Here is a 142,192-nt window from a genome sequence, read left to right as displayed (position 1 = left end):
ATTTGAGAACGTTGTGCAATCAAACACGTGCCAAGTAAATTGAAGTTCTGGTGGACTACATTATTCCTTTTGGATTAAGAAAAATAAAAGGTATTTGGACCTTACAATAGTGACAAAGCTTTAACAGTCTCGTATCATAGGGCTGGAAATCTTACTACGTTCGACACTGGGAAAGAAAAACCAATTGACCGCCCCTCCAAGAACGAGGTCGTCAAAGTCCATCGATTTCTTAGTAGATCTGGGAAAGACCTCGGATTTCCCAGGAACCAGCATCTACATAAACCAACGATAACTACAACCAAATAAACCAGAAAGAGCCGTCCGAATATATACTAGAGTGAAACCCGAAGTTATGTGGATGCATACTTGAGCTGAAGTACATTTTGGAGTAAGACGAGAAGAATGGTTTTCTTGCGAATTCGGAGAAACTAATATGCCGCACTCGTCACCCTTCTCGCTTATGAATTAAGCGCGCGGCTAAGGCTTTCGCATGTAGTTCTTCGCAGTGTGTGGAGTGGCTCTCAAACTGCGAAAATAAAACATTATTCTGCGGCGATCCACACTGTCGTTTAATAGTCGTCGTGTGAAAATGTACCAAAGTATTAGTTTTGAGTCTCGTCGTGAGATTTTCCATTTATTAAAGATTAGGCTACGCACTAACTATTTTTGTATTGTATAGATTTAAAAAGAAAAAAAAAAAACCAATAATGTATATAATTACCCATAATTAGAAATTAGCGCAAATGAAAACCACATTTTTTTAAGATCAGCCGTTGAGTGGCAAATCGTCGTCGCACGGGTATGGAAATGGAAAGAAAATCGGTGTTTCATCCGAATTAGAAGTGAAGACCTGTATATTCATAATTTTTCTCCCTTCCTCAGAATATGTTCCTACGTCGCCCCTTGAGCTCAACGGAAAACGAGTATTTTCGAAATATATATCTGTCTGATAAAACTTCTATTCCGGTATAAAACAACCATATCCGTGCCATAATTTAAAGCGGATCGGCTACTAATTTTTCTTTCACGTTTGCCTTCTAGTTATATAATTATCATATTTTTCTCTTCTTTCCAATTTAATTTCTTTTACGCCATATTCTCTACACATAAGTCCTATATACATATACACATATAACTAGGTATAACTTGCTACTATTTCCTCCTTCTTTATTTAATTACTTTATGCTAAGTTTATACTTATCTGGAAAACCATGAAGACCAAACCCTTAAATTTTGAATTATTAAATAATAATTAGTAGATAATAATGGAACATTAAACCTTTCGTGTTTGTCCTGAGTAGAGCCTGAGGAAGTCCGATGATCAATTAGAGATGCGCTCGATTAGGGTTATGCTGTCGATTAAACGGCATACAAAGGTAGGGAGGGTAGAGAAGGGGTCAAAGTCATCTGAGTTCCCCAAGAGCGACGGAATATAGCCTGACTATTTGTCGGTAGTCGGTTAACCACATTCTTTTCTTTTTGATTTCTTTTGTAGAGTTCCTTTTGAACATTAAATCAAGTGTACCTAAAACATCTTTGCGAATGTGTTCGTATAGCAGATAGGAGAGTAGGAAAGATCCCACGACATTCCGGCGAGCTAGTTAGAGCATAGCTAGAGGTACACGTTCCGAAATCCTGCTATACTATTGGTGTCTGACCGTCAAAAAAAATATGTACAACCTCCATCCGTACATACAATCTCACACCTCTACGAATATGAATTTCTGGCACATTACAGATACGGAAAAAGAGCCAGAAAATAATATCAAAATTCCAAGTTAATTTCCATCTTAGTTTCGGTAGAACTTCAGTGGAAACTTCAAAGCCATTTTCCTTGATGAATGGAAACTTTTTACGTCACTGGTTTTTGCGGCCAGGCGGAAACCCTTCTGCCGAGGGATGTGAAGTGGGGAGGACTCTGGCACACTCTCATTACCGTACCCGTGCCCCATTTTTTGTAGGTTACAGCTGTATTTTCATCACAACTTTCCCAGAATTTTGGGAATACATTTTTAAAAAACTTGCTCCTAACTTTGGTATTACTTTTCCACAAAGAGGGTATCCCTTTCGTGCTTGTGGATGGTGCGGGGAGGGGACTGCCAGAGGGACTGCGACTGGGACTGGGGCAAGTCCAATTTATGTTCAATTGTAATCAGATTGATGCCCCAGATAGAGAGCGGCGGGGGAGCCATTTCTGTAATTGATTCAATATTGCGTGTGCTGGGCGCCAGCGGAAATCGCTTCTAATTGTGGTGGAGGGGGTACGTTAAATGTTGACGTGTTATAGTTCTCGTTGCTACTCGTATTGTAATTATTGCTGCTGTTGCTGTTGCTTCTGCAATGAGTCGTGACACATTTTTGTTTTCTATTATTATTTAGCTTCTGCTACTGCTGTTTGTTGCTCTTTTGTCCGGGAAGTCCCCGACTCGAGCCCTGCGATAAGGCACGTCTGGAATTGCGTCGTGTTTTGCTCAAATGTAGCATAAAGCAACTGTCGGCACAGTCCGGCTCTTGCTCCTCCTCCTGCTTCGACTCCTACTCCGGCTCGCACTTTTATTAGGCCATGGCATGAAGGTCCTCTGACTCGGGTCTGCTCCACTTTCGCTGAAACCAGCCCCAATAAAATGTGACATTTCGCTGCCAAACATATTTTTGCTTTCTGCTCTGGGTCGCGGACAATTGCTTTACGGGAACAGGGCCACAGAGTAGGTACGGGTACGGGTTCGAGGACAACCAGGCCGGACAGAACTGTGTCAGGAGAAAGGGTTAAGGGCTCCCTCTTTATGCCTTTTCGGGGGTGGTGCTACAAGTTTGAAACCCACATAAAAAACGGGCTCTATAAAGCCCCATAAACAGTATTTATTCCTAGCTGATGCCGCTGGATGGGATCTGTTCCACAAGCTGTTCTTCCATTGATTCGATAGTCCATTCGATTCACACAATATATGCCTCATTAGCTAATGGGACACACAGCTGCCTGTCTGATGAAAGACGAATGAATTTTTAATCTTAACTTCCTCCGACCGAAACGAAATTGAAAGACTTTCCCAAAATCGAAATGCAACACTTCGTTGTGGGGGCATTTCTAAACTTGAGAGAAGTGTAATTAAATAGCCAAAAAAGCGAAAAAAAACAGCACTTGAAATATCGGAAACTCAAAGAGTTGCAGCCCTCGACACGAAAGCCATTTCTGTGCCACCTTTGTTGTGGACCCAAATAATATATGAGGCATGTGGCACAGAACAAAGTCCGGGGCGGGGACGGGCACGGACACGGGACGGAGATATAACTTTTGCAACGTTTCAGGAGCTGCTGTAATAAATGCAGCATTGAAAATTGCACTTGAGCTTAACGTATCTAAAAACGGCTGACCCCTGTACTGGATCGAAAAGAGTGGAGTAAAGTGCAGTGGAGTGGAGCCAGGTGTAGAGGTAACTTTCCCTGACCTGGATGCATGCAACTTTTAGCAGGCTGCCGTGAGATTCGGATCACGGATGCCACGTAACAGAGTTTCAAATGGGAGACGGTGGAAAGTGAATGGTGGCTCTGACTCCTGCCCAAATTGGCTTAAGGACAACAAATGGCTTCAGCATATCTTTTTTCTACCAGAGCAAGCTACCACAGAGGAAGCCCCGCATCGCGGATATGTTTATGTTTGTTACTATAAATTCAATAGGCTTGTATGTACGAACACTGGCGTGTTCTTCAGGCAAACAATTGGTCACGAACGTGCCACGACTCCACTGGCGTCGCTCTCCCTGGAGACACGACCGCACTCTACTCCAGCACCATCCTCAGACTTCAGGGCCTGCACTACTCACCCAAGCTGCTCTAACCCTCTGACTCGTCCTATCTTACTCTTTGCTCTTTGTCAACGTGACTAGGAGGTCCTTAAAGTCCCTTCGCAGGAAAAACGAGAACAATCTATGTATCAGGCGAGCCCGTTCCAGGGAAAACTGCTGTTCGCTTAATCTGCGAATCGGACTATCTACGAATGTATTTCTGATGAGGTCTATAGATGTAGAACGTTTCATTCTTATATTGCCGATCAATCACCGACAAGTCGAATGTCGAGAGAGCATTTCCGCTTCGTTGGCTCGCCCGTAATCAAGTCGCATTCCTGTACTTGATGTTTTTTTACGCTTTCCTGCTTACGCTTCTGTCATCCCCCCCTCCCCACCATGGCCCCCCTCGTTCTCAAGCAGGTCGGGCCCTATCTGCAGCATTTCGTTAGCTTCAAACGAGCATTTCGGGCCCGCCAGCAAAAAGCTGCTTCATAAATTGCATGTTGGCTTTTGTGTTGGCATGTCGCCCCCGCCCACTCCTCCCAGCCACCCGGCCGCCCTGCCAGCGCCAGTGACACCCCCCCCCCCCCCCCCCTAAGTGGATATGTGCTGGTGTGTACTCCATTTGGTTTTTTAATAGACCCAGCTCGCATTTAAACTGTTATGCTTGGCCTGGTCCGCCCTGCTCTGCGCCCCTGCTCTGCGCCCTGCTCTGCTCTGTTCTGGGCATAAAGGACCCTTTCCCTGACTTTATCGTTTAGGCAAAATCAGTGTCGAGCTTTGGCATAAATTCCACTGGATATCTGTGTGTTGTGTTCGTGTCGGAGATGGGGATCGATTGTTCAGGTTGCTAAAAACCTTTCCTAACTTTAGCAGAATTTTACATTTTGCGGCTCCCTCTGCAGGAGCCCTCTGACCACCATCAATTTCAGCCAATTCCCCAGTTGCTGCGTGGGCGTTCTCGTGTTGGGGGCACGCCCCCGACACTAAGTCAGTATGGCTCTCCTCCGGCAGACGCCGCTAATATTAAACGACACGACAAAGAGTGCGTGCGAGAGAGACAGAAAATCAGTCTGAGCGTGACGTCGGGCGCTGCGTAGCCACTGAAAATTGATTTGTTTCTTTTGGCTATAAAAATGATCTGATCTGATCCAGATTCAGCAACCTGATAGATATAATCATTATCTATGATTCTGCGTTTTTAGTTTTCTCGTATCTTCAAAATTGTGGATGCAACAGATTTTCGTCTTTTGTGTGGGCGGAAGGGGGTGTGGCGAAATTTGGACACGAAACGGTCAAGGTCCGATATCACAGGAGTGTGGATACCAAATTTGGTTGCTCTGGCTCTTATAGGTTCTGAGATGCTTGAACTCATATTTTGCAATTGGCAAAACCGACCATGAAACCTGTGTGTTAGAGAGAGACAGAGCGAGAAAGAATGAAATTGTTTTCTTGATTCTGGCTATAATAATTATACGATCTGGTTCAGATTTTGCACTATAAAAGATAAAGTCGTTTTCTACGATTCTGCGTTTTTAATTTTCTCGTATCGTCGAAATTGTGGATGCCACAGATTTTCGCTCTTTGTGGGGGCGGAAGTGGGCGGGGCAAAGTTTTGAAATATTCTTGTAGCAGTGACATATCACAGAAGTCTGGATCCAAAACATCGTTGCTCTCGCTCTTATAGTCTTTGAGCACTAGGCGCTGAAGGGGACGGACAGACGGACAGACGGACGGACGGACAGACGGACAGACAGACATGGCTCAATCGACTCGGCTATTGATGCTGATCAAGAATATATATACTTTATGGGGTCGGAAACGATTCCTTGTGGACGTTACACACATCCACTTTTACCACTAATCTAATATACCCCAATTCTCATTTCGAGTATCGGGTATAATTATTAGCCCCCCAATTATTCGCGAAACTTGAATTTGGTTGTTGCTCATTTTCGGCGGATTCCCGTGATAAGTGGCGTGGGCTGGGAGCTCGAATACGCCGATGTGCTAAGTGATTTATATTAGCGAATAGAGAGAGCGAAAAATAAACATGCTGCAGATAAAGGCATTCGATTGTTGCTGTTCGCCGTGGAGGAGATGGGCGGCCCTGATAGTGTCTGTATAGCGTCTATATCCATTACCGTCCATTACAGAATGACAAATGACGTGCAGATACGCCGGAGCACTGCTGAAGCATTCGAAAATATCTGTCGTTCGCGTACGGGCCATAAAACGATAGTTTTGCGATGATAAGAAAGCTCGAATTAAAGCGAAAGTGCCATTGGTTCGGTAGAGTGGGGCATGGGCGGCGGGCAAGCCATTAGCGGGGTCATGGGCACAGCGGAAAGTGCAGTTAACATAAGTATTTACGGGTTAGAGAAGCAGTGCCTTGGCGCTTCAGAGAACAAGTACCAGAAGTGCATGGGGAGACCCATGTTCGTTGTAGAAATGGCTTTTGGGTCGGTCAGCAGCGGGGGAGCAGGGAGCAAAATGGTACAGTTTCATCTATTGCTTTTCCCGTCATTCAACCACAATTATAATTGACCAACAATTAACCAAACCCCAGACAAACAACCAACCGAATAAAATGCCAGACAAACAAATAAAAACTCAATTAGGACTCGCAAAAAAATGAATGAACATACGAGTGTTGGGAGTGGGTGGGGAGTGGGTGGGGAGGTGCAGCCTGCATTCGACATTTGTAGTTTCTTAACTGCTCATTAATTAAAAAGCCGAAGCTCCGTGGCGGCGTGTGCTCTCGAGTGTTAGTCGCTTGTAATTAAAATAAATATAACCAGGAAATTAAAAAGTTCGCCTCGTCGGCAGTGTCGCGGCCAATGTTGTGGCAATGGCACATGACGTATACGCAATGCGGTCACAGTTATTATTGGGTTGCAAGTGCTTCTGTGTCTCTGTGTGTCTAGGGTGACCGCAGTGAAGTGCCAAGGAGGCAAAACACGCTTTCGAGTGTTTATTAGGAACTGTTTTCATGTCATTGTGGACATGTCCCACCACTCTATTGGCGAACTGCACTCCCGGCTCATCAGAGTGCACCTTCGCAGATTGTTGCTGGCACGGAGCTGACTGACTCCGTTTGCTCTACTTGGCCATTAGATACACACAAACACAGAGTTCGAGAACTACTATATGCAGATACCGGATAATGCGGCGAAGATTGCTTCTGCACTGCGACGGCATCGGGCTTATGCAAATGCCGGGACTCAGTCCATCTATCATATCCATAGGTCAGCAGATTATGCCCCCCTTAAACAGCATTTGCATACGGCAAACGTACTTGTATGAATTATAGTGCTCCAAGAGCCATCATCACCCATCGAGAGTATACCCGAGAGAGTCTGTTCGACGAGTAGTCGTGGAGTGGAAAACAGTGAACGCTTTTGGCGGATCCCTATACCGAATGACATTATTTTGAATACAAAATATATGCATTAAATCTGCTTAAATTCGTATGCACAATATTCCAATTATTGGCTTGGACTAAGACAAATATTATTGTTTAGATGGGCATTGGCCTGCCTTTCTCCTCATTTTGTACATCAGAACCGATTGGAAAGTCCCCACTATAAAGATATTGCGCTGTGTTTTCTGTAGCACTTGCGAGAACTCTTCGCTGAGAAGCCTGACTGTGAAATCAGCTCAAGATGGTGGATGCACGCCGCCGATTGGAGGCAGTGCGGAAACAATTGTTGCCAATGAATACCTTACTTTTCCGCTCCATGCCACGGCTTCCCTTTCCTTCCCCCTCCTTACTTTCTGCTTGTCTGCCCGAAATCAATTATTCTCGACTCTTTGAAATTAAATTAATTATAAATTGAGTAAAACGAGGCGAGCCAAAGCCGCTTAAAGTTCTCTGGAAGGAGGCTGGAGGAGCGGAAATGCAAATTTACTCAGTCGATGGCTGAATTCCTGATTACTTGACTTGCATTTGAAATTTTTGGGCCCAAAGATTACGGCTAAAAGTTGGAAGGACAACTTCCAAGTTCTAGGGGGGAATGCATTTCCCCCGTAAGACTGGTTAAATCAGCTTAGAACGAGTTCCGAGCATCCAGCAAACAGCAGGCAAACAGGAAGTTCCAGAAAGCACACAGACTCGAGAGAAGCTAGACCGACCCTAATCGGATTACAGTTGGGCACGTTGAGGTAAACCAAATGATTACTGAGAACTAACCGGAAAAACAGCCGGTGAAAACTCATGTCTGCCACATGTGAAACTCTCGTCAACAGGATATGGCTCCCTGCCTCTCCTGCCTGAGGGCGGAATTCGGGCATCGAATACCGAACATTCGGCATTATTTGTGGCATCAGTTCATTTTGCAGTCTGTCAGAAAGCATTCCCCAAATCAAGCACAATTGGCAACATTACCGATGAAGCAGATGAAACAGCAGACAGCAGCCAAATAAACAAGGCATATGACGCTGGATTACATTTCACATTTCATTTGACTCACAGCAGACAGAGACAGCTGCTGCACAGAGAGAGGGGGAAAGAGAGGGAGAGCTGGTCAGTGCCGTGGCATCATAAAAGCCAAGCTGGCAGCGGCAGTCAGGGAGAGGCGCACTGACTGCGGCAACTGTTAAATTTTTCAAGTGCGGCCAGGAAGCCCTCCTGGGCCCAGCGAAATTGGACGTGAAAATGAGTGGCATGGCGTGGCAGTAATGCAGCAGCAAGTGGCACAAGTAGCAGCTTCCACAGTTTTGCGGCAGCCTGGAACGAGTTGCAGCCACCGCGAACTGGCAATGCCCTCAGAGAATCTTATTTGAATGATTGATGGGCCCGAGATGGGAAGCACACCAAAAGGATACCTCGATAGCTGCACAAAAAAGTGAAAATTATTATCGATAAAATCACTCTTTTGGAGGTACATCCCGCAGAGCCTCAAGTCGGGCAGAGTGCCCCATAGCGCCGTTATGCGGCCCACTGGAAGTAGTCCGTCCGTCCGTTACAAGTGTCAAAGCCTCGCGTCGCGTCGCCAGCCGTGCCGCAGCCGTAGCATTCTTCTAGAGCGATCAGCCTTTGTTCGTGTCTGTGTGTGTGTCTGGTGTGTGTGTGTGTGCGGGGGTGTGGGGTGGGACCTAGTCCGAGTGGGGAAGATGGAATTATTTCGTTTTCGTTTCGAAATGAAAGAAAATGCTGTTTAATGTGCTTTTTATTATTTACATCCTGCGCCCCGGGAAGAGGGTGTTGGCAGTGGCGGTGGTAGTGGTAGTGGTGGCGCCTAACAAGGAGTGACCCTCCCTAGACGGGAGCCTTCCCCCGCAGAGCCGCAAACTCATCAACGTTTCTTTATTTTCTTCCTTTTTTTTCTTCATTATTTTTTTACTTTTTTGTGTGGCACAGTTCCGGCTGCGAGGCGGCTTTCATCTCTATGCAAATTCTTAATGCCGCAGGCGGGCAATGTTTTTATTGTATTTAGTGGAATTATTCACGCCAAACTAGCTTCTGCGGGGAGGCGAGAGGAGAAGATCCGATGTGGTTCCGCCATCGAGAGACTTCATCGAGGATGTTCCGGAACATGTGCACATGATTTGCTGGCAATCAATTGTAATAACAAACAGTGCAAATATTTTACACAAGTGACTCACCGAACCCCAACCCCCTCCCTCCTTCACCAGCAATATTGCACGCAGAACCAAGAAATGGCATTAAGTCGCAGCAAAATTCAATCAATATTATCGATCCCATCCATATTCAAACACATTCGCATGCACAAACAAATGATATGACAATCCTACTATGTTTCCTATCATTTTTGCACCGCAGAGAAGTGTCGAGTGGTGCCAGAAAAGGAAGGCTCCAATCCGAAGAGAGCTCTTCAAATCAACCAATCTGTATAGCATTTCCTTCTTTATTCCCATTCGATCTTTCCTTTCTGGCATCCCCTGTTATCCCATTGTTCCCATTTCTCTGTAAACTTCGTCTGGTATCGCATCGCATTCACTTTTTTGGTAGCATACTTTTGGCAGTCCCTTGCCATCCAGGTTGTGGCATCCCCCCGCCTGTTGTCTTCCAACGTACCGCTTGAGGTTGAGGTTAATTAGTCAAGCCCACTATCTATCTAAATAAACTGACTGAGTGGCTTACATGACATGCATATCGCGGCTACTGCCACACGGCTTTCGCTGCAACGGATCGCATCAGCCAACAACGAAATCTTAATTGACAATCAATTTAAGCTTATTTAACATTCATGATACTCGTTAAGAGGCAAGCGGCAAATGTCAAACGGAAAAGCGCACAGACACGGACGTTGTTGGGCGCCTGGTTGCATAAACGAGAACGAGAACGAGGAAGGGGCAAGAACACCTCAAGCGATGCCGACGATTTCTGGAAACTCATACGAAATGCCGCTTACGTAACCGGAATCTATATGGTGGCTCACATCAATGCATGAATATCAAGGTATATGGCGCATATCAGGCAGCGACAACGTTGCGTATGAGCAACTTTGAATAATTAACACACTTCAATGGCTGCCGTCTTTCTCTCTCTCTCTATCCCTCTCTTCTTCCTCATATCTCTACCCGTGTCACTTGATGTGGAACGTAATAAAGTAAGCGGATGTGAGGATGCGAGGATGTGAGGATGTACGGATGTGGGCGAGCCCTCCATGGCATCGGAATATTTCGCTGGGAATATAAATTGCATTTTGGCCAAGGTCACTTTGCCCACTTGAACTTGGCTCGGCTTCCCGGGGCCCTTCTCTGGAAAAATGGCCAAAAAGGGCGCCTTTTTTTACCTTTAAAACGGTTTCCCCCTCACCATCCCACTCGGAAACTATCGAGAGTTTCGTTTCCAATTGAAGGAAGCCGCCGCAAAGCCACCAGAAATTGAAATAATTGATTCTCGTAATTCAATATTTGGCCATTGATTGAAACCTAAGTGATATAGCTTCTTATGCCAGGGCAGTGCGTTTCGAGACTGTATTAACTAGACGAGAAGACACGGGAGCTCAACCTCGATCGATTGAAGCAGTCCCCTGCGATTAATTATCGATCAATCGACGAGTGAAATCATTGGCCAGAAGCGTGAACTAACCTCACGAAACGCACTGTAGTTGCATCGATGAATTGATGTCTAGAATAATTGCTCTCTGTGTCCTGCTGAGAATGTAACGCAATTTGGCGATAATTAAAATTAAGCCTGCTGCTCCAAGTCGAGGATGTCGCAGGCGGTGGCTTTTATATAAATAGGTGTCGTGGGAGGTGTTGGCCTTAATGCTTAAAGCGGCTTAAAGGACCAACCTCCCACGCCCTGCCACGGCCACTCCACGGTGCCCCCAGTGCGAAGGCCACGTCGAATGTAATTATCATTAGTTGAGACAGGGCTCTGCAATTTTAGCGTGTCTGCACGTACACGAGACTCGGGACTCGGGACACGGGACTCGGGACTCGCGACTGGACACGAGAAGGAGGAGGGGCAGGACCAGCCTGACTAATCTCTGTCCAAACAAAAGCTGCCTACTGCCTCCGTGTGATGGCCGCCTTTGCCAGCTGTTCAAACAAATTACAATGAATTCTCAACTGTTGTTGCTACCAAAGAGACGACTGAGCCGCGGACATTTGATTGATGAAAGGCATCAACAAGTACAGCAACAGCCAGAAACCAAAAGCAGCAACAATAACAATAACATTAAGATCTTAACAATTTAAATCGACAAACAAAAGCCAACAGATGGGGAATATGCAAATAATGGCCGGGCTAATGGCGGGGGCAAATTAGCGCACTTAGAGTTTTTCATTGATAACTTTTTGGCACGGCAGCCGACAACGTCATTATCCAGTGTCGCCATTGCAGGTCCAATCAGTGTCAAACGCCATCAAAACGGGTCCAAAGGAGGAGAGGCGAGGCGAGGCGAGCCGGCTGTCTGATGGGGCCCCTCCCCCCTGTAATGGGTGTACTCTGCAGGGTAATCAAGGTCTATGTTACCGGAGAATTAGATCTGACACATTGACTAGGGGTGTGCTGGGGAAACTCGCTTTTGCTTCCGACAGCTTGCCACATTGGTTGACTCCTTCACAGATCAAATGAACTGCTCGCAGTGCCATTTTTTGATTCATAAAAATACAAACTCCTATCGATTATCAACTATTGAACCGGCACTCGGATCCTTCCTGTCGGAATTTCAATTATTTAAACAGTTCAGATGGATGGAAATAATTCTTTTGGTAATAGCATATTCCCACGAAAATAAAACAATGAAAACTGTTGGCGATGTCTGTCATAGACTGGAGAATTTATGATGGCAAATTTCAGATAAAACTGAAGCAATAAATTTGAATTGAATTTTTGGGTACCTTATATCTGATCCCCCAAAAACAGCTTAAAGATACCATCTGTCAGTGCTATCCTGAGTTTCTTTAATAATAGATGCTTAGATAATTAGTTTTTCGAACAAAATTCTATCTCTGATTGGCTTTATCTACGGACCGTCTCAATAATTAGCCTTGAAGCTGGATTTTGGAATTCCTTTTGCTGTACATGAAATATTATACATCTCGGATCATCATTTCATGTACATTTCATGGCAACCATCTGTCGTATATCAACTCCTTGCGACGCGCTTTCAATTCAATTAAAATATAAAAGAGGGCGCAGAGTTCATGGTCTGGCTGGAGTGGGCGGGGTGAGTGGGTGGCGAGAAGGATATAATCTATAACGCTTTCGAGTCTCGTCTGAGGCAGCCTGCAATTGATATGCAGATCTGGAGGAGAGCATGTAAACGATGGGGGGGTGGGGGAGGCGCGATGTGTTGCCAACACCGACACATTGGCAACTCTGTTTCTCCTTCTGTTTCTGTCTCCTACCGCTGCCCTGCTGTGCTATGTAGGCCATGGAAAGGCTCTTTGCTTCGCACCACCATTTCATTGAATGCTACAAGGGAGAGCCCGGTACAGAGAAACAACTGTTTCCACATTGAGGGGGTAGTGGGGGAGAGAGACGGGACGCAGGCAGTCAACTGTCAACGATGTTCCTTGTGCCAACATTTTGTCCTAGATTTCATTATTGCCAGCAAATTAATTGCACGCCCAGCCCCAACAAAACCGATACTTACCGTAGAGGCCTTCGCAGCAGAGCACAGCAAAGCCTACCTCACCTCAATGGTGGCTATGGGGGCTATGTTATGAATAATTCTGTTTGCCATTGGCTTGACCCCACCAGGCACGACACACCACCGCCCGCCGTGGGAAGACTGGTAATATCCTGGTAATGAGCCGGGAGAACTTCTCCCTCGAACCCTCACCCCCCACAAATGATTCAGTTACATATATGTGTAGTACTACTTTCAGAACAATCAACTTGACTTTTGTATTAAGCATTCCATTGCCAGACAATATCTGCAAGCTCTTCCCGGAACCCATACGGGCACCATACGCCCAACCGCCCCCACACAAGGCGATGAGAGTGCGATTGAGAGTACGGGGACTAAGCCGAATATTATGGCCATACAAATATTTCTTTAAGCTTCTCCGATAACAGAACGAGACAGAGAGACAATAGCAGAGACAGGGGTAGAGACAAGGACAGAGACTAAGAGTAAGACTGCAGCCAAGCAAGTGAAATCCTTTGGCAAGGCAACAGCGAAATTTCAATAAGCAAAACATCCATGGGATTATTTTATGCAGATATTCTTAGGATTCCAAAGTAAAGGGATGTTAAAGAATGGCAACAGAAGAGCTATAAATGGACTTGTGTACATACGAGTATGTATTAGCAATGAGGTTGTTTGATTTCAATTTAAGACCAAACTTTATGTTCCACCGTACTTAAAGCTTCTGTAGGTCCCCAAGGCTCCAGCTATTGAATAACTAATTCACATTTAAATTTCCCCGCTTAAGCTCCCCAAAGTACGTAACATAACGTTTTATAGATGTGAATTAATGTTGACTGTGGTGTAAGGAAGCGATCCTGGGCTGGGGTACATATCTCAGTCTACTCCAGGGTCGAAATTACAGTAATATTTATAATTTGCCGGGACTCCGTATTTCGGACCGACGATGGGGGACGGGGCAGCAGTCCCGCGGACGGGAGCGATCATAGCGTGGGACGTGGCAGTTGGTTTCACCGAGAGCACTCCGGCTATCGCCGAATAGCGCCTTCAGGACCCCACCGAACTCAGAATCAATACGGAGGTCTTTATTGTGTGGACGTTGACATGCAATGACTGCATCTTTCAAGAGGCGATGCAGTTACTGCACCGTCAAGTGGCCCGTGTGACACCAGCAGAAGGCTGTTACGCGCGGATCCCAGGCAAAACGCAGCCCTCCTTCCGCCCAACCGACCGAGGGGCGCTGCCGCATGACGCGCGGTGCGTAGCCGAACCAAACGCGAACATGCAAGAAAGATAGCTATTAGACTAACATTCGAGGAAAATTAGTACTAAACTTACTAAGAAACTAAGCATGCAATCAAAGTACAAATACCACTACAGTTACTAATTAATAGAAAGGTGTGTAAGGATTAATAATTTAATAAGAGGAAGAGAATTAGTGGTGGATATAATATGGTAGAGGGAATTATAATCCGAGCATAAGACCCTAAACGGTTCATGCAAGGAATAATTCGATCTACAAAGTGGAAGGAACAACGGTATAAAATTTCTAGTCAGTCTAATAGGAATCGTGAAGTTTATGCGGCTCAACAGATCAGGGCTGTCTATGTCACCCCTGATCAAGTTGTGCATAAATATCACACCAAGCATTTTTCTACGGTTAACTAAGGATGGGAGGTTTACTAATAGTAGTCTACTAGAGTAAGATGGGAGTCTTACACCCGCATCCCAGTTAAGGCCCCGCAGAGCAAAGAGTAAAAAGTTTTTCTGTACTGATTCTATACGGTCCTGGTGTACTTTGTACTGAGGGCACCATACACAGGAGCCGTATTCTAAGATCGGACGAACAAGCGAGGTATAGAGAGTCTTTGTTATATAGGGGTCGTCAAATTCCTTTGACCACCTCTTTATAAACCCAAGCACGCTCATGGCCTTATTTACCATGGTAGAAATGTGTTCGGAAAACTTTAACTTGGGGTCTAACATAACACCCAGATCATCCACCAGGGTAATTCTCTCAAGAGAACCACCAAATAGGGTGTAAGGAGCCAAAAAAGGGCTAGAACGATGAAATGTCATAACTTTGCATTTCGAGGCATTAAGGTGTAACAAGTTTGCACAACACCATGACTGAAAGTTATTGAGATCGGATTGCAAGCGAGAATGAAATGAAATGTCCTTGTACTGGACACAGAGTTTAACATCATCCGCATACATAAGTACTCGAGAGTATGTTAATACTGAAGGTAAGTCATTAATAAAGAGTGTGAAGAGTAAGGGGCCTAGATGGCTGCCTTGTGGTACTCCCGAAGAAACCTTTACTGGGAAAGAGAGGGAGTTTTTGAAGAGGACTCTTTGAGACCTAGAACAAAGATAGCTTGAAATCCATCTCAGGAGGTTGGGCGGAAACCCTAAAAGGTCAAGTTTATGCGCTAAAAGGGAATGGTTTACAGAGTCGAATGCTTTACTAAAGCCGGTGTAAATAACATCCGTCTGTAAGTTACCTTGAAAGCCTTTAATAATGAAAGAGGTAAACTCTAACAAGTTCGTGGTGGTTGATCGCCGCCTTATAAATCCATGCTGAGTTGGAGATATAAGTGACTTGCAGAGATGTTGCAAGTGCGGAGTTAAAACCCTCTCAAACATTTTAGGAATAGCGGATAACTTTGCTATACCTCTATAATTTTTTGCATCAGACTTGCTACCTTTTTTATGGAGAGGAATTATAAACGATTCCTTCCAGATCGGGGGGAAGCAAGAAGAATCAATGGATAGGGTGAATAGTTTAAGCAAAGGTCCACACAGAGCCTCGGCGCAGTACCTGAGTACACAACCTGGAACCCCGTCTGGACCCGGTGAAAACACCGGCTTAACTAGTCGAAGATCATGAAGTAGGGAACATTCATTTAACAAGGGACTGAAAATGCCGTTCGACCTCGGTAAACCGTATGGGTACGGATGACCAGAGTAGCTTTCCTCAGAATAGGTGGTTTGAAAGAATTGGGCAAAAAGATCGGCAATTGCCTGATCATTATTTGCCGACGTATTACAAAATGATAGCGAGGATGGGTGTGCGGACGTTCTACGCTTACTGTTTACGAAGCTGTAAAACTGTTTAGGGTCCTGAGAAAAACGTATCCTGCATCGAGATAGGTAGTTCTTATAGCATTGAGCATTAAGAACTGAAAAGTTTGACCGAGCTAATACATAGCGAGAGTGAGAAGTAGGAGAACCCACTTCTTGAAATTTTTTATAAAGTCTTGATTTTAAGTTTTTTAGACTGGATAACTCTTTGGTAAACCAAGGGGGTTTTCCAGATCTAGTCGGACAAGAAAGCGGGACACAAGAATCGAAAAATGTGCCAAGAGCATTGTAAAAAATGTTTGTGCCTTTTATGATATCAGTGCACAAGTACAAAGCGGACCAATCAAAATCCCTAATGAGGTTATTAAGCTTCGCAAACTCGGCTTTACGAAAGCAGCGGACACGTTCGGGCAGCCTACTCGACCGATCCAATACAGTTGGTCCTATATCTAGCGACACCTCGAAAGTAGGGTGGTAGGCGTCTTCAGGTATAGTGAGCGGAAGGGCTCGGGTTAACAACACTATGGTCGGATCCGATACAAAGCACAGATCAAGCAATCGACCCAAGGAATTATTCACATGGTTGACTTGAGACAGGGATAGGTCAAGCAAGCCGTCAACAAAGTCATGTCGTGACATGGGCACTAGGATACTAGACTCGTTTACCGAAGACCAAACAGTTCCTGGCAAGTTGAAGTCACCAAGAACTATCATACGATCTTTATCAGATAGCGAGGAAGAAACAGCGGTTAAAGCGGACAAGTGCTGCTCATAAATTGAAATATCCGAAGAAGGTGGGATATACGAGCAAGTAATGAATATAGCGAAAGCGGGAAGAATCAGTTTTACACACAGGAATTCCAGTTCCTGTTGAACTTGGACTGTGGAGTGTTCCGACGTGAAGTAAGAGTCCACTGCAATTAGAACCCCCCCTGCCCGTCGAGACGAACGGTCCTTTCTAAAAGTTGTGTACCGACCTGCCAAAACCTCGGAACTAAGAATGTCCGGCTTTAACCAGGTTTCAGTAAACACAATAACGTGGGAAGCAAATGCAACACTATCCCGGAAAAGAATGCTGAGCTTACTACGCAAGCCTCTTACATTCTGATAGGTTACTAAAAGAGAAGTTAGTTTTTTGGAAAGGTGGAAGCAAGACGGGAAGTTGAGGAAGAGGAAGTTGAGGTTGAGGTTGAGGGTGGCACACTGGAAAGGTTTGGAAGGAATATGGGGGCCTATTTTTCTTCTTAGCCTTAAACTCCTTCACCACCAAATGCTCCGGCCAAAATTTGGCGGAGCAAATGGTGTCAAATTGAGTTGGGGAGATGCTTATCTTAAACGAGGCTATCTCCCTGGCATAAGAGAAGTTAAATTTCTCCACCTTTAAACCCACGGCTTTTATTTTGCTTTGAATAAAAGCAATTACATCATTAGATGTGAGGTCAGGGGCCAGCCGTGAAACAAAAACTTGTCGTTTTGGTGGGACTCCCACCAGTGGTTTAGTCACCACAGGCCTAGTACCTGTGGTGGCAATATCCGGAGGTCCGGAACGTCTATTTACTGGTGGGATCGGTATAGACGGGACAACTAGCGAACTTGCGGACACCACGGACACGGACGCTGCAGACGTACTTGGCTGCACATTCTCCGAGGCGATGAATTCGGCTACCGAATCTGCGTCGCCAGCAGCTGTCGTTGCCCTTGGAGTGGCAAACGAGATCAACTGCTGCACACTTGGAGTGGTCGGAGTCAGTTTTTCGGCGGCGCACGGCTGAGTGACGGTTGGCAATTGCAGATCCCGCGGAGTGACCTTTTTGCGCCTCGGAGACTCATTCAGCAGTTTTAAACCGCTAAACTGAGCCTCCATGGCTAGGAGCCGATCGTATTGGTTTTTAAAACCAACGGTCAGCTCCTTAAAGCCACTCCGCGTCTGCCTCATGAAAGCCACCATGTCTTTCTCCACCGCACGGCATGCCTCGCAACTGTAATGCAAGCCATTACGTTTGGCTATAGCATCACTCACGAGGCCAGAAAATCCAGCGCATTTTGCGTGCACTACGCTGTCGCAGAGCCAGCAGGGGACATTCGGCTGATCGTGGGTGATCTGCTTCTTACAGCTTTTTTTGGCACAGACCACAGCGTATTCCATTTTATTTTATTATTTATTTATATATATACTATTGTTTGCAAAACAAATTGGTATCAGACCAATGTGCCAGACAACGCTCAAAGCGGAATTGGTAAAAAAAAGAGAGCAGAGTGGAGAGCGGTTATAGCGAGAGCTACTAAGCAGAGAGCGCTATTGCTCAGAAAGTTTAAAGAGCGAGAGAGAAAGAACAGTTATTGAAGTTGAGGTGATAGCGAGAGAGTGATAAAACAACAAAAGCTACCAGACGAGAGCGGACTGCAATGCAATGTAATGCGTACTCACTCACTGCAACAACACAAACACAAGCACAAGCACAAGCCGACGCCGAAAAATAAAAAGTTAAATAATGTTTTAACACAAATCAAAAGGCATGCACTCGCGTAATAGAATAGGTTTCCAGATTGTCGTCTGGTTAGGAAGTAAATTTAGAATTTAGTTAGGAAAACACCGGCTGTTTATTCAAAACAAAAGGAAAAAATGCGGAGCGCAAAACAAAAACACGTCTGATCACTACGAAAGATACGAAAATTGATGCGATAATACCGACAGGTGTCGCCGAGAGTACCTAGGCTACCGCCGGACAGTACTTACGGGACCCTGCCGGCCTGAGAGTTACTACGAAGCGGAAAGGGGGGACTTTGCTATGCGGGAATACCGACAAGTATCGCCGAGAGTACCTAGGCTATCGCCGGACGGTACTTACGGGACCCTGTCGGCCTAAGAATTACTACGAAGCGGAAGGGGGACTTTGCTATGCGGAAATACCGACAAGTATCACCGAGAGTACCTAGGCTATCGCCGGATAGCACTTACGGGACCCTGTCGGCCTAAGAATTATTACGACGCGGAAAAGGGGTTTTTGCTATGCGGAAATACCGACAAGTATCGCCGAGGGTACCTAGGCTATCGCCGGACGGTACTTACGGGACCATGTCGGCCTAAGAATTACTACGAGGGTCGGGGATACCGGCAAGCATCGCCGAGAGAGCATAGGCAATCGCCGGATAGCACTTACGGGACGCTGACGAACTAAGAATTACTACGAGGGTCGGGGATACCGGCAAGCATCGCCGAGAGTGCTTAGGCAATCGCCGGATAGCACTCACGGGACACTATCGGGCTAAACATTACTGCGAAAGTCTTAATCATACAGGGCAGGTATCGCCGAGAGGGCTTAGGCAATCGCCGGACAGCCCCTTCGGGACCCAGGGAACTACGGGGATCAGACGAGACACCAACAGGCGTCACCGGGGGCGCTTAGACGATCGTCGGAGAGCGGCCTCGGGACCCTGCGGGGTCACAAACTACGGGAGCGAATCATGCGGAGGGAACGCCGACAGGCACCGAGAACGCCTAGGCAATCGACGGATAGAGGCCTCAGGATCCTGGCGGGCTACGAACTACTGGATGGAATCACGCAGACTCGGGTAAGAGGCGGGAGGAAGGGCATAGAAGGTGAAGCCCCGGGCCTCCAGGTTCCCTAGTGCATAGATTGTTGGTGGTCGGGCTATGTTTCTGTTATATTCGTTACATTTCACTTTATTCTTTCTTGGTTCCCTACCTATCGCACCGCTCAGCAGCCCGTATACACGTCTAGAGACTAGCTTACCCCTGAACTCCCACGCTTGTACTCGTCGAAAGCCTCCTCTTCCCCGTGGGTGCAGCGTAGATGCAGGATCTCCTCTCCGTAAGTGTGGTAAGCGTCTTCTCCCCGTAAGCGCAGCGTCGATGCCGGATCTTCCCCGTGTCACTGATAGCGTTGGAGTGGATCCGGGCCGGCACGTGCTTTTACTTTTCCCAAGCCACTCGAATTTTTCCGCGAACACGTCCGACTCCTACGACTGCTCCCCATCGACTTTTTGATCCGCGTTTTTCTTCTCCAGCCTCAGCAATCTCCCGATCCAGCGCCAGCGTGGGCGGCCAGCGTCGTCATTCTCGCGGCGGCAGAGGGCTGGCGCCGTCGTTCCTTCGCTTTAGTTTTCCGCGTTTCTCTTCTGCTGCTGTGGGCTTACTGTTTCGGCGCTTCGTTGCTGCGTCGACGTTGGCGGCTTATCTTTTCGGCGCTTCTCGTCTTCGGCCGTCGCTGAATTGATGCTGTTGGCTACCGTTTCGGCTCTTGGTGTATTCCTCTCTCTCTTTGGCTTCCGCTGCGTTGTTGTTGTTGGGTTTTGTTTCTTGGTGTATTCCTCCCCGTTTCTGTGTCGGTGCCGTTAGGTTTCTGTTCTTGGTGTATTCCTCCCCGTTGCTGTGTCGGTGCCGTTGGATTTCGATTTTTGGTGTATTCCTCTCCCTCTTTGGCTGCTACTGCGTCGTTGTCGTTGGGTTTCTGTTTTCTCGGTGTATTCCTCGCCGTTGCTGCGTCGATGCCGTTGGTTTTCGGCCCTTGGTGTATTCCTCTCTCTCTTTGGCTGCTGCTGCGTCGTTGTTGTTGGGTTTTGTTCTGAAAAGCCAGTGGCGTCCGCCGTGATCGCGACTTCCCCCCCCTTTAAAGAAGATAATAACCTACGTGGGGCTTAGAGACCCCTCGGGCCGTATAATATATAAAATTAATACCATGTAGCCTTCGTGGCCTTCCCCCTTCCCCCCTTAACCTTAAACTGAAAAGTCAATGCTTAAACCTAGAAAACGAAGAAAAGTCAAAATCTTAATTCAAATAACGTAGGTCCGGGTCCCTCCAATGGGAAAATGCCGGCGAGTTGATGGGCGGCAAAATGTGGGTGGAGCGTACGCTCCCTCACACCACCTCCATACTTCGGGGTGCCGAAGAGTAACGGTGACGGCCCGGCTGCGGGTAATTTTGATGCGAAAGCAAGTGCCGTCATGGACCTCCAGTCGCCGGACTCCCAGTCGGTAGGCTCGATCGCGTAAGAATACGGTGATGTTGGATATGAGGTCCCGGGGCAACTGCCGACCTGGCGCGTTGGTCCGCCATTCGGGGGAGCCTCTGCCCATTCCGGGTCGTCCTGCACCGCGGCTACCGTAGGGTGGAGTCGGAGGATCTGCAGCAGGTCGGCCATCTCGCCATACTCCAGCGGGAGGCTCTCTTCGGAGTCGAAGTCAACTACTCCCTCATCGGGTCGTTGTGGGGGTAGTCCGGCGTGGGCGGCTACGAAGGGAGGCGGGACGTCATCTGACACCGATGGGTTGGCTGGTGCCCACTGCTGGTTCGCCTGGGGCGCGAAGCCCAGGCTCATGAGGGACCTGGAATCGGACCCTCCGTCGTCGCGTTGGGGTCCTACTCCTTCCCCTGCATCGCTTGCGTGGGACACGTCGGAGTAGTGTGGTCCAGCACCGTCCCCGGATTCGTCCTCGTCGTGTACTGCTAGAGGGGTGGCTGCCCGACCTTGACCGGCCAGGTTCCACTCGGCCCAAAGGGGCGAGTCCCATTCGTTCCCGCGAGCCAGTGGGTGTCGGTTCCCTTCGTCCTGCAGCGTGGACGCCAGGCTTTGAGCGTCGCGTATTATCGTCTCGTGCTCGTCGGTGTCCGTGGTCGCGTTGTCGTCGTCGATGGCAGCCCCATAACTCCCGAACCAACGGCGATTCAGGGCGGCGACGTCGTGATTGGGCGCCGAGCGGACACCTGCGGTTGCGAAGCGGCCATCGGGCTCTACTTCCTCTTCGGCGTCGGTCCCCGGGCCCTGGGTTTGTTGATCGATCCACCCTTGGATGGCTGCCGCGCGCCGGCCCCATGGCATCCTGTCCTGTTGTCGAAGTGTCACCTCTCCGACCCGCCTCAGCTGGGCTTGACGGGAGGCGGATGGACCATTGGGGTCGACGATCCAGCCGCGAGTCCGGTGTGTCGTTGGTTCGTCGGCAGGTGCCGGGACTTCAGGCTGCTGGTCTCCGCTAGGGTGTCCCGTCGTATCACCATTTGCCCGTAGGGGCCGAGCTTGCCTTCCGTCTCTTAGACGCTTCATGTCTTCAGTCGATTCTAGGGAGAAAATGCCTGTCGGTTAGACCCTGCCTGTCTTAACTAGAAGTATTAATACCCTCCCCCTATTCTGCTTGAGCGGTGCGAGTAAGAAGATGTTTACATTGGGTGTAGTACTTATATAATCCCATAAGGAGATGTATACGTAGCTTACGGTTTTGTGGGTCGCGGCCCTTACGGGGCGAGTTCGGCAGGTCATTCAGGTCACGTCGTTGGGTTCTCCTCGGGGTGGTCCACTCCGTGGAACGCCTTTAAGTCGGCTAAACTCGCAGTTTTCCTTCGTTTGCCTTGATGAACCTGTAGTCGAGGTTCACGGTAACTGGGTTAGTCGAGTCTGATCTTCGAAAAGGGTTGCGTTGTCGACCGGCCGCGGCATCGGCTAACGGGGCGAGTTGATAATTCGTTGGGGGGTGAAGTGCGAGTTGGTCTACCTTGACCCACCCATGTCCTTCGGGGCCGTGGTCTTCCAGGCGTAGCGGGTCGTGGTGTAGAGCGATGCTGGTTTCCCGTGGGGTCGTTCGCTCTGATTGAGCCGCACTGCTGTGCATTTCTGATTTGGCTCGCGTCGATCGTGTTATATTTTTAGCGCCGCCGGGTCCGTCTCGGTCGGGGCTTAGATGCGTTGTCCTTGTATTGCTGCTGAGTCTGGCGTGGTCGAAACTTAGAAACGTTGTCCTGATGTTACTGCTGGATATGGCGTGGTCGTGGCTTAGCTCCGTTGTCTTGGTAAGGATACTCTGGGTGGTTTTCGAGGCAGACGGACTGGCCCTGGGTGTGTCCAGCGGTGTCGCAGTCGTCTCCGTCGAATCCTCGTTGCTCTGGGTGTTCTTCGAGGCGGACAGACTGGCCCTGGGTGTGTCCAGCGGTGTCGCAGTCGTCTCCGTCGAATCTTCGTTGATGGTTCTGGCGCGGTCGTATCGAATCGTAGGTTGGGTTCGGGTGGCGTTGCTGGGTCTGGCGTGTTCGAGATCCTGATGCGTTGTCGTGGGTCCATTGCTGGGTCTGGCGTGGTTGGGATTCGGGTGCGTTATCACTGGTACATTGCTGGGCCTGGCGTGGTTGGGATTCTGGTGCGTTGTCACTGGTACGTTGCTGGGTCTGGCGTGGTTGGGATTCTGGTGCGTTGTCTTCGTCCGGTGGGTCGCCGTTGGATTGGTCGAGTGGGTAGGAGCAGCGGATGCAGTCGCGGGACTTTCGTCACTAAAAGTAACCATGCGGGGCCGAGTCGAGGATGATGTGGGGATCGGGTTGGTTTCCCGGATCGCCCGCTGGGTCAACTGCAAGTACGCTCGTCCGCATTGTATTATGGCCTGGACGCCGCAAAGGAAATCGAGCCCCAGTATGATGACGTCCACTACCATGGGTAGGACTAATAGAATCACCCGCGTTTCCTGTTGATCCAGACGTACCTTGACCGAAACTGCTTGCGTCACCTCCTTTGCTGTACCGTCCGCCAGGCGGACGGTAGTCCTTATATTCCGTGCGTTCCCTCCGGTACTTACTTCATGAGCGATGCGTTGACTGACGAACGACCGCGTTGCTCCCGTGTCGAGGGTAGCTGTGAGCGGTACTCCTTCGATGGTTACTAGCGCGGCGATCCTGCCTCCTTCCAAACTTAAGGGATGAGTTACTCCTGGGGGCCCGGAGGTATGTCTCCGATCGGTTCCCTGACGAGCGGAGACTCGGCCCGTTTCCCGGCTCGGATAGCCTACAGCAGTCGATCGTCCGGATGCCGCGGCGGCCACACTCCCAACAGAATACCACTCGCCGATTCCTGCATGAACTGCTGAAATGACCTTCCTCCCCGCAATTACGGCAGGCCCGGCGTGTGTTCACCGGCCGGTCTCCATCCTGGGTCACTACGCGGCTTGCCGTCTCGGCGCTCCGGGAGGGCCCGGTGTCGTCTGGAGGAGCATGCTGTGGGGTGGATAATCCGGGTCCTTGGTATGATGGTGTTCTGGCTTTCGTATTTGGGCGGTCGTTAGCTGGGTGGGTTTGTTCGCGGTCCCGCGTTGTCTCGTACGCTACTATCAATTGGGTCAGTTCTCGCAACGTCTCGAACTCATGTCTACGAGTGAACAGTTGGTATTCCGGCCGAAGGTTCTCGTAGATCCTGTCCAGCTCCCTGTCTGGAGTATACTGAGCTCGTTGCATCGTGAGTCGGAGGTCGATCAAGTAGTCCTGAAAGGCTTCTCGGGGTCGTTGGCGACGGGAGCGGATCGTATCTTCCAAGCGCTGAAAGTATCGCGGGGGTAGGAAGAACTCCAAGAACTCCTTCCGGAACTCGGTCCATGGCTTGCCTTGCATCTGGAATGTCCTAAACCATCCTTCTGCCTTGCCAGTTAGTAGCCCGGAGATGGCTCGCGGCAGTTGTGCTGGGCTTCCGCCATATGAGTCGACCCTTTCTTCCAACCGTTCGATGAAAGCCAGCGCATCCGATTGTCCGTCGAACTTCAGACCCCAATTGCGCAGCTTATCGGCCAGGGCGGCGAAGGAAATTTCTTCCCTTCCGGGTCGCGAAGTTCCGGCTTCCTCGGGTGCTCACCGCGCGAGATAAAGGCCGAGATCCGGCTGCGCAGTTCGTCCACTGTCCCCGTTTCACCGAGGCCGAATTCGGCGGCGATGGCCTGCAATTCGTCCTTGCGCCGATACGAAATCCACTGTACCCCCATGTCGAAGCCCGGTGGTCGAACTGGCACTTCGAGGTCTTTCGCGTTTCCGACGGTAGTATCACGTATTGACCCTCCGGTAGAATCTTTTCTTAGGTAACGCACTGAATATCGGAGTCCTTGGGGCTAGTCACGGAAGCACGGCGTATGCCCGGTTAAAACGGTTGTCCAGTGGAAGCGTCCTTGGCGTCCTTGCTGCTTGGGGTCCTGGTCGATAGTCCTTGCTATCGTTGTCCTTGGAATTGTCCAGACTGTTGATCCCTGCTAGGCCGGTCGATAGTCCTTGCTATCGTTGTCCTTGGAATTGTCCTTGTGGTCCTGGTCGTGCTGGGTTCGTTGATTTAAGCGTTGGATCTCGTCCCGTGTTGATGGCTGAACGCGGACTGATCACTTTGAAAGCCGGGCGTTTACTCTCTGCTATCGTTTTGTAGGCCGGGCCTTGAATGATCGCGCTGAAGACCGTTTATTAAATGACTGCTCGCGCTGAGGGCCGGGCATTGACTATCGGCTATTGTTTTGTAGGCCGGGCATTGAATGATCGCGCTGAAGACCGGGCATTGAATGACTGCTCTGAAGACCGGGCGTTGACTGCTCTCGCTGAGGGCCGGGCGTTGACTCTCGGCTATCGTTTTGTAGGCCGGCCCTTGAATGATCGCGCTGAAGACCGTTTATTGAATGACTGCTCGCGCTGAGGGCCGGGCATTGACTCTTCTCGCTGAGGGCCGGGCGTTGACTATCCTCTTCTGGGTTGGTCTTCGGGAGGATTCCGACGCTCGCTCGGCCTCTACCGCTCACGACTCGCTGCTCGCCGCGTACGTGGCGCTCTCTCTCTAGCGATTTCTGCCCAGCTTCGGCTCGGTTCTCTTTCTCTGCCGCCTCGCCGCGGCGCTCTCCTCCTCATGTGGGCGCAGCGGCCACGTGCTGACGCTATTGCTAGGGAGGTTAGGGAAGCCAGCCTCGGCTGTACGTGAATAATGGGCGACCTCACGTGCGGTTCTTTTACAGAGATATACAGCTATTCTTGTCCAAATGATTCCGACTGGCCGTGCTTGCGCATGGTACAGTCCCGATTCCCCCTGCTACTCTTTCTTATGATCGACTGTTCCACTTAGCGCCCCAAAACATAACGGAATCCCGAAGTCCCTGCTCGGGCGCCATCTGTAAGGAAGCGATCCTGGGCTGGGGTACATATCTCAGTCTACTCCAGGGTCGAAATTACAGTAATATTTATAATTTGCCGGGACTCCGTATTTCGGACCGACGATGGCGGACGGGGCAGCAGTCCCGCGGACGGGAGCGATCATAGCGTGGGACGTGGCAGTTGGGTTCACCGAGAGCACTCCGGTTATCGCCGAATAGCGCCTTCAGGACCCCACCGAACTCAGAATCAATACGGAGGTCTTTACTATTCGATAATACCGACAGGTGGCGCCGAGAGTACCTAGGCCACCGCCGGACAGTACTTACGGGACCCTGCCGGCCTGAGAGTTACTACGAAGCGGAAAGGGGGGACTTTGCTATGCGGGAATACCGACAAGTATCGCCGAGAGTACCTAGCCTATCGCCGGACGGTACTTACGGGACCCTGTCGGCCTAAGAATTACTACGACGCGGAAGGGGGACTTTGCTATGCGGAAATACCGACAAGTATCGCCGAGAGTACCCAGGCTATCGCCGGACGGTACTTACGGGACCCTGTCGGCCTAAGAATTACTACGACGCGGAAGGGGGACTTTGCTATGCGGAAATACCGTCAAGTATCGCCGAGAGTACCTAGGCTATCGCCGGACTGTACTTACGGGACCCTGTCGGCCTAAGAATTACTACGACGCGGAAAGGGGAACTTTGCTATGCGGAAATACCGACAAGTATCACCGAGAGTACCTAGGCTATCGCCGGACGGTACTTACGGGACCCTGTCGGCCTAAGAATTACTACGAGGGTCAGGGATATCGACGAGCATCACCGAGAGTGCCTAGGCAATCGCCGGATAGCACTTACGGGACACTGTCGAACTAAGAATTACCACGGGGGGTCAGGGATATCGACAAGCATCGCCGAGGGTGCCTAGGCAATCGCCGGATAGCACTTACGGGACACTGTCGAACTAAGAATTACTACGGGGGTCGGGGATATCGACAGGCATCGCCGAGAACGCCTAGGCTATCGCCGGATAGCACTTACGGGACGCTGACGAACTAAGAATTACTACGAGGGTCGGGGATACCGGCAAGCATCGCCGAGAGTGCTTAGGCAATCGCCGGATAGCACTCACGGGACACTATCGGGCTAAACATTACTGCGAAAGTCTTAATCATACAGGGCAGGTATCGCCGAGAGGGCTTAGGCAATCGCCGGACAGCCCCTTCGGGACCCAGGGAACTACGGGGATCAGGCGAGACACCAACAGGCGTCACCGGGGGCGCTTAGACGATCGTCGGATAGCGGCCTCGGGACCCTGCGGGGTCACAAACTACGGGAGCGAATCATGCGGAGGGAACGCCGACAGGTGTCACCGAGAACGCCTAGGCAATCGCCGAACAGAGGCTTCAGGATCCTGTCGGGCTACGAACTACTGGATGGAATCACGCAGACTCGGGTAAGAGGCGGGAGGAAGGGCAGAGAAGATGAAGCCCCGGGCCTCCAGGTTCCCTAGTGCATAGATTGTTGGTGGTCGGGCTATGTTTCTGTTGTATTCGTTACATTTCACTTTATTCTTTCTTGGTTCCCTACCTATCGCACCGCTCAGCAGCCCGTATACACGTCTGGAGACTAGCTTACCCCTGAACTCCCACGCTTGTACTCGTCGAAAGCCTCCTCTTCCCCGTGGGTGCAGCGTAGATGCAGGATCTCCTCTCCGTAAGTGTAGTATCGATGCAGGGTCTTCTCCCCGTAAGCGCAGCGTCGATGCCGGATCTTCCCCGTGTCACTGATAGCGTTGGAGTGGATCCGGGCCGCCACGTGCTTTTACTTTTCCCAAGCCACTCGAATTTTTCCGCGAACACGTCCGACTGCTCCCCATCGACTTTTTGATCCGCGTTTTTCTTCTCCAGCCTCAGCAATCTCCCGATCCAGCGCCAGCGTGGGCGGCCAGCGTCGTCATTCTCGCGGCGGCAGAGGGCTGGCGCCGTCGTTCCTTCGCTTTAGTTTTCCGCGTTTCTCTTCTGCTGCTGTGGGCTTACTGTTTCGGCGCTTCGTTGCTGCGTCGACGTTGGCGGCTTATCTTTTCGGCGCTTCTCGTCTTCGGCCGTCGCTGAATTGATGCTGTTGGCTACCGTTTCGGCTCTTGGTGTATTCCTCTCTCTCTTTGGCTTCCGCTGCGTTGTTGTTGTTGGGTTTTGTTTCTTGGTGTATTCCTCCCCGTTTCTGTGTCGGTGCCGTTAGGTTTCTGTTCTTGGTGTATTCCTCCCCGTTGCTGTGTCGGTGCCGTTGGATTTCGATTTTTGGTGTATTCCTCTCCCTCTTTGGCTGCTACTGCGTCGTTGTCGTTGGGGTTCTGTTTTCTCGGTGTATTCCTCGCCGTTGCTGCGTCGATGCCGTTGGTTTTCGGCCCTTGGTGTATTCCTCTCTCTCTTTGGCTGCTGCTGCGTCGTTGTTGTTGGGTTTTGTTCTGAAAAGCCAGTGGCGTCCGCCGTGATCGCGACTTCGCCCCCTTTAAAGAAGATAATAAGCTACGTGGGGCTTAGAGACCCCTCGGGCCGTATTATATATAAAATTAATACCATGTAGCCTTCGTGGCCTTCCCCCTTCCCCCCTTAACCTTAAACTGAAAAGTCAATGCTTAAACCTAGAAAACGAAGAAAAGTCAAAATCTTAATTCAAATAACGTAGGTCCGGGTCCCTCCAATGGGAAAATGCCGGCGAGCTGATGGGCGGAAAAATGTGGGTGGAGCATACGCTCCCTCACACCACCTCCATACTTCGGGGTGCCGAAGAGTGACGGTGACGGCCCGGCTGCGGGTAATTTTGATGCGAAAGCAAGTGCCGTCATGGACCTCCAGTCGCCGGACTCCCAGTCGGTAGGCTCGATCGCGTAAGAATACGGTGATGTTGGATATGAGGTCCCGGGGCAACTGCCGACCTGGCGCGTTGGTCCGCCATTCGGGGGGAGCCTCTGCCCATTCCGGGTCGTCCTGCACCGCGGCTACCGTAGGGTGGAGTCGGAGGATCTGCAGCAGGTCGGCCATCTCGCCATACTCCAGCGGGAGGCTCTCTTCGGAGTCGAAGTCAACTACTCCCTCATCGGGACGTTGTGGGGGTAGTCCGGCGTGGGCGGCTACGAAGGGAGGCGGGACGTCATCTGACACCGATGGGTTGGCTGGTGCCCACTGCTGGTTCGCCTGGGGCGCGAAGCCCAGGCTCGTGAGGGACCTGGAATCGGACCCTCCGTCGTCGCGTTGGGGTCCTACTCCTTCCCCTGCATCGCTTGCGTGGGACACGTCGGAGTAGTGTGGTCCAGCACCGTCCCCGGATTCGTCCTCGTCGTGTACTGCTAGAGGGGTGGCTGCCCGACCTTGACCGGCCAGGTTCCACTCGGCCCAAAGGGGCGAGTCCCATTCGTTCCCGCGAGCCAGTGGGTGTCGGTTCCCTCCGTCCTGCAGCGTGGACGCCAGGCTTTGAGCGTCGCGTATTATCGTCTCGTGCTCGTCGGTGTCCGTGGTCGCGTTGTCGTCGTCGATGGCAGCCCCATAACTCCCGAACCAACGGCGATTCAGGGCGGCGACGTCGTGATTGGGCGCCGAGCGGACACCTGCGGTTGCGAAGCGGCCATCGGGCTCTACTTCCTCTTCTGCGTCGGTCCCCGGGCCCTGGGTTTGTTGATCGATCCACCCTTGGATGGCTGCCGCGCGCCGGCACCATGGCATCCTGTCCTGTTGTCGAAGTGTCTTCTCTCCGACCCGCCTCAGCTGGGCTTGACGGGAGGCGGATGGCCCATTGGGGTCGACGATCCAGCCGCGAGTCCGGTGTGTCGTTGGTTCGTCGGCAGGTGCCGGGACTTCAGGCTGCTGGTCTCCGCTAGGGTGTCCCGTCGTATCACCATTTGCCCGTAGGGGCCGAGCTTGCCTTCCGTCTCTTAGACGCTTCATGTCTTCAGTCGATTCTAGGGAGAAAATGCCTGTCGGTTAGAACCTGCCTGTCTTAACTAGAATTATTAATACCCTCCCCCTAATCTGCTTGAGCGGTGCGAGTAAGAAGATGTTTACATTGGGTGTAGTACTTATCTAATCCCATAAGGGGATGTATACGTAGCTTACGGTTTCGTGGGTCGCGCCCCTTACGGGGCGAGTTCGGCAGGTCATTCAGGTCTCTCCAACGTCGTTGGGTTCTCCTCGGGGTGGTCCACTCCGTGGAACGCCTTTAAGTCGGCTAAACTCGCAGTTTTCCTTCGTTTGCCTTGATGAACCTGCAGTCGAGGTTCACGGTAACTGGGTTAGTCGAGTCTGATCTTCGAAAAGGGTTGCGTTGTCGACCGGCCGCGGCATCGGCTAACGGGGCGAGTTGATAATTCGTTGGGGGGTGAGGTGCGAGTTGGTCTACCTTGACCCGCCCATGTCCTTCGGGGCCGTGGTCTTCCAGGCGTAGCGGGTCGTGGTGTAGAGCGATGCTGGTTTCCCGTGGGGTCGTTCGCTCTGATTGAGCCGCACTGCTGTGCATTTCTGATTTGGCTCGCGTCGATCGTGTTATATTTTTAGCGCCGCCGGGTCCGTCTCGTCGGGGCTTAGATGCGTTTTCCTTGTATTGCTGCTGGGTCTGGCGTGGTCGAGGCTACGATGCGTTGTCCTTGTATTGCTGCTGAGTCTGGCGTGGTCGAAACTTAGAAACTTACTGCTGGTTATGGCGTGGTCGTGGCTTAGCTCCGTTGCCTTGGTAAGGATACTCTGGGTGGTTTTCGAGGCAGACGGACTGGCCCAGTGTGTCCAGCGGTGTTGCAGTCGTCTCCGTCGAATCCTCGTTGCTCTGGGTGTTCTTCGAGGCGGACAGACTGGCCCTGGGTGTGTCCAGCGGTGTCGCAGTCGTCTCCATCGAATCTTCGTTGATGGTTCTGGCGCGGTCGTATCGAATCGTAGGTTGGGTTCGGGTGGCGTTGCTGGGTCTGGCGTGTTCGAGATCCTGATGCGTTGTCGTGGGTCCATTGCTGGGTCTGGCGTGGTTGGGATTCGGGTGCGTTGTCACTGGTACATTGCTGGGCCTGGCGTGGTTGGGATTCTGGTGCGTTGTCACTGGTACGTTGCCGGGTCTGGCGTGGTTGGGATTCTGGTGCGTTGTCTTCGTCCGGTGGGCGCCGTTGGATTGGTCGAGTGGGTAGGAGCAGCGGATACAGTCGCGGGTCTTTCGTCACTAAAAGTAACCATGCGGGGCCGAGTCGAGGATGATGTGGGGATTGGTTTGGTTTCCCGGATCGCCCGCTGGGTCAACTGCAAGTACGCTCGTCCGCATTGTATTATGGCCTGGACGCCGCAAAGGAAATCGAGCCCCAGCATGATGACGTCCACTACCATGGGTAGGACTAATAGAATCACCCGCGTTTCCTGTTGATCCAGACGTACCTTGACCGAAACTGCTTGCGTCACCTCCTTTGCTGTACCGTCCGCCAGGCGGACGGTAGTCCTTATATTCCGTGCGTTCCCTCCGGTACTTACTTCATGAGCGATGCGTTGACTGACGAACGACCGCGTTGCTCCCGTGTCGAGGGTAGCTGTGAGCGGTACTCCTTCGATGGTTACTAGCGCGGCGATCCTGCCTCCTTCCAAACTTAAGGGATGAGTTACTCCTGGGGGCCCTGGAGGTATGTCTCCGATCGGTTCCCTGACGAGCGGAGACTCGGCCCTTTTCCCGGCTCGGATAGCCTACAGCAGTCGATCGTCCGGATGCCGCGGCGGCCACACTCCCAACAGAATAGCACTCGCCGATTCCTGCATGAACTGCTGAAATGACCTTCCTCCCCGCAATTACGGCAGGCCCGGCGTGTGTTCACCGGCCGGTCTCCATCCTGGGTCACTACGCGGCTTGCCGTCTCGGCGCTCCGGGAGGGCCCGGTGTCGTCTGGAGGAGCATGCTGTGGGGTGGATAATCCGGGTCCTTGGTATGATGGTGTTCTGGCTTTCGTATTTGGGCGGTCGTTAGCTGGGTGGGTTTGTTCGCGGTCCCGCGTTGTCTCGTACGCTACTATCAAATGGGTCAGTTCTCGCAACGTCTCGAACTCATGTCTACGAGTGAACAGTTGGTATTCCGGCCGAAGGTTCTCGTAGATCCTGTCCAGCTCCCTGTCTGGAGTATACTGAGCTCGTTGCATCGTGAGTCGGAGGTCGATCAAGTAGTCCTGAAAGGCTTCTCGGGGTCGTTGGCGACGGGAGCGGATCGTATCTTCCAAGCGCTGAAAGTATCGCGGGGGTAGGAAGAACTCCAAGAACTCCTTCCGGAACTCGGTCCATGGCTTGCCTTGCATCTGGAACGTCCTAAACCATCCTTCTGCCTTGCCAGTTAGTAGCCCGGAGATGGCTCGCGGCAGTTGTGCTGGGCTTCCGCCATATGAGTCGACCCTTTCTTCCAACCGTTCGATGAAAGCCAGCGCATCCGATTGTCCGTCGAACTTCAGACCCCAATTGCGCAGCTTATCGGCCAGGGCGGCGAAGGAAATTTCTTCCCTTCCGGGTCGCGAAGTTCCGGCTTCCTCGGGTGCTCACCGCGCGAGATAAAGGCCGAGATCCGGCTGCGCAGTTCGTCCACTGTCCCCGTTTCACCGAGGCCGAATTCGGCGGCGATGGCCTGCAATTCGGTGGTCGAACTGGCACTTCGAGGTCTTTCGCGTTTCCGACGGTAGTATCACGTATTGACCCTCCGGTAGAATCTTTTCTTAGGTAACGCACTGAATATCGGAGTTCTTGGGGCTAGTCACGGAAGCACGGCGTATGCCCGGTTAAAACGGTTGTCCAGTGGAAGCGTCCTTGGCGTCCTTGCTTCTTGGGGTCCTGGTCGATAGTCCTTGCTATCGTTGTCCTTGGAATTGTCCAGACTGTTTATCCCTGCTAGTCCGGTCGATAGTCCTTGCTATCGTTGTCCTTGGAATTGTCCTTGTGGTCCTGGTCGTGCTGGGTTCGTTGATTTAAGCGTTGGATCTCGTCCCGTGTTGATGGCTGAACGCGGACTGATCACTTTGAAAGCCGGGCGTTTACTCTCTGCTATCGTTTTGTAGGCCGGGCCTTGAATGATCGCGCTGAAGACCGTTTATTAAATGACTGCTCGCGCTGAGGGCCGGGCATTGACTATCGGCTATTGTTTTGTAGGCCGGGCATTGGATGATCGCGCTGAAGACCGGGCATTGAATGACTGCTCTGAAGACCGGGCGTTGACTGCTCTCGCTGAGGGCCGGGCGTTGACTCTCGGCTATCGTTTTGTAGGCCGGCCCTTGAATGATCGCGCTGAAGACCGTTTATTGAATGACTGCTCGCGCTGAGGGCCGGGCATTGACTCTTCTCGCTGAGGGCCGGGCGTTGACTATCCTCTTCTGGGTTGGTCTTCGGGAGGATTCCGACGCTCGCTCGGCCTCTACCGCTCACGACTCGCTGCTCGCCGCGTACGTGTCGCTCTCTCTCTAGCGATTTCTGCCCAGCTTCGGCTCGGTTCTCTTTCTCTGCCGCCTCGCCGCGGCGCTCTCCTCCTCATGTGGGCGCAGCGGCCACGTGCTGACGCTATTGCTAGGGAGGTTAGGGAAGCCAGCCTCGGCTGTACGTGAATAATGGGCGACCTCACGTGCGGTTCTTTTACAGAGATATACAGCTATTCTTGTCCTAATGATTCCGACTGGCCGTGCTTGCGCATGGTACAGTCCCGATTCCCCCTGCTACTCTTTCTTATGATCGACTGTTCCACTTAGCGCCCCAAAACATAACGGAATCCCGAAGTCCCTGCTCGGGCGCCATCTGTAAGGAAGCGATCCTGGGCTGGGGTACATATCTCAGTCTACTCCAGGGTCGAAATTACAGTAATATTTATAATTTGCCGGGACTCCGTATTTCGGACCGACGATGGCGGACGGGGCAGCAGTCCCGCGGACGGGAGCGATCATAGCGTGGGACGTGGCAGTTGGTTTCACCGAGAGCACTCCGGTTATCGCCGAATAGCGCCTTCAGGACCCCACCGAACTCAGAATCAATACGGAGGTCTTTACTATTCGATAATACCGACAGGTGGCGCCGAGAGTACCTAGGCTACCGCCGGACAGTACTTACGGGACCCTGCCGGCCTGAGAGTTACTACGAAGCGGAAAGGGGGGACTTTGCTATGCGGGAATACCGTCAAGTATCGCCGAGAGTACCTAGGCTATCGCCGGACTGTACTTACGGGACCCTGTCGGCCTAAGAATTACTACGACGCGGAAGGGGAACTTTGCTATGCGGAAATACCGACAAGTATCGCCGAGAGTACCTAGGCTATCGCCGGACGGTACTTACGGGACCCTGTCGGCCTAAGAATTACTACGACGCGGAAAGGGGAACTTTGCTATGCGGAAATACCGACAAGTATCACCGAGAGTACCTAGGCTATCGCCGGACGGTACTTACGGGACCCTGTCGGCCTAAGAATTACTACGAGGGTCAGGGATATCGACGAGCATCACCGAGAGTGCCTAGGCAATCGCCGGATAGCACTTACGGGACACTGTCGAACTAAGAATTACCACGGGGGGTCAGGGATATCGACAAGCATCGCCGAGGGTGCCTAGGCAATCGCCGGATAGCACTTACGGGACACTGTCGAACTAAGAATTACTACGGGGGTCGGGGATATCGACAGGCATCGCCGAGAACGCCTAGGCTATCGCCGGATAGCACTTACGGGACGCTGACGAACTAAGAATTACTACGAGGGTCGGGGATACCGGCAAGCATCGCCGAGAGTGCTTAGGCAATCGCCGGATAGCACTCACGGGACACTATCGGGCTAAACATTACTGCGAAAGTCTTAATCATACAGGGCAGGTATCGCCGAGAGGGCTTAGGCAATCGCCGGACAGCCCCTTCGGGACCCAGGGAACTACGGGGATCAGGCGAGACACCAACAGGCGTCACCGGGGGCGCTTAGACGATCGTCGGATAGCGGCCTCGGGACCCTGCGGGGTCACAAACTACGGGAGCGAATCATGCGGAGGGAACGCCGACAGGTGTCACCGAGAACGCCTAGGCAATCGCCGAACAGAGGCTTCAGGATCCTGTCGGGCTACGAACTACTGGATGGAATCACTCAGACTCGGGTAAGAGGCGGGAGGAAGGGCAGAGAAGATGAAGCCCCGGGCCTCCAGGTTCCCTAGTGCATAGATTGTTGGTGGTCGGGCTATGTTTCTGTTGTATTCGTTACATTTCACTTTATTCTTTCTTGGTTCCCTACCTATCGCACCGCTCAGCAGCCCGTATACACGTCTGGAGACTAGCTTACCCCTGAACTCCCACGCTTGTACTCGTCGAAAGCCTCCTCTTCCCCGTGGGTGCAGCGTAGATGCAGGATCTCCTCTCCGTAAGTGTGGTCAGCGTCTTCTCCCCGTAAGCGCAGCGTCGATGCCGGATCTTCCCCGTGTCACTGATAGCGTTGGAGTGGATCCGGGCCGCCACGTGTTTTTACTTTTCCCAAGCCACTCGAATTTTTCCGCGAACACGTCCGACTCCTACGACTGCTCCCCATCGACTTTTTGATCCGCGTTTTTCTTCTCCAGCCTCAGCAATCTCCCGATCCAGCGCCAGCGTGGGCGGCCAGCGTCGTCATTCTCGCGGCGGCAGAGGGCTGGCGCCGTCGTTCCTTCGCTTTAGTTTTCCGCGTTTCTCTTCTGCTGCTGTGGGCTTACTGTTTCGGCGCTTCGTTGCTGCGTCGACGTTGGCGGCTTATCTTTTCGGCGCTTCTCGTCTTCGGCCGTCGCTGAATTGATGCTGTTGGCTACCGTTTCGGCTCTTGGTGTATTCATCTCTCTCTTTGGCTTCCGCTGCGTTGTTGTTGTTGGGTTTTGTTTCTTGGTGTATTCCTCCCCGTTTCTGTGTCGGTGCCGTTAGGTTTCTGTTCTTAGTGTATTCCTCCCCGTTGCTGTGTCGGGGCCGTTGGATTTCGATTTTTGGTGTATTCCTCTCCCTCTTTGGCTGCTACTGCGTCGTTGTCGTTGGGTTTCTGTTTTCTCGGTGTATTCCTCGCCGTTGCTGCGTCGATGCCGTTGGTTTTCGGCCCTTGGTGTATTCCTCTCTCTCTTTGGCTGCTGCTGCGTCGTTGTTGTTGGGTTTTGTTCTGAAAAGCCAGTGGCGTCCGCCGTGATGGCGACTTCCCCCCCTTTAAAGAAGATAATAAGCTACGTGGGGCTTAGAGACCCTTCGGGCCGTATAATATATAAAATTAGTACCATGTAGCCTTCGTGGCCTTCCCCCTTCCCCCTTAACCTAAAACTGAAAAGTCAATACTTAAACCTAGAAAACGAAGAAAAGTCAAAATCTTAATTCAAAAAACGTAGGTCCGGGTCCCTCCAAAGGGAAAATGCCGGCGAGTTGATGGGCGGAAAAATGTGGGTGGAGCACAATTTGTTCTTATCACACAAGCCTTGCCACTCCGAATCGGAATCCCGTTGCCACCTCCACCGCTCGGCAGACCAGCCAAAGTGCACCACGTAGATTGCTATTTTCGCTGCCAAGGCAATCTGCTGGGTCGGTGCTGGCCCTCAGAGACCCGGCAGGCAACCGGGTTGCTCGCACAACATGACACCGCCACCGATAGCGTAGCCGATGAACCCCAGATCGAGTGGGTTCGAGGGCATGGCAGTGCGGGGTTGCGCCACATGCCACACCATGCCCCTCCCGGCGCGGCGTGCGAAACAGAATTAGTCGAGGCGTGAAGCTGGCAACCATAAAAGCCACAGGGTAAAAATTTAGTTAAAAACTGAAAATTCTTATCGAGCAGCGGGGAAGTCATGGGACGGGAAGGCAATAAACTGAATATTGGCTTGTCAGCGCCGTTCCAGCAACAACAACAGCAAAAATAACCAACAGTCAATCATTTAAACAATTTTTGTTCTCCTTATCGCCAAAAAAGTTTTTATTGTTGTTCGATTCGCCTGTCACTCTGCGAATTCTCACAGAACTTACGAGCAAAGTTTCCCATCGGAGAAATATGTCACCGACCGACCTCTCAGACACATTTCAAAGCCGCTCAAACGGTCTCGCAGACCTCATTTGAAATGCGGCACAGGGCGGATCATATCAACCAAATTACTCATACGCAGGGCTTCAGCCGATTCCAGGGCCCAGACACAGAGATGCTGTTAACAACGTTGGTGGGTAAGGTGTAATAATTCAAAAACTGTCTAGACTTTCACCGAGACAAAGACAAAGCAGTGCAAAGCAGGGGGGTACTGATCCATCTAGCATCTCGACAGTGTGTTTATGCTCTCTGAGGTTCTGGTGTGCCATTCTGCTTAAAGTCGTTAAACGTCGCAGACACCCGAACAATTTTTAGAACTTTACGAGCAGCAGGCAAGAACAGTGGCAACATCAGTGGCAGTGCCGGCGGCAGCTAGATTTTAGTTTTTGCATTTATTGACGCAATCGATTCGAAATTTCGATGGTATGGGATGGATTATACTGGGCCTTTGTACATGCCCCACATGTAAACAATCCACCAGCAGTAAAGAAATATTTATATCGCTGCAAACAACAACAGCCGAGAGTTCCTAATTACACGAAATCGCATCCATTCATCTTCGTGGAAATAATAAACCCAATAAAGTAAAATCAACGGATAACCTAGATATTTAGATCAGAAAATAATAAATTCTACATGATATATGATGTTGATCTGTGGTCCAGGAGTGAGCCGGTGTCGAGCCCTGTCAGCGGTGAAAAGTCGCTGGGGGGCCCTGACCCATGACAAATGAAAATTATATTGACAAATGGCTTATTTGTTGCCCTGCTTTGTCGGTTGAAGGAGAGACGGGGAAAAACCCGACGCCCAGAACCAACAACAGCAAGAACAGCAGCAGAAATTATATATATTTTTGAAATACTCATACGTTTGTGTGTATGAAATGCCGACAAGCTTAGAAGCAAAATTCCAAACGATTTTTGTTAAATATAGAAAGTCCCCCTTCTGGGTGGAGGAGATATGGCGGACGGCTATATCTGCACACACATGCGCATATTTGAGTGTATGCATGTACTCTAGTGTATAAAGAGCTAATGAGCGATGTGGTTCGACGACATAATTGATGGCTTGATAGATGCTCGAATGAATCCGCATCTGTCTTGGGGACAGGTTGATTCATACTTAAGTAATTGACTTCTGGGGTTAAAAGCACCATCAATCGGATCAAATCTGGTAAAACGGGGTTCTCACGTCACAAGGATGCTAGTAGATTTTCCTCATAGAACTATGGGAAATTGGGGAGATCTTTGATTACATTTTGGCAGCTTAGAATATTATTGGAAAATCATACTCCGCGGAAATTATCTTCCTTCGTGTCTATAATAAATACCACAGCGGTGTTCCTATCTGGAAAATTGGAATTACCAAAGGTATTCTTTCTATGTAAGTCTCCAAGTATTGAAGGAGGAACAACATTCTCAAACCAATAGCGTTCCCCTTCAACTTGTTTTCGATTGCAGAACCAATAAAAAACTTTTCAAACTATTTCAGAACCGTCATCCCCGAAGAGGTACTGAAGGTCAATCGGGGATTCTTCCCCTCTAAAGTTACAGGAATTTCACTAGTCCATCCCCCAGCCTGAAATTTTTCGCAGGATATCAAACAGTGAGTGGGCTGAGAGACGGGGGGAACAAAATGAACAACATTGTTGATAAATCTGATGGAACCCTGCTCAGGTATTCAGCAATTTGGAACAAGCTGTCAGCCCAAGATATTGCCCGTAGATTTGGGTGAACCAGTGTGGGTGTACAAATACATTTATCTATGAGCCATATTTATGGATGTGTGCACAGCGAAATATTTGCAAATTGACTTCAGCAGAGCGTAGCGGTGGCAACAACAAAACCTTCGTTGTAGTACGGCCTCAAACGGTGTGCTTTGTGCAAATCAAATTTATAACGCCCCCCAACGCCAGAAAAAAAGCCCATCTACAACAATGACAATCGACGCCTGCCTGCCAGTGCTGCCATCTGTTTGGGTCGATGGAATGCACTGCACATGGCGTGAAAGCTCACGGCACCATCATCGGAGTGGGAGAGCAAGAACCAGAGCCAGAGGAGCTTTCCTGGCCAAACACAATCAGCTGTGCTCTGCAAATTTTGCTGCGTAATTTTATTTCTAAGAGCAAACAAACATATGAGACCCCATTCATTTCCTTCCCCCGTCAACCCCTTACACTTTAATGTACGTGTTTGCATGTGGAAACAGCATTAGTAGCGAGACAACAAAGCACAGCTGTGTGCGCGAGATCTTTGTAAATTGGCGCGCGCGCTCTCTCTTCACTTCTCTCGCACTCGCACTCTATCCTCTCGCTCTCGCTCTTCCTATGGATGGCTTATTTATTGCGCACCGTTCAAGCTGTCGGCAAAGTGAAACGCCATTGAGTGGTTACGGTAACCTCAGCGACTGATACACATGTAATCCTATATGAGAGCCAAGGGCAAATAAATTTAGAAGTACCTATGAATATTTGCAGTACGCCCCATTTGCAATTGCGACTGTCAATCAAAATCAACGACGAGAAGTAGCGTGCAACCTGTCACTTGTACGGGGTACCTACTTTGGCATGACCATTGACTTTATAACTGGTGTTCGGAGCAGAACCCAGCCGATTAGCTGCTTGCCAAATAGCACCTAATTCTTGACCCTCAGCCGCTTATTTTGTTTGTTACTTATGTCTATGTCACTCATTTGTTTGTTAAAGCTCTGCGCTTGCTTGCCCTGCTAAACGCTCTCTGCCAGCTCGCTCTTCGCTATCTCCGCTTTGCGTCTGCCTACCGACGTCGGCCGAGCGAAGCTGCGCTTAGCGATCGGAGCGGCAATGTAAAGGGCAGGCAAGCCACACTTGCAATTTGGATGTCACGCATTAAAGAACATATCGTAATTTTGTTTCTGCGCCGAGTTTTATTTAATTCGAAATAATTAGTCGGCCGATTGGGGATAAAAAACATTATCTCCTCATAAAATTTGGTGACCCCGACGTGATCTCTGAGTTGCAGTGTCAATTAATAGTCATCCGCGATCGACATTCGTTAGCCCTAGCAAATTTTCGGCGGTTAAGCACAATTCGGTGCTAAAACACACTTACATACACCTACATACACGCATTGCTGGCTATTAATTTCTCTGTCGCGACAATTCGGTCAGTGCAGTGCGGTAGGCAGTGCAGCGAACTCACTAATACACACAAGCGGAGTACAAAGCGGAATCGGACAGCTCGCACAGCCGCACAGCTAAAGGCATTAGCTGTACTCCCTTTGCTTTCGGTTCCCACGTTTATACGTATACAGGGTGTCTTTTTCGGTCGTGCTGAGTGACTCTTTTAAAACCTCAACATGGCAGCACCTGAGCCTACCAATGTCGCGAACGCAGCAATGCCGAGTGATGTAGATTTCTACAAGCACAAGGCCGAGTCCATCGCGCGCCAACTAAAGGCCATGGATCGCTTTCTCACCAAGGAAGAGCTTGCCGAGTTAGATGAGGCAGAACTTCAAGCTCGCTTAGAGCAGATCGAGCGAATGAATGCGGATTTCGATGCCGCTCAAACGAGCCTTGAAAGGCTGGATTTCCTGCAGTTAGCCCATGATGCCCGGCTGGACTTTTCGAATGTTTATGTCAAGGTTAGGTCCAGGCTGTCGCGGGAGTTGATGGCTGCTCGCACGGTAAATGTTGCCAATTCAACGGCTCGGCATACTCTCGAGGGGAATTCGTCGTTTTTCGCCTATAATAGTATAGGCCGTTCTCGAATGCCCGAGTTGCAGCTTCCGCGATTCGGTGGGAGCTACATGGATTGGCCAGAATTCCACGCGATGTTTTCGACAATGGTGCACAAAGACCATCGTATACCAATCATCGAAAAATTCCAATATCTTCGTGGATGTCTAGATGGTGCTGCGCTGGATACGATTCGTTCCTTGGAACTTTCTGAGGAGAATTACGACAAGGCGTTGAATTTACTAATGTTGCGATTCGATAATAAACTGTTACATTTTCAGGCACACGTCAAGGCTATTTTCGGGCTGCAAGGGGTGGAGAAGGGCTCGGCTATCGGCTTGCGCTCAGCGATAAAATCAATTCGCACTTGCGTGCACTTCAGACCTTGGCGACCCCGCAGGAGATTTCCGATGGGTTGCTGATCTTCATCATAGGCACGAAATTGGACCACAAGACCAAAGAGAAATGGGAAGAGAACTTGCCGACGTCAGGATTGCCTCGGTGGTCAAGCATGGCCTCATTCTTGGAAGCAAGATGTCGGATGCTGGAAAATTTGGGATCGGCTATGGTAACAATTCCTAGCCAGCAGGTGGGAGAAAGTAAACCTAGCACCCTAATGACCTCCATTAACGATCATAATAGCTCAACATGCAAGTATTGCAAATCCTCCGATCACTACATATCCCGATGCCAGGCATTTATAGATCTCCATGTTTTTTCTCGATACAAGGAGGTGAAGAAGCGCCATTTATGTCTAAACTGCCTCAACAAAGGCCATTCATTGCAACGCTGCAAGTCAGGGGCATGTAGAAATTGCCAAGCCAAGCATCACACACTGCTCCACATGCAGTCGGGCGCTGACGCTGAGTTGCCGTCGCCGAGCACGGAATCGACCCAGCATGATCCTGCAAGTGCCCTAGTAGCAAGCAAATATATTAGCCCTCCCCCTCGAGTCAAAAATCTCTGCCTAGCCAAAACGTGCTGCTAGCTACTGCAATCGTATATGTCAGGGGCCGTTTTGGATCGCTTATTCCATGTCGTGCCATTTTAGATTCCGCTTCTCAGGTTAACTTTATAACATCGAGACTCGCCAATCAGCTGCAGTTAGATCCTCACCCGTCTCACGTTAAAATCGCCGGTATTGGAGAGTCAATTCTACCATCCAGCAAGGCTATGGACATCGTCCTGCAATCTCAAGACGAAAGCTATCGCGGTTTCCTCTCTGCAATTATCACTGCCTCAATCACAGGAATGCAGCCTAACTTCGGCCTAGACGCAAAGGATTGGCCAATGCCAAATAATCTAAAACTGGCTGATCCTAATTTCGCCAAGCCCCAGCGTGTCGATCTGTTGATAGGTGCTGGTTTGTTTTTCGAATTAATGTGCGTTGGACAGATTCGACTGTCAGACCAATTGCCAACATTGCAGAAGACGAAACTTGGCTGGATAGTGTCAGGAAGTATTAAAAACTCTGAGAAAGCCCGTGCGGCGCTAGCAGCCGTTGAAGATCCCCCTGTCATCTCCGCTTGCGAGACTAATTTGTGCGATATTGTAAGGCGGTTTTGGGAAGTCGATGGAGATTATTCGCCCTCATCAATTTCGGAGGAAGATGTTCATTGCGAACAGCATTTCGTCACAAACTGCATTCGCCTAGAGTCCGGAGCTTACTCCGTGCGTTTGCCAACCAAATTCAGTCTAGAGGAATTAGGAGAATCGTATCAGCAGGCGCTACGTAGATTTCTCAATTTGGAGAGGAAGCTAGCAAAAAATGCACAGCTTAAGGCAAAATATATGGAGTTTCTTCAGGAGTATCGTGATTTAGGACACATGTCGCCAGCTGCGCGGCAGTCAGACCTCCCGCAGTACTTCTTGCCTCACCATTGCGTCCACAAGCGTCGGAGTATCACTGAATGATGCGCTTATGGCTGGACCCACCATCCAACCTAAAATTCTGATAACTCTGCTTCGTTTCCGCTTTTTTAAAGTCGCCTTGTGTGGCGATATCTGCAAAATGTACCGCTGTGTACGCGTTTCCCATCCCGATACGCACGTGCAGTGCATCCTATGGCGCAATGACCCGAAGGAGGAGATTCAGGTGTTCAAGTTGGAGACTGTTACTTACGGAACCAAACCTGCCGCTTTCTTAGCAATTCGTGCTATGCATCAATTGGCAAATGATGAAGAGTTGCGTTTTCCGCTTGGCGCTGATGTTGTTCGAAGAGATTTCTATGTCAATGATCTCATATCTGGAGGGGACAGCATTGATTCTGTCATCAAGATTCGTCAGCAGGTAAAGGAGCTACTTTCGAAAGGATGTTTTCCCATACGTAAATGGTGTTCCAATAAACCCGCTGCTTTGGAAGGCGTATCGGAGGCGGATCGCGAAAAGTTCCTTACCTTTCATGACGGGACTGAAGTAACCAAGGCGCTTGGTCTAGTTTGGGATCCCACCACGGACAATCTTCTGTTTAGCTTCGCTCACGTCGGAACCGCTGCAGGCCCAATATCGAAGCGTTCGGTCCTGTCTACACTAGCTAGGTTCTACGATCCTCTAGGGCTCATCTCTCCCATCATCACAAAAGCTAAAATATTTATGCAGTCGCTATGGAACGAAAGCCTAAAGTTGAATTGGGACGAAAGCCTGCCCCAGGATCTACATACGACTTGGATTGAGCTGACTTCGCAGTTGTCGATGGTTAAAAACTTTAAGTTTCCACGTTACGTGCTTCGGCAGCAAGCCAGATTAGAAATGCACGCGTTTTGTGATGCGAGCCAAGCAGCATATGGCGCCTGTGTATACATGCGTTCGGAAGCTCTTGGCATTGTGCAAAGTCATCTCTTATGCTCTAAATCCAGAGTCGCGCCCTTGAAAAGTATGACTATCCCCAAGCTTGAGCTGTCCGCTGCCCTCGTATTAGCCGAACTAGTGTCCACCATAGTTAAGGGATTATCAGCTCCATGCCAAATACATTGCTGGTCGGATTCGTCCATAGCCCTTGCCTGGATTCGAGAATCACCATTGAATTTTAATATATTTGTTTCTAATCGAGTTCAGCGGATTCAGGAGCTCACCGCTGGAATGACTTGGCATCACGTGCCCACAAAGTTGAATCCTGCCGACATCATATCACGTGGAGCCACGCCCGCTGAACTAATGGATAGCAGCCTTTGGATCTCTGGACCACCATTCTTGCGTCTTGAGAGCTCAGAGTGGCCTGCAGGCTTGCAATTGCCGACCGATGTACCAGAACGTCGTCATGCAGCATTGGTTGTCTCAAACGAAAGGGATGTATCGTACGATTGCAAATTTCAAAACTCATTCGGATCCATGCAGCGCGTCTTTGCTTACATATATCGATTCTACATTCTCAAGGACAAAGGCATAGCGCGGTCGAAGGGTCAACTTACCGTAATCGACATCAAAAATGGTACGCATTTGCTCATAAGGGCAATACAGCAGCAACGATTTTCGGAAGAGATAAGGGCCCTCGCCAGCAAACAGGCCCTACCCCCAAAAAGCACGATGGCCTCACTGAATCCATTTCTGGATAGCTTTGGATTGCTGCGTGTTGGAGGCCGCCTCCAAAATGCCGAATTGGACTACGACGCGAAGCACCCGATCCTGCTTCCTAAGGGACATCCTGTCACTGTCTCTATTATTATCTTCTTTCACGAAAGGTTTCTCCACGCAGGAGCTCAAGGATTGCTCGGACTGCTTCGGCAAAAATTCTGGCCTATTGGTGGACGCAAATATGTTGCGGGAATCATTCGCAAATGTGCTAGATGCTTTCGTTTGAAGCCAGTGCTGAGGGAACATATCATGGGAAACTTGCCTGCGGATCGCGTAAGGACTAATCCAGCATTCCACACAACGGGCGTTGATTTTTGCGGACCCTTTTATCACAAGTCGGAAGTCAGAAGCAGGCCTCCTATCAAATGTTACATCGCTGTCTTCGTATGCTTTAGCACCAAAGCAACTCATTTGGAAGTCGTTCGGGATCTATCTACAGAATCCTTTCTGGCAGCATTAAGGCGTTTTATAAGTCTACGTCCCAAACCTCGAATCATCTGGTCAGACAACGCTACAAATTTTGTAGGAGCAAAAAATGAGCAAAAAATGGAGCTTCGGCAAATGTTCCTCAGCGATCCTCATACGTCGGCTGTGTCACATCTCTGCGTTTCTAGTGGAATCGACTGGAAATTCATCCCCCCTCGCTCACCTCATTTTGGGGGTTTGTGGGAGGCGGCTGTTAAAGCAGCTAAATATCATTTTCATCGCATCGTCGGGACCTACATTTTTACTCTTGATGAAATTCAGACCTTGGCTTGTGAAATCTCTGCGTTGTTAAATTCCCGTCCGCTTTATGCAATTACAGAAAGTCCCGATGATCTAGATGTGCTCACGCCAAACCACTGTCTCAATGGAGCCCCGAAAGCTGCATTCGACGAGCCAGATGTGGCGCATCTCCGGGTCAACCTACTTAGTCGATGGCAGCGGCTGTGTCAAATGAAGCAGGCGTTTTGGAGAAAATGGAGCACGGCGTATCTTTCGATTCTTCAGGAGCGGAGCAAGTGGCGGTCATCGTCTCCAAACATCAAGCTAGGAGCGCTCGTCATGATCAAGGAGGAAACGCTGCCACCATTAAGGTGGCCGCTTGGCCGCATTGAGAGCGTCATCCCAGGAAAAGATGGAACCATCAGAGTAGCCGTCATCCGCACTCAAAAAGGCCTTTTCAAGAGGGCCGTTGAAAAAATAGCGGTTCTGCCCCTTCAGGATGGATCTGGTGAAAGCCTTTGCCTTCCAACGGGGGGTGAATGTTCGGAGCAGAACCCAGCCGATTAGCTGCTTGCCAAATAGCACCTAATTCTTGGCCCTCAGCCGCTTATTTTGTTTGTTACTTATGTCTATGTCACTCATTTGTTTGTTAAAGCTCTGCGCTTGCTTGCCCTGCTAAACGCTCTCTGCCAGCTCGCTCTTCGCTATCTCCGCTTTGCGTCTGCCTACCGACGTCGGCCGAGCGAAGCTGCGCTTAGTGATCGGAGCGGCAATGTAAAGGGCAGGCAAGCCACACTTGCAATTTGGATGTCACGCATTAAAGAACATATCGTAATTTTATTTCTGCGCCGAGTTTTATTTAATTCGAAATAATTAGTCGGCCGATTGGGGATAAAAAACATTATCTCCACAACTGGTTTTCCTCACAGCTCCACAGAGGCGAACTCACTTTCGATGGAGGGCCTCGCGCCCAATTTGACAGCTGCCAGAATATTTTGCTAGGGCCGCTGCCAAGTGCATGGGACAAGGTCATTATAAATGTGTATTTTCAATAATATTCTTCTCTACTCTGTATTCTATTTGTGCCCCAAAAAGCGAAAGCAGTCAAACTAATAATTTGTGTTTTCGGTTTGAAACAAATTTCGTAATTGAGCATATTTATTTTTATCGGCAAGGTCGCTGTCAGAGCATTTACATGAGAAGCAGGCAGACAGCGCCAACTACGGGGCCCTAAACTGGGGCTAGGCTAAATTCACAAACAATACACAGTTGTCGGGAGAATAGTGTCCCTGTTTAAGTATTCCTGGCCTCTTCGAAATTTATATATATGTAGGTTCTTGTCTGATTAGAAACATAGTTGAATACCATTGAATAAACAACCAGACGAGAACTTATTGTACACTTTTGAGCTCGAGCAACACCAAATTCAAAATTGTTCGCGACACCCGAGAGCAACTGCAGCCGCCCCTGTGCGCATGTCGAGCGACCTACACACAAAAGCAGCACTGAACAGGCCAGAATCGGAATACAGCACGACCACTCACACACACGCACACACACACAAATACACAACACACACGTCGACTGCTTGGAGTTCGCGTGGTGGTTCTCTTCTCAGTGGTTGTTGGATTCATTTGAACATTTGGTGGCACTGCGAGCGGACATCGACGACACGGGACGCGACCAGAGAGGAAGCAACTACAGCTACAGCAACAAAAACAAAAACAGAAACAAAGGTTAAGCGAAGGGAAAACGCATCTAAGGCCAGCAGCGGAGAGAGACAGACCAGACCCATTGGCCCATTGGAGACCCCTGGCTTTGTCCGTCGCGGACTGGACTGGAATTAGTAACTGTGCTTGCTCGCACTTTTGGTTTCTTTGTTACGAATCTTTGGCTCCATCCACAGACAACAGAAAAAGACTCAACTAAGTGCGCAATTACAACAAACGCGAAACGTGCGCAATAATTTGTTTAAAATCAATGAAGACTGCAACTGCGCAAAAGTGGATTGCATCACACAGACAAAAGCAGTTTTTAGGCAAATATAGAAATAAATGAGCTGAAAATCAATAGGCGAAATCTGCAACGCTTTGGATGAGAAGAGTCTAAAGAAGCCACAGAAGCTGCCCGATTCAACAAATTTACATAATTGCAAGTGCCTGGCAGCCAGAGCAGCAACAGCAGCAAAATGCCCTCGTTGCTGGAGGCGCTGGAGCGCAAGTACTTCTCGGAGTGCGAGTTCGAGAACGCCCACGAGCCGGAGCTGCATAAGCGCGCGGACCTGCCGAACGACTTTACGGTGACCAAGTGTGGCGGGCGGATGGAGTTCTTCATTCCGCGCCTCTCGCCCCTGACCAGCGTGCCCGCCCTGCTCGTGCTGAACGACTGCGACATTGATTCGGCGGGCGACTTCGAGAGCATCCAGGAGAAGTGCCAGCGCGTGCGGGAGCTGGACCTGGCCCAGAACAAGCTCAGCGACTGGCAGGAGGTGTTCAACATCCTGAAGCACATGCCGCGCATCGAGTTCCTCAACCTTAGCAAGAACCAGTTGGGCAGTCCGCTCAGATCCCTGGCGGAGGCTCCTGCCAATTACTACATTTCAACCTGAAGAGTCTGGTGCTCAACGGCACCTACCTGGACTGGCAGTGCGTGGACGCGCTGCTCCAGAACCTGCCGGTGCTGCAGGAGCTGCACCTGAGCCTGAACAACTACACGAATGTCCTGATCGACGCCGAGGAGGCGGAGCGACGACTGCAGGAGGATGGGGAGGCCGGCCAGTGCGACTGCCCGAAGGAGAAGAGGAGAATCACCAAAGCCCATCCCGCCCTGAAGACACTGCATTTCACAGGCAATCCCATCGAGCACTGGCAGGAGATATGTCGGCTGGGGCGTCTCTTCCCCAACCTGGAGGCCCTGGTCCTGGCCGACTGTCCCATCCGGTCGCTGCAGGCCGAGGAGAACCGGGAATGCGACTCCCACAAGTACTTCCCCAGCCTGAAGCTGCTGAATCTGAGCTCCGCTCAGCTTAATTGCTGGAGTGCCATCGACGAGCTGGCCAAATTCCAGCAGCTGCAGAACCTCCGGGTCAAGCACTGGCCGCTGTGGGAGAATCTGGAGTGCACAGAGCACGAGCGACGTCAGCTGCTGATAGCTCGGCTGCCCAACGTGGAGATGCTTAACGGCGGTGGCAAGATCGGCACGGACGAGCGCATCGATGCAGAGCGCGCCTTCGTCCGTCACTATATGGACAAGCCGGAGGCAGAGCGCCCGGCCCGGTACGAGGAGCTGCTCCAGGTGCACGGAAAGCTGGACCCCCTGTTCGATGTCAGCCTCAAGCCGGACAAACGCATCAAGGTCATCTTCAACTATGGCGAGATGCGCGAGAGCCGATTCGTGGACATCTATCTGACGGTGATCGACCTGAAGGCCAAACTGGAGAAGTTGGTCAACCTGCCGCCCAACAAGATGCGCCTCTTCTACCTGGACCAGGACTACAAGGAGTTCGGGCCCGAGGAGATGCGCTTCCCCAACAAGAGGCTGTACAGCTACAACATCCAGTCGGGCGATGAGATCATCATCGACGCCAAGAAGTGATGGGGATGCAGCGGAACGAACGAAACGAGGCCCGGCCTGGTGCTACAACTTGTGATCTTGTGTCATTGCGGATACACAACCATATATGAACCATTTATATTTAATGTACGTTTATTTCTATCATTATAATCTCGGTTCTCCCCGACAAGCTACTGTAAATACAATACATTCATAGGCGGCCAAGCAAGCATTACAAGGTGCACATACATACAAATATTTTAATTACTGCCTAACCTAAGCCCATAAAAAATGCATTAAACAATTTTACAAAAACTTCCTACCCGTCTCTGCTCTGCACTTAACAATGCCCCAAATGATGGTGTCGTCTATTGGAGAGAGGAGTACTTTTTGGGGGCCTAAGATATGACTGTGACTTAGTTCACTGCAGAATCAAAACAAACGCACACAAAGGGTCACGACACTCTGTCCGTGTGCTTGTGTGCTCACGGTTGCGGGGGAGCTTTCAGAGCGAGTCAAAGCTTTGAAAAGCGGTTTCCACATAAGCTTGGAACTGTCTCTCTCTCCGCTGCTTCGCTTCCCACATATAGTTAGCAGAATAGTAAATGCTTTGTGCTGGTTGTTTAATGAGAGAATGAGAGTAAATCAGGCATATGATTTTGTGGGGGGACTGCTAGTCTCTTTCTAATTAGGATCAATAAGATAAGCCATAAAAAGATCTGGGATCAGTATTCTTACAAGCATCCATTAGAAAAATTCACTCAAGAGCTGTCTCAAAGGTAAAAAGAAGCACAAGTAGAAGAAACAATACTAGTTACGAGTCTCTCCAGGCTAAGATACGATTTTTAATAGTAAAAGCTTAATTTTAGAGGACTGTTTCGAGATAAAATACTGATTCCATTTCATTACTCATCATAACATATGCCTTATCATGCGTTTCGCTCAGTGTAGTTGCAGAGTTAGCTGCTAATGTGCAGAATTTCCTAAGAATCAGATCTCAGCTGGTTAGAACTTTCCCACGATTCTTTGGTAATTTTCCCAATTGAGGTGCACACACACCCCAAACCGTTGGCCAAACTCTCCCATATTTGCCTTGTCTATGGAGGGAGTACTATGCTCGCAAAATGGGAGTACTCGTTCAATGCTAATGACGTGCGATCGTTTGGCAGCACGTTGGGCGAAGACATAGTCGACAGATCGTGACTGGAGTGAGCCTGACCCGCCCACGAAGACACACCGAAAGAGACCCCAAAACGCTAAAATCCGCCAATTTTTATGACAGTTGCTTGATGACGAAGTGCAATATACTTCTACAAACGTGCATACATATATACAGTGTACAGTGTACATACATGTAAACGTTTTGTAGGTATTATACGGTATATATAAAAATAAAATCAATTAAAGGTCTGCGTAGATCTAGCCTGGTCATAAAATGCAAGGTGTGTGGAATAAAAACTGTTTATGTAGATAATTAAGAAAATTTACACGTGAGGGTTTTGGATGTCTCGATGTTAAGGAAGGGAAGGTTTTTTAACTGGGGACTCACTCAACCGTCGATCGAGTTGCGGATCGAGTGCCGTTGCGACCAGACGTGGCGGGAGTGTTTTTAACAGCGTTTTGAGAGTGATCGTGAGTGAAGTGAGGTGGTGTGGAATAAGATCAGAATGAATCCCGACAACGATATTTATGCATTCTACGACATCCGGGGGTACAAGGGGTACATTTTGCTGATATATAATAATATATGTGACTGGTTTCAATGCCTATTGATGTTCATGGTGATCCTTTCGTTCTCTTCGCTTACAGGAAATGTAGACCGGGTGGGCCAAACTCGGAAAGAAACCTGCAACCGCGAATGTCACTCCTAGGGAAGCCGCTGAACTACAATCGAGGCTCTCGCCGCGATGTTCGTTACCGGCGTCTCCAGAGTCGCCTCTACAACTTCCTGGAGCGTCCGCGCGGCCTGAATGCCATCTTTTACCATGTGATGGTGTAAGTGAACGGATAGCGGATGCCTAGTGGATGTGGTAGTAACCTTGTCCTTCCAGATTCCTGATGGTGTTCACATGCCTCGCCCTGAGCGTGTTTTCCACCATCAAGGAGTACGAGGACGACGCCGTGTACATTCTCTTTCGGATGGAGATCCTGGTTGTCATCTGGTTTACGATGGAGTTCGGTGCCCGACTATGGTCGTCGGGCTGCCGGTTGCGCTACCAGGGCTGTCTGGGGCGTCTGAAGTTCGTAAAGAGACCATTTTGTATTAAAGGTGAGTGGAGCTGAGGAGCGACTAAAAGAAGGACTATCTGAGGACCAAGGTCTCTGTGTGCTTTTCAGATATTGTCACCATTTTAGCCTCAATTGTAGTATTAGGCATGGGCACTTCGGGCCAGGTGTTCGCCACGAGCGCGTTGCGAGGCCTGCGGTTCTTTCAGATACTGCGCATGGTGCGCATGGATCGTCGTGGAGGCACCTGGAAGCTCCTCGGTTCGGTTGTATACGCACACAGACAGGTGGGCCGATCCGCTAATGGCACATGTATTTTTACCGAATCGTCTGCATTGCAGGAGCTGATCACAACTATGTATATAGGATTTTTAGGACTAATCTTTGCATCATTCCTGGTCTACATGTGGGAGAAGGATGTCAACGACAAGTTCAGCAACTTTGCACAGGCCCTCTGGTGGGGTGTGGTAGGTTCAAAGGCCCCCCTCCCCCTTCCCCCACTGAACCATCACTCATTCCGCCCAACATATCCCCACAGATCACACTGTGCACGGTGGGCTACGGCGACATGGTGCCCATCACCTGGCAGGGCAAGCTGATTGCCTCCTGTTGCGCCCTCCTGGGCATCTCGTTTTTCGCTCTGCCGGCGGTAAGTCATCCATATTGAATGGCATCCTGTTTGCCCTTTTTGTGTGTCCTGGTTCCTGTTCTGACCCGACTAACCGACTTCCTTCCGCAGGGAATCCTGGGCAGCGGCTTTGCACTGAAGGTGCAGCAGCAGCAGCGACAGAAGCACATGATCCGACGGCGCCAGCCGGCGGCCACACTCATCCAGGCCGTGTGGCGGTTCTATGCGTCCGATGAGCATTCCGTGTCTGTGGCCACGTGGAAGTTACACCAGGTGGCTCTGCCCAGTCCGCCGGCTTCGTAAGTATTTTTGCACAGATCCGCAGATGGACCTTTGTTTGTATTCAGGGATATTTCGTGGATGAGAAGTGGATTGACCTTTGTATATATACAGTCTATAGACACAGATTATTCACACTCACACACCACCCTGTAGAACCAAAGGGGTCAATTGACCCCTCTCGAACTAGTTCTGCGCTGTTTACCGCGCAACTAGCTACGCAACTACTTACGCGGGAAGCGAACGCGGACCAGGTCTTCGTCGACTACAATGTACTAGTTCTGTAACTAGTTACGCGGGAAGCGAACGCGGACCAGGTCTTCGTCGACTACAATGTACTAGTTCTGTAACTAGTTACGCGAGAAGTGAACGCGGACCAGGTCTTCGTCGACTACAATGTACTAGTTCTGCAACTAGTTACGCGGGAAGCGAACGCGGACCAGTCGAAAAAGAACCGAAAAACGAAGCCGCCTTCGTTTTGTTTTCGAAGTCGGCAAATAACCGCAATTCCCTGGAGTTACAGTGCCCACTCAGCTAGTTTTTACCGAGCCACGCCATGCAATAAGCACCGAAATGGTAAGTTAATCGTGATATTTTACTGTAGTTGCGCTCGTGGAATGAACTGGAGGAAAACATAAAATTAAATAGGGACATTTATGTAAGTAAATCTAAACTCTAAATTGTATGACTTTTTTCTCTGTCCTATCTTTATATTTTAATGTTTCACTTACAGATAACAGCAATGAAATCAATTCTCCAGCCAGTGGCGTTTTGAGCGGCTTGAACTTTATTTTGAGTGAGGACATTGTTCTGGCATATAACGTCGATGGGGTCCTCCTGGCGATGAGCCCCCCGAAAACACTGTACGGAAGGCAATGCAAAGTATGAAGAAAAGGGTGTTTAAAAAGAAGTATCTTGCCAAAAACCAGGAGTAGGCTTAGCATCATATAATTAAAAATTATTCGTTATATTGAAAGACATTGTGTTTTTATTTTTGTATTATTCCAGACTGCCAGATTGACTACTACCAGTAGTCAGTTAGGAACTAGTAACTACTGGTAACTAGGTCAGAGCTAGCTACAGGTAATCGAAGGGTAGTCGAACGGGGAACTAGTTGCTGGCTTTCTACTGGTAACTAGTTCGGAATTACCTCCTGAGCAACTAGCTACGGGTAATCGAGCGGGAACCAGGGGTGGTTCCGCCCTAGGACATGCATGTGTTAAATTCTCCGCTGAAATACATTGCGGGTAATCGATCTGGAACCAGGGAGGTGAGAATGGTAGCTAGTGCGGCACCAGTGCGTAACTATTTGCCTGGTACTAGAGGGCACTCACAAACACACACACACACACACACACAAACAATAGACACAGAGGATATCACAGAGTTGAGCGTTTTCAAGTGCGGTTGTTTTGAATCACGGGCTCCTGATTTTCCGTTTTTAGCATCCGCGCTGCGCGTGTTACCTGGAAGAAAAGCTTTTGAGAGCAGGTTGCTGTCGCACCGGTACGTACTGCGTATAAAAACCGGACCCACCGGCATCCCGCTCTGTTGCAGGGGCACAATCAGTGCGCTCCAGGCAGCAGGGGAAGGGGGGGTGAACCCTTGTTTTGGCGCCTTCCACTTCCACTTTCCACATTGTTGGTGGAGGGAAAAAAGGAATTTTCACTCAACTTTTCTTCTTTCTTCTTCTTCTCGTCCGGAGCTTCACACACAGAAGCTGATCGCGCCGCCAGACAGGTGATCGCGTAGAGTTGCCACACGGACGGTGTTGCCAGACAGCCCTGATCGACCCAGGGCTGCCAGAGTGTTGGAGAGAGCTGGAGTTTCGCGCCAACGGAGGAAGATTTTAATTTCGAAATTCAAATTCTAAAGTAAACAATAGGAATGGAGGAGGATGAAAAGCTCGCCTTCAGGAAGGGTAGCATGCTCGCCCGATCGCCGGCACCCGAGCCATCCCTATCTCCAGCAGCAGCGGCGCAGAGTCGGGACCTTGACTCTAGGGAGACCCCCAAGAGGGTTCGGGACCCAGCCAGCCCGGGAAGTTCCCAGAGGCAAACGCCGCCCAAGAAGAGCAAGGCCCACCAGGAGGCTACCTGCCTTGAGAACCTCTCGGAGCTGGGAAAAATCCTTGATGAGGTTCAGACCAGGATGATGGACAAAAATACGCGCCACATCAACATGGCCACCAGAGCACTGTTCGTGCGCATGAAGGAGCTGCACTCGAACATCATCGAATCGAGCCAAGAGGCTGCAGCGGGGAGAAGCGCGCTGCAGGAAGGCTCCGACGCCCAAGGCCTGTGCCCGAAATGCTCACAGAGCACGCGGAGCGCAGACAAGGAGCAGCAGACAACGACCGTCTGGAGGAAAGATGCCGCAGCGCAAACCGAACCGTGGCGTAAACTTAGCCAGCCATCCGTGGCCGAAGGTCCAATGGGGGAGCCGGGAACCCCACCTACGCGCCCAAGGCAGCGAAAAGGAGCTATCGCAACCAAGAGGACCCTTAAAAAGGCCCCGTTGCGGCCACACGGAGACGTGGCGACGACCAGCGCCATGAGGCAGCCCAAGAGCCCCGGAATCCCGGACAGCGAATGGCCAAGAGGCCGAGAGCAGCACGCCGCGCTCGCCCAGACGCGGTCATAGTTCAGGCCCCCGGGAAGTCGTACAGCGAGGTTCTGGCAATGGTCACCAGACGACACGACAACCAGCTTTCCGACCTGGGAAGCTGCGTCTCCAAGGTACGCCGCACCATAAACGGCAACCTTCTGCTGGAGGTGGCAAAAGACAGCGCGGAGAGTGCTGAGAGCATGAAAGCCAGCATCGCACGTGTCCTCGGCGATCGAGCGACTGTGCGCGCAATGACGGAAGACTCGAAGGTGGTCATATTGGAGATACGGGACATCGACTCCCTCGCAACGGGGCAGGAGATCTGTGCCGCTCTAACTCGCCAATTCAACATTGACGAGGCTCGAGTAAGAGTCCGCAGTCTGCGCCGCGGATACGAGGAGTCCCAGCTGGCGGTGGTCAGCTTGCCCTTCTCTCTGGGCCAAGCGGTCCTGAAAGGCGGCAAGGTGAGGATCGGCTGGACCATATGTAGGATCCGGGAAAGAGATGGACTCCCAAGGGGCTACCGATGCCTGGAACCCGGGCATATCGCACGGAACTGCAAGAGTACAGTGGACAGGAGTGGCTGCTGCATCAAATGCGGGGAGAAAGGGCACAAAGTTGCCGAATGCAAAAAAGAGCCCGCGTGCTTCATCTGCTCAGCCGCTGGAAAGAAGGAGGTCACGCACCAGGCAGGCACTAAAAACTGCCCAGCCACGCAAAGCGGGGTTCGCAAAACCAGGACGACATGCAGTTGATTCAACTCAACCTGAATCACTGCAGGGCCGCACAGGATCTCCTGACGCAGACGGTGCGCGAGCTTGGCTCTGAGGTGGCACTCCTTAGCGAACCACATAAGGTGGGCAGCAGCAGCGATTGGGCCACGGACCTTACTGGCAAAGCGGCCCTGTGGCTCTGTGGCGTCGACGCGCCACAATTGCGCGACACCAAGTCGGCAGACGGGTTCGTCCGAGGGTATGTAGGCGGCATATGGTTCTACAGCTGCTACCTGGCACCCAGCCTCTCCTCACTGGAGACTTTCAGCCGCATTATGGACGAGCTGAGCTGCGATCTGCGAGGACGGAACAACGTCGTAGTCGGAGGCGACTTCAACCCCTGGGCCCTGGAATGGGGGTCCTCCCGTACAAACGCCAGAGGCCGCACGGTGTTGGAGGCTTTTGCCTCTCTGGACGTCGTCCTTCTGAACGAAGGGTCCCAACAAACTTTCAGCAGGGCAGGTGTAGGGTCGATCATCGATCTCACCTATGCCAGCAGCACGCTGGCCCGGCACGCCCGATGGAGGATCAGCGACGTATATACTGCCAGCGACCACGAGGCCATACTATGCACCCTGGGCACCCTTGCCCGATCGAGAGGTACCCCGTTCCGGCATGGGAAGGCGTACCTCCAGGACACGCTGAGGGCCCAAGCCTTCGCAAGCGCCCTTGAGAGCTACTCTGCAAACGATGCAGACGGAGCCAACGATATGGCGACCAAATTGGCGGACGCACTTGAAGGCGCCTGCGACCAGAGCATGCTACCGAGAGGGACGTTCCGGAAGAACAAGGATCCAGTTTTCTGGTGGAGCGAAGCGATTGCGGTTCTCCGTAGAACCTGCCACCGGGCCAGAAGGCTGCTCCAGCGAGCCAGAGGCACACCGCGCTTGGCCCGATGCAGCGAGACCTACAAAGCGGCGAGGAAGGATCTGAAGACCGCCATAAGGAACAGCAAGAGGGAATGCTTCCTTAAGCTGTGTGATGCCGCCGAAGAGGACCCCTGGGGAGGCGCGTACAGGATGGTGGTGAAGAGGCTGAACGCGGGTAGTAAAGCTCCAACAGATCCAGAGGCACTGGAGGGAATAGTCAGGGCACTGGGTCCTCGAGGACGGCAGATCCCTAGATCCCTGCGGTTCGAGCATAGCCCGAGCGACATCTGCGGAAGCCGAGGCCGAAGCAGAAACCTGATACCTAGGAAGGCTCCGGGTCCGGATGCGATCCCCAACAGCGCGTTGAAGCTGGCACTTCTTCTACTCCCGAGGGAAGTTGCAGGCCTTTTCAACAAATGCCTCCAGGAGGGGACGTTCCCCGAGAGGTGGAAAAGGCAACGGCTGCTACTATTAACCAAGCCGCCAGGGGTGGCCTCTTCCTACAGGCCCATCTGCCTTCTGGACTCCATGGGAAAAGTCTTCGAAAGGGTGATCGGTGCGAGGCTGAACGCAGCCATCGAAGCAGCAGGCGGTCTCTCCCAGAACCAATACGGGTTCAGGAAAGGGAGGTCGACGCTGGACGCCATCTTGAGGGTCGTACAAACGGCGGAGGAAGCCATTGCTGGGACTAGGTGGAGAGGCGGAACCAAGTCCTATTGTCTGGTGGTGACACTGGACATAAGGAACGCCTTCAACTCGGCCGACTGGACCCGGACGCTGGAGGCACTGAGGTCCTTCAACATCCCGGGCTACCTACTGAATATAGCGCGCAGCTATTTCAGCAATAGGGTGCTGACAATGGACACATGTCTACGAAGTCTCAGCCGGAGTCCCGCGGGGCTCCGTTTTGGGACCTCTGCTCTGGAACGCCATGTACGACGGGGTCCTACGGCTCCCGATGCCAGCCAACACTAACCTGGTGGGTTTCGCTGACGACGTCGCAATAGTGGCGGTAGCGAAGGAACTTGCCGCAGTGGAGGAGCTTGCCAACGTCGCCATACAAGCCGTCGAGGCGTGGCTAGCCGCCGCGGGTCTGGAGCTGGCGGCCCAAAAAACGGAGGCGGTCCTGATATCCAGCCGTAAAGTGGTCGAGACCGCCAGAGTGCAGGTTGGTGGGACCGCGATCGAATCGCAGAGGTCCATTGTACCTTGGAGTCCTCATCGACACGCGCCTGTCCTTCAAAGAGCATCTGGAATACGTCCACACGAAGGGCGGTGGGACCGCGGGAGCGCTATCCAGGATGCAGCTAAACACCAGAGGGCCAAAGCAGGCAACGAGGAAACTGCTGACGAGCGTCGTGACGTCGCAGATGCTCTACGCCGCACCGGTGTGGGCAGAAGCCGCGAAGGTGAGGAGCTACATGCGGGGAGTGGAGGCAACGTACAGACTGTGCGCCATTAGGATCGCGTGCTCGTTCCGGACCATCTCAGACGAAGCCGCGTTAGTCATTGCCGGGCAAGTTCCGCTCAGGGAGCTGATAAGGGAGAGGAAGGAGATCCATGATGCCATGACGGACAGTGCAGCCGAGGTACGCTCCAAAGCACGGGTAATCGAGGGTAATCGAGCGGGAACCAGGGGTGGTTCCACCCTAGGACATGCATGTGTTAAATTCTCCGCTGAAATACATTGCGGGTAATCGATCTGGAACCAGGGAGGTGAGAATGGTAGCTAGTGCGGCACCAGTGCGTAACTATTTGCCTGGTACTAGAGGGCACTCACAAACACACACACACACACACACACACAAACAATAGACACAGAGGATATCACAGAGTTGAGCGTTTTCAAGTGCGGTTGTTTTGAATCACGCGCTCCTGATTTTCCGTTTTTAGCATCCGCGCTGCGCGTGTTACCTGGAAGAAAAGCTTTTGAGAGCAGGTTGCTGTCGCACCGGTACGTACTGCGTATAAAAACCGGACCCACCGGCATCCCGCTCTGTTGAAGGGGCACAATCAGTGCGCTCCAGGCAGCAGGGGAAGGGGGGGTGAACCCTTGTTTTGGCGCCTTCCACTTCCACTTTCCACATTGCTGGTGGAGGGAAAAAAGGAATTTTCACTCAACTTTTCTTCTTTCTTCTTCTTCTCGTCCGGAGCTTCACACACAGCAGCTGATCGCGCCGCCAGACAGGTGATCGCGTAGAGCTGCCACACGGACGGTGCTGCCAGACAGCCCTGATCGACCCAGGGCTGCCAGAGTGTTGGAGAGAGCTGGAGTTGCGCGCCAACGGAGGGAGATTTTAATTTCGAAATTCAAATTCTAAAGTAAACAATAGGAATGGAGGAGGATGAAAAGCTCGCCTTCAGGAAGGGTAGCATGCTCGCCCGATCGCGGGCACCCGAGCCATCCCCATCTCCAGCAGCAGCGGCGCAGAGTCGGGACCTTGACTCTAGGGAGACCCCCAAGAGGGTTCGGGACCCAGCCAGCCCGGGAAGTTCCCAGAGGCAAACGCCGCCCAAGAAGAGCAAGGCCCACCAGGAGGCTACCTGCCTTGAGAACCTCTCGGAGCTGGGAAAAATCCTTGATGAGGTTCAGACCAGGATGATGGACAAAAATACGCGCCACATCAACATGGCCACCAGAGCACTGTTCGTGCGCATGAAGGAGCTGCACTCGAACATCATCGAATCGAGCCAAGAGGCTGCAGCGGGTAGAAGCGCGCTGCAGGAAGGCTCCGACGCCCAAGGCCTGTGCCCGAAATGCTCACAGAGCACGCGGAGCGCAGACAAGGAGCAGCAGACAGCGCCATGAGGCAGCCCAAGAGCCCCGGAATCCCGGACAGCGAATGGAGCGTGGTGGCCAAGAGGCCGAGAGCAGCACGCCGCGCTCGCCCAGACGCGGTCATAGTTCAGGCCCCCGGGAAGTCGTACAGCGAGGTTCTGGCAATGGTCACCAGACGACACGACAACCAGCTTTCCGACCTGGGAAGCTGCGTCTCCAAGGTACGCCGCACCATAAACGGCAACCTTCTGCTGGAGGTGGCAAAAGACAGCGCGGAGAGTGCTGAGAGCATGAAAGCCAGCATCGCACGTGTCCTCGGCGATCGAGCGACTGTGCGCGCAATGACGGAAGACTCGAAGGTGGTCATATTGGAGATACGGGACATCGACTCCCTCGCACCGGGGCAGGAGATCTGTGCCGCTCTAACTCGCCAATTCAACATTGACGAGGCTCGAGTAAGAGTCCGCAGTCTGCGCCGCGGATACGAGGAGTCCCAGCTGGCGGTGGTCAGCTTGGGAAAAAAGGAATTTTCACTCAACTTTTCTTCTTTCTTCTTCTTCTCGTCCGGAGCTTCACACACAGCAGCTGATCGCGCCGCCAGACAGGTGATCGCGTAGAGCTGCCACACGGACGGTGTTGCCAGACAGCCCTGATCGACGCAGGGCTGCCAGAGTGTTGGAGAGAGCTGGAGTTGCGCGCCAACGGAGGGAGATTTTAATTTCGAAATTCAAATTCTAAAGTAAACAATAGGAATGGAGGAGGATGAAAAGCTCGCCTTCAGGAAGGGTAGCATGCTCGCCCGATCGCGGGCACCCGAGCCATCCCCATCTCCAGCAGCAGCGGCGCAGAGTCGGGACCTTGACTCTAGGGAGACCCCCAAGAGGGTTCGGGACCCAGCCAGCCCGGGAAGTTCCCAGAGGCAAACGCCGCCCAAGAAGAGCAAGGCCCACCAGGAGGCTACCTGCCTTGAGAACCTCTCGGAGCTGGGAAAAATCCTTGATGAGGTTCAGACCAGGATGATGGACAAAAATACGCGCCACATCAACATGGCCACCAGAGCACTGTTCGTGCGCATGAAGGAGCTGCACTCGAACATCATCGAATCGAGCCAAGAGGCTGCAGCGGGTAGAAGCGCGCTGCAGGAAGGCTCCGACGCCCAAGGCCTGTGCCCGAAATGCTCACAGAGCACGCGGAGCGCAGACAAGGAGCAGCAGACAGCGCCATGAGGCAGCCCAAGAGCCCCGGAATCCCGGACAGCGAATGGAGCGTGGTGGCCAAGAGGCCGAGAGCAGCACGCCGCGCTCGCCCAGACGCGGTCATAGTTCAGGCCCCCGGGAAGTCGTACAGCGAGGTTCTGGCAATGGTCACCAGACGACACGACAACCAGCTTTCCGACCTGGGAAGCTGCGTCTCCAAGGTACGCCGCACCATAAACGGCAACCTTCTGCTGGAGGTGGCAAAAGACAGCGCGGAGAGTGCTGAGAGCATGAAAGTCAGCATCGCACGTGTCCTCGGCGATCGAGCGACTGTGCGCGCAATGACGGAAGACTCGAAGGGGGTCATATTGGAGATACGGGACATCGACTCCCTCGCAACGGGGCAGGAGATCTGTGCCGCTCTAACTCGCCAATTCAACATTGACGAGGCTCGAGTAAGAGTCCGCAGTCTGCGCCGCGGATACGAGGAGTCCCAGCTGGCGGTGGTCAGCTTGGGAAAAAAGGAATTTTCACTCAACTTTTCTTCTTTCTTCTTCTTCTCGTCCGGAGCTTCACACACAGCAGCTGATCGCGCCGCCAGACAGGTGATCGCGAAGAGCTGCCACACGGACGGTGTTGCCAGACAGCCCTGATCGACCCAGGGCTGCCAGAGTGTTGGAGAGAGCTGGAGTTGCGCGCCAACGGAGGGAGATTTTAATTTCGAAATTCAAATTCTAAAGTAAACAATAGGAATGGAGGAGGATGAAAAGCTCGCCTTCAGGAAGGGTAGCATGCTCGCCCGATCGCCGGCACCCGAGCCATCCCCATCTCCAGCAGCAGCGGCGCAGAGTCGGGACCTTGACTCTAGGGAGACCCCCAAGAGGGTTCGGGACCCAGCCAGCCCGGGAAGTTCCCAGAGGCAAACGCCGCCCAAGAAGAGCAAGGCCCACCAGGAGGCTACCTGCCTTGAGAACCTCTCGGAGCTGGGAAAAATCCTTGATGAGGTTCAGACCAGGATGATGGACAAAAATACGCGCCACATCAACATGGCCACCAGAGCACTGTTCGTGCGCATGAAGGAGCTGCCCTCGAACATCCCCAAATCGATCCAAGAGGCTGCAGCGGGTAGAAGCGCGCTGCAGGAAGGCTCCGACGCCCAAGGCCTGTGCCCGAAATGCTCACAGAGCACGCGGAGCGCAGACAAGGAGCAGCAGACAGCGCCATGAGGCAGCCCAAGAGCCCCGGAATCCCGGACAGCGAATGGAGCGTGGTGGCCAAGAGGCCGAGAGCAGCACGCCGCGCTCGCCCAGACGCGGTCATAGTTCAGGCCCCCGGGAAGTCGTACAGCGAGGTTCTGGCAATGGTCACCAGACGACACGACAACCAGCTTTCCGACCTGGGAAGCTGCGTCTCCAGGGTACGCCGCACCATAAACGGCAACCTTCTGCTGGAGGTGGCAAAAGACAGCGCGTAGAGTGCTGAGAGCATGAAAGCCAGCATCGCACGTGTCCTCGGCGATCGAGCGACTGTGCGCGCAATGACGGAAGACTCGAAGGTGGTCATATTGGATATACGGGACATCGACTCCCTCGCAACGGGGCAGGAGATCTGTGCCGCTCTAACTCGCCAATTCAACATTGACGAGGCTCGAGTAAGAGTCCGCAGTCTGCGCCGCGGATACGAGGAGTCCCAGCTGGCGGTGGTCAGCTTGCCCTTCTCCCTGGGCCAAGCGGTCCTGAAAGGCGGCAAGGTGAGGATCGGCTGGACCATATGTAGGATCCGGGAAAGAGATGGACTCGCACGGAACTGCAAGAGTACAGTGGACAGGAGTGGCTGCTGCATCAAATGCGGGGAGAAAGGGCACAAAGTTGCCGAATGCAAAAAAGAGCCCGCGTGCTTCATCTGCTCAGCAGCTGGAAAGAAGGAGGTCACGCACCAGGCAGGCACTAAAAACTGCCCAGCCACGCAAAGCGGGGTCGGCAAATCCAGGACGACATGCAGTTGATTCAACTCAACCTGAATCACTGCAGGGCCGCACAGGATCTCCTGACGCAGACGGTGCGCGAGCTTGGCTCTGAGGTGGCACTCCTCAGCGAACCACATAAGGTGGGCAGCAGCAGCGATTGGGCCACGGACCTTACTGGCAAAGCGGCCCTGTGGCTCTGTGGCGTCGACGCGCCACAATTGCGCGACACCAAGTCGGCAGACGGGTTGCCTGGTACTAGAGGGCACTCACAAACACACACACACACACACACAAACAATAGACACAGAGGATATCACAGAGTTGAGCGTTTTCAAGTGCGGTTGTTTTGAATCACGGGCTCCTGATTTTCCGTTTTTAGCATCCGCGCTGCGCGTGTTACCTGGAAGAAAAGCTTTTGAGAGCAGGTTGCTGTCGCACCGGTACGTACTGCGTATAAAAACCGGACCCACCGGCATCCCGCTCTGTTGCAGGGGCACAATCAGTGCGCTCCAGGCAGCAGGGGAAGGGGGGGTGAACCCTTGTTTTGGCGCCTTCCACTTCCACTTTCCACATTGTTGGTGGAGGGAAAAAAGGAATTTTCACTCAACTTTTCTTCTTTCTTCTTCTTCTCGTCCGGAGCTTCACACACAGCAGCTGATCGCGCCGCCAGACAGGTGATCGCGTAGAGTTGCCACACGGACGGTGTTGCCAGACAGCCCTGATCGACCCAGGGCTGCCAGAGTGTTGGAGAGAGCTGGAGTTGCGCGCCAACGGAGGGAGATTTTAATTTCTTTTTTTTTTTTTTTTTTCATGTGGAAAATTTGTATTTTATTGTAAACAAGTTTACTGCTACCTTTCGTGGCAACTTAATCTAGTTTTACATTTAAGGGGAAAAACAATTGATCACAGGAGATACATACTTAAACTTAATGTTACATATATGGAGTAGGTACATACATTATTTAGAATATTTACAAAAAGTTAATGAGATGTTATAGGAGGGATCTAGTAGGGAGATCCAGTGGATGACTCCTTTTGAGTCTTCTTTTCCTTGGCGGGTTAATTAGACGTCTGGCTAGCGCATTAGGGTGACCACCAAGTCGTTGCAAGTACCTTGCTGCATGTAATTGTATAACATCGCCCACTTTGGGAACCTTTAGGTCCCTCTCGATGTCGCTGTTTCGTATGTACCATGGAGCATTGCATATTCGTCGTAGAATTTTTGACTGAGCAACTCTAATTTTATTTAAGTTGGTTTTTGACGCGATGCCGTAAACTTGAAGTGCGTATTTCCATATGGGGCTGAGGATGGACTTGTATATCGTGACTTTGCTGTACAGCGATAGCTTATTTCTTGGTGCAAGTAGCCACGCCATCTTTCCCGCTTTCGCCATCACAGACTGTCGAACCATGGTAGTATGGGTTTTGAAATTTAGTGACCTGTCGAGTACAACACCCAGGGATTTGTACGAGCTCTTGTGCGTAAGTGTGGAACCCAGCATATTAATGCCTCCGCAAGAAAGTGTTCTCGTAGCAACAGTAACATTAGCACATTTGCTGCTGTTGATGCCTATGTTCCATTTCTGAGCCCAGACCTCAAAGCTGCTCACATATTGTTGCAGAGCTTCCGTAGCTAGATTTATGCTTGGACTTCTGGTCAGCACTGCAGTGTCATCCGCGTAGGTTGCTATCAACACATCGTCCTCGTCCAACCCAGTTATTACCCTTGAGGAAGGCATATCGGCTGTATATAGGGTATATAACGTTGGTCCAAGAACGCTGCCTTGTGGGACGCCTGCACAGATTGGGCGCTTCGATGATTTTGCTCCATTTACAACAACTCTAAAACTTCTGTCCATTAGAAAGCTACTCACCAGCTGGAATAGCTGCGGCGGCAATATGTTTCTCAGCTTAAAGAGGAGGCCATCATGCCACACCCTGTCAAACGCTTGTTGAATGTCCATAAACACAGCTACCGAATACATTTTTTGCTCCATTGCATCAAGCGCGAAGTTGACCACTCGATGAAGTTGTTCTGGCGTGCCGTGACCTTGTCTAAATCCAAACTGCCACTTTGGAATTCTTTTCTTTACAGGTTCAAGCTGCATGATGCGGTTCAGTATCATTCTTTCCGCCATCTTCCCTAGCGCTGAGAGCAGGCTAATTGGTCTGGAGCCATCGACTTCTGTGTGTTGTTTTTCTGGCTTAGGTACCATGGAGATTAGCGCCATCTTCCAGCAGGTAGGAAAGTGTCCTATCCTAAGAATGCTGTTGAGGAGCAGCACTATAAATAGCAGCGCTTTTTTAGGCAGAAGTTTTAAAGTCCTGTTGTCCAGCAGGTCCTCACCAGGGGATTTTTTGGCCTTCAGCTTCTTAATTTGCTGCACCACCTCTTGAAATGTGACTGGGCTTGCTGGCAAGGACATTTGAAATGGCATTTCCAATTGTAGCTCGACGGCCCTTCGTGTAACAGCAGACGTAAGATTAAATGGCTTAAATCTTTGCTCTAAACTGTCTGCGAAGATATCAGCCTTTTGCTGACTGGAGTAGCACCAACCGCCTGCTGGATTTTTAATTGGCGATTTAGGCATGACTACTCTTTTAAATCGGCTTGTAAGCTTCCAGAGAGTATAGTTGAAAGATGCATCGGGGCCAGCTTTTTCTAAAATGTTATCAATGCTCGTCTGCTTGACTTTTGCAAGTACCTTTTGCAAACGGTTTGATAGTCTCAAGTAGATTTGATGAACTCGAGTATCGCCCGTTCTCGCATACTCTCTTCTTACTCTTCTTTTCAGGCGCAGGAGAGCCACGGCACTTGGGGGAAGAGTATCTTGTCGTCGTTGGCTTGGTGAACATTGGTTTACAGGCGCAGCAGAAGATGCAGCCAATATTACGTTTCTCATAAATATCGAGATTGCATCTTCTATATCATCGGGACTTTTTATTTCCGTGTTGAGGTTGATTCTACTATCTAGTTCGGCTTGAAATACTTCAACGCAAGAGCCTCGAGGGAGAATTTGTTGCTTCATAGTTTTGATTTGAGGAGAATGATGCACTGATGCTACAATTGGCAGGTGATCCGAGGAGAGTTCATATTTAGTTTCGACTGACAGCTTGTTTTGCGCAATCCCGTTGACAATGAAAAAGTCGAGAGCAGAAGGTGTAAGGCGAGTGTTGTATGAGAAGAAAGTTGCCTCGCCAGTGGCAAGGATTTCGCATGTGCTACTGACGATGGCCTCTTGCAATCGCTTCCCTCGACAGCATGATCTGACGTTACCCCACCATGGGTGCTTTGCGTTAAAGTCACCGCCTGCGATGAATCTGTTCCCCAGGCTAAGAAAAAGTTGCTCAAAATCAGTTGTACTCCAAGGTTGGTTGGGTGGCAGGTATATTGAGGAGATCTTGATGCATCCAACATTAGTCGGCACACTCACGCTGGCAACTTGTATGTTTATCCTGGACATAGGTTCGTTCTGAGTATGGGCAATGGACGATCGTATGAACAGAGCAGAGCCACTTTTCGATGTTCCGCTGGGATGATCAGCGTAATATTGATCGTATCCTGGTACGAATGCTCTCCGACCAGGGCGCATATGTGTCTCTGTTATCAACATTACATCGATTTTATTAGCATTAAGGAAAAGTCTAAGTTCTTCAATGTTCTTGACTAGCCCTCGTGCATTCCATAATCCGATTTTTAATTGAAGCTTGTTCATTTTGAAATAAGCTTCTGTACCAGGTCGCGGAAGGCTTTGTTTGCCTCCATCGTATCCTGTATTAGTTTGAACATTTGATCCATTCTACTATTAAGGTCGTTTATAGCTTTTTCTAATATTTTGAATTTGCTACTAAAATGTTGATCTTCAGCACCATTAAACAACCGGGAGCTGTCATGTAATGTGTTCACGTTAATATTTTTCTCTGCACGCGGTCTTGTTATGTCTGCATAGGAGAACCCACTCCTCACATTGGCATTTGAGATGACTTGCGATCCGAATGGGTGATTTTTATTTTTGCTACTGGCAGGCATTCCATCTTCTGGTAGTCTGGCTGTCGGCTTAAGCTTCTTGCTGAGTTCAATTCGGACTGAACAACTTTTATAGCTAGATAGGTGATCTTCGCCGCAGTTTGCACAAATGGATTTGTTACTAAGACTTAGTTCGCACGATTTTGATCCAGTATAGTGGTCGCCAGAGCATTTTCCACAGACTGGCTTTTTAAGGCAGTAGTTTCGCGTATGTCCAAAATCTTGGCATCTAAAGCACTGCACCAATTCTTTACTGTGCTTTGCCTTAATTACTGTTACTCTGTGCCTTCCAATTTGAGTAATCTTAAGTGCCTCTGCAATATTTGGTGTTTTCTTTAGGTTCACGTAGAACATACTCTGTCTTGTTTTTAAGTTATTTATTTCATGATCATCCTCTTCATTTATTTCAATATTACGCCAGTTTGGCTTCCTGGGGCAGTAGATGTTCATGACTGTGAAACCCTTGTCGGTGAAAGTGTGCTCAATTAAGTGTTTTGGTACATTTGGATGGATATCTCGAATAATCAATCTGTACGGCGTATCCTCTCTCAACTGATGGTGCCAGAATTCACAGTTTTGCTTCGTCAGCATATCAATAACTGTTCGAAAAGCTTGGGAATTTTTTGCATATATACGCGAAACTCCAAATCTGGATGTGCGAATGTCATACTCATCAGCTGGAATTACAGAATTGAGGGCGTCTTCGAGTTTGTCCATTTTATTCACTTGCGGCACGCAAATAGCTGGAGGCTTAGGCACTATGCTTGGCTGCTGCTCATTGCTAGCTTCGTTTGCTACTAGCCCATGTTGCTCTTCTTCGTCCAGTTCCATGACAGATTCAGCTTCTTCAGATAGCGCTGCATAGCGATTATTTAGAAGTGCTACTGAAGGGGTAGTAACAGGTGTAAAATTTTGGCGGCCCTTGAATGGGTGATTTTTTGGAATAGCTGGGTGTGTAGTTTTTTTAATTGTTTTTGAGACTTTATCAGCTCTTTTTTGCTTTTTACTAATAGAGACCATCGGCATCTGAAAGCTACAATCTTTTCCTTGCGATACTTTTTTGGCTAAGCTTGAAGTAGACGCCTCAGCTCTCGAGGTGCTCGGTACTGAACATATGCTGCCAGTTACGGTATTTGCCATTGAGTAATTCGCTGGACATTTCCCTGTTGAAAAAGATAGTGTGCTCGTGGTAATAGTGCTTGTAGTCGTTGCGATCAAGCTACTATTGTAGTTAGGCGTTCCAATTGCCTTATATAGGTCTTTAGCCAAGCTGGCACGGAATTCTGCAGGTGCACCAGCTATTTTCCTCATCTTATCAGTCGCTGAAAGCTTATCACTAAGCTGGGAATGATCAGGTGAGTCTACGTCCATTTTTTGGCACTTCACGAAATTTGCTTGTTACAAATTTGTGATTGCCTAGCATCAAGAATTCTTGCTACTAAGAAAAGTTGAGCTTTTGTTGCCCTTCGTTTGCGGCTGCGCGCAGGGCGAGGGCAAAAGCTTGCCCGCTGTACGACAGCTTACTTCGCTTACTGTTCTTTGTTGTTCTCGTGTTACCGACACCGCTACGCAGTGTCTAAAAATAGATTCTCGTGCGAGATAAGCACACAGAATGCTCTTTGCGATTATGTAGAAACTTCAATGCGCGACACGTCCGTCTTCGACGAATGTATGGAAAGAACTGATTTTAATTTCGAAATTCAAATTCTAAAGTAAACAATAGGAATGGAGGAGGATGAAAAGCTCGCCTTCAGGAAGGGTAGCATGCTCGCCCGATCGCCGGCACCCGAGCCATCCCCATCTCCAGCAGCAGCGGCGCAGAGTCGGGACCTTGACTCTAGGGAGACCCCCAAGAGGGTTCGGGACCCAGCCAGCCCGGGAAGTTCCCAGAGGCAAGCGCCGCCCAAGAAGAGCAAGGCCCACCAGGAGGCTACCTGCCTTGAGAACCTCTCGGAGCTGGGAAAAATCCTTGATGAGGTTCAGACCAGGATGATGGACAAAAATACGCGCCACATCAACATGGCCACCAGAGCACTGTTCGTGCGCATGAAGGAGCTGCACTCGAACATCATCGAATCGAGCCAAGAGGCTGCAGCGGGTAGAAGCGCGCTGCAGGAAGGCTCCGACGCCCAAGGCCTGTGCCCGAAATGCTCACAGAGCACGCGGAGCGCAGACAAGGAGCAGCAGACAGCGCCATGAGGCAGCCCAAGAGCCCCGGAATCCCGGACAGCGAATGGAGCGTGGGGGCCAAGAGGCCGAGAGCAGCACGCCGCGCTCGCCCAGACGCGGTCATAGTTCAGGCCCCCGGGAAGTCGTACAGCGAGGTTCTGGCAATGGTCACCAGACGACACGACAACCAGCTTTCCGACCTGGGAAGCTGCGTCTCCAAGGTACGCCGCACCATAAACGGCAACCTTCTGCTGGAGGTGGCAAAAGACAGCGCGGAGAGTGCTGAGAGCATGAAAGCCAGCATCGCACGTGTCCTCGGCGATCGAGCGACTGTGCGCGCAATGACGGAAGACTCGAAGGTGGTCATATTGGAGATACGGGACATCGACTCCCTCGCAACGGGGCAGGAGATCTGTGCCGCTCTAACTCGCCAATTCAACATTGACGAGGCTCGAGTAAGAGTCCGCAGTCTGCGCCGCGGATACGAGGAGTCCCAGCTGGCGGTGGTCAGCTTGCCCTTCTCCCTGGGCCAAGCGGTCCTGAAAGGCGGCAAGGTGAGGATCGGCTGGACCATATGTAGGATCCGGGAAAGAGATGGACTCGCACGGAACTGCAAGAGTACAGTGGACAGGAGTGGCTGCTGCATCAAATGCGGGGAGAAAGGGCACAAAGTTGCCGAATGCAAAAAAGAGCCCGCGTGCTTCATCTGCTCAGCAGCTGGAAAGAAGGAGGTCACGCACCAGGCAGGCACTAAAAACTGCCCAGCCACGCAAAGCGGGGTCGGCAAAACCAGGACGACATGCAGTTGATTCAACTCAACCTGAATCACTGCAGGGCCGCACAGGATCTCCTGACGCAGACGGTGCGCGAGCTTGGCTCTGAGGTGGCACTCCTCAGCGAACCACATAAGGTGGGCAGCAGCAGCGATTGGGCCACGGACCTTACTGGCAAAGCGGCCCTGTGGCTCTGTGGCGTCGACGCGCCACAATTGCGCGACACCAAGTCGGCAGACGGGTTCGTCCGAGGGTATGTAGGCGGCATATGGTTCTACAGCTGCTACCTGGCACCCAGCCTCTCCTCACTGGAGACTTTCAGCCGCATTATGGACGAGCTGAGCTGCGATCTGCCAGGACGGAACAACGTCGTAGTCGGAGGCGACTTCAACCCCTGGGCCCTGGAATGGGGGTCCTCCCGTACAAACGCCAGAGGCCGCACGGTGTTGGAGGCTTTTGCCTCTCTGGACGTCGTCCTTCTGAACGAAGGGTCCCAACAAACTTTCAGCAGGGCAGGTGTAGGGTCGATCATCGATCTCACCTATGCCAGCAGCACGCTGGCCCGGCACGCCCGATGGAGGATCAGCGACGTATATACTGCCAGCGACCACGAGGCCATACTATGCACCCTGGGCACCCTTGCCCGATCGAGAGGTACCCCGTTCCGGCATGGGAAGGCGTACCGCCAGGACACGCTGAGGGCCCAAGCCTTCGCAAGCGCCCTTGAGAGCTACTCTGCAAACGATGCAGACGGAGCCAACGATATGGCGACCAAATTGGCGGACGCACTTGAAGGCGCCTGCGACCAGAGCATGCTACCGAGAGGGACGTTCCGGAAGAACAAGGATCCAGTTTTCTGGTGGAGCGAAGCGATTGCGGTTCTCCGTAGAACCTGCCACCGGGCCAGAAGGCTGCTCCAGCGAGCCAGAGGCACACCGCGCGTGTCCCGATGCAGCGAGACCTACAAAGCGGCGAGGAAGGATCTGAAGACCGCCATAAGGAACAGCAAGAGGGAATGCTTCTTTAAGCTGTGTGATGCCGCCGAAGAGGACCCCTGGGGAGGCGCGTACAGGATGGTGGTGAAGAGGCTGAACGCGGGTAGTAAAGCTCCAACAGATCCAGAGGCACTGGAGGGTATAGTCAGGGCACTGTTTCCTCGAGGACGGCAGATCCCTAGCTCCCTGCGGTTCGAGCATAGCCCGAGCGACATCTGCGGAAGCCGAGGCCGAAGCAGAAACCTGATACCTAGGAAGGCTCCGGGTTCGGATGCGATCCCCAACAGCGCGTTGAAGCTGGCACTTCTTCTACTCCCGAGGGAAGTTGCGGGCCTTTTCAACAAATGCCTCCAGGAGGGGACGTTCCCCGAGAGGTGGAAAAGGCAACGGCTGCTACTATTAACCAAGCCGCCAGGGGTGGCCTCTTCCTACAGGCCCATCTGCCTTCTGGACTCCATGGGAAAAGTCTTCGAAAGGGTGATCGGTGCGAGGCTGAGCGCAGACATCGAAGCAGCAGGCGGTCTCTCCCAGAACCAATACGGGTTCAGGAAAGGGAGGTCGACGCTGGACGCCATCTTGAGGGTCGTAAAAACGGCGGAGGAAGCCATTGCTGGGACTAGGTGGAGAGGCGGAACCAAGTCCTATTGTCTGGTGGTGACACTGGACATAAGGAACGCCTTCAACTCGGCCGACTGGACCCGGACGCTGGAGGCACTGAGGTCCTTCAACATCCCGGGCTACCTACTGAATATAGCGCGCAGCTATTTCAGCAATAGGGTGCTGACAATGGACACATGTCTACGAAGTCTCAGCCGGAGTCCCGCAGGGCTCCGTTTTGGGACCTCTGCTCTGGAACGCCATGTACGACGGGGTCCTACGGCTCCCGATGCCAGCCAACACTAACCTGGTGGGTTTCGCTGACGACGTCGCAATAGTGGCGGTAGCGAAGGAACTTGCCGCAGTGGAGGAGCTTGCCAACGTCGCCATACAAGCCGTCGAGGCGTGGCTAGCCGCCGCGGGTCTGGAGCTGGCGGCCCAAAAAACGGAGGCGGTCCTGATATCCAGCCGTAAAGTGGTCGAGACCGCCAGAGTGCAGGTTGGTGGGACCGCGATCGAATCGCAGAGGTCCATCAAGTACCTTGGAGTCCTCATCGACACGCGCCTGTCCTTCAAAGAGCATCTGGAATACGTCCACACGAAGGGCGGTGGGACCGCGGGAGCGCTATCCAGGATGCAGCTAAACACCAGAGGGCCAAAGCAGGCAACGAGGAAACTGCTGACGAGCGTCGTGACGTCGCAGATGCTCTACGCCGCACCGGTGTGGGCAGAAGCCGCGAAGGTGAGGAGCTACATGCGAGGAGTGGAGGCAACGTACAGACTGTGCGCCATTAGGATCGCGTGCTCGTTCCGGACCATCTCAGACGAAGCCGCGTTAGTCTTTGCCGGGCAAGTTCCGCTCAGGGAGCTGATAAGGGAGAGGAAGGAGATCCATGATGCCATGACGGACAGTGCAGCCGAGGTACGCTCCAAAGCAGAAATTAAGGACGCCGCCAGAAGGACCAGCATAGACAGATGGCAGACTCGATGGGACCACTCACCCAAAGGCCGATGGACCCACACCCTCATCCCAAGCATAGCATGCTGGGTTGAAAGGAAGCACGGCCAGGTGGATTTCTACCTTACCCAGGCACTGAGCGGACATGGCTGCTTCCGCGGCTACCTCAAGCGCTTCGGCCACGAGACAGAGGACTGGTGCCCCGAGTGTGGCACAGGCATAGAGGAGGACGCGCGCCACGTCCTCTTCGACTGCCACAGGTTTGACCTCGAGCGTCAGACATTGGAGACAGCAGCAGGGTCTAGGGTCAGCACCGAGACACTGGTGCCGCTGATGCTGGCAGACCCGAACGTGTGGGAAGCGGCCGCGGAGTTCGCCTCTAGCGTGATGCGAACGCTTAGGTCCTTGGAGAGAAGGCGGAAGGAGCAGACGGAGTAGGTGTCCACGCCACTGCGAAGCAATGCTTTGCGGCAGTACCGCAGTCCGCGGGGCCCCTAGTCCCAACATACTCTTGTCCGTTAAATTTAGTTAAATATAAATTGTATAGTATATATTATAGAGCAAATAAATAAGTATATGAATAAAAAAAAAAAAAAAAAAAAAAAAAAAAATTAAAACAATAGACACAAAACTGCATTCGTGTGTATAACAATATAGAAAATTGGTTCACGAGCTGCTGAGGTGAAACGTATCGTAGAACAATCAGAGAACCCGCCAATCTGCAGCTCATGAAACCAATTTTTGAAACAGAAATAATCCAAATTGTACAAAAAGCGAAACGCAACCCAATAAACTAGAAACACCCAGCATGGGTAGAACTATTAGAGATGTACATATCTATACATATACATATAGCGTATCTGTGTGTATCTGTGTGCTCCCCGATCAACGCCCACTCGACTTCCACCATCTCTCTCTCTCCCTCTAACCGCCCAACCCCCCACTCTCTCTTTGTCTCTCTGTCTGTTTGCGCCTATCCGCTCGCCAACCGATTAACCACTTAAGTTTTTACAAATATAATTTACTTTTTTCCATCGATAATATAATTTTTGAAAACATTTTCAATTCTGAAAACTGGGAGCGATTATTAAAAAACATAAGTGAATATAGGTAAAACCTGATAACCATAACAAAAACCAAACACCTCCTCGGCCCCTCCCAGCACTCACATTCGTAGTAGACATGGCTCCTCCACATTCAATCGAATCAAATCAAGATAATTAGCAGCTTACTTACCATCTCCCATCAGCACCCATCTCTCTCTCTATCTCTGTCTCTCCCATCTCTCTCTCTCTGTCTTTCTCTCTCATACATCTCTTCCGACTGCTGCTACATTTGAAAGAATTCTATGCTTAATTTTTTGAAATTTTCCCCAAAGACCAAGTCAAATTAATCAATGTGATACGAATTGATTCTCATTCTGTGTGTTCTGCTGCCCCATGCGCCCGTGCGGTCATTCCACCAACAAAAAAACAAAAAAAAAACAACAACTCCATAAAAATGCAAATAAATGTGTGTGTAAACTATAATTAACACGTGAGTTCAATGAAGCCAAATGAGCTAAATGCTTTTTATTCGATTCTCTCTCTCTCTCTCTCTTCTCCCCTCTCTGTTTGTGTCCCCCTCTACTCCAGCCAACCCACCCACCCACTCACTCCTTCCAGTCCAGCCCAGCCCAGCCCAGCACAGCCCCTACTCAGAGCACTTCAGCTACGCCTCGGCTCAGCTGGATCCTAGTCAAGAGAATACGTTTCCGGTACTCCTAGATCAGATCCTGTAGTGGCCAGTGAAGCAAACCCAGATTAAATTCCCTAATAATTTCCCAGATATAAAGCAGATTCAAATCACGCGCCAACTTGATTAGTTCGAACACCAAGGCTTTAAAAATAGCTACTTCGAATATGGAGCTTTAATTGCTCGAATGTTCTTTTTCGTTTCTCGAGACCGAATTCCATGGAAGGGTCCCGTTAAAGCTCGTCTATGCCGCTTAAGCCGACAGCGACGGTGAACACGCGGATCAATTCCATTTTTCTCCCAAAACACTTCGGTTGTGCCTGTGCCAATAGCGCCAAACTCTAGTGGAAGTTCACGTGTCCCTGTATTACATAATACATACCAAATTACATACATAACTGCAAGTCGGCGGAGAATCGACTAAAAAGCAAGATCAAGCTATATTGTGTGGTGAAAGTGCAAAGTTCTACGTAGAGAAAAAGAAGGTGATTATAGAGGAAAGCAGGTTTGGTACATTCACTGAATTCCGAATCTATTACAGAATCTCTTGGTCACTGGAGGTCTGCCGTGCTTTGGCGCTCTCACGCCTAACCCCCCCATGCAACCTCCAGTGTCTTGTTTTTGGCCGCTTCGAATTACCAGCGTTTCCGTTGTACGGACGATCTGTATCGACTTTTGAATGCCCTCTAATCGTATCTTGCGAGATGCAACTCAACATCCTTGATGCGGAATCGACAACGCCTAGGAATTAAAGTGGAAATTTATGTCAGCTAAAATTGTGCAGAAGATGTGAATACAAGATCAGGAATCGGAATCTAGGGTGACCTGTGTCGTGGACAACATGTGATCATCGATTCGTGAGTACGAACATACCCGCGAAATAGCAGGGTATAGCAGCGGTGCAGCGTAATGAAAGGGAGAGCGTGATAACTCACACGCCAAGAGCGAGCTTACGTTCGAAGAGAATTCGGGCATATGCGTGCGTATGCACACACATATAAACGTGCATTAATTTGATCATCGACATTCTCTTTGCTTTGTCTTGTTCTGTTCTTTTGCTTGCATTCTTGTGTTTGCACTGCAATTAAATTTGACTTTAAATGTAAAATCATATAAACATATACAGTTATATTAAGGAATATCTTTCCTATAGAATTAATTTCTTTATCATATGTCTTAAGTCCTTTCCTAATCAACTCAATGTTAAGCCTTGATTCACTCTGGCAATGTCGGCCAAAATATCATTCTTTAATTCTTTACTATTTTTATATAATTAATATTGTTCCACAGCTACCGAAGCAGTTCATTGGGCCCAACGAGCTCGTCAAGGAAAGTGTTTGAATTTGGTAATGATCATTAATTTCGTATTGAATGGAAATGTTGACCTTCGTGAGTAAAAAGGCTCAGTTTTGCTATGAATTGTATTTTATATTCTTAAGTTAATGAACCGTTTGTTATATATGAATCTTTTGAATCTTGATTAATAGAACTATTTTGAATTAACATGAATTTGGAATAAATAACAACCATTCTGTCTAAGTACATAATGCCAATGATGCATCGAGTGTAATAATGCAGCGGTAGTTACGTTAGGGGCCATGCCAACATCGTTCCACGCATTGCCGAAGGTAGGGAGGGTATAGAGGAACTAGTGATCTCCTACACCTAGGATCACTAAATTGAATACGCGACTACCGGATTCCTTCTTGCCATCTATGCCGACCGGGGATTGATTACATTTGTTTTTTTTGTTTTGATCAAAGTAGATTCTGTGTAAGTGCACTTAAATTTTTATAATATGGCGAGAACAAGGAAGTATAGGGATAGGAAAGACCCCGACCCCATCCGGCGAGCTGAGCCCAGAGCGCAGTATAGTGCACTAACCCCGATTCCCTTTCCTGCTGAGGCTGCATTGCCAACAAGATTTAACCAGCCCGTAGCCGTAACATTATAAAATGGCGCCCAACGTGGGGCCGAAGACGAAACGACGTGTTATAATCGGAAAAGTGTAGAAAAGATACGATTATTTCCAGATGAGGATAATTCCGAACGGTTGGAGTAACCTTCGTGCTTCACGGTTAAGCTCTGTTAATACATCCATTAGCCTGTTAATTAGAAAATTCGGTATATCGTGTAGACAGCTTTTGGAATGGAGATTTCAATTCGACTGAGTAGGGATTGGTCTACCAAGAAATGACGGCGTGAACTGTATAGATGTCTGAAGAAAATATTTAGTAGAATAAAGATGTTAGTGCCGTGTATCTGAGCTGTGGAATTTGCGATTGCAATTCAGGATTATGTATTGATCGACCCAACCAGACGCACGACCACTTTCAACTTTATAGGAACATGACTTGTTCGGTACTTGGAATGGCGGGTCTTACAGAAACTTTGAGCTCCCGACGAGTATCAAACATAGTCTAATAGGAACCTTTAATATCCATTTAATTCAATAATCATAGAGGCAGAAGAGAGGAGTTACACATCGATGTAGAATTGGCATTTGTGGAAAAGACAGAAAATATTTTGCTGATTGAAAAAAAAAAAAAAATTAAGAGGAAATATGGCCAGTAAAGATAATAGCTTTGAAACTGCATTAAATCAGCATGGCTATTGTCGCATTTGCCACGATAATCTTGAGAAAGATCAATTGTTTGCCACGACACCGTGTCAACATCAATTTCACCATTCCTGTTTGACCGATTGGCTTAAGAGTTCACCGAGTTGTCCAACCTGTCGCGGACTATGCACTACAGAATTGTTAGTTCGGGGAAATGTTGATTTGGCGACGGAATTAAATAACGCGGACCTTGCAGAGGTAGGAGATTCGAACACTGAAGGAATTCCCTTCGATGCGCCAGGGCCAAGTGGAAGTAGATTTCGAGGTAGAGGCAGAGGCGCTATTCCCAAGTCAAATATAGTAACGAGATCTAAGCAAAGGGAGGGAAATCCTACCCCTACAGACCCAACTAGCCAATCGCTGAATTCATCTAACGCCATGGATAAAAGTGAAATTGTTAATTTGGTAAGGTCAATGATGGGCACCCAACAAAAGACGTTGTTGGAGAAGCTAACCGCCCATATAGAGACAGCATTGAGCCATCAGCTGAGTTCGTTTCAATTGAGATCGGGACTTGCGGAGCAGGCTTCGAATTATCAGCATGTACCAGCAGACGTTAGGAGTAGAGCAAGCCAAGAGGCAGACTTAAGGAATACTAGCAATCGCTCTTCAGTTTCAATTTCACCAGAAAAGGTAGGACATGTTATGCAAAACTGGAAGGTAAAGTTTGACGGTAGTAAGGACGGTCTATCGGCCACAGAATTTATTTACCGGGTACGTTCCTTGACGGCACAGACCCTGGGAAACAATTTCCAGCTGGTTTGCGATCATTTGCACTTATTGTTATCCGCAAAAGCAGGTGATTGGTTCTGGCAGTTCCATCGTAAACATGAAGAGTTCGCGTGGGAGACTTTTTGTCTGGCATTTAGGGATAAATATGACGATGCTGCCACGGATGTCGACATATGGCGTAGAATCGCGAAACGAAAGCAAGGGGAAAATGAACCTTTTGATTCCTATCAGAATAGTATAGAAGAGTTGGTGAATAGACTCGAGCGTAGCCTACCAGAATGCGACCTTGTTAAGCTGTTGATTGACAATTCGAAAAGTACACTTCATCACGAGTTACTACATTTAAATATCACTTCGATAAAGAAATTACTTTTAGAGGTTAAAAAGCACGAACAATTTTATTCGGAACTTCGAAACCCTTCTTACAAAACGCCTTTTGTAAACCGGCACAACATCTCCGAGATCTCTCCGGAGAGGGAACACCTTGAGGAGCCTGAACCAATAATATCAGCGATCATGCGTAATAAGATGTCCTGCTGGAATTGTGATAAGATAGGGCATAGATGGGAGGATTGTGTGGAACCTAGAAGCATATTTTGTTACGGTTGTGGAACCAAGAATGTTTACAAGCCACGTTGCTCTAAGTGCCATCCTTCGGAAAACCGGCTGCGGGATGTGTCAACGAACCCCCTGTAGGCACATCCGTACCAAAACATAGCGAAAGCATCAGTCAGACTATAGATGAGGGTTTAGCTAAAACCGCTATGGACTCAGGATTTTTATCGGATAAACGACCAACTAGATATTTACCCTTACATGTAAGACTGTCAAATTACAAGAAAGCTAGAAATAGGATATTTGGCGATCTTTGTACCATATCAACTACGACAAAATCTAAAAGATCCACCCTTCGATTACGCAAATTTTGGAAAACAGTTGTTAGCACTCGACAATGCTTAATTGCTTCCATATTCAGTACGGGAGATAATCGTCTGTACACACCCATCACGATTGAAGACAAGGTTTACAACGCCTTGTTAGATTCTGGAGCGTCGGTTAGTTGCGTTGGCAACAATGCCGCCCGTGCTCTCCTTAACCATCCGAAATCACGTAAGTGTTCGGGAAGGATTAAAACAGCCAGCGGAACCAAATGCTCGGTTGAGGGCATTTTCACAGCGACTATTACATATCGTAGTCTCACGGAAAGTATAGATTTTTTTATCATACCAAACTTAACCCAAGAGGTTTACTTAGGAATTGACTTTTTTAGGAAATTTAAACTTGCTGATCGCCTCATGAGCGAAAGTGTCTCTGAGTTAGATATAGGTCCCACGGAGGATGAGGGAAGCTCACCCAAGTTACACAAACTTTCTAGTAAAGAGCAGGAGAGACTGCAAGGTGTCGTCGAAATTTTTCCTTCGTACGAACGAGACGGATTGGGCAGAACCAGCATTATTTCGCACTCGATCGACTTAGGTGATGCTAAGGCGATTAAACAAAGACACTGGCCAATCTCCCCTGCGCGCGAAAAACTTATGTTTGCTGAGGTAGATAACATGTTAGCTCTCGATATCATAGAACCTTCTTGCAGTCCTTGGAGTAGTAATTGTGTTCTTGTTCAAAAAGGTGATAAGGTTCGGTTGTGTTTAGACTCTCGCGAGATCAATAAATACACGAGGAAGGATGCTTACCCCTTACCACATATTGACGGGATCTTAAGCCGCTTACCTCCAGCGCGGTATATAACTGGTCTTGATATGAAACATGCTTTCTGGCAAATACCATTGGACGAGCCATTACGACCGTATACTGCGTTTACCGTTCCGAATCGTCCACTGTACCAATATAAGGTCATGCCATTTGGTCTGACAAATGCACCTCAGACCTTATGCCGCTTAATGGACCATGATACCCCCACATTTACGGAATCGAGTTTTTGTATATCTCGATGACTTGCTTGTTCTATCGGATGACTTTGATTCGCAATTGATTCTTTTGCAAGAAATCGCACTATGCTTAAGAAAAGCGAATATCACTATCAACGTTCGAAAATCTAAGTTCTGCATGAGAGAGATTAAATATCTCGGTTTCATAATTTCGGATGGGCAGATCAAGACTGATTCATTTAAGATTCAGGCAATCAACGACTTCCCAATTCCAACAACGGTAAAGCAGTTACGACGGTTTCTCGGTTTATCCGGATGGTATCGACGTTTCGTCGAGAATTATGCCTCCGTGAGCTATCCATTGACCGAGATGCTTAAGAAACAGAATACTTCCTTAATATGGAATGAAACCGCAACCAATGCTTTTGAAGAATTGAAACGAAGATTAACATCAGCTCCAATCCTCAGAACTCCTGATTTTTCTAAGAAATTCATCTTGTTGTGTGATGCTAGTTCTTTTGGTCTCGGGTGCGTCCTAGCTCAAGAGAATGAAGAAGGCTTCGAAATGCCAATTGGATACATTTCGGTTAAGTTATCCAAAGCTCAACGGAATTATTCCGTTACAGAACTAGAATGTCTAGCAGTTATTAAGGGAATTAAGAAATTTCGAGCTTACATAGAAGGCCAGGAATTCTTAGTAATAACCGACCATGCAGCATTGCAGTGGTTGATGCGACAAAAGGATTTGTCTGGAAGGCTCGCGCGATGGGCTATACAGTTACAGGGTTTTGATTTTCGCATTGAACACCGGAAGGGTTCACAAAATGTTATTGCTGACACTCTGTCAAGGCAAAATGAATCGTCAGTAGATGAGTTTATAGATCTAGGGCCGATCATCGATTTAGAGTCCGAGCATTTCACTTCGTTGGAATATCTTGATTTAATTGAACGCATTCAGCAGAACCAAGAGAAACTTCCAGATTTAAAAATAACAGATGGCTATGTATACAAACGCACCGAAGCTTCGATTGGAGATTCTGAATCTGACCACCAGTCGTGGAAATTATGGGTTATCAAACAAGCCCATGATTCTCCTAGCGCATCACATGGCGGGATGGGTAAAACCGTTGAAAAACTTAAGAGATACCTGTTCTGGCCCAAGATGTTGGTTCAAATCCGAGAGTATGTGAATAATTGTGTCATTTGTAAGCAGACCAAAAGTCCCAATATGGTATTACGACCACCATTGGGAAAGCCAATGCAATCAGAGAGACCGTTTCAACGACTCTACATGGATCTGTTAGGTCCATACCCTCGTTCAAAGGCAGGGAATATCGGATTATTAATAATCGTGGATCATTGTACAAAATTCCATTTCCTCTGTCCATTGAAACGATTCACTTCCGGAAAGATTTGCGAGTACTTAGAAAATTCCATTTTCTGTACGTTTGGAGTGCCGGAATCCATCTTAACGGACAATGGTTCTCAATTTCGATCAGGATTCTTTGAGGCTTTTCTAACTCGATTTTCAATTAAACATATTTGTACCGCTTCTTATTCGCCTCAAGCGAATGCAAGCGAGCGCTTAAACCGATCGGTTTTGGCGGCGATCCGTGCGTACGTGGGGAAAGATCACACTACCTGGGATCAACGACTGAATGAGATTAACGGTGCTATTCGATCCAGTATACATACAACCACCGGATATTCTCCTTACTTCCTTACGTTTGGGCAAAACATGATTTTGAATGGCAAGGATTACGAATTGCTCAGGAAACTTAACTTGCTATCAGATGATTCTAGAGTTAATTGCCCCGATGCTCTGCAGTTGGCAAGGTATGCAGCAAAGGTCAACAATGCAAAGGCTCATGCAACCAACGCGAGGGTATACAATTTGAGGAGTAGCAACATACAATTCAACGTCGGAGATCAGGTTTACGTTCGCAATTTCTCCCAAAGCAACGCGTCTAAACAATTCAGCCATAAATTAGCGCAGGTGTTTGTGACAGCAACAGTAACGAAAAAGCTAAGTCCTGTTTATTACGAATTATCGAACGAGAAAGGAAAGAAAATGGGAGTATACCACGTAAAGGATATTCAAACCCGCTAATTCACTGTCCTTCTTTTCTTTTCGATTACGATCCCTGTCGATCACTCCGGGACATAATCTGGTGGTGGAGAGTGTAGTGGCCAGTGAAGCAAACCCAGATTAAATTCCCTAATAATTTCCCAGATATAAAGCAGATTCAAATCACGCGCCAACTTGATTAGTTCGAACAGCAAGGCTTTAAAAACAGCTACTTCGAATATGAAGCTTTAATTGCTCGAATGTTCTTTTTCGTCTCTCGAGACCGAATTCCATGGAAGGGTCCCGTTAAAGCTCGTCTATGCCGCTTAAGCCGACAGCGACGGTGAACACGCGGATCAATTCCATTTTTCTCCCAAAACACTTCGGTTGTGCCTGTGCCAATAGTGCCAAACTCTAGTGGAAGTTCACGTGTCCCTGTATTACATAATACATACCAAATTACATACATAACTGCAAGTCGGCGGAGAATCGACTAAAAAGCAAGATCAAGCTATATTGTGTGGTGAAAGTGCAAAGTTCTACGTAGAGAAAAAGAAGGTGATTATAGAGGAAAGCAGGTTTGGTACATTCACTGAATTCCGAATCTATTACAGAATCTCTTGGTCACTGGAGGGCTGCCGTGCTTTGGCGCTCTCACGCCTAACCCCCCCACGCAACCTCCAGTGTCTTATTTTTGGCCGCTTCGAATTACCAGCGTTTCCGTTGTACGGACGATCTGTATCGACTTTTGAATGCCCTCTAATCGTATCTTGCGAGATGCAACTCAACATCCTTGATGCGGAATCGACAACGCCTAGGAATTAAAGTGGAAATTTATGTCAGCTAAAATTGTGCAGAAGATGTGAATACAAGATCAGGAATCGGAATCTAGGGTGACCTGTGTCGTGGACAACATGTGATCATCGATTCGTGAGTACGAACATACCCGCGAAATAGCAGGGTATAGCAGCGGTGCAGCGTAATGAAAGGGAGAGCGTGATAACTCACACGCCAAGAGCGAGCTTTCGTTCGAAGAGAATTCGGGCATATGCGTGCGTATGCACACACATATAAACGTGCATTAATTTGATCATCGACATTCTCTTTGCTTTGTCTTGTTCTTTTCTTTTGCTTGCATTCTTGTGTTTGCACTGCAATTAAATTTGACTTTAAATGTAAAATCATATAAACATATACAGTTATATTAAGGAATATCTTTCCTATAGAATTAATTTCTTTATCATATGTCTTAAGTCCTTTCCTAATCAACTCAATGTTAAGCCTTGATTCACTGTGGCAATGTCGGCCAAAATATCATTCTTTAATTCTTTACTATTTTTATATATATATTATATATATATTAGTATTGTTCCACAGCTACCGAAGCAGTTCATTGGGCCCAACGAGCTCGTCAAGGAAAGTGTTTGAATTTGGTAATGATCATTAATTTCGTATTGAATGGAAATGTTGACCTTCGTGAGTAAAAAGGCTCAGTTTTGCTATGAATTGTATTTTATATTCTTAAGTTAATGAACCGTTTGTTATATATGAATCTTTTGAATCTTGATTAATAGAACTATTTTGAATTAACATGAATTTGGAATAAATAACAACCATTCTGTCTAAGTACATAATGCCAATGATGCATCGAGTGTAATAATGCAGCGGTAGTTACGTTAGGGGCCATGCCAACATCGTTCCACGCATTGCCGAAGGTAGGGAGGGTATAGAGGAACTAGTGATCTCCTACACCTAGGATCACTAAATTGAATACGCGACTACCGGATTCCTTCTTGCCATCTATGCCGACCGGGGATTGATTACATTTGTTTTTTTTTTGTTTTGATCAAAGTAGATTCTGTGTAAGTGCACTTAAATTTTTATAATATGGCGAGAACAAGGAAGTATAGGGATAGGAAAGACCCCGACCCCATCCGGCGAGCTGAGCCCAGAGCGCAGTATAGTGCACTAACCCCGATTCCCTTTCCTGCTGAGGCTGCATTGCCAACAAGATTTAACCAGCCCGTAGCCATAACATTATAATCCTTTTTCCGTCAGTACGCGTAAATCCCTGTAACCAGAGCGATCCCTTAAAGAAGATCCGAGCTAATGAGGATACACAACCTGAGTAACATGAATGATTTCGATTAAGATAAGATCTCCTAGTGGATGGGTATCTGGAACGTATCGCAGTCGGCAGCGGACCGACTTCAGTGCCGCACATCATTTGTAATTGTAAATGCTTGAATTAATCCTCAATGTTTTTACCACAGCACGTAGCACCCAAAGCTCAACACCTACTTTCTCACCTCTCAATGTCTGCACACCCACAAAAACACACACAGCTACACCTACACTTGTACCACACGATCCTATCTCACTCGTATCTTACTACCTGTTTGCGTTTGCCAGATAACCTACCTCTCAGTTTAAAAATACTATGTACATATATACTCGTGTGTCTCGACTACAGCTTTTTGATATCTGCAACTATCTGAGTGTTGGCTAAAACTATCATATTCTCTGTTCTCAAACATCGCCCATCCTGATCCGATACAGACGCGCGTCCTCCAGCTTTAAGCACAACACATCTTTCGTGGCCCGGCTGCCCACAATTAGGCGACACAAGAGCCAGACCATCCAGACCCCGGGTGCCGATAGCAGCGGCCTGTCCAAGCCCCCGGGCTCGTCCCGTGCCTCCACACGCTACACTCGCACCATTCGGGACATCAATCCGTCGCATCCGTCGAGAACTTGGGTAAGTTGCAGGCCGAACGATTTCCGACTCCTCTCCGTTTATGTTTCCCATTTCGATTCCATTACAAATTTCTGTTTGCACACAACCCACACTTACCCACTCAATCAACACCCCCCTCCACCAACCAACCAGTATAAGTAGCCAATAAATATGGGAGAATTTATAGATATGTCTTTGGTTACTTGAACTGAAAGATGGAATGCACTTAACTCGTTTCGATGGACATATTTACTCTATAATTTGTTGGTTCTTTGTTATCGTCATGCATGCAATGCTCTGCCATCAATTTCAATTCAATAAGTTCCCAATCAATTAGCCCTGAATCAAACAATAAATAATAGTTCCAGCCAGACTGTATGTATTATTGACATTGATTTGCCGATTCCAGAAGAGTGTTCATGAGTAAATATGTTAGTTATGAATTAATTGTCTTTACAAATAACGTAATTTCAAAACTTATTCGAGCTATCTTTAGTTTTCGGTCATCTGTTGGCCCCAACTGCCATACTAATTCTTGGACTGGGATTTAATCTATGTGACCAACAGAATTATCTTCTCAGACCCCACAAATATCAATCAATAGCTTTTTGCAACATATGTATGCCTACCAAAGTTACAGCTAGACCAAGTTCAAAGTCATGACCTCATAAACCAGAATCAAATCAAGTCAAACGTTACTCCTACGTTGACCAAAAAACAATTGATAGAAAATAAAACACAGAATAATAAAACACAAAAAAGAAAACTGCATCCACTCAAAAAAGAAGAGGGAAGAAGTAGTTCCACTGCTATAGAAGGTAGAGCCGATTTTTCCCCACTGGTAACAACAATTATGATTTATGTATATTTCGTAGCCAAGGCCCCACCCCATAGAGCGTGTCCGTACCGTGTCTTTTGAACCCAAGTTTTACTGACACATACTATACTCGTACTCGTAGTCCACCTTCAGTTATAGTTACAATTACAGCCTCCTTCGAGATATATCGTATACATACTCGCATACCTAGTGTGCGGAATGAAAGTTTAACCTTTGATTTGAAATTTTGCAGAGGTAGTACAGAATGGCAAATCCATGAATCCAAGTTTCAGCGAAGATTCTGTGGCTGAGACCACTTGCTTAAAAAATATTAAAAATTCAGACGGTAAGTCTACAAGGTCCTCTCCCCCAGGTCCTACAATACGAATGTCGAGAGAAAAAAACAAAAAAAAAAAACTCAAAACTTAAACAAACAAACTTTTTTGTATCACATTTTATTATATTGAGTGTTGTGGCTGTGTCAATGTTGTGACTTGCATCCCAGAGATAAGACTGATTGAAATTTTAATTGATGTTGTTTGTTGGTTACATAACATTCCCGACACCCCCATCACCAGACGCCCGACTCCACGAATCCACGACTCCCCGACTAACTAACCCCACTAACTAACCCCACTAACCCTGGGACAGAGGGATCGCCATCGACATCGACAGCAACTAATTCCGCTCTCTAACTCACTTAGCCCAGCCCAGTGGCCAGCTGGCCAACTGCAAGCTCAGCTCCAGTGCTGGCGCTCTGCCCCAGTTCTCCCACCAGGCGTCATCGGTCGAGGAGGGTCCGGGCCAGGCCAAAAGCGAGTCTGCCTCTAGAAATCTAACCATTCCCGTGGTGCTGTTTTGCTTTCTGCATGGCAGCTTTTTCGGCTCATCGCTTTCGCTGCGCAATACCCGGGTGGCCCCCACAAACCCTGCGGACCTGGAGGCCGGCCAAGAGGACCCCAATACGGATAACTTTGAGAGGAACAGCACGATGACGCTGCCAGTGCCCACCCAGCGCCGCAATGCCAGTCCGAGTCCGAGCTCGGGAAGTGGTCGGACGGGTCGATTCTTTGCAGCCGCATCGCAGCTCCTGGAGACAGGATTCTCGCACAGATCGGCTGCTGCTGATGGTGGGCCGAACGGGTACTTCGGTGTGGCAAGTGCGTGCGAAGCATCTCTCTCCCGCTCTGGGAGGACCTCCCACCCTCTGCTATGCTAGGGATGCATGCCGTCCACCTGTGTAGACTGCCCCGCTTTGATTTGTAGCCTTAGTTAGTCCCAGTCCAGCCGCACTCCATGCTCCCCCACACACATCCCATCTGACACCAGACACAGGACACAGGACACGCGACACCACAACGCTTGCTTCAGAACTGGGCTGGAGAATATTCCAGCCATCTACAGGCATCTCCGACTAACTCCTACTAACTAAGCTCTCGCTCTCTCTCTCTCTCTATCTATCTCTCTATCTCTTGTTGACATTAATCATATAATATATATATAATTATCAATATCGTATCCGTATTTACTAATTGCTCCATATATGTGTGTAACGGTACTTTTTGTATGTGTTGTTGTATATTTGGGTTGACGTTGACTTGCTTAAATGTATCCAAAACCAAAAACAAAAAAAAAACACCAATAACCAAACCAAACCAAAACCAACCAAGCGAAGCTAGCAACCAAAACCTAACGCACAAGTCAATCTCTCTGATTCACAAATTGCCCGCAGATGAGGAAGATGAGCCGCGCTGCACGCAGCTAACCAATAGACACAAGACGGCCATTCGGTTCATTCGCAAGGTGAGTACGTGGTGGGACACGGATACGGACACGGGGCGCCACTCACCACTGGAAGGGATCGAGTCGGATATGCAACTGAGAGAGATTTTTATTGCAGCTCAAGTACTTTGTGGCACGGCGCAAGTTCAAGGAGGCCTTGAAGCCGTACGATGTCAAGGATGTCATGGAGCAGTACGCAGCTGGTGAGCACAAAAGCCCTCCCCTGTTCTGCTCCCCTAAATAGTTACATTCAGGCTATGAGCTATAACTCTAAGACTAGCGATTGTACTACATTCAAAACTTTATACCTCTCTTTGCTCCTTCTAGGCCACGTGGACCTGTTGGGTCGCGTTAAGATGCTTCATTTGCGGTGAGTCTGCCAAATAAACGTGGAATGAACATCCATTTCCCTACCATTTACTGACTCACGTTCATTCCACAGTTTGGATCAAATCCTGGGCAAACAAGGCTCCAAGGCCAAGGACGTCTATGCATCTAAAATAAGTTTAGCCTCCCGTGTGGTTAAAGTCGAGCGCCAGGTGAGGTGTCCCCACAATGATTGATTAGCCCAACAGAATTAAACTGTAATTATTGTTGCTTGGATAGGTCGCTGACATAGAAGAGAAGCTGGACGTGCTGATCAAAGCCTACATGGAGGATCGTGATAGATTCTTGGCCCTACCCCTCCCAGCAAAGCCCAGCAAAATACATTCCATTAGCCCTAGCCACAATCCCCTGCACCACGCTCACAACCTGTCGATGATCGATGTTTGGAAGCGCACCGCGGCACTGAGTGTGCATCCGGAGCACACACCGACCGCCACTTCGGCCACATCCACGGATGGCACAGAGCTGAGGGCGCTCACCTCCACGCAGACAATCACAACGACAACCGATGTGATCGCCACGCAAACCCCGATGCCGCCACACACGCAGCATACATCGACCAATACCAAGGTAGAACTGAGACTGAGTCCCTCCAAACGATCTCATAATTGTATATGTATATCCTTTGTAGTCTTCCGTGCTTAATTCATATCAGCTGGGGTCTGAGAAGCAGCAGCACAATGATGTTTTTATGACTGAATTAGATAATAGGACCAAGAAACGTGTTACGTTAAGGTTGGTTCCGCCATTCCCATAAGCAAATATACGAATAAGAACTATCACATGTATTGCAGCCTGCATAGATCCACATCGGAGCCATAAAGCAAGCAGGAACAGCGCATTAGTATACCAGACGAGGGAGCACAATCCCTGGAGTGCGCTGCAAAAGCAACGCCGCCAGATAGTTCAAGTAATTAAATCAAATTCAGTCGAAATATATATGTAGACTTTGTGCCTGCCTTTAAAAATGTTCCCAAAATTCGTACTGCTTTAAATGCACTGCGGAACCGAATTAGAAGTTGAGGTTCTGAATATTTAAGTACGTATATCTCCCCACATCATACAGTTATCCTTATCGACGAGTATGAGGACTTCGAAGAGGAAGATCTGAACTGCGAGGGCGAAATGGAACATTTCCCATCGTGGGAGATCGACAGCTACATTGGGGTCGACGTGGATGTGGATGCTGACGGCGACGGTGACTGTGATGAGTCCACTGAGGACACGGCCCTGCTGCACTGTGCCACGCGCACCGCCATTGTTATTACACCAATTAGCCCAGTGTGAATGAAACTCTTCGATTTGATATATAGGTAAACTCCGCACACAATCTTCAACAGTTAAATGACCAAACTACAACGCTTAATAAATCAAATTTGCTTCCGCCAGACTCTGGCTAGTTAATTGCATTGGAATTAGCCTAAATGTACGTGTAGCTATTACATTATCATTAGAATTGTATTATGTACTATGGAATAACCTGACATCTCTGTGTTCAAATTATGGATAGCAAATGAACGGAAATCAAATTAAATATATCTGCTTTAGCAAAGAAATGGCTAATCATCCGAACGGAGTTTCTTCCATGTTTTCTGTCTGAGCCCCGGTTTGGCTTCGGTTCCCCCCTCTGCCTCATCCTCGGCAAATTCTAGGGCACATTCTTCATCCTCCTGCTCTATATCCTCTTCTTCCTCATGCTCTACTTCCTCCTCCTCCTCCTCTGTAACGTTATAATCAACGTCTTTCATCGTGTCCATGTCAACAGCAGAATCGTCTATGAACTCAACTTTTTTATCTTTCAAAATACCAAATACCGCAAATGCACGTTCAGCTGGGAACTGGTGGTAAACGAAGGGCCGCAACCGTCGTCAATGTAGTTACGGCACACATGCTTGGAGGCGTGCGCACGTTGTATGTGGTTGGTCAGTCCCTGGCGTCGACCAAAGTGCTTGTCGCACATCTTGCAGTCGAAGGCGAATCGCTTAAAGTGCTGGCCCAGTGTATGAACAGACAGTGACTTTTTGTTCCTGGTGGTGAAGCTGCACTGCTCGCAACTGTACGACAGGGAATGGAGTTACAGGGGGATACCATACATCGGTTGGAGATCGAATTAGTAATGCTACAGTACATACCCTCTTGTGAGCCTCCATCTCGCTCTTGTGGTAGAAGCCTTTCTCGCACACACTGCAGGTGTAGCGCTTTCACGTGGGTATCGTAGTTGCGCCTGTTCTTGACAATCTTGAAGCACTGCGGACACTCGATGGGCTCGTGCCAGTAAGCAAAGTGTTTGTCGTTAAGATAGTCGGGAATTAGATAAGTCGGGAATTATTGTGCACTCACCATTGTTGTGGCTCCGGGCGACATGGACGGATAAGGACATTTTCGATCGGCATAGCTTAAGACAGAATTGGCATTGCCATTCCTGCAGCGGCTTGGCCGATTTCTCCTGCCGCTCTTTAGACTCATCGTGAGTGCGTCGCTCTTGCGTGTAGAGTGAGTTCCAGTTCGCATATGCGGCCGAGCAGTCCTGAAAGTGAAGATTCATTCAAGCCACAGATTTTACGGTTGTCTGTCGTGCCATCTCACCTTCAGGTCGCACATGAAGAAGGTGAAAATGTCCAGCTTCCGATGAGCAACATCTACACGCAGTTGTTAATAGTTGCGCCAATGGTGACGATACAATTTCATGTCGGTAAAATCCTTTCCACAAGGCTGACACGAAAAAACGCCATTGTCGTGCACACCAGTCTCGCGATGGGACTGTAAGTCTGACTTCTCCTTAAAGTACGTGGTGCAGTATTCACAGACATAGGCATCGCGTAGCAGCTCCACGTACTTCTCCGCCCCAAAGCAGGCAGAGCCCTCGGTCCCAAAGTGGGCGTCCATTTTCTCCTGATTCTCGCTCAGTTGGCCACAACTCCCGCAGACATGGGACTTCATGTGGACGTTGTACGGGGCCTCAGAGGCAAACTCACGGGAGCAGAGCTCACAGCTGATGACGTTGCCATGCATTGATCTCTGAAAAGTTTACCCTGATAAGTTCAGCTATATTGCCAGAATATCTCGACGCAAATTCTTACTGTGTGGCTATTCAGTTTGCCACGTGTCTCGAAGGTAGCCAGGCATTCGCCGCAGGTATAGGTGGCGTTGCCCACAGCCGCGTGCGACGTATTGTGCTCTATGAAGAAAGCGGGATCCCGGAACGTGCGATCGCAACTGAAAGCGGAGGAGAAGTCAGTATGTGGAAATGGTGCAGTAGAGCCTGAGAGAACGTTCCTAACAGATCACAAAACAGAGCGCCCTCTGGCTCGTGGGACTAATGCAAATTCTAGAAGAGCTCGTCGATGTTGGTGTTCTCATAGCCACAGACAAAGCACGCGCGCGGTCGGTGCTTCTCCAAATGGAATTGATTGTGAAAATTAAAGCTGCATGGAAAAAGAAGAGGACATATCATCTTCATATCATATATAATTAGAAATCAAAGCATACCGCTTCCAGGAGGGAAACTCCAGGGCGCGCATTTCGCAAAACAAGCGAAAGCCCCGTTTCTTCTTGATGATATGCGCACACGAATGTTTATTGTATTGTAAAATATTTGAGAAAGTCATCTTGCATTCCGGACAGCTGCCGTAAATGGCAATACTAAAAGAGGGAGGGTTCCATAAGTTATCACAGCGACCTCATAAAACAAACTTGCTTACTCAACCACAGGCGCATGTAGAACAACCAAATGCATGGCCAGAAGTTTGCGTCCTTTTAGCTCCAAGCTGCAGCCCTCGATTGGGCACCGAAAGACATCCGACCGGGACTTGTGTAGCCTCAGCATGTGCTCCAGCAAGTTCTCGTAGCTAGTGGACTTTAATGTGCAATGTTGGCAGACAGTGCTCCAGTTGAACTTTAGCTTCTCAAAGCTGGTCCTCACCACCGTGGCCAAGTACTCGTATAAGTCGTCAATGTCATCCTCTGTAATGGCATAAAACAGCACAATGAATGGCGGTATGGTTAACCCATTTGCAGATTCCGATTCAACGTACTTTCTTTGATCTCGACAAAGTTAAAGAGGACTATATTGCTGGCCTCGCTCTCCTCGTTGTCTGCCTCGCTCTGGCTCTCCGTTTTCTGCCTTTTTAGTCTGGATGGACGGATGTCTGGCTTGGTATTTAGCTCCTCTTCGATTGAAATATCTAAAATCCGAAGTTCTTTTAGGACAAAATTCATAAGCTAATAGTTTCTACGCACCTTCATGCTCGTATATGATATTCATTCCATCTAGCTCTTCTTCTTCAGTCACCTCAGCTTCAGCCTCAGCATCCGCTTCCTTCTCTGGCACTGCAATTGTTGTTTGGGGAGAGTCTGCCTCATCTTCCACGCCCGGCTCGTCCTCGTTTAGAATATTGAGAATGAGGGTACTAATCTGCTCCTGGTCTGCCTCCTTCGGAGCATGCTTAGTCTTGGATGGTGCCTTGACTTTATCAACTGCGTCTGCTACAGAGGCAGCAGATGGCAGTGGCTCGGATACATTTTTAATTATACGTCGGCTGGGTTTCGGATCCGGCTGTACCACCGGCGCAGGCTTTTCCACTTTAGTTTGGGGCTCCGGCGGTGCGGCCTTCTTAGCCGTAGGCTTGGCAGGCTTTGCAGTATTTGGAGGTGTGTGGGATGCACTCGTTGCAGCGTTTGGAACCGTCTTGGAAGCACTCCTTGCAGCATTTGGAGGCGTCTTGGGTGCGCTCTTTGGGGCAGGAGCATCCTGGACAGCGCTCTTTTGTCTGGCAATCGCAGCATCCTGTTCTTTCTGTAGCTCGTCAATGTCAAACAATCGGATCAGAACATTCACGCACTCATCGCAAAGGAGCTGTTGCTGCTTTTCTGCGAGTAATTTACTGAATTTCTTTATTTAATTTAATTGCGTGCTCTGCTAAATCGATAAACGATAAAAATACTTTTCTGGTATTTTTCTTGGCAGCTTCGAGTGTGACCATATTGCTGCAGGGAGGATTGAAATCTTGATGGTTGCCCGGTAATATTTGAAATTATTTTTAGGTAATACATTGATAACAATCAGATTCTAACTGTTAACGCGCTTCAGCAGGGCAAAGTAGCTGTAGGAACAGTTCACAATCTGGAAATAAAGAAAATCCATTAGTTATATTCAGAATGGTGGGTTGATGTTTCCCTACAGATCCAAAAGCCTCCAGACTAAAAGTGAAAGTGGGATTAATAGTGCGCAAGCAAAGCGGCGAGTCTAAGCGCTGCATCATAAGCACAATCATTTGGCGATTTTCCTTGTTCCAGCTGGTCCATTGAGACTTATAGATGCTGTGGCACAGGCGCGAGCTGTGGATTGTCACCTCGTTGGAAGCGTAGCAGATGACATGTCGAACAGATTGGAAACCAACACGAGAATCGAGCACATTAGCTGCACACTGCCTGGCACTCCTGTTGTAGTGGACACTGCACTCGCGCAGCTCCCTGGCAATGCACTGGTTATCCTGCGGTGTCTCAGCCGGCCACAACTGCTGCAGGCGCAGGGCGAGCATCTGCACCTGTACCCGGAGATAGGTGAGCAGACTATAGGCCACCGATTCGAAGGCTATGCTCAGGCAGAACGTGGGCATCAGAGAGACAGCGTGGGACAGGAACAGGACCCAGTAGCACATTCGTCCATCAATGCTGCAGAGCTCGTACATGGTCAGCGGCAGCTCCGAGTTACCCGCAAAGAACGTCACAAGGAGAACAAGGGTGGCTGTCACTATGGACGAAATGCCGTACAAGTTCCGCAAGTTCACCACCGACACCCTTCCGGCTTCCATTAGTTTTTCCTCCTGCTCACTTTTGGTCGCAAAACTCGAGGACTCCATCATTGTGACGAGGCCCGCCAGCTTCCGACCCTTCAGCTTCAGGTGCATCAGTTTGGTCATGCACGACATCTCCGTGGCGAACATGTAGAGCACCTTGTGTATCTCCCGCAGATAAGAAATGCTGCCGGCCAGCTGCATGGCGAACAGCAGCAGCATTCCACTGAGAATCGCAAAGATCGAAAAGAATCGGAGCTGGTGCCAGCGGCGCTGCTGCCCTGTGGCCCCATCTGGAAGTTTCCAGATGCCCAAAATCTGAAAGTACCACACCTGTGACTTTCAGATGCTGCTGATTCATGCTCACTGGCAATTCCTGACTGACTTAACCTACGTGTCCTGCGTTGCGGGCCTTTTATAGCCCCAAATTGTTGCAACGACGCAAATGAGGCTAATTATGGAAATCCGCTAATCGTACAGTGAAAAAAAGGGTAGAACGTACCGAGCTGAAAAGCGCCAGGTCGAAGGCACGACTGGGGTTTATGGTCCTTATCCTCAGCTCGTAGTGGAGACGTTGCATGAAGAGCAATGCATTCCGGCGATCGGAGCGACTCCTGTCCACCCAATTGGTATTGTAGAGCCGATGGGGCAGCTCGACACTGCAGTGGGTGACCTTGCTACAGGGTACTCAAAGGGTACTTCAATCACTCCATCAGTCAATCACTCACCCCGCAAAATAGCACAGCATGAAGATCTGCATCAGCATGCAGGCCTGGTAGGTTACGAACTTGAACAGCGTCAGCTTTTCATCGGACAACTAAATATGTGATGAGATAAAGTTGGTAAAAATGCACTTCCATTATCAGATCTGCTGCACTCACCAAGGCTATGGCATAGAAGTTGGCTGTCAGCACCAGTACCGAGCAGAAGATCTGCATCGATATCGGTGTGCAGAGCCGACGCTCTATAGTCTCGACCAAATCCACTATCGCCATGTGGAAGCGGATGCATTGCTTCAGTTGCACATCAATGCTCATCTTAGTGTTTCCGTTGTCTTTGTCCTTACGTTGGCCTATCTTCTGCAGGCGCAGTGCCAGAATGTCCAATTGGCAATTCACGAATATGAAAAGCGAGCAGCACAGGGAGTCGAAGCCAATGTTCGTGAGGCACGAGGTCGAGAGCGCCAGGCACTGGTAGCAGTACAAGAGCCAGTATCCGGCCGAGCCCGGATTGTCATCGAATGGGTTGTAGTTGCCCAGTGGCAGATGCGACCAGTCGAGCACGAACTGTGGGATCAGTATCATTGCGAGGGCCGCAAATGACAGCGCCGCATAGTAGTCTCGCGTTTTGTGGGTCGTCTCGCAGGCTGCCGCAAATATGGCCTGCTCCTCAGGTCCCTCCAGACGGAAGTCCTCATCATCCAGGCGGTCGAACAGCTGCTGGAGCGCCACGTTATTCATCTTGACGGATATCAGCTTGGTGGTATGTCCGGCGCTCGTGGCCAGCACAAAGATGGCCCTGACTATCTCGAACATGTTGTTCAGGTTGGACACTACGTGCAGCACGAGCAGAAGATCGAACAGGAGCACCCAAAAGCACATGACGTGCCAGTAGTTGATCTCATGGAGAATTCTTTTCCAGCGCTGTTCTTGTGGCATCAGCGAGTAAATGTTGAAAATAAACGTCTGCCCCTTGTAGAAGATTTCCTCCCTCTTAGACATGTTCCTAAACGATTCTTTGACAACTTATTGGCATTCAGGAGCTCTGAGCGCTTTTATGGCCACTCAAACAGCGTTTAAAATGTCGTTGGGCCGACTAATTGTTTCTCAATACGATTCCCTAAGAAATAATTAATCGGTAACTTTATAGCGATTTCATTTCTCCCGCATGGCGGCTGCAACATGGTTGATTGATAATTATGATAATATTAACGTAGCTTAAGAAGAAAAATTCTGGAAAATAGTCAATCCGCCCTGCAGGATAGACCCAATCATTTTAACCCAATTAGATACATACAATTGGATAAAGAAGTGATTCCTTCGGTTTACTTATATTCCCTACGTCCTGCCCATGTCTTGACTCTTAATAGAAATATTATATGTTGAATCATTTGTAAGCTGTACCACAATTTCGAGCCAGCAAGGTAGGCCTGTTGGAACACTCCCCTCGTGTCTGCCAGCATGAGTATTCCGATGCCACCAGTCTTGACCCGGAACGGTGTCGATTGGGGGACTATGCTACGCACCCAACGCTCGATCTTCTCCCAGTTCCCTTCGTTGATTGACTTGAACTGAGGCACAACGTTCAGGTATCGTAAAGTGCTGCTCATCTGATCCACAAAGAGGAAGTCCGCCGATGCTACCAGATGCCCACGTCAAGTAAGTCTGCCCGTCCCCGTATAGGTAGTTAAAGGCGTGATAGATGTTGGATTTTAAGTAGGCAGTCGCCTCTCTGGGGCTGAACAACTCATCGGCCACGAACTCTACCCACGGTCGTCTGGGAACTATCAAGGACTCAATTGGCAATTGGGGGAGAGTAGTAGGAGGTGGGGCACACTTACAGAAGGACTTGTAGTACAAGACCCGTGCGTTGCTGGCATCAAAGCACGTCCGATAGAGCTCCAGCTGTTGTCCCTCGATCGTATATCCCACAGCATACATGGTCCCAGAACACTCGTTGTCCCTGATACGCGTGACCGTTGGCCTCATCGGTTCGTTGCATGTCATGGGCATAGCGACACTGAACTGTCCATTGTCCTGGCACTGAGTATCCACCCAGTCCGTGACAGTGCAGAACATGCAAAGAGTCACACCTGCAGGAACGGTTTCCGTTCGCTGCAATCGAAGGCTCCGCTGGCATCGCGATAGGTGAATATCCGATTCGTTCCCTCCACCATATACTGCGCTATCCGACAATCACTGCGAACCCCCCGACCTGCGCTGGAAAAGGCACAACTTTGGAGCACATTATCATGAATACACTAGTAGACTAGTAGACACTTGCCCATGGCGCAGAGCAGAAGGAGCAGGAGTATCTGGGAGCCATCCATCTGACGGGACGCTGACTTTGATGACTATTAAATTTTGAAAATTATACTCTAAATTGATATATGAACTACTGCCACCGCAATACATTTTTGGGAGATCCCCGAAAAATATATAAGTTGTAAATCGATAGACGGATCCGATACTAGTTCCGACCCATTGACTCATTGATGAGAACCAAACAGGTTATAGTTATGCAACGAAGCGATAATAGAATCTAAATCTATTGTATGTATAGAAATTTGCTACGAATTTAGAATCAGTCCAAGCTCACTTAGATCCACATATCCCAGGCACTTACTTTCCCATCCATTCATTATTAGAGATCGTGTGTTTTTTTGACAGTCCACTTGTGGATAACACTTTATTGCTTCTATCACATACAAAAGTTTTTGTTTGGTTGCTAGTTGAACTCTGCTTCGAAACAATTGCTCAATTCTTTTATTCGTGGTACTGTACTTGATGATGATATTATATATGTAATTATTAAATTTAGGTTGCTTTTTTTTGTGTTTTTTTCTTTCTTCTTCAAATGGTGCACATCCATAGATATATGCGTGTAGGTGGCAGGCGGGCGTGTGCCGTGGCAATGAACTAAAGTAGAACAAATATAGCGAATCGAAATGCCATCGCTTGGGGGGTGTACTGTACTCGTAAATGTGCATAATCGTAGGTGGTAAAAAAATAAAGTAAGACATGCATAAAGTAAACAAACTTAAAAAGAGTGAAAATGGTAGCTCACATATTTTGCACTAATTCTTTAACAAAAAGGTTCGGCTTGGGTATTGGGGTTGGGTGGGGGCTGGGTTTGCTTGCCTAATACTTGTTCAAAATTGCTGCGCGAAATCTGATAGACATTGAATCATATACATATATAAAACGATATCGAACTGTGAGTGTAAATGCTATAAACTATACTTGGTTTCTAGGGTGGTAACAGCGGGTTCAATTGTTGTCCTGCTTGTTGATCAGCTTCAAGATGACCTTGCCGCTCTGCACATCCAAGGCATAGAGGCTGCCGTCCTTGATCTCGTTGTTCAGCACCTCGTCGCTGACGCTGACCAGGATCCCAGACGGTCCCGAGATGTACACGCAGCTCTTGTTGGCGTCGTTGTAGATGTTCGAGCCGCTGCCTGAATACTTCGAGTGCATGCTCCAGCTGTTGTACATTGCAGCAGCAGCAGCGGCGGCCGCGGCGGCAGCAGCTCCTCCATTCTCCTGGGCACCCGCCTTGGCCATGAATTCGTAGAAGCCGGGCATCTTGAACAGCTTCTGCTGCAGCTCCTTGGCCGTGTTCGACAGCAAGTAGATGGCATTGTAGCTGCAACCGTCCAGGCTGGTGTACAGCGTGAGTCTGGGCGTGATGGTCCTGAAATAGATGAAGGTGGTCTTAGAACAGATTTTCAGACTTCGACTTTCATTTGGGGATCACTTACTTGGCTCGCAATATGTTGAACATGCGTATGCCGTCGGCCAGGCCACAGATTTGTATCAGATCCTCCTTGGACATGCTAAAAAAATAGGCCCAAAAGCGAGAGACATGAGGAACTAGAGCATCCAAATAAGATAAAGCCGACAGTGCGTTTCGAAACCGTAAAATGTCGGTAGTTTTGGTAATTTATAACCTCGTTCGAAACTGGAATTTGTAGTCGAATATTTCTTATATTGAATTGTGCACCATATCTTTAAATCTTTGAACCATATCGATTATTAATAAGTTATCTATGAGATTATGTCGTCGGGCTTTCCCAAGTGTCGTACAGTTTCGAAACACATTGTAGAGAAGTACAAACCGCATTATATCAGCTCCTGAGAAGTGGGCGAACGTCGATAGATAGGCCGTGAGGCGATTGTTGGTCAGCCACTGCGTCAATTGGGCGGGCGTCGATTCCGGCATAATGTTCTGATTCTGTTATCATGATGGAGGGTGATATGATAAGTTAGGGATTGGCGAGCTACTGTGCAGAAATAGTACGTACAAAGTCATCCATGTCCGCGGGCACATGCTGCGGCGAGACCATGTTCGTGGCGTCCATCAGCTTGAGGTTGGGCGAGTTGGTTGACGTCACCGAGTTGATGGCAATGGGGCTGCTGCTGCTGGTCGTCGGCGATGCTGCACTGGACGCGAACGGAAGCATCCCATCGTACTTGGGTATGTGCACGGGCGAATTGGGCCAAAGTTTCATACTGTGGAAAAGTGAGGGAAACGCTGTGATTATTTGGGGCCCACTGTACACAGCACTACAGCCGGGCTCGGGCTCTGTATCTTGCAGTGACAGGAGCGACGATCCTTAAGAGGCCAGTGCATGTTCACGAATGCAGCCAGGCCTGGCCTGGCCAGACCAGGCCTGGGCTCTGCTCTAGGTCTCCCATTCAGGGAATCAGGTTTTCTCTTCAACGAAACTGCTCGATTTCTCTTACAAAACGATACACCCCTACCCGGTACCCGATACCCCCGATACTCGATACGATCCCTGATTACATAAGAAAACTTGTTTGGACTTGTATGTAAATCATGCATGGATAAACCGCATATACCCGTAATTCATACTGCCGCCATTCATGGGGAAATTTCCTAGACTTTCAAGATCTTTTCCCTCCCTCCCCACTGCCAACTCCCGTGCCACCACTCTGCTGATCGAATCTACAGAGATGGATTATGGACATTACAATCGGAATGCTCATGTATTCTGGAACGCCAGCAAAGTACCGCCCGGGGGTTTGCGGAGTGACTAGCAAGTGGAAAATACAATCGATTTAAGACCTACAGGTCTCCCTGTCTCATAAGCCAATATGATCTGTGGTGCCTGTAGTGCCGTAGTGTGGCCTGCGAAACAAACAAAATCATTCAGCCAAAATGAAACAAAGCCGAAAACCGGTTAAAAGCAACTTTAAACTATAAATAACTTGGAGCAGTGGCGGCCCCAACGGCAGAAACCACACGAAACGCTCTTCGGGCGTTCTCTTAGCGGGCAACACCTTGCCAATGATCCTTCAACTCGGCTCTCTTTAGCAGCACCTCTCGTCTCTCTACTGATCTCTCTACATCTCTCTCCATATCTCTCATATAAGTGGTATATGTACATATATCTATGTATGTACATATTTACGCTCTCAATTCGATTGATCGCTGGGATTTATGTGACAAAACGACTTTTCTCTCTCATTCGGTGCGGGAAAATTCCATTCCACAGTGCGTGTCAGAGCTATAAGTCTACAGAATAAATAAAACTAAACGAAAGCTCATTGTATTCTGTTCTATTATATTCGGTTTAATTCTATTCTATCAGATTTAAAAGCGAAATCGTTGAACAACGTATAGTAAGCATTTAAATTTTCATCTATATAGATTTGAAGAAACATTAAATAACCCTAAACACTGAACTCATTGATTGATTGAATATATAGTTGCTGTTGAACTCGGCGTTCAGATCAAAGCCAATGTCATCGCTCCAGCTGCTGCGGCCTAACAAATTAAAGAGTATGTGAAAAGATAATTCAATCCAATTGACATCTCGATACAATCAAAAAGCGCTAGTCCGCTAGAAGCATTCATCAAACGTTTAAATGTCCCAAAAATGATCAGACAATAAATAAAATGCTTCGCTAATTGATTTAATCTATCTGCAGATACCGAACTGAACGCTATATACAGATCGGACAAACGAGTGGCAGCTCAATTCCAGAGCCTATCCACAACCGAATGACGCACAAACAAATTTGTATTGTTTTTCGTTTCGCATGCGAGATAGTGTCACAGCTAATTGTTGCTTGATTAAGAGTATGAAAAGTATCTGGAAAGTCGAATAGATAGAATTGATACTAGTCCCGGCTATCGTTGATTGCCGCCCGGTGATATGCCACGACAAATGGCAAAGGGAAATGGCACAGGGAAATGGCAAAATGGCTGCCAATCAGTCCACGCTGCCGCCTTCGATTATATAATTTCTGGGGAAAAAGGCTAGACAAAAGCAAGACTCATTCATGACTGAATGATCTCTGATTCAATATACTCGCACTCGTATAGTACAAATCGCTTCATCTCTCTCTCTCTCTCTCGGTGTAAATTCTGCCAATCTACTACTAGTGGCTGCCCAACAGTTGTTTGGTCTAAAGAAAAAATGCAAACATTTGGGTCTTATCTGCGGCAAGTGTCGCTTGATAAGCCATCGAGGGGGGAAACGCGGCAGAGCTTTAGATTCGAGTCAAAATTATATGGCCGGGTCCCCACACGCACACACACACACACACACACACACGGCAGGTATTCTAGTGAGTGCGGTCGTGTTTTTAAATCGTTCCGTATAATTCAGTGGAAAACGTCGGAAGTTAGCCTGGAAAAGAGGTAGGCAAAGAGTAGTTAGCGCGAGCCATAGTAGTGCTGCGTTACTTACCTGCGCGGAACGCAAGCATCACATGGCGTATGCAAGCAGCAAAGCAGGAGAGACGGCAGTGGCCCTATCCCGCATCATGGCCAACAATGGAGGCCCGAAACAGCCAAGGCGAAAGCTACTAGCGAGCGTAGTTGGCTCAACGCTAGTGTACGCTGCACCAATATGGGTTGATGCAATGAAGCATAAAACATATGTCCGAGAATTCAACGCAGTCCAGAGGCTGTGTGCCCTGAGGGTGTGTTGCGCATTCAGAACGGTATCCCAAGACGCCAGACAAGTGGTAGCAGGAATGATTCCCATCCATCTGCTGGCAAGATAAGCCGCAGGAATCGGCACAGCGAACCCTGGGGACTACGGACCAGGACACCAGAGGTGCCTTAAGGCAGCGCACAATCCTAGATTCGTGGGATAACAGCAGCAAAGGGCGATGGACCCATAGGCTAATCCCAGACCTGAAAAGTTGGCTGAACCGTAGCCATGGACAAGTGGAGTATCACCTGACACAGCTGCTGACAGGACGCGGTTGCTTTAAAGCCTACCTGCATAGGTTTAAGCACGAGGACGACCCCTTCTGCGTGGTCTGCGCAGGGGTCATCGAAGACGCAGAGCACTGCTTCTTCGAATGTCCAAGATTCCGGCAAGATCGAGAGGATCTAAGCAACAAGCTTGGAAGAATGCCAGCGGTGACAAACCTGGCAGAATGCCTGCTGGAGTCGGAAGAAAACTGGGCCGCGATTAGATTCATGGCCGCAACTATGGCTACCAAACTGCGTTGCGAAGAAAGAGCACGCAATGCAAGGAGATAAAGGAGATTATTAAGAGAAGAGCCCTACGGGCATCTCCCCCCGGCGAAGTAATATCTCGCGACAGTACCGCCGGGATCCGGGATAGGTGTGGTTTGTTTTAGAGCGGTTAGAGTCCCTCACTTCGGCTTCGGCTGAGTCGGCATGAAGCTTTCCTGTAGTCACACAACAACAACAACAAAAACGAGGGGGAACGTTGTGAGTTGCTGCGTACACCGCAACTCTACAGTTATACCCGATACTAAGTCAGTATGGCTCTCCTGCGGCAGAGGCCGCTAATATTGAACCACACGACAAAGAGTGCGTGCGAGAGAGACAGAAAATCAGTCGGGCGCTGCGTAGCCACTGAAAATTGATTTCTTGCTTTTGGCTACAAAAATGATCCGATCTGATCCAGATCAGCAATCTGATAGATATGGTCATTATCTATGATTCTGCGTTTTAGTTTTCTCGAATGTGCAATATTGTGGATGCAACAGATTTTTGTCTTTTGTGGTGGCGGAAGGGGGTGGGGCGAAATTCTGAGATATACGTTTTATAGTGAGATCTAACAGAAGTGCGGATACCAAATTTGGTTACTCTAGCCTTAATAGTCTCTGAGATTTGTGGATGCCCCAGATTTTCGTCCTTTGCGGGGGCGGAAGGGGGTGTGGCGAAATTTGGACACGAAACGGTCAAGGTCCGATATCACAGGAGTGTGGATACCAAATTTGGTTGCTCTGGATCTTATAGGTGCTGAGATCCTTGAACTCATATTTTGCAATTGGCAAAGCCGACCATGAAACCTGTGTGTTAGAGAGAGACAGAGCGAGAAAGAATGAAATTGTTTTCTTGATTCTGGCTATAATAATTATACGATCTGGTTGAGACTTTACACTCTATTACATATAGTCATCCTCTACAATTCTGCGTTTTTGGTTTTATCGTATCTTTAAAAATGTGGATGCCACAGATTTTCGTTCTTTGTGGGGGCGGAAGTGGGCGGGGCAAAGTTTTGAAATATTTTTGTAGCAGTGACATATCACAGATGTCTGGATCCAAAACATCGTTGCTCTAGCTCCTATAGTCTTTGAGCACTAGGCGCTGAAGGGGACGGACGGACGGACGGACAGACGGACAGACAGACAGGGCTCAATCGACTCGGCTATTGATGCTGATCAAGAATATATATACTTTATGGGGTCGGAAACGATTCCTTCTGGACGTTACACACATCCACTTTTACCACAAATCTAATATACCCCAATACTCATTTTGAGTATCGGGTATAACGAGGTGGAACGTTGTGAGTTGCTGCGGACACCGCAACTCTACAGTTATACCCGATACTAAGTCAGTATGGCTCTCCTGCGGCAGACGCCGCTAATATTGAACCACACGACAAAGAGTGCGTGCGAGAGAGACAGAAAATCAGTCGGGCGCTGCGTAGCCACTGAAAATTGATTTCTTGCTTTTGGCTACAAAAATGATCCGATCTGATCCAGATCAGCAATCTGATAGATATGGTCATTATCTATGATTCTGCGTTTTAGTTTTCTCGAATGTGCAATATTGTGGATGCAACAGATTTTTGTCTTTTGTGGTGGCGGAAGGGGGTGGGGCGAAATTCTGAGATATACGTTTTATAGTGAGATCTAACAGGAGTGCGGATACCAAATTTGGTTACTCTAGCCTTAATAGTCTCTGAGATTTGTGGATGCCCCAGATTTTCGTCCTTTGCGGGGGCGGAAGGGGGTGTGGCGAAATTTGGACACGAAACGGTCAAGGTCAGATATCACAGGAGTGTGGATACCAAATTTGGTTGCTCTGGCTCTTATAGGTTCTGAGCTCCTTGAACTCATATTTTGCAATTGGCAAAGCCGACCATGAAACCTGTGTGTTAGAGAGAGACAGAGCGAGAAAGAATGAAATTGTTTTCTTGATTCTGGCTATAATAATTATACGATCTGGTTGAGATTTTACACTCTAGAACATATAGTCATCCTCTACGATTCTGCATTTTTGTTTTTATCGTATCTTTAAAAATGTGGATGCCACAGATTTTCGTCCTTTGTGGGGGCGGAAGTGGGCAGGGCAAAGTTTTGAAATATTTTTGTAGCAGTGACATATCACAGATGTCTGGATCCAAGACATCGTTGCTCTAGCTCTTATAGTCTTTGAGCACTAGGCGCTGAAGGGGACGGACGGACGGACGGACAGACGGACGGACGGACGGACGGACGGACGGACGGACGGACGGACAGACGGACAGACAGACAGACAGACAGGGCTCAATCGACTCGGCTATTGATGCTGATCAAGAATATATATACTTTATGGGGTCGGAAACGATTCCTTCTGGACGTTACACACATCCACTTTTACCACAAATCTAATATACCCCAATACTCATTTTGAGTATCGGGTATAACGAGGTGGAACGTTGTGAGTTGCTGCGGACACCGCAACTCTACAGTTATACCCGATACTAAGTCAGTATGGCTCTCCTGCGGCAGACGCCGCTAATATTGAACCACACGACAAAGAGTGCGTGCGAGAGAGACAGAAAATCAGTCGGGCGCTGCGTAGCCACTGAAAATTGATTTCTTGCTTTTGGCTACAAAAATGATCCGATCTGATCCAGATCAGCAATCTGATAGATATGGTCATTATCTATGATTCTGCGTTTTTAGTTTTCTCGAATGTGCAATATTGTGGATGCAACAGATTTTCGCCTTTGTGGGGGCGGAAGGGGGTGGAGCGAAATTCTGAGATATACGTTTTATAGTGAGATCTAACAGAAGTGCGGATACCAAATTTGGTTACTCTAGCCTTACTCTAGGCCGTCAGCCATCGGGTGCTACAGGGGGACAAACGGATGACGGGTCGGCTCGCACAACTGTGAACTCGGAACTGAGGCGCAGCCGCTCCGGTTAGTAATACCCGGTGCGGTCTGCGTCTCACACCCCCCCCCTAGGACACAGAGGGTTGCGAGCGAACCGTCACCCGCCGTAACTGTGCACACCGGTGGAAGTGCGACTATACTCTCCCCGTGAGGGCGGCTGGAAACAGGTCCTAGCACGGTCATGTCTCTGCTAGGATGCTGGCGAATGGTAGTCGGGCGGAGAGAAGAAAACTCTCAGTGAAATTACCCCAATCCAAGGTGACACTGTTATATGCCGAGGGATGCATGGCCGGGGGGGTGCCCGGTCGCTAATATGCGGACTCTGGATACCTGCCGACCTCCAGTTTAAATCAGGCTTCCCGGGGCAAGCGGGCTATGCCTCGGGTGACCATCCCCTTCCCGCCTACTCGTGGGAACTACTATGTCAAACACTCTTAATATAAAAACCAACAAAACCGCAAAGGAGCTCGGTACTCCTCTTAAAGTACCGGAGGGACAAGCCAATCCCTCTGCACCAGCGCCTGGGAAACCGGGTCCAAAGAAGACGGGGAAGGAGACTGAGTCGGTCCCCCGTCTTCAGGCAGCAGCCGCAGCGAGGGGGGGCCCGAAAAGCCAATCGGGTCCTTCCAAGTCGGGTGGCTCCAAGGGCGAAGCGGATACCGGGGTGGCTGCCAAGCAGAGCGTAATCGCGGCTGGTAAGCGCACCGGGACCGAAGAACCCATGGGAGCCCCGGCGGGCAGCGTCTCTGCACCACGGGGAGGAAAGCCGTCGTACCAGGACAGGAGACGAGCGGCTTTCATCCTGTCCAACGAAGACCCGAACTTCAGGGCGTCAGCCGAAGGAAAGGAGCAGAGGCTGTGGGCCTCCTCAATCCTTCCACTGTTCCAGCCAGCCAAAGCCGGAAAGGGCGCAACCAAGGCCCCAACAAGCGGCAACGCTCAGTGGAGGACCCCGCAAATCAGTCAGGCCAAGCCCAGCAAGCCAGCAAACGAACCGGTCGTTCGCTGAGGTGGCGAGGGGCAAAACCCTGATCGGTGTCCTAGACAGGGGCGCCGAGGACGGCCATGTCCCTCGGGATAAGTGGCACCTGGTGGAGAACGAGCTCCAGGACCGGTTCCTACTGGAACTGGAGGAGAACGGCGGACCACCGCCAAAGTGTGAGGACGCAGGCAAGGTGAAAGCCATCGCCTGCCAAGACGCTCGCTCTGCGGCCCTCTACATGAAGGCGGTGGCGGCCCTAAAAGAGGTCTATCCAGGGGCGAAACTGGAGGCCGTGAAGTGGGAAGATGTCCCTAGTCGCCCGAGAGCCAGAGCGTGGGTCTCGGCTAAGCCTGCAGAGCCTGAGAAGATCCTCAGTTTACTGCAGGTCTGCAACCCCCACCTTCCTACAGCCGATTGGAAGGTGGCAAAGGTGGAGGATATCCAAGGGCAGAGGCGCCAGATTATCCTCGTCCTAAATGAGGAATCCATTGATCTCCTCGCAAAGTCGGACGGTGTAGTGGATTATGGCTACAAGAAGGTCACCATATCCACTTACAAGTCCGATCGCAAGGGCAGGCAAGCGGAGGTCGAGCCAGACCCGGAGCTGCCGGAGATCCCGAAAGAGGGGGCCTCGTGCGAGGAAGACAACCCGGCGTCGGATGCGGCGTCCATGATGTCGGACGATATCTTGGACGACTACGCGTTCGACGAGAGCGACCTAGCCAGAGGTCTCAGCCACATCGTTGTCGGGGAGGAGCCGGAGTCCCCTGACAGCGATCTAGAAGCAACAATGGTGGAGGCGAGCCTCAGGAATGTCGTTGACGCTCCTGCAGATAAACCTCCACCATTGTAAGGCAGCATGCGCTGCTCTACTGCTCCACCTGGCCAAGGGTGGAGCCGACATAGTCCTCATTCAGGAGCCCTGGATCCTCGGAAACAGGGTCTCCGGTCTGAGGACTTCTGACTACAAGCTATATGTAGCTGAAACCGCAGGTAAAATTCGTACCTGCATTCTTGCAAAAAGAGAGTTGCACTTATTTTTGCTCCCAAATTTCAGCAATGAAGACCACACCGCAGTGAGCCTCGAAGGCCAGGAGCGCTCACTGAGGATCTGCTCCGCATACATGGGGCATGAACAACCAGACCCCCCTCCACACGCGCCTCTCCGGGCTCTAATCGCAGACTGCTCGGCCAAGGACATCGGCCTAATTGTGGGGTGCGATGCCAATGCACATCACTGTCAGTGGGGAAGCACTGACACAAACGAAAGGGGTGAGTACCTTTTCTGTTACTTACTGACCACTCAGATGGTCTTACTAAACCGGGGTAGTGATCCCACCTTTATCATTAAAAACCGCAAGGAGGGCCTGGACCTCACGCTTGCCTCTCATGAGATACAGCGTAACATTGTATCCTGGAGGGTCCTGGAAGAGCACTCCTTCTCGGACCACAGGTACGTGGAAACTGTCTTCTCCTTCTCAGTACCGAAGCCAGTCCGATTCCGGAACATCAGGCGGACAAACTGGACTCGGTACTCTGATTACCTCTGTCGTGTTCTCCCTGAGCCACCATCTGAGGAGGAGTTCTCCACGGAGGCCACGACTCGTCGTCTTAAGATGTTTATCGACGCCTGCAATAAGGCGCTCGACAAAGCATGCCCCTCTGGCAAGAACAGAGGCCGGAAGAAACCTGAATGGTGGAATCCGAAACTGGGTGAACTCCGGAAAGCCTCCCGGAGACTCTTCAATAAAGCTAAGGCTGAAAACGTTGAGCAAAACTGGGCCGAATACAAGGCCAGTCTGTCAACCTACAACAAAGAACTTAGAAAAGCCAAACGCGCCTCCTGGCGTAAGTTCTGCAGCGAAATCGAGAGTAACTCAGAAGCCTCACGCTTGCGCACAGTTCTCTCGAAGACAACACCCACCCTGGGCTACTTGAAGAACCCCGACCAGTCGTGGACTACGTCCAGCGAGGAGTCGCTGAGTCTTGAGACTGCTAAGCCAGGAGAACATTTCCTGGGCGATCAGAAGCTTTAAACCCTACAAGTCCGCGGGGCCAGACGGCATTTTCCCTGCCCAACTGATTCACGCGGGACATAAAGCCATTAACTGGCTCAAAATAATTTACGAGGGAATCTTCTCCCACGGGTGCATTCCTGACACCTGGCTTCAGACCAAAGTCGTATTCATACCCAAGGCAGGCAAGCCCTCGCACACTGCCCCAAAAGATTTCAGACCCATAAGTCTATCGTCTTTTCTTCTAAAGGCGATGGAGCGGCTCCTGGGGCTGCATCTAACGGCGTGCATTCCGTCCAGTCTGATCTCAGACTCCCAGCATGCCTATCGGAAGGGAAGATCCACCGAAACGGCCCTACACTCGATCACATCGATCATCGAAGCATCCCTTAATTTTAAGGAGTACACCCTAGTAGCCTTCCTCGACATAGAAGGCGCCTTTAACAACATCCTTCCGACCGCCATCACGGGCGCACTGACGGATCTGGGCGTTGACTCCAGGATGGTGAGCCTGATCGATCAGATGCTACAATGCAGGACGGTTGAGGCATCACTGGGGACGTCAACGTGTACCAGATTTGTCAGCAGAGGCACACCGCAGGGCGGAGTCCTCTCGCCCCTCCTATGGAACGTGGCAGTGAACACACTGCTGCGGGAGATAGAGGGGGGTGGCTGCCGTGTGGTGGCGTACGCGGACGATGTTGCCATAGCATTCTCCGGAAAATTTCCGCAGACATTGTGTGAGTGCATGACAAGTACTCTCACGAAAATGTCGAAATGGGCAGACAAATGCGGGTTAGGCGTAAACCCGTCTAAAACGGAACTGGTGCTTTTCACTAGGAAGTACAAAGTTCCGGTACTGATTCCCCCAAGACTATGTGGGGAAACGCTAGTCTTCAGCAACAACGCCAAGTATCTTGGCCTAATCCTCGATAGAAAGCTCGATTGGAAATTGAGCATAGAGGATAGAGTAAAGAAGGCCACAGTGGCCCTCTATACTTGCAGGAAAGCCATCGGACTAAAATGGGGAATGACCCCCTATATGGTTCGGTGGCTCTACACCGCCATCATACGACCAATCATGCTCTATGGAGTGGTGGTATGGTGGCCAGCCTTGGACAGAAGGACATGCCTCAATAAACTCAGCAGAGTTCAGCGCATGGCAGAGCTATGCATAACTGGCGGGCTACGCACTACTCCAGGGGAAGCCCTGGATACTGTGCTGGACCTCCTCCCTGTGGATCTCATGGGAAAGAAGGTGGCAACACTTTCCGCCCTCAGAATGAGAGAAGCCAGACTGTGGAAAGCATCCGCGGTTGGGCACTCGGGAATCCTGATGAGACTCCCGCAATTACCAGAGAGGACAGATTACTGTATCCCCAGTGACCACCTCTCGACGCCCTTCCAGGTATCAATCCCAACTAGGGAGGACTGGGAGATGGGCGAACCAGGACCTGCAAATGCGGTCCACTTCTACACTGATGGCTCAAAGCTAGACGGCCGCGTGGGAGGCGGAGTCTACTGCAGCGAGCTGAACATCAGTCATTGCTTCAGGCTCCCGGATCACTGTAGTGTGTTCCAAGCGGAGGTTGAAGCCATCAAGGAGGCCATTTCGATCGTCTCCAAATTACTTCTAGATACGCACTTAGTGTGCGTCTTCTCGGACAGCCAAGCAGCTATCAAAGCTCTAGGCTCAATATCGTCGAACTCAGCGACTGTAAATGACTGCCGCAGGTCTCTGCACGAGATCGCAGAGCAGTTAGATCTCTTCCTTATATGGGTCCCCGGCCACAGGGACATCGAGGGGAATGACGCCGCCGACGAGCTAGCCAGGCAGGGTACTACGATTCCTCTCCTACCGGAGAGGGAGCAAGTAGCGATGCCCTTGGCTACGTGCAGGCTCCTAACGCACGAATTGTTCGAGCAAAATGCCAATAGGAGATGGCAGCAAACCGTTTCCTGTAAAGTCTCAAGATTGATATGGCCATATCGATCGAAGAAGAGCTCAGCAGAGCTGTATAAACTCAGCAGAGCACAGTGCTCTGCAGTTACTAGAGCCATTACGGGACACTGGCAGATCGGCACTCACGCCTCTAGACTGTCAATCCCTCATAACGACTTCTGCAGGAGTTGTCGCGACGAGGAGGAGGAGGAATCGGTCCCCCACTTCTTCTGCCACTGCCCAGCCCTTGGAAATCGTCGTCTTCGTATTCTCGGGGCCGCTTTCCTCACGGACATTTCGGACCTGTCCGTAATCAAACCAGGGACCTTGTCCAAATACATCCAAGCCACCGGATGGGACTGCCCTTAACCTGCAGTAGTATGCTCTCACGGTTCGGGCAACGCGAAGGGGCACATGCCCATGCGGCAACACAACGGACCTTTTATAGGTCCAAGTGAGCTTGGGGGCGGGAGGCTCTTATCCCCCCCCTCCCGGCTACCTCCTTAACCTTACCTAACCTAACCTAGCCTTAATAGTCTCTGAGATTTGTGGATGCCCCAGATTTTCGTCCTTTGCGGGGCGGAAGGGGGTGGGGCGAAATTTGGACACCAAACGGTCAAGGTCCGATATCACAGGAGTGTGGATACCAAATTTGGTTGCTCTGGATCTTATAGGTGCTGAGATCCTTGAACTCATATTTTGCAATTGGCAAAGCCGACCATGAAACCTGTGTGTTAGAGAGAGACAGAGCGAGAAAGAATGAAATTGTTTTCTTGATTCTGGCTATAATAATTATACGATCTGGTTGAGACTTTACACTCTATTACATATAGTCATCCTCTACGATTCTGCGTTTTTGGTTTTATCGTATCTTTAAAAATGTGGATGCCACAGATTTTCGTTCTTTGTGGGGGCGGAAGTGGGCGGGGCAAAATTTTGAAATATTTTTGTAGCAGTGACATATCACAGACGTCTGGATCCAAAACATCGTTGCTCTAGCTCCTATAGTCTTTGAGCACTAGGCGCTGAAGGGGACGGACGGACGGACGGACGGACAGACGGACAGACAGACAGGGCTCAATCGACTCGGCTATTGATGCTGATCAAGAATATATATACTTTATGGGGTCGGAAACGATTCCTTCTGGACGTTACACACATCCACTTTTACCACAAATCTAATATACCCCAATACTCATTTTGAGTATCGGGTATAACGAGGTGGAACGTTGTGAGTTGCTGCGGACACCGCAACTCTACAGTTATACCCGATACTAAGTCAGTATGGCTCTCCTGCGGCAGACGCCGCTAATATTGAACCACACGACAAAGAGTGCGTGCGAGAGAGACAGAAAATCAGTCTGAGCGTGACGTCGGGCGCTGCGTAGCCACTGAAAATTGATTTCTTGCTTTTGGCTACAAAAATGATCCGATCTGATCCAGATCAGCAATCTGATAGATATGGTCATTATCTATGATTCTGCGTTTTAGTTTTCTCGAATGTGCAATATTGTGGATGCAACAGATTTTTGTCTTTTGTGGTGGCGGAAGGGGGTGGGGCGAAATTCTGAGATATACGTTTTATAGTGAGATCTAACAGAAGTGCGGATACCAAATTTGGTTACTCTAGCCTTAATAGTCTCTGAGATTTGTGGATGCCCAAGATTTTCGTCCTTTGCGGGGGCGGAAGGGGGTGTGGCGAAATTTGGACACGAAACGGTCAAGGTCCGATATCACAGGAGTGTGGATACCAAATTTGGTTGCTCTGGCTCTTATAGGTGCTGAGATCCTTGAACTCATATTTTGCAATTGACAAAACCGACCATGAAACCTGTGTGTTAGAGAGAGACAGAGCGAGAAAGAATAAAATTGATTCCTTCTGGACGTTACACACATCCACTTTTACCACAAATCTAATATACCCCAATACTTATTTTGAGTATCGGGTATAAAAACGCACACACGGCATACTCTAGTATAGAAGTATGTGTATCTGTGTCATTCGCCAATATGATCTGTGGTGCCTGTAGTGCCGTAGTGTGGCCTGCGAAACAAACAAAATCATTCAGCCAAAATGAAACAAAGCCGAAAACCGGTTAAAAGCAACTTTAAACTATAAATAACTTGGAGCAGGGGCGGCCCCAACGGCAGAAACCACACGAAACGCTCTTCGGGCGTTCTCTTAGCGGGCAACACCTTGCCAATGATCCTTCAACTCGGCTCTCTTTATCATTTAATCTTTTATCTTTATCTTTTAATCTTTATCTCTCATTTAAATTTTCATCTATATAGATTTGAAGAAACATTAAATAACCCTAAACACTGAACTCGTTGATTGATTGAATATATAACCACAACATTTGAGTCTGTATATAAAATATGGAATCATACAGCCGATTAAGATCGATGTTTCAGAGCTTCAGTTAGGAGACATCGAGTGGGTGCCAAGCCGCCTTAACGTTCTTAAACGCACTGTAGTAGAATAGATAAGAATCGAGGGTCTACACGTGCATGTAAGACGGAATACGCGCATGATGATCATAGTAACTGGATGTTATGCAAATAGTTGGACCTAGACTGCAGTGCAGTGCAGGAGATCATAAATTAAAACCCCAGCCCTGGCTGTCACATAAACAACACTCTCGAGACAATTTGCACGGTCAATTGAAAGATTGCGTCAACTGCGAGCGACTACGTCAATTTGAACAGTCGGGGGATGGGATGAGATGAAACGGAAACTCACTACTCGGGGCTGTAGCAGCCCGTGGTGGTAGCGGGCATCACCAGATCCAGCGATATGTCGTTCATGATGGTGCACTCGTAGCTGGGCTGGAACTTGTCCTGCTCCGACTGTGGACGCTTCTGGATCTTCTCGCGGTCCTGCTTGTGTTTGCGATCGGCGCCCTTTAGCTTGAAGACCTGCGGGTAAGGGGGAATGTCTATATTTCTCTCCCCATCTATCCGCACTCCCTCACTCACCTTGATCTGGCAGGCACCTGCATGGACAGCCTGCTTGACGCTGGCGATGGATAGCCCTCCGCTGCAGTTGCTGTTGCTGCTCCCATTGGGGGTGCGCTCTGGGGAGGTTGGGGCAGTCGAGCCGCTAATGTTGTTCGAGTTCGGATTCGTGTTGTTGTTGTTGTTTTCTATATAGGTTTCGATCTGGAGTCGAAATGGCACACCTTTCTCCCCGCCGTGCTTCTTTGGGGTAAATTCGGTTGAAATGCAGTTGACCTTGACGTAGACGCCGACCTCCTTGAGGGGATCCCAGAATATCTCGACGGTGTTGAGCGAATGGGAGCTCAGGGGCTGCGAGACGTGGCACAGGCCGTACGAGAGCGGCACATCCACCTCAATGATGCGTTCGCCGGGGCGGGATTGCTGCCATTGCTGCATCTGCTCGCGCTCCATGAACTGGAGGCGTCGCTCGTGGAAGCAGATCTTGATCACGCTCTGCAACAGAATTTGCAACAGATGAAGTCAGACTTTATTGCCATAGGATAGATATGTAGCTATGCCAAACGTAGATACTTTTGTACGAGTATCTCCCCCTGGTCGTACGCATGCACGGTCCTCGTGAATCCATCTCTCAAATTCTTCGTCTTAATTGGGGTTTATTAAAAGCAATTGACGCCAGACAGCCAGAAGTCAAATCGTTCACTGAATCACATGTCTCTGACTCAATTGGAGGAGGCATCGGCATCGGCATCGGCATTGGTTCAGCAGCAGCTGGGGCACAGCCTTGGACTCACCTTTAGAATCTTATCCCTGTAGAGGGACAGGTCCCCGATCTTCTTCAACTTGATCTCGTAGCTCTGGCCCTGGTTCAGATACGTCAGGGTCTCCTCATTGTTCTTGGTGGCAATCGAGGTGGCGGCAGCCAAAATGTACTGAAACCTAAATGGGAGAATCATCAGAGTAATCGGACTTTCTCCTCCATCTGCCTGCTACTTACTTGTGATCCTCGGCGTGGATCGCTCCGTTGGCGGACACAATCTCTATTTTGGATGGATCGAGCACGCTTAACTGCTGCTGGGGATTGATCTTGCCCTTGTCGGAGTGTCCGCCCAGCTCATACTCGCTGGCAGCCACTGGCAAGCCCTGGGGCGAGCCACAGCCACAGAGGAGCCCGGAGCTCAGGTCGTGCTTGCCATTGCCAGGGGACGTCTCCTGGCCACAGGCCACCGCCAGCTGCGGGGAGTTCTGCGCCTCGTCCACCTTGGCAATCGCCACGGTGGCAGAGACACTGCCTCCGGCATTTCTGCTGTCCAGCGAGAGCTTCGGATTCGGCTTGATCTGCTCCGTCTGGGGCTCCTGCTTCAGGGTGGTCAGCGTGGGGGAGAACGACAGAAAGTTTTCACTGCTTGTAGAGGAAAAAATTAGCTCCGATCTGACATGGCCTCGCGATCCCAGGGAATATCTTACTTGTTCAAATACGAGTTGCTGTTGAACTCGGCGTTCAGATCAAAGCCAATGTCATCGCTCCATCTGCTGCGGCCTAACAAATTAAAGAGTATATGAAAAGATAATTCAATCCACTTGACATCTCGATACAATCAAAAAGCTCTAGTCCGCTAGAAGCATTCATCAAACGTTTAAATGTCCCAAAAATGATCAGACAATAAATAAATTGCGTCGCTAATTGATTTAATCTATCTGCAGATACCGAACTGAACGCTATATACAGATCGGACAAACGAGTGGCAGCTCAATTCCAGAGCCTATCCACAACCGAATGACGCACAAACAAATTTGTATTGTTTTTCGTTTCGCATGCGAGATAGTGTCACAGCTAATTGTTGCTTGATTAAGAGTATGAAAAGTATCTGGAAAGTCGAATAGATAGAATTGATACTAGTCCCGGCTATCGTTGATTGCCGCCCGGTGATATGCCACGACAAATGGCAAAGGGAAATGGCACAGGGAAATGGCAAAATGGCTGCCAATCAGTCCACGCTGCCGCCTTCGATTATATAATTTCTGGGGAAAAAGGCTAGACAAAAGCAAGACTCATTCATGACTGAATGATCTCCGATTCAATATTTGGTTCTTATCTGCGGCAAGTGTCGCTTGATAAGCCATCGAGGGGGGAAACGCGGCAGAGCTTTAGATTCGAGTCAAAATTATATGGCCGGGTCCCCACACGCACGCACACACACACACACACACGGCAGGTATTCTAGTGAGTGCGGTCGTGTTTTTAAATCGTTCCGTATAATTCAGTGGAAAACGTCGGAAGTTAGCCTGGAAAAGAGGCAAAGAGTAGTTAGCGCGAGCCATAGTAGTGCTGCGTTACTTACCTGCGCGGAACGCAAGCATCACATGGCGTATGCAAGCAGCAAAGCAGGAAAGACGGCAGTGGCCCTATCCCGCATCATGGCCAACAATGGAGGCCCGAAACAGCCAAGGCGAAAGCTACTAGCGAGCGTAGTTGGCTCAACGCTAATGTACGCTGCACCAATATGGGTTGATGCAATGAAGCATAAAACATATGCCCGAGAATGCAACGCAGTCCAGAGGCTGTGTGCCCTGAGGGTGTGTTGCGCATTCAGAACGGTATCCCAAGACGCCACACTAGTGGTAGCAGGAATGATTCCCATCCATCTGCTGGCAAGAGAATCCGCAGGAATCAGGGCACAGCGAACCCTGGGGACTACGGACCAGGACACCAGAGGTGCCTTAAGGCAGCGCACAATCCTACAATGGCAAGATTCGTGGGATAACAGCAGCAAAGGGCGATGGACCCATAGGCTAATCCCAGACCTGAAAAGTTGGCTGAACCGTAGCCATGGACAAGTGGAGTATCACCTGACACAGCTGCTGACAGGACACGGTTGCTCTAAAGCCTACCTGCATAGGTTTAAGCACGAGGACGACCCCTTCTGCGTGGTCTGCGCAGGGGTCATCGAAGACGCAGAGCACTGCTTCTTCGAATGTCCAAGATTCCGGCAAGATCGAGAGGATCTAAGCAACAAGCTTGGAAGAATGCCAGCGGTGACAAACCTGGCAGAATGCCTGCTGGAGTCGGAATAAAACTGGGCCGCGATTAGATTCATGGCCGCAACTATGGTTACCAATCTGCGTTGCGAAGAAAGAGCACGCAATGCAAGGAGATAAAGGATAAAGGAGATTATTAAGAGAAGAGCCCTACGGGCATCTCCCCCGGCGAAGTAATATCTCGCGACAGTACCGCCGGGATCCGGGATAGGTGTGGTTTGTTTTAGAGCGGTTAGAGTCCCTCACTTCGGCTTCGGCTGAGTCGGGATGAAGCTTTCCTGTAGTCACACAACAACAACAACAAACGAGGGGGAACGTTGTGAGTTTCTGCGGACACCGCAACTCTACGGTTATACCCGATACTAAGTCAGTATAACTCTCCTCCGGCAGACGCCGCTAATATTAAACGACACGACAAAGAGTGCGTGCGAGAGAGACAGAAAATCAGTCTGAGCGTCACGTCGGGCGCTGCGTAGCCAGTGCAAATTGATTTGTTCCTTTTGGCTATAAAAATGATCTGATCTGATCCAGATTAAGCAATCTGAAAGATATGGTCATTATCTATGATTCTGCGTTTTTAGTTTTTTCGAATGTGCGATATTGTGGATGCAACAGATTTTCGTCCTTTGTGGGGGCGGAAAAGGGTGGGGCGAAATTCTGAGATATACGTTTTATAGTGATATCTAACAGAAGTGCGGATACCAAATTTGGTTACTCTAGCCTTAATAGTCTCTGAGATTTGTGGATGCCCCAGATTTTCGTCCTTTGCGGGGGCGGAAGGGGGTGTGGCGAAATTTGGACACGAAACGGTCAAGGTCAGATATCACAGGAGTGTGGATACCAAATTTGGTTGCTCTGGCTCTTATAGGTTCTGAGATCCTTGAACTCATATTTTGCAATTGGCAAAGCCGACCATGAAACCTGTGTGTTAGAGAGAGACAGAGGGAGAAAGAATGAAATTGTTTTCTTGATTCTGGCTATAATAATTATACGATCTGGTTCAGATTTTACACTCTAGAACATATAGTCGTCCTCTACAATTCTGCCTTTTTGGTTTTATCGTATCTTTAAAAATGTGAATGCCACAGATTTTCGTCCTTTGTGGAGGCGGAAGTGGGCGGGGCGAAGTTTTGAAATATTTTTGTAGCAGTGACATATCGCAGAAGTCTGGATCCAGACTCCGTCCGGACGGACGGACAGACGGACAGACAGACAGGGCTCAATCGACTCGGCTATTGATGCTGATCAAAAATATATATACTTTATGGGGTCGGAAACGATTCCTTCTGGACGTTACACACATCCACTTTTACCACAAATCTAATATACCCCAATACTCATTTTGAGTATAGGGTATAAAAAAAAAAAAAAGGCACACACGGCATACTCTAGTATAGAAGTATGTGTATCTGTGTGGTGCCAGTGTCATGCCTCAGTCACCCGCTACGGAATAATTAGTCCAGCGGCTAGTGGTTGGGACCTTGCGGGATTTTCAAACAATCTCTCTAACAGATCTCTTCAAAGCTAACGGCAGGTTGGGAGTTGCAATCCCTTTCGCTCTCTCTCTTACTGTTTCTGTACGAGTTGAGGGCCTGGTATGGTCTTCGGAAAGGTACCAAAACTTACTGGAAATGTTCTATTATTAAAGTGCGCTATTGATTAACATTAGATGGAGACCATGATGGTAGGGAGGTGCTAAGTTAATCCCAGTCGCTGCTCTTCTGTAAATTTCATTAAGAGAACTAACTCCTATAGCGGCGATGTTAATGAATTTACGAAACTATTTAATGCCAGACTTCGAGGGTGCAACTCCATTTCTGGCACTCCAATCTCGGGCTAACCATTTCAAACATTTCAGGTTAAACCCTTCGATAGAGTCCGATTTAATTGCGAACTCACGAAGGCATCTTTCGGATAACTCTCCACATTCATATCTACGCATACGCATACACATAAATTTACCCACTCATATCCACATCTGATGGATAGATAGATACTGACTAATTAGCAGTGATATTTCTCTGCTTGTTCAGCACTTAGCACGTCCAGAGATAGGGACAAAAGCAGAAGAAACAGAAACTCATGCACTCACGTTTTGTCTTATGGAATGATAAACTTAATTATAGGATGGGTCTATCTATCGGTGTATCTATCTATCTATCCATCCATCCATCTGTCTGATAGACAATCGAAAATCAAGGGACGCAAACGGGTTTCTTAATTATTCCCAATTTACTACCATACACGAGTATACACGGGGTATACGCGAGGGAGGAGAGGAGAGGAGAACGAGTTTGTGGCCAGGAAGAGGGTCGGGTCTCGAACAGGTCTCAATATCGGATTAAAGTCCAGACGAAATTTCTTTCATTCTCACTCGCTTTCGTTGATTGTGGGTCACCGAGCAGTCAATAAACTTATTTACTTATGCAAATCAGATAGCAAACGCTTTAAGCGTAGCAATGGGATCAGATTGGATGGCATGGGGGATTGGATTCCTTACCAGAGTGCTTCTCGCGCTTGTGCTTGTCCTTTTCCTGGGGGGCCACCTTGGGGGCCAGCTCGCCGCTCTGGGATGCTGTGAGGGAATTCTCGGTCTGGCCAATGTCCAGTGAGTCCCAATCCATTCGTCTTTTGCGGGAGCCGCTGTTTAGGTAGATGGTCTGAACGTCGATTATCTGCGGTCCCGGCGAATCCTTCGACTGGGCGTCTACGATAACCGTAAGTTCTTCGATTAGCGATATCTGTAAATGCAGCACAGGTTGTGCCACAGAGTTGATGGTGATGCAATGATGATGGAGATGGTTAGAGCTGGCTGACTGATGATGGACTGATCGACTGATCGACTGACTGATGGATCGGGGTGCTGTGACCTTACCTGTCCACGATTCCTCAGAGTTTGGCGGCGAGTCAACGAAGTTGATCACTTGCTCATAATCCGTTCCAATATGCTGATGGTGGTAGCCGCTAATAAAGTGGCGGTTCTCGATCTGGAAAACCAAGCAGAAGCAGAAAGTGACTTTCTGTGGTCTAAGCCTGAACTCGTAGCTCGAAAACTGTTTTTCGATTCGTAGTCGTACTATAGGAACACGATTTCGAATTAGAAACAGAAACAAAGCCCGTCTAGCCGCCAACGAGGCTATGCCCTCACAACATTATCTCTAGAGTCCAGCTCAAGTACTATACTATGTGTGTATATTAATATGTTTTTGTACATATGTATGTATGTATGTAGGTCCGAAACCTTGCTGATAAGGTCGCGTATAATCTCTCTCCTCTCTCTCTCTCTCAAGTGAGAGTAGATGAAAACAAAAATCGGTTTTTGTTGCTTCCATTTAATTATGTTCCACAAAGATAAGATCAACATGCCCGACATTTGAGTAAATATCCCCGGATCGAAGATCTGAAGAGGTAACAATCAAGATATCCCACCAAAAGGAAAAGGGAGGAACATTGCAACTATTTATTAGGCGCTGGTTTCCCCATAATTCTGTCTATCTCCCTGCCCCCCATCAGGCTACCACAACGCTGTTATATGATACTTTGTCTGCTGTGCGAGTATAGTATAGCAATTAGCAATTGAACTGCATATGTATAAATATGTGCCTATGTAGATTTATATTCAAGGCGGTCTGAATTCTCAGGGAATTAGTTGTAGATGGGAGTCATTCTATTCCATTCGTAGACGCGAGCACTTGCTAATCTGATAGATATGGTCATTATCTATGATTCTGCGTTTTTAGTTTTCTCGAATGTGCAATATTGTGGATGCAACAGATTTTCGTCCTTTGTGGGGGCGGAAAAGGGTGGGGCGAAATTCTGGGATATACGTTTTATAGTGAGATCTAACAGAAGTGCGGATACCAAATTTGGTTACTCTAGCCTTAATAGTCTCTGAGATTTGTGGATGCCCCAGATTTTCGTCCTTTGCGGGGGCGGAAGGGGGTGTGGCGAAATTTGGACACGAAACGGTCAAGGTCCGATATCACAGGAGTGTGGATACCAAATTTGGTTGCTCTGGCTCTTATAGGTTCTGAGATCCTTGAACTCATATTTTGCAATTGGCAAAGCCGACCATGAAACCTGTGTGTTAGAGAGAGACAGAGCGAGAAAGAATGAAATTGTTTTCTTGATTCTGGCTATAATAATTATACGATCTGGTTCAGATTTTACACTCTAGAACATATAGTCATCCTCTACGATTCTGCGTTTTTGGTTTTATCGTATCTTTAAAAATGTGGATGCCACAGATTTTCGTCCTTTGTGGAGGCGGAAGTGGGCGGGGCGAAGTTTTGAAATATTTTTGTAGCAGTGACATATCGCAGAAGTCTGGATCCAGACTCCGTCCGGACGGACGGACAGACGGACAGACAGACAGGGCTCAATCGACTCGGCTATTGATGCTGATCAAAAATATATATACTTTATGGGGTCGGAAACGATTCCTTCTGGACGTTACACACATCCACTTTTACCACAAATCTAATATACCCCAATACTCATTTTGAGTATCGGGTATAAAAAAAAAAAAGGCACACACGGCATACTCTAGTATAGAAGTATGTGTATCTGTGTGGTGCCAGTGCCATGCCTCAGTCACCCGCTACGGAATAATTAGTCCAGCGGCTAGTGGTTGGGACCTTGCGTGATTTTCAAACAATCTTTCTAACAGATCTCTTCAAAGCTAACGGCAGGTTGGGAGTTGCAATCCCTTTCGCTCTCTCTCTTACTGTTTCTGTACGAGTTGAGGGCCTGGTATGGTCTTCGGAAAAGTACCAAAACTTACTGGAAATGTTCTATTATTAAAGTGCGCTATTGATTAACATTAGATGGAGACCATGATGGTAGGGAGGTGCTAAGTTAATCCCAGTCGCTGCTCTTCTGTAAATTTCATTAAGAGAACCAACTCCTTTAGCGGCGATGTTAATGAATTTACGAAACTATTTAATGCCAGACTTCGAGGGTGCAACTCCATTTCTGGCACTCCAATCTCGGGCTAACCATTTCAAACATTTCAGGTTAAACCCTTCGATAGAGTCCGATTTAATTGCGAACTCACGAAGGCATCTTTCGGATAACTCTCCACATCCATATCTACGCATACGCATACACATAAATTTACCCACTCATATCCACATCTGATGGATAGATAGATACGGACTAATTAGCAGTGATATTTCTCTGCTTGTTCAGCACTTAGCACGTCCAGAGATAGGGACAAAAGCAGAAGAAACAGAAACTCATGCACTCACGTTTTGTCTTATGGAATGATAAACTTAATTATAGGATGGGTCTATCTATCGGTGTATCTATCTATCTATCCATCCATCCATCTGTCTGATAGACAATCGAAAATCAAGGGACGCAAACGGGTTTCTTAATTATTCCCAATTTACTACCATACACGAGTATACACGGGGTATACGCGAGGGAGGAGAGGAGAGGAGAACGAGTTTGTGGCCAGGAAGAGGGTCGGGTCTCGAACAGGTCTCAATATCGGATTAAAGTCCAGACGACTATTTATTAGGCGCTGGTTTCCCCATATTTCTGTCTATCTCCCTGCCCCCCATCAGGCTACCACAACGCTGTTATATGATACTTTGTCTGCTGTGCGAGTATAGTATAGCAATTAGCAATTGAACTGCATATGTATAAATATGTGCCTATGTAGATTTATATTCAAGGCGGTCTGAATTCTCAGGGAATTAGTTGTAGATGGGAGTCATTCTATTCCATTCGTAGACGCGAGCACTTGCTAAGGTAAAAACAATTGTACAAATATACCTACACACCTCACTAGATTTTTATTGGGCTAGTTTATAGGGTTACGGGAACAACTATCGACATGTGTTACTATCTGTACGAGCTTTTCCCTGGGAAAGCGTTTTAGTTCTGCTTCCAAGCGAACGTTCTATAGATTTCAGATTATTTCTAAAGACTATAAGACTATCAATCAACTCATTACAATTTTCTTAATCCAATGAGATGCTCCCCTAGGGCTGCCTACGGATTGGGATTAGGTCAACTCTTAACCTAGCGGCGGGAAGCTTCCCCGTGATCACTGATCACTGATCACTTACCTGTTTTAAATTCTCGCTTGCACTGTTGTTGCCGTTGCTATTAATGCTGCTGCTGTTGTTGTTATTATTCTGATTTTGGCTGCGATTCAAATTGTTGTTGAATTCCATTTGATCGAATTCGTTGAAGATGCTCAAATCGAATTTCGTGGAAATCGTGCGTTGTGGTATTTGAAGTTGTAGTTCCTCGTTTGGCTGGTGTTGTTGGTTGATTGGATGGTGGTGATGGTTGTTGTTGTTGTTTAAATGTTCTTGTTGCAGTTCTGAATATTGCGGATCGAATATGCTTTGTAAGTCCAACAGACCGGAGTTTTGCGATAGAAACGAAAGCGCCATTCGGTAGATGGGCGTCGTGATGTCATCGACCGAAAAAACACACACGCACTCGAAAGTCAATAACGGGGAGGGAGGGGGGTACACACTATTATATCTATAAGCACGTTCGTTCCACCGATATCCTTGATGGGCGCCAGCAATTTTTCACAAGTATTGTGCAGAGCGAAATGCAACAAAAATCAATAATAATAGTAATATTCGAAGTAGAAATAAAATGTGGGGCTTTGTTATATTGTGATGGCTTATTAAGAGTTGGATTTGCTTAGGTTAACATTTTGGATCTCTTCAAAATGGTCTTTATGACACTACACCGTTATGCGCACAGCACTCAGGATTTTGGATTTTGTATTTTGGATTGCGGGTTGCGGATTTTGGATTCCGTTTAATAACAATTTTGCACTTCGCGTGAGTTCGACTAACAACCAAATAATATCGATATGGTTAATATTTATTCACTATTTAATTATTTATAAACGTATCTGCTTCCTTTTTTTGTATGTTTTGTTTTTGATTTTTTTGTAACTTTTTCTAAGGTTTTTTCACAATTCGTGTGGAATTGGAATAGTTGCGTTGTGCGTGTGTTCTTTGGGGCCTTGGGAGGGGTGGGGGACGGGCCAAGTTAAAACAATACGAAAAACGAATTGTACAGTTTCTTAATTCCGGTGGTCTCACGCTGACGATGGCTTCGGAGTAGGGTATTTTCGATTTTTAACAGCATTTTGTTCCTCAGATACATATAGCTCGATTGCGATTGATATACATTTGACATGCGCTGCAGTCGTATTTCAGATTTCTCCATTTATTGCTGCTAAATCTGCGGATGGCGTTGTACAGTTGATGTGATATGTGGTACAGGTCTCACTGTCACGCGAGGACTTGTGGGATCGCTGGGGCTTGGCTTGTAGTCGCTGCTTGCTGGCTGGATCGTTTCGCTCACTGTCAGATGGCTGACATTATACAGCAGTTGTTTACTCGCGAATTGCTTTTTCTTCACTGATAACAGAGTGCACTCCCTGTGGAAAATAATCGCTCTGCCTTTGTTCGTACCGATCTGCTCTTTTTTCTTTTCGTCTCAAATTTCCTAGCGCTTACACTCGGAACTCGACTCGATTCAGAAAATTGTATGAGTGTGGGGGAGAATATCTGTGCTTTTGCTAACAGCGCTAATTAACGCTGACTTTGGGGTACGAAGTATGGCTTCTTCCACGAAAAAAATGTTATTTCGGTATTTGCTTTTGGAGACACTCGGACACTGTCAGATGGCGATGGCTGACATTCTACAGCAGTTATGTTATGGTTCTCGGAATGCGTTTCTTAAACTCAAATTAGAATTGATAGCAGTGTGCGCTTCTTGGCTGATGACAACTTGATAACTGGATCGGCTGGGGGTTTTGGCTGCGGAGCAACGTTGGACACAACTATTCAGGGCGCGTTTCGAACGTATTCTGTTCAACGCTGGCTGTGCTTCAGGGCTGCGAAGTGAAGTGGCTCGAGTGAGTTTGCTGCGAGCTGCTGCGGCTCTGGACTCAGGCACGGTACGGGGTATGGTGTGGTCTGCTGTGGTACGGCTGTTATCGCCGCGCGCGTGTGTTGGTGTTGGTGTGTCGAGGGGTGTTATATATTAGCTCTTAGTCGGATTTTATTGGAGCCTAATTTTTGTGGCTTTTTGGCGATGCTTGGTGGCTGTTGGTTGGTAGCGAACAGGTTATCGATGCGATCGAAACGTTAATTATTCACAAATGTTCGGATTTCATTGGGCGAATTAACAGCGCGAAAAAGAGTTTGTTTGTTCGGCTCGATTCGATTCGATTCAATTCGGTGTTTCTCGACTCTTTATTTGCACTATTTACGACGGTGGGATTTTCTATATTTTTTTGGTGGCTACTGCGATAAGGCTTGCGGCTGCGATTGCGATTGCGGTTCAATGATAATTTGCTTGCCAATTCGATGGTTCGCGGGACTCGTCACTTTTTTGCGGACGGTTCTTTAGAAGAAGTATGGGACCCTGGGCGTTCCCTATAGGAGCACTTTTAGTCCGACGAAGCGAGGCTTCGAAAAGCCCAAAGAGACGGGCATTTTGTGCGGAGAACCTTGGTCGAGCGGCAGCCAACACGGACACGAGGTTAAAATATCAATGAGTTGTGAGAATTTCTGCCGTTAGCGGGAAACTACAGACACAGTTTCGGAATCAGCAAGCCCCAATCAAGCCGAGCGGCCCGACGGCACAGACACTCATACAAACCCCGAGAGCAGAGGCAGAAACGGCACCGATGCTCGCGGCCAGCGAAGACGGAGCGGAGCTGGATCTGGGGACGACGACGACGACGAGTGCGACTTGCGATTACGGAGGCAGAACGGGAACAACTACAGACACAGACGCACTTTCGGAATCATCCAGCCACCAGTTGTCCAGAGATCTCAGCAAATGGATGTGGATGCTGTCGTTGTCACTGATGCTGCTGCTGCTGCTGCTGCTGCTACTGCTATCACTCTAATTGATTGTGGCAACAACAAAGCCGTACACACACACAAACATTCAATTGAAAGGGCTGTGCTGTGCTGTGCTCCGTGTGTGGGAGGGAGAGATACTTTTTGTTGCTGTTACTTCTGCTTCTTTCTTTTCTGCTTCTCTTCAGCTGTTTTGCACGTTTTGTATCGCTGCCTCTTACTTTACTGCTGCGTCTCCCTGTAAATGCCAACGACGACGACGACGGCGACGATGGAGATACAATAACAAGTCAATTAATGCGAATGGACAGCACTAAATAAAAATTTTTTCTCGATTTATGTTGATTGGGCGTTGTTGTATCTGCAATTGGACTCAATTCAGGCTCGTTTCTGCAAATGTGTGTGCGCTGGGACTTTCGATTTAATTTTCGGCTGCTTTTTCGCTGCGCGCGTCGATGACGTACATATTTCGCGAATAAACGAGCACGCACAAGTTGAGAAAACTTGGACGTTGGTCGGATCCCGGAGGGAGGTGGTGAGCTTTTCCGCTTTCGATAGACTAGAAGCGTCAACGTTTAAATATTATGGTTTGACTGGATGGATGGTTTGACTCTGGCCAAGATTGGTTATTACACTCCGCACAAAATGAAAAACGTGTGTCGCCGATGGAAGCTAAAATCTCTTTGGTGGTACTGATTTGGAGAGCGTGCTTCAAACGCTAATATGAACACTAGCCACCGCGGCCCTCTCCGGCTCTCGCCCGCTCTCTCGGGCTCCACTCATTCGTGCGGGCCGTTCCAAAGAGCACGGCCAGCGGCGCTCTTTATGTCTGGCTAAAGCCCCTATCTTTCCATGTGTGTATGTGTGTATGTGCGTGATAGTGCCAGCTTGGAATGCTACAAAAACACGCACTTTTTCCACGAACTATAACTACCATCGAGTTACTGTTACTTCCAAACAGTTTATTTGCTATTTTGGGCTGATAACAACAAAGAACTTTGATTATCAACAAGAACAGCTGTTGGCCTTAGTCGCAGTCCTAAGAGAAAGAGAGTGAGTGAGAGAGGGCCAGAGAGAGAGAGAGAGAGAGAGAGAGAGGGAGAGAGTGCACCTGCTTATGTGTGGGCGCTGGGCTCTCTTCAGAGTGGGTCAACCACGATCTTCAGGGTGAAACATAATATACGATCTCCAACGGTAAATAAAAGTTTGTTTCCAGCTTTTTATTCATGATAATTCTATTCATCCATATCCATATGTACTAATTCAGGCGTTAATTAATCAAAGGAAATGCTAATCTGTCGCCGAATTTTTAAATTGACTTACTAACGTATTTTCGCTTGCCATCAATCTTTATTTCGTCTTACATCTCCCTTCAATTGTGGAAGGCGAATTAAATATTTCTCAATTGATTTTAAACTGCCATCAATAACAAGGTTCAAGTGAAATGAATTCGAAAGTAAAAGACGCAATTCGCTTCAATGGAATTACCCGCAAATATCCTATGGCAACGGATCCGGGGAATTTGATGCACGTTTTCAGCACTCATATTCATTGGTGGAACAGTTTAGGAAGCCTATTGTCTTCTTGGTTTTTTTTGGCTTCAATTAGCGTCGCCAAATTCGCAGCTGTTAATTTATAAAAGTTAGCAACACTTGGCACAAAAATACGTTTTATGGCCATTCATCAATTCCCTGCACAGTAAAAGGTTTATAAGGCGTAATAAGAAATGAATGAAGCTATGAGACTGCAAATTAGCACGGAAATTAGACAAAGTTGATAAAAAGAGCGGTCTAATTCCAGACAATCAAATTAACATCTTTGCTTGATTTGAATTTTAAACGTGGCGCTCAGTGCGCTAGAACAGCCTGAACCGTGAAACGGTCGTACTGGCCACTACTGCGTTTTACAGCACTTATAGGAAGTGCTATCTGATCGTTTACGGTATTTTTAATACTTTTCGAGCCGACGGTATATTTACGGTATATAATGGTATATTTTATCAATTTAATCAATCTATTTTTCATTTTCAACAGTATATAGAAATCCAATAAAAGCAATTATTTAGAATAGGCCAATTAAGTAGAAAATTGATTCATTAATCGGATAAAATTATGTGGGCATGGCTAAATGTTCAATATAGCTGAGAATATTCCACGGAATATCAAAAACGAGGAATATGTAAAATATAACTTGAATTTGTCAGTATATTTACTGTATATTTTTAAATAAGACCGTATATTTTGGTATATTTCTGAGGGTCAGACAGTATATGATATCGATAGGTCCGACACTGTTCACAGCACTAAACGACTCGTCATTGGCGCAAAGAAAACTCCCTTTTATTTTAGTTTTTAACAATTGACAGCTGTTAAAATGTCGTCAATAGATGCAGACACGGTTCTGTACAGCATTTTGGCTTTAGTTATTATTGAGAACGCTGTAGAGATTTACATATCGCTGCGCCAAGTGAGTATTTTTGCAGGCTGCGAGACCGAGAGAGTCGGCAATTTGTTTTATCAGCGACGAATGATAAATTTATAGACTGTTCGTGTTTTTTGGCATTAAATTGTTTCCCTTCTCATCTCTTACCCCGCTGTAACCAGGTGAAAGTATATCGAAATGCACTGAAAGTGCCAGTGGAGCTGACGTCACACATGCCGGAGGAGACATTCCACAAGGCGCGCAAATATGGTCTGGACCAGGAGAACTTTGGCATCTTCAAGGCGGTGCTGATGGACGTCGCTTTGCTTTGTCTGGAGCTGCACATCGGGCTGATTGCCGTTGTTTGGAAAATATCGGTGAATGTACTCAACCACCTTGAATGGGACGCCAGCAATGAGATTCTGGCCAGCTGCGTCTTTGTGGTGATCTCCAACGTGATTAGCACATTCAAGTCGTTGCCATTCAAAATCTACAAAATCTTTGTGCTGGAGGCTTCATGGCTTCAATAAGCAAACGGCTGGGTTCTTTGCCTGGGATCAGGTGAAGGGATTCCTGGTCACACAAGTACTCATGATTCCCATCACGGCGGCATTGATATTCATTGTGCAATGCGGCGGAGACAACTTCTTCATTTGGCTGTGGCTGTTCACTGGAATGGTATCACTGGTCCTGCTCACCCTCTATCCGATCTTCATCGCTCCGCTGTTTGACACGTATACGCCGCTAGAGAAGGGCCCCCTACGACAGTCGATTGAAGATCTGGCCGCCTCTCTGAAATTCCCCCTCACAAAGCTCTTCGTTGTGGATGGCTCGAAGCGCTCGTCTCACAGCAATGCCTACTTCTACGGATTGTGGAACTCAAAAAGAATCGTGCTCTTCGACACTCTTCTCCTGAACAACTGCAAGCCAGATGCCTCGGAGCTTTCCGATGATGAGAAGGGCAAGGGCTGCACCAACGAAGAGGTATTGGCCGTTTTGGGGCACGAACTGGGTCACTGGAAGCTGGGCCACGTCACCAAGAACATTGTTATCATGCAGGTTCATCTGTTCCTAATGTTCCTTGTCTTTGGATACCTCTTCAAATATGCTCCCTTCTATGTGGCAATGGGATTCGAGCCCGGCACTCGCCCCATTCTGGTCGGCTTGCTGGTTGTGTTCACCTATGTGCTGGCGCCGTTCAATGCAATCATCAACTTCGCCATGACGGTCCTTTCGCGTCTATTCGAGTACCAGGCCGATGAGTTTGCCTTCAAGCTGGGATTTGCGGAGCAGCTGGGACGGGCACTGAACCTGGACAACTTGGGCTTTCCTGTCTACGATTGGCTGTACTCTACTTGGTATCACTCGCATCCCACTCTGCTCCAGCGCCTGAACCGTCTGCAGGAGCTTAAGGAGAGCAAGAAATTAAACTAGAAGACCATGCTGCGCACAGACCAAAGTTTACACTGTATTCCCTATTTTATAACGTAAAATAAAGAACGGGGGAGTAACCCAAAAGAAATTGATCAATATTTTCAAATCAGAACCGACTGTCTGTTTCAGACATTCAAAATTTTCAAAATGTACCTAATATGCCAAGTTCTTCGAGTAACATGTCTGCATATTTCTGGGACAAACCTGACATAATCCTCTTTATAATGATTGCCGTGTTGGTTGTGGACAATCTCTGGGCTGTCTACCTGTTGATCCGTGAGGTGAAAGCTCCTGAAAGTCCACTTGGTTTGCACTGTTCTGGTTGCCTTTTCACAGATAATCGCTGTCCACGAGGTGGAGAAGGTGCCGCCAGTGATTAGTGCGCATCTGCCGCAGGAGCTATTCAACAAAATGCGCACCTACATGATACACAAGAGCTGGTTCACCATTGTCAACACCCTGTTCATAGAGGTCTTCAGTGGGATTATGGAGCTCTATTTTGGCTTCTATCCGTGACACGAAGGTGGCGACTAAATGCTCATTGTCAAAGTGGATGCAGCACGAGGCCTGCGTTTCCATATTCTTTGTGCTACTGCTGTCCTTTCGGACCTGCACAAGAGGAGGACTCAGTCGTGGACGCGTCGGATTTGCTGCGAGATCCTGGAAACCATTCTGGCCTTAATCATCATGAGTTTGCTCGTGGTTTCGATTGTGTTCATGGTCCTCTGGCTGGAGCAATACACTGCCGTGGGACTCTACGTGCAATCACTTCTCTTAACCGTGCTCCTCATACTCCTGGTGCCCTTCCTGATCGATCCTGTTTTGGGCAAGCGGGTTCCCTTGGAGAACTTGACCTTGCTCTCAGAGCTGGAGCATCTTACGAATGTTGTGGATTTTCCCATGCACCAGGTGCACATCTTACGCGTTAACGATCCCAATGTGTCCAGCAATGCCTTCTTCTACGGGTGCTGCTGCCTGAAGAGGATTGTGATCTTTGACACTCTATTGCTCAACAGGGGGCTGAAGGATTTGTCATCGTTGTCCCCGGAGGAAGTGGGCAAGGGTCTGCGGGACTCTCAGGTGGCTGACGTCGTGGCACACGAGCTGGGCCATTGGGTCAATGGGCACTTCTACAAAGCGTTTTTCATGTTCCAGCTCCACATGATCCTGATGCTGTGTCTCTTTCACGTGCTCTTCTCCCATGGACCCAACTACCAGGCTGTGGGCTTTGAGGAGGGTGTGCAGCCCATTATTGTGGGCTTCCTAATTGTATTCGGATTTGTGATGACGCCCTACATGACGCTGTCCAACTTCTGCATGCTCTCCGCTACGCGACACTTTGAATATCAGGCGGACAGCTTTGCCTGGGAGATGGGCTATTCCAAGGATCTGCGCCAGGCTGAAGCTGTACGCGGACAATCTGGCGTTTCCCATCACGGATCCTTGCTACTCCAGCTGGAATCCCACACATCCATCGATTGGAAAAGCTGCAGCAAAGAATATCGAGTTGATCTTTTATATTTTGTGACTTTTTCCGGATCACAGTAGGTTCTGATTTATACATATCCATATATATCCCCAATATTGTTGTTTTTTTTTGGGGAAACATGCTCTTGTTAGATGGCTTTCTACGACAACTGGCCAGAGTGGGACTCCAAGGTGGTGCTCGCTTTGCTAATGATCATTGTGGTAGTCGGAAATGTGTGGGAGATGATGCTGACCAAGAGACAGGTAATCCGGAGGCTCGACTCCTGCACCGGCCCTTTGATGGATTAATTCCATTTTGCGTTCCTTTTGCCGACAGCAATTGGTGTGCCTTAATTCCGTTATCGTTCCCGATGAGCTTCGCGGGATCATTCCACCGGATATATTCCATAGGGCCCGCATCTACGAACTGCACAAGATGGAGCTCATGAGCTGGAAGATTTTTGTAGACATGTTTCTAAGCCTGGTCGAGCTCTTCTTTGGATTCTATCCGTTCCTCTGGGGTCTAGCTGCAACTACGCTGGCAAAGGCCACCCATAAGGAGATCTGGATAAGCCCGGTATTCGTATTCTATATGACAATCTACAGCTGTGTGCGATACCTGCCCGTGCTGGCCTACGACAAGTGCATCCTGCAGCTGCGCTACGGAGTCCAGGGGCAGTTCTCCTGGTGCCTTTACTGCTGCGTTGCCATTCCAGCCATCATTCTGACGCAGATTTGACTGGCCCCCATTGCGCTGCTCCTTGTGTTTACCGTGCAGTCGGCCGGCTACTGGTTCTTCCTCTACTTCTGGGGCGCCTGGGCAATATTCACGATTTTGCTGGTCTTCTTGTTCCCCTACTGTTGCATCCCCTGCATTGGCAGGCAACGGAGGCTGTCCGAGGGCACGCAGCTGTATACCGATGTGAAGCGCGTCTGCGACGTGGCCGGATTCCCAGTGAAGCGCGTCTTCATCATCCGCACCAAGACCATGCAGTATAGCAATGCCTACTTCTACGGCAGCTGCTGCTTGAAGCGGATCGTCCTCTTCGACACGCTGCTGCTCAACAAAGGCCTTGATCCCAGTCAGCTGAAGCCCTACGAGGTGGGCAGGGGACTCACAACTCAGCAGGTGACTGGCGTGGTGTGCCACGAGTTGGGCCACTGGAAGTACGGACACTTCTACAAGACCACGCTGATCATGAAGCTGCACTTCCTCCTGACCATGCTGCTCTTCGGCGTGCTCTTCCACTGTCCCAAGCTGTACAAGGGTGTGGGCTTCGCATCAGGAATTACTCCCATCATCGTCGGCTTCATCATCGTCCTGCGCTTCGCTCTGACCCCATATTTGACGCTTGCCAACTTCCTGATGCTGTGGATGATGCGGCACAACGAGTTTGCTGCCGATCGCTATGCCCATCGTCTGGGCTATTCCGCGCAGCTCAGCTCGGCCCTCATCAAGATCTACGCCGATCACATGACCTTCCCGGTCTTCGATGATTGCTATTCCAGGTGGCATCACACGCATCCCACGATCCTGCAGCGACTGGCCTATCAGCGTTTCTTGGAATACAAAGCCGCTACCAAGACTGAGGACTCTGGCAAGATTCGAAAACCAGACTCGGCATGAAGTAGTCCCTGAAATTTGCTTAGCATTTTCTGCTACACTATTTTGAGAATTCACATAAAATTGTCCGTACGACACGAACACGAACACGAACACAAATGGGCAATGACTAACTTTGGACCGATTACAAAATTGGCGGTCAACATCGGCAAAGGGTGAGTGGAGTCGAATACGACCCGAATCCTAATGGCCTTCTCTGATAATACTTGACAATAAAGAATACATTTTGGAACACTCTTATGGTGTTACACACCCACTATTATTCGATTACTTCCTCTGAAACCCCGCGCCTCTTTTTCCCAGAGAAACACGCATCAGTTATGGAAATGCCTCCACATGTGTGATCTATGCGAATCCCTCGGGGCTTGCCTTCCCTGGGGGAATGATGGATCCTAGTCTAATCAGCGATCCCTATATGCAAGACAATCGATATCGCCCGGAGTCCTTCCTACAACGACACTTCCCTCTTCTGGCTAAGCGGCTACCCAATTTAATGGGTATCACTGCCCCGGATTCCAGTGAAGTAGAAGACCCAGTTAACAAGGATGTCGTCTGGTATACTTGGCACTCGGAGGAAGTTGAAAAGCTCGAGCCACAGCGGGACGAGTTCATAGAATGGAAAGCTCCAGAGACAGGTACTGTAAAGATCTTCAATCGGTTTTGGCATTTGCAGAACTGCTTTCCCAAGAAACGTCTCAGCTATAAGTCGGAGTCGCCCAAGTGGTAAGCAACCATCAAAACCCCAACCTTGAGTGCAAAATCTATCCAAGAAACTCTTGTAGCTATTGTCTGAAAATAAAGAAGATCACGGACCACATTAAAGATCTCATTGCCTCGGAACTGCCGGAGTATCAACCAGTTGATGACGCGTCGAAGCCTCATGTTTTTGACACCAAAATCAAGGAGGTGAACGACTCGCTCAAGCAACTGCATGATCTCCTGGAGCTCCAGGAGCAATGCAATCGAAACCAGCTACTCCGTACAAGAGGGAGTCCGTGTCCCAATAAAAATAAATCATTTCATTTGGTGTGCTGACACGATGATGTCTGCGTAATTGTATTTAATTTGTTAAAACATAGTATCTGTCATACATACATAGTACATCCATATAGATATTCGATATTCGGGTATTGCCCGGTAATGGGTTTCTTTTTGTTGTTGTATCGCATATAGAGAAATTCGGTTTTCGAAGCTTTACCATGTGTGAACAGTACGAGTATCTTATGTATTAGCGTTAGTACCATATATAGAGTTGTATCGTAATTATTTTATTTATATCTTTAAGTTGGCATTTACGGACTCGTACAAGTTCTCCGACTGCAAAGAACGGACTGTTTCCATACTTTCTTCGACCCGATCAGGGCACCATTTGAGTAACTTGTGTAATGTTCGATTTGAAATGTAATCAAATGTTTTTGCGACTTAAAGCTTACAATGTGTAACGGACCTGCTTCTTGGTTCGCTTGAGTTTGCTGGGCTCGCTCAGCGGTCGGCCGATTCGTCGCAACGTATTTTTATTGTTGCCCCCAACGACAAATGATTAGACCTTCCTTTTCTTTAATCGAATCTCTCTTTATTCGTACTTATATTAGGACTTAGGGCTAGATTCTACAATTCAGCTTATCTATGGATCTCCACCACGCGTGGGCTCTCGTCGGGTGTGGCAGCGTTGAGGCTGTTGATTGGGGCATTTGACCTCCGCTATTGCTTTGGCCCGCCACGCAAATCCGCACTCTACGTCTCGCACTCCCCTCTTAGCTTCCGCCGGCAACTGTGGATCACCTCTTAACTTAGACTCACTCTGGGGGCAGGCGGGGCCTGTCTTCCTGTTGCTATTCACTTCACTGCACTTCTTCGAACCGTACCGGGTATTACTCTCACGTTTCGGCGGGGTTTCAACGTGCGCGCGCGATCACTTCTCCACGGAAAAAGAGCCCCGCTTCGTTGCCGCAGCCTCCTTTTATAGCCCCTTGACGGGCCCCGGCTCGGCGTTGGTAGTTTTCCATCGCCGTCTCCTGGTTTCCACGGCCTTCGTAACGGGGCCTGGCCGGTGGCGTGATCCCATGCCCCTATTTGGTCATGCGTCGGATCGCTGCCGGCCCGATCCCGCCGTCTCCTCTGCCTCTCGCGTTTCTCTTGCTCCGAGAGCGGGACACTTCTCCTCTCGGGGCCCTTGGCGTCTTCGCCGCATCCGGCTATCCGTGGGTATCTGGGCTGACCTTCGCCTTATCCAGCCAGCCATCAGCCTTTATCCGACCGTCCCACCGCCTTTATCCGGCTATGCTTTGGTCGAATTCGCCTGTGGGAACCACGGTTCCTCACACCCCCCTCTTTCTTCCCGCAGCGGAATACTCCCGTTTTCCGCGACCTTGCGACGGAGTGTGCTTTCCTCATTCAAACGGCCCCATTTTACGCGCGCTTCTTACGGCATCTGGGATCACGGGCGCCCTGGCGCCCTCTGGCGCCTTTGCTCGGGCGGCGCTGCCAGCCCTTGCAATTTTCTGGCTGGGGCCGAATCCCCACCTATCGATAAGCTGTAGGGGCGTTTAGGCGATCCACTCGATATCTCTCCCCCGTAAGTATTCCACTTTTCTCTTTTTCTTCTCTCTTTATTCATTTTCTTCCCGCGTGTTTCGCCCTTGATTTTTTCTTTCTTTTTTTTTTTCCTTTTGCTCTTTTTTTTTCCTTTCCCCTTTTTTTCCTTACTTTTGCTCGCGGAACACCTCCGTGCGTGTGGCCGACATCGCAATGCGGTACCGGGTACCCCGCTCGCTCACCAGCTTCTTCACCCTCCTACCCACGAGGCGAATCTGGGTCTGCGCGCGGACCACCGCCGCCGGCCACTCCTCCCGCGGGATCGCCGTCCAGTGGACCGTGGCTGCTGGTGCCGAGCTCTGCCGTTGCAGGGCCGGTCGCTTCGGTCCTGCACAGGGCTCCGGGCAGAAGGCCTGCCGCTTCAGAGCCGGGCGCTCGGCCGCCGTCGACCTCTCCGGTGCGGGCCACACCCACGGTCCGCGCTCCCACGCCTCGAGTTCCACCTCCGTCGGTGCTGTCGCCGCCGTCGCCGTTTCCGCGGCCCGCGTCTCGGCTTCTGCCGCTGCCTCGGCCGTCGCCGTCTGGGCCGCCGTCGCCGTTTCCGCGGTCTGCGTCCCTGCTGCCGCCGTCGCCGCCTCTGCCGCTGCCTCGGCCGTCGCTGTCTGGACCGCCGTCGCCGTTTCCGCGGTATGCGTCCCTGCTGCCGTCGTCGCCTCCACTGCCGTTCGCATCGCCGCCTCCGCCGTCGCCGCGGCTGCCGCTGCTTCGGCCGTCGCCGTCGGGACCGCCGTCGCCGTCTGGGCCGCCGGCGCCATTTCCGCGGCCTGCGTCTCTGCTGTCACCTTCGCCGCTTCTGCAGTCCGCATCGCTGCCTCCGCCGTCGCCATTGCTGCCGCTGAGGTCGTGGGGGCGGGTCCGGGGTCCCTCCTCCGCGGGTCCCTGTTGTTGCTGCCGCGTGGACTCTCCTCCCACACCCGGGCGCCGGCCTCTGGCTGGGCTTCGCTCGGGGCGGGCCCCGAGGCCCACGTGATGTGCAGGGTCTGGTGGTGCCACACCATCCCCTGGCGCACGGCGGTCCGCACCTCCTGCGATACATACGGACCCATTACGGCCGCCTCCGGTCCCCTCCACTGTGGTTGCTGCTGCCACTGCTCCTGCCCCTGCTGCTGGTGATGCGGCTGCTGGTGCTGCTGGTGCTGCTGCTGCTGGTGCTGCTGCTGCTGGTGCTGCTGTTGCTGCTGTTGCTGCTGCTGGTGCTGCTGCTGCTGGTGCTGCTGCTGCTGGTGCTGCTGTTGCTGCTGCTGCTGGTGCTGCTGCTGCTGGTGCTGCTGCTGCCGGTGCTGCTGGTGCTGCTGGTGCTGCTGCTGGTGCTGGTGCTGCTGGTGCTGCTCCTCCTCGGCCTGCGACTGCCGCCTCTCGGAGCCCTCGTCATCCTCGGCCGGTGGCGTAGGTTGCCACAGCTCGCCTTCCTCCTCCTCGGCCTGCTGCAGCCGCCGCTGCCACTCGGCCTCTGGGTTCGTAGCCTGCTTGCCCGTGGCCTGGGGCGGCGTTCCCTCGGTCTCCGCCTCGTCGGTCCGGGGCTGCATCGGCGGCAGCACCACCCGGAATGGTGGGGGTGGCGGCGTACTGGCGGCTCTTTCCGCCTGTCGCCGCCGCGCCTCCATCCGCTCGTCCCTCCGCCGCCTGATCGCCCGCGCCCTCTCCAGCACTTGGTGCATCCGGCGCTTCTCCTCCGGCGTCGCCTCCTGAAACCTCCGCCTCACCACCTCAATTTTGTCGCGCAGGGTCAGCGGCCTTCCATTCCTCGTCTCCGGCTCCGCCCTTTGCTGCCGTCTCCATCTGGCCTTCTCCTGAGCGGTTGGCGCGCGCGGGCCGTCGGTGCATATGACCTCGTCGTCGTCCTCCTCCTCCTCATCCGATGACACCGTCGGCGACACCGAGTCGTGCCCCGATGGCGCCGGTGACACCAACGGCGAGGCCAGCAGTTGATGGAACTGGGAGCCATCGCACCAATCCTCCTCGTCGCTACGCGAGAGCAGAGACGCCCGTCGCTGACGAGAAGTACCGGCGCGATAGCCCCCTTCTCCCACGATCGCCTGTTGCTCCTCCAGGAAGGCCCTCATATCATCCATCTTCTTCCTGCCATCCTCGTGGTTGAGCCCGCGTTTCATCTCCATTTTTTTTCTTGCTGCTTTTCTTGCGTTCTTTCTGGTGATAATTACCTTCAAGTGTTCGCTGTTCCGTTTTCCACCCGCCTATATACACGCGACGAATTGCCAATCGTTCCCTCTACCGGTGCCGGTGCTCCGTGTCTCGGTCTCTCCCGCCTGGTTCTAACGGTTGTTGCGTTTGTACTCATGGCCCTCAGCCACGTCTCTCTGCCGGCCGCGCTCTCTAACGGCATCTTTCCCCTGGTTGTGTGAGTGCCGTCGCGCTCTCCGCTCTCTATCCGATTTCGCCTTATCCGTTTTTTTTTTTTTGGATACTGTTGTGTTCTCGCCGCGTTTCTCTGTTGGCTCATGGATAAAACTTTTCCATCTTTGATGGACCCACCCCCTTCCCGTTCATGATTATTTTGCTTTTTATTCCCCCATTTTATTTTTGCTTATTCACAACTTTTATTTAGCCCTTTATTCTTGTTTATTTTAATTGCTATTTAATGGATTGATGGATTGCTAATTATTTACTTTTAATTGTTATAAAAAAAATTGCTATTTATTCTTACATGCCACCGCCGACCTGTCTTCTTCATCCCGTGCTGCTCGGACCCTCCTTGGCCTGGGTGAGTTCTCCCGACCCGGATGACTTTTACTCCATCCTTTCTCCCTTTCCAGCTCGCCCTCTGCCCTCAATGCGGGCCGCTTGCCGCGATTCCGCTCGTGAACAATGGGTCCTCCGACCCTCCGCCCGGGCTGGAATCTTGGGGTCACATCCCAGGGCAACTCCTATGCGCCCCCGGCCGGACTCTTTTGACAGGTGTCTCCCTCACACAGTGGCTCGGACCCGAGGATCATCCGACTCCTCGCCCGGTAGTCCACGCATGAGCGGCACCCGTCGTTCCGGCCCGACGCTCGTAGTTGCCCCGTGAGTCCGCGTTGAGGCGTGAACCTGGCCCCTGGGTTTTTCCTGGTCATCCGCTGTCTGAGATTACACTCCCCGACCCTGGATTCGCCTCCCAGCTTTGGGTGACGCGTTTCCTGTTCAGGTTTGCTGAGCTTTTCCTCTTCTCGTTTTATTTTCCTTTCTTTTTACTAATTTTCGCTTTTTTCAGATTTCTCCAACCACAGTCTTCCTGTTCGCCTTTTTTTTTTTTTTTTAATCTAAGTGCACAAGTCCATCACCCTGCGTGCTGACGAGTCTCGTGCGTGTCCTGCGCGGCACCCTTCCCCAGTGTCCTGCGTGGCACTCTACCGTTCCTGGTCCTGCGTGGCCCTTTAGGGCGACCTATTACAGCCATTCTCCTTCACCCCTGTGTCTCTCGCTCCTCGGGTTGGGGTTTCAGATCTCGTATGTGTGCCGTTCTCTTCTTCCTGTCGCCCTCCTTTCTTAGGTTGCAGATAACCGGGGATATAAAGTCCTCTATCTGGTATGGCCCATCGTACCTTGGTGCCAGCTTCGCGGCGAATCCCTCCGCTGCATTGGAAAGGTGGTGCTGTTTGGCCCACACGACCTCTCCCACTTTGGGTCTCCACGGTCTTCTTCTCAGGTTGTAATGCCTGGCCTGATCCTGTGCTGCCCTTTCCAAGTTGCGTCGAACCAACTGAAACAGCTCCTTTAATTTCTTCGCATTTTCATCCGGCGTCTCTGTGCCTTGTCCCGTGCCTACCGTCTCCTCGTCATATAGGGCCTTTGGCAGCCGGGGTTCCCTTCCTTGCACCACGAACGCCGGTGAATATCCCGTTGTATCCGACACTCCCGAATTCATGGCCAGCATCAGCTCCGGCCATTTTTCATCCCAACACCTTTGATCACCCTCGGTAAACTGAGCTATCATGGTCTTTACCGTTCTGTTCGTTCGCTCTGTCGGATTCTCTTGCGGCGTGTATGGCGCCGTAAACAGGTGACGAACTCCTAGCTGCTCCAGGAATCTTGTAAATGCCCTGCTTGCAAACTGCACCCCATTGTCCGTAATGAAGACTTTGGGCGTGCCAAAACGGGCTATTATGCGCTCCCGACAGGCCTTTATTAGTGCCTCTGCTGTGGCCTTCCTCAGCGGCACCAACTCGGTCCACTTGGAGAATCGATCCACCAGCACCAACAACATCGAGTTCCCATGTTTCGACCTCGGCAGAGGACCCACAAAGTCCGCGCATACCGTTGCCCATGGTTCTTCCGGCACCTGCGTCAACATTTCTCCTGCCGCTTGTAGCTGACTTGGCTTATAGCGAAGACATAGTTCGCACTTCCGCACGTAGGCCCTCACGTCCCTGTACATCCCTGGCCAGTAATATCTTGCCGCCACCCGTGCCGCGGTTCTCCTTCCGCCGGCGTGGCCTGCTTCCGGGCTATCGTGGCTTTCCTTTAAGACCCTTTCTCGGGCATATTTCGGCACACATAACTTCCACGAGGCGACTTCTTCGCTCCCTGCCCGGTGAGGAATGTGCCGGTACAAGTTTCCCCCCTTCTCCACATAGTCGGGGTACTTCGGGGATTCTTTTCTGATCTTTTCTACCATGCCCTCTAACCACTTGCAGGGCGGCTCGCCTACTGGTTGTGTTCCCTCCTCACTTCTTATCCGACGGCCTCGCTCCTCCACCGGTTGTCGGGAGAGTGCGTCGGCTACCACGTTGAGCTGTCCTTTCCTGTACGCGACTTCAAAGTCGTACTGCTGTAGCTCTAATGCCCATCTCGCCACTCTTCCCGACGGACTTTCTATGCTATTTAGCCATTTCAGAGCCATGTGGTCCGTGACCACCTTGAAGCGATATCCTTCCAAGTATGGCCTCAACCGGCGGATGGCCCACACAATGGCCAGACATTCTTTCTCGGTCGCCGAATAGTTCCTTTCGGGTCCGTTTAGCGTCCTGCTAGCATATGATATTACCCGTTCGCCCCTTTCCGTCTCCTGCGTGAGAATCGCACCCAGCCCGTAATCACTGGCGTCTGTCTGCAGAATGAACTTCTTCGAGAAGTCGGGGCACGCCAGCACGGGGTCCGCCACTAGTCGTCTTTTCACCTCCTCGAACGCTTCTTGCCGTTCTTGTGTCCAGACCCATTCCGTCTTCTTCTTGAGGAGCCCGGACAGGGGCTGCACGAGGGTGGCGAAGTCGGGCACGAACCTCCGGTACCATGAAGCCACTCCCAAGTACTGTCTCAGCTCCTTGACATTTGTCGGCGGTTTCAATTCGGCTATGGCTGCGACTTTCTCGGGGTCTGTACATATCCCCTCGCCGGTCACCTTGTGGCCTAGATACCGCAGCTCTTTCCTAAAGAACTCGCACTTGTCTGCGTTCAGCCGCAGGTTCGCCAAGCGCAGCCGTCGAAACACCACTTTCAGGTTTCTTCGGTGTTCTTCCTCTGTTCGCCCGATGACCACTATGTCATCCTGGTATGCGAACGCGTGCGGCATCATTTCTGGCCCAATCACTTGGTCTAACGCCCGTTGAAAGGTGGCCGACGCGGAGTGTAACCCAAACGGCATCACCTTCCATTGGTATAGCCCCTTTCCGGGCACCGTGAACGCCGTGATCGGCCGGCTGCTCTCGGCCAGGGGGATCTGCCAATATCCATCCTTCAGATCTAGGCTACTTATGAATTTCGCTTCCCGCAGTTGATCGAGGATGTAATCGATCCTGGGCATTGGGTACGCGTCCTTTACTGACCTCGCGTTAACTTGACGAAAGTCCACGCACAATCTCCATTTGCCATTTTTCTTCTTTACCATTACTATAGGCGAACTGTAGGGGCTCTTTGACGGCTCTATGCATCCCATTTCTACTAGTTCGTCCACTTTCTGGTTAATCTCGGCCTGCATTTTGGGGTTCTTCGGGTAATATCTTTGCTTAATCGGTTGCGGGTCACTCATGGTGATTGTGTGCACCGCCACATTAGACACCCCCTCGATCTTGAAAAATGCCTCTAACTCTCGGGCTAAGAATTCCTCCACTGGCTCTTCCCTCGCCCCCTTATTCTGCCTCATGCCCGCTGACACCCCTCTGGCGGCCATTCTTAGGGTCGTGTCCGTTTCGTTGTCGGACTCCGGAGCCGTGTCTCCAGCTTCGGCCTTCGCCACGGACAGTCTTTCCTCCTGGTCTCCTCGTTCCCGATCTTGGGCAGGGATCACCACCCTGTGCCCTGCACAGGTCACCACTGCCCCGACCGCGCGGAGAAAATCCCATCCCAACACTAACTCATCAATCACACCCGGCAATACGAGTAGCACCATTGGGATCTCCTTGTTCCCAAAGCATACCTTCGTTTCAATCTGGCACGTGACCTCCTGGCTATGGCCATCCGCCAACCTCACCCTTTTCCTTGCCGCCGCCTCCCGGCCTTCACCCTTTAGTCGGTCCGCCAGCTCGCGGCTCACGAAACTGCTGGTAGCTCCTGTATCCACCGTGGCTTGCAGCTCCATGCCCGCGACCTCCACTACTGCGGATAACTGTTCCTCCTCGCTGGTCAGCCTGCCGACTAGGCTTGAGGGACCGTTTCTTGCGACCCTGGCACGGCCCTCCGCGGCGTGGGTCGCGGGGCGTTTCCCGTCTTCCTGCAGCATTGCCATGCCGAGATGCCCACTTTTCCGCATCTCCAGCAGTAGGTGAGAGGTCGGCCGTTGCACTCCCGGCTCCAATGATCCGCGCTCCCACACCTTCGGCACGCCTGGGCCGGATTCTTGACATATCCGTTCTCGATATTGCCGTTGGTCGGTGTCGGCATAATGACACGCTCTCCCCTCTCCTCCCGTGCTGCTCCGTCCAGCGGGCCGTCCTTGCATCGCCGACATGCCGTCGTCTCGGCTGGCTTGTGGAAGGGATTCGCTGCCCGGGCTTTCACGGTTGGATTCTCCCGTTGGAACTCTAGGCGGTCCCTCTCCAAGGTCGAGGTCCTTGCACCGGTGCGGCCTCATATACGCTCTCAGATCGGGCATGCTATTCTCACGAATCAGCTCCGTCTGCTCCTCTTGGGGACATTTCAGGGGTCGCATAAGTGTCTGCATCTCTACCATATACTCTTTGAATGGCTCGCCCCATTTCTGTTTCCGCATCCTCACTTCCTGCAGCAACTTCTCAAAGTATCCCCGCGGCAGAAAGTAAGCCTGGAAGCTCGACGAGAACTCTTTCCACGTTCTCCACTGTCGATTGTTCGCCACGAACCACATCAGCGCCCGCCCTTTTAGCAGCTCCGGCATCGCCCTTGGGATCAGATCCGGATCGAGACCGTACGTCTCGGCGGACCACTCGACCTGCTCCAAGAACTCGAGAGGCTTCGTCGTCCCGTCGAACCGGAACGACCACTCTCTCACCTGTTTCGCCACTCTAGCGTAGTCCAGGTGTGCTGGCCGTATTGTGGCTGGTTCGGTTCTCCCTCTTCGGTCTCTCGGCTTCGATCCCTACCTTGGTGGCGGGGCCTGCTAGGCGTCCCCGTGTGCGAGCGTTCCGGTATTGGCACTGAGAGACTCTCTGTATGTCGACTGGGGACCTCCACAGCGCCGCCGCGGTTGCGCCGGGTGGGGGTGCCAGGTGCTCGTACGCGGCTTGTTTGTCGTCCGCCCGGGGTGTCCGCGAGGACCTGTCCGCCCGACACTCCCATACCTCAATCAGATCGGCCCACTCCGACTCATCTTCGTGTTCCCTCATCCACTCCTTAAATGTTCTTCTCATTTCGTCCACTGTGCCCTCCAGCCGCACGCCGAAGGCGTGGCCGCATTGGACAAGCTCCTCCTTTCTCAACCGGTGGATCCATTGTCCCTTCCCCATTCTCTCATCTATATTTCTCCTCCCTTTGTCCTACTATTTGTCGTTGTAGGCCCCACGTTGGGCGCCAGTTGTAACGGACCTGCTTCTTGGTTCGCTTGAGTTTGCTGGGCTCGCTCAGCGGTCGGCCGATTCGTCGCAACGTATTTTTATTGTTGCCCCCAACGACAAATGATTAGACCTTCCTTTGCTTTAATCGAATCTCTCTTTATTCGTACTTATATTAGGACTTAGGGCTAGATGCTACAATTCAGCTTATCTATGGATCTCCACCACGCGTGGGCTCTCGTCGGGTGTGGCAGCGTTGAGGCTGTTGATTGGGGCAGTTTGACCTCCGCTATTGCTTTGGCCCGCCACGCAAATCCGCACTCTACGTCTCGCACTCCCCTCTTAGCTTCCGCCGGCAACTGTGGATCACCTCTTAACTTAGACTCACTCTGGGGGCAGGCGGGGCCTGTCTTCCTGTTGCTATTCACTTCACTGCACTTCTTCGAACCGTACCGGGGATTACTCTCACGTGTCGGCGGGGTTTCAACGTGCGCGCGCGATCACTTCTCCACGGAAAAAGAGCCCCGCTTCGTTGCCGCAGCCTCCTTTTATAGCCCCTTGACGGGCCCCGGCTCGGCGTTGGTAGTTTTCCATCGCCGTCTCCTGGTTTCCACGGCCTTCGTAACGGGGCCTGGCCGGTGGCGTGATCCCATGCCCCTATTTGGTCATGCGTCGGATCGCTGCCGGCCCGATCCCGGCGTCTCCTCTGCCTCTCGCGTTTCTCTTGCTCCGAGAGCGGGACACTTCTCCTCTCGGGGCCCTTGGCCTCTTCGCCGCATCCGGCTATCCGTGGGTATCTGGGCTGACCTTCGCCTTATCCAGCCAGCCATCAGCCTTTATCCGACCGTCCCACCGCCTTTATCCGGCTATGCTTTGGTCGAATTCGGCCTGTGGGAACCACGGTTCCTCACAAATGTAATTAATATAAATTATATATATATATATATATAGATAGGTTTGTTTTGTTTTGGTTTCTTGGAAAAATAGACTTGAAATTGCATAGGATTAGTAACGATTTTGGAAACTCGAAAGGGCTAAATCATAGCTGTGTAATTATATAGTAATAGCACCTTGAAAAAACGTTCTAGAAGTAGTTCAGATAGATAGCTTTATGGGTTAACCTTTGATTTTCCTATAGATTTCGTTTAGTTTTAGAGTAGTCAAAGCTGTTCCAATTTTATTTAAAAAGACGAGGGGGAACGTTGTGAGTTGCTGCGGACACCGCAACTCTACGGTTATACCCGATACTAAGTCAGTATGGCTCTCCTCCGGCAGACGCCGCTAATATTAAACGACACGACAAAGAGTGCGTGCGAGAGAGACAAAATCAGTCTGAGCGTGACGTCGGGCGCTGCGTAGCCACTGCAAATTGATTTGTTCCTATTGGCTATAAAAATGATCTGATCTGATCCAGATTCAGTAATCTGATAGATATGGTCATTATCTATGATTCTGCGTTTTTAGTTTTCTCGAATGTGCAATATTGTGGATGCAACAGATTTTCGTCCTTTGTGTGGGCGGAAGGGGGTGGGGCGAAATTTTGAGATACACGTTTTATAGTAAGATCTAACAGGAGTGCGGATACCAAATTTGGTTACTCTAGCCTTAATAGTCTCTGAGATTTTTGAATATCCCCAGATTTTCGTCCTTTGCGTGGGCGGAAGGGCGTGTGGCGAAATTTTTAAACAAACTCGTTGTTCGGAGCAGAACCCAGCCGATTAGCTGCTTGCCAAATAGCACCTAATTCTTGGCCCTCAGCCGCTTATTTTGTTTGTTACTTATGTCTATGTCACTCATTTGTTTGTTAAAGCTCTGCGCTTGCTTGCCCTGCTAAACGCTCTCTGCCAGCTCGCTCTTCGCTATCTCCGCTTTGCGTCTGCATACCGACGTCGGCCGAGCGAAGCTGCGCTTTGCGATCGGAGCAGCAATGTAAAGGGCAGGCAAGCCACACTTGCAATTTGGATGTCACGCATTACAGAACATATCGTAATTTTATTTCTGCGCCGAGTTTTATTTAATTCGAAATAATTAA

The 142,192-nt window shown here is 49.6% G+C and overlaps 7 protein-coding genes, 1 long non-coding RNA gene and 7 pseudogenes across 12 annotated transcripts; 7 read left to right on the top strand and 8 right to left on the bottom strand.

The window, feature by feature from the left end:
• Nucleotides 1-20,627: 20,627 nt before the first annotated feature.
• LOC117191821 lies at nt 20,628-27,499 on the bottom strand. Its single transcript, XM_033396586.1, has 2 exons — nt 27,471-27,499; nt 20,628-22,020 (listed from the first exon to the last, which is right to left on the bottom strand). The coding sequence occupies exon 2, from the start codon at nt 22,004-22,006 to the stop codon at nt 20,726-20,728; it is 1,281 nt and encodes a 426-aa protein (XP_033252477.1). The 5' UTR covers nt 22,007-22,020; nt 27,471-27,499; the 3' UTR covers nt 20,628-20,725.
• Nucleotides 27,500-28,377: 878 nt separating this feature from the next.
• Nucleotides 28,378-35,152, bottom strand: LOC117191820. The gene is made up of 2 exons (XM_033396585.1): nt 35,124-35,152; nt 28,378-29,790 (listed from the first exon to the last, which is right to left on the bottom strand). Exon 2 carries the CDS (start codon nt 29,774-29,776, stop codon nt 28,508-28,510), a length of 1,269 nt encoding a protein of 422 aa, XP_033252476.1. The 5' UTR covers nt 29,777-29,790; nt 35,124-35,152; the 3' UTR covers nt 28,378-28,507.
• Nucleotides 35,153-36,912: 1,760 nt separating this feature from the next.
• On the top strand, nt 36,913-39,502 carry LOC117189348. 2 transcript variants are annotated; one of them, XR_004473365.1, is made up of 3 exons: nt 36,913-38,240; nt 38,349-38,367; nt 38,435-39,502. It is a non-coding gene; the product is annotated as an uncharacterized LOC117189348 (long non-coding RNA). The 2 variants fall into 2 exon arrangements; XR_004473364.1 differs by having other exon boundaries at nt 36,926-38,240; nt 38,349-38,462; nt 38,534-39,502.
• A 6,586-nt stretch (nt 39,503-46,088) lies between these two features.
• LOC117191054 lies at nt 46,089-48,721 on the top strand (annotated as a pseudogene).
• A 1,319-nt stretch (nt 48,722-50,040) lies between these two features.
• Nucleotides 50,041-87,572, top strand: LOC117185943 (annotated as a pseudogene).
• LOC117185861 lies at nt 87,375-90,986 on the bottom strand (annotated as a pseudogene).
• LOC117191448 lies at nt 90,893-92,141 on the bottom strand (annotated as a pseudogene).
• On the bottom strand, nt 92,079-93,539 carry LOC117189418 (odorant receptor 46a-like). The gene is made up of 3 exons (XM_033394546.1): nt 92,681-93,539; nt 92,528-92,616; nt 92,079-92,476 (listed from the first exon to the last, which is right to left on the bottom strand). The coding sequence occupies exons 1-3, from the start codon at nt 93,518-93,520 to the stop codon at nt 92,251-92,253; spliced, it is 1,155 nt and encodes a 384-aa protein (XP_033250437.1). The 5' UTR covers nt 93,521-93,539; the 3' UTR covers nt 92,079-92,250.
• A 218-nt stretch (nt 93,540-93,757) lies between these two features.
• Nucleotides 93,758-95,094, bottom strand: LOC117189419 (annotated as a pseudogene).
• An 80-nt stretch (nt 95,095-95,174) lies between these two features.
• On the bottom strand, nt 95,175-120,715 carry LOC108158993 (GATA zinc finger domain-containing protein 3). Of its 4 annotated transcripts, none has more exons than XM_017291846.2 (12): nt 119,938-120,715; nt 116,736-116,847; nt 116,361-116,567; nt 112,289-112,361; nt 111,819-112,226; nt 111,616-111,760; nt 110,843-111,316; nt 110,607-110,782; nt 96,823-97,030; nt 96,637-96,755; nt 96,280-96,354; nt 95,175-96,212 (listed from the first exon to the last, which is right to left on the bottom strand). In XM_017291846.2, exons 1-12 carry the CDS (start codon nt 120,268-120,270, stop codon nt 95,789-95,791), a joined length of 2,754 nt encoding a protein of 917 aa, XP_017147335.2. In that variant the 5' UTR covers nt 120,271-120,715; the 3' UTR covers nt 95,175-95,788. The 4 variants fall into 4 exon arrangements, with proteins under 4 accessions (XP_017147335.2, XP_033250435.1, XP_033250434.1 ...); XM_033394544.1 differs by having other exon boundaries at nt 96,637-96,752; nt 119,938-120,714; XM_033394543.1 differs by having other exon boundaries at nt 111,819-112,223; nt 119,938-120,714.
• A 42-nt stretch (nt 120,716-120,757) lies between these two features.
• Nucleotides 120,758-123,401, bottom strand: LOC117189420. The gene has a single exon (XM_033394547.1). It carries the CDS (start codon nt 121,067-121,069, stop codon nt 120,890-120,892), a length of 180 nt encoding a protein of 59 aa, XP_033250438.1. The 5' UTR covers nt 121,070-123,401; the 3' UTR covers nt 120,758-120,889.
• Nucleotides 123,402-125,034: 1,633 nt separating this feature from the next.
• Nucleotides 125,035-126,661, top strand: LOC117190792 (annotated as a pseudogene).
• A 52-nt stretch (nt 126,662-126,713) lies between these two features.
• Nucleotides 126,714-128,101, top strand: LOC117191447 (annotated as a pseudogene).
• Nucleotides 128,102-128,126: 25 nt separating this feature from the next.
• On the top strand, nt 128,127-129,923 carry LOC108160438 (CAAX prenyl protease 1 homolog). Its single transcript, XM_017294446.2, is given in 2 exon segments — nt 128,127-128,304; nt 128,378-129,923. Coding segments are annotated over 2 exon segments (1,401 nt in total). The 5' UTR covers nt 128,127-128,193; the 3' UTR covers nt 129,668-129,923.
• On the top strand, nt 129,733-130,793 carry LOC108160441. The gene is made up of 3 exons (XM_017294451.2): nt 129,733-129,819; nt 129,968-130,387; nt 130,447-130,793. The coding sequence occupies exons 1-3, from the start codon at nt 129,770-129,772 to the stop codon at nt 130,697-130,699; spliced, it is 723 nt and encodes a 240-aa protein (XP_017149940.2). The 5' UTR covers nt 129,733-129,769; the 3' UTR covers nt 130,700-130,793.
• Nucleotides 130,794-142,192: the final 11,399 nt, after the last annotated feature.

The sequence above is a fragment of the Drosophila miranda genome, assembly GCF_003369915.1.
Source record: "Drosophila miranda strain MSH22 chromosome Y unlocalized genomic scaffold, D.miranda_PacBio2.1 Contig_Y1_pilon, whole genome shotgun sequence".
Classification (NCBI taxonomy): domain Eukaryota; kingdom Metazoa; phylum Arthropoda; class Insecta; order Diptera; family Drosophilidae; genus Drosophila; species Drosophila miranda.
This window is presented reverse-complemented; position numbering and strand designations above follow the sequence as displayed.

Bases quoted from the DNA above. Each gene is read 5' to 3' on its own strand.
- LOC108158993 (XM_017291846.2), bottom strand. From the start codon at position 120,270: ATGGCGCTTTCGTTTCTATCGCAAAACTCCGGTCTGTTGGACTTACAA. The intron at 111,761-111,818 runs GTAAGTAGCAGG...TCTCCCATTTAG, and splicing joins ATCCACGCCGAGGATCACAA to GTTTCAGTACATTTTGGCTG. The intron at 111,317-111,615 runs GTGAGTCCAAGG...ATTCTGTTGCAG, and splicing joins ACAGGGATAAGATTCTAAAG to AGCGTGATCAAGATCTGCTT.
- LOC117189418 (XM_033394546.1), bottom strand. From the start codon at position 93,520: ATGTCTAAGAGGGAGGAAATCTTCTACAAGGGGCAGACGTTTATTTTC. The intron at 92,617-92,680 runs GTGAGTGCAGCA...TCACATATTTAG, and splicing joins ACTTCTATGCCATAGCCTTG to TTGTCCGATGAAAAGCTGAC. The intron at 92,477-92,527 runs GTGAGTGATTGA...AGTACCCTGTAG, and splicing joins ATGCTGTGCTATTTTGCGGG to CAAGGTCACCCACTGCAGTG.
- LOC117189420 (XM_033394547.1), bottom strand. From the start codon at position 121,069: ATGGAGAAATCTGAAATACGACTGCAGCGCATGTCAAATGTATATCAA.
- LOC117191820 (XM_033396585.1), bottom strand. From the start codon at position 29,776: ATGAAGCGTCTAAGAGACGGAAGGCAAGCTCGGCCCCTACGGGCAAAT.
- LOC117191821 (XM_033396586.1), bottom strand. From the start codon at position 22,006: ATGAAGCGTCTAAGAGACGGAAGGCAAGCTCGGCCCCTACGGGCAAAT.
- LOC108160441 (XM_017294451.2), top strand. From the start codon at position 129,770: ATGACTAACTTTGGACCGATTACAAAATTGGCGGTCAACATCGGCAAA. The intron at 129,820-129,967 runs GTGAGTGGAGTC...TCTTTTTCCCAG, and splicing joins GCGGTCAACATCGGCAAAGG to AGAAACACGCATCAGTTATG. The intron at 130,388-130,446 runs GTAAGCAACCAT...AAACTCTTGTAG, and splicing joins AAGTCGGAGTCGCCCAAGTG to CTATTGTCTGAAAATAAAGA.